Source organism: Microcaecilia unicolor, chromosome 8 (genome assembly GCF_901765095.1).
Source record: "Microcaecilia unicolor chromosome 8, aMicUni1.1, whole genome shotgun sequence".
Taxonomy (NCBI): Eukaryota; Metazoa; Chordata; class Amphibia; order Gymnophiona; family Siphonopidae; genus Microcaecilia; species Microcaecilia unicolor.
In genome coordinates, this window is record NC_044038.1 from 245,620,947 (window position 1) to 245,765,125 (window position 144,179).

Consider the following 144,179-nt stretch of genomic DNA (forward strand, 5'->3'; position numbering starts at 1 on the left):
CCCGTAAAACGGAGGGGAGAGAAATGCAGCAGCTCACTGTAACACAAACTCGTCTCAACTCTTGAAGAATCCAATTGAAAAAAACTTGAAGACGAAGTCCTCCTGAACAGGAACTGAAGACTAAACTTGAACCTGAAATGCAACCAGAATATAAACAGTACAGATATCTGGGAGGGGCTATGGATTGATCAGCTATGATTAATGGAAAGAAAATTATCAGGTATGATACATAATTTTACCTTCCATATCATCATGCTGATCAATCCATAGACTGGTGGGATGTACCGAAGCAGTACTCACCCAGGGCGGGACATTGAAATCCCTGACCGCAACACTGAAGCTCCAAACCGGGCCTCCGCCCGAGCAGCCACAGTCAAGCGGTAATGCCTGGAAAAGGTATGGGCCGATGCCCAAGTTGCCGCCTTGCAAATCTCTTCCAAGGAGACGGACCCGGCCTCTGCCATCGAGGCCGCCTGAGCTCTAGTGGAGTGAGCCTTCAGCTGGATAGGCGGCACCTTCCCCGCGGCCACATAAGCCGCTGCAATGGCTTCCTTGACCCATCTTGCCACTGTAGGCTTAGCAGCCTGCAGACCCTTACGAGGACCTGCAAACAGGACAAACAGATGATCCGATTTCCGGAAATCATTGGTCACTTCCAAGTATCTGATGATGACTCTTCTCACATCCAGATATTTGAGAGCAGAGTATTCCTCTGGGTAGTCCTCCCTACGAAAGGAAGGGAGACAGAGCTGCTGATTCACATGGAAGCGAGAAACAATCTTGGGCAGGAAGGAAGGCACTGTGCGAATAGTCACTCCTGCCTCAGTGAACTGCAGAAAAGGCTCTCGACATGAGAGTGCCTGGAGCTCGGAAACTCTTCTGGCTGAAGTGATAGCCACCAAAAAGACTGCTTTCAACATCAGGTCTTTCAGAGATGCCCTCGACAAGGGTTCAAAAGGCGGCTTCTGCAAGGCTCTTAGCACCAGGTTGAGATTCCACGCAGGCACCACTGAGCGCAGAGGAGGGCGCAGGTGATTAACTCCCTTGAGAAAACGTACCACATCTGGCTGCGAAGCCAGGGAAGCACCCTTCAGGCGGCCCCTGAAGCAAGCCAGAGCCGCTACCCGGACTTTAAGGGAACTGAGCGACAGGCCTTTCTCCAGACCTTCTTGCAGGAACGCCAGCACTGAAGAAATTGGAGCAGTGAAGGGAGAAAGTGAGCCTGCTTCACACCACGCTGCAAAGGTACGCCAAACCCAGGCGTAAGCAGTAGAAGTAGAGCGCTTCCTCGCTCTCAGCATAGTGGCGATGACTGTCTGAGAAGCCCTTCTTCCTCAGACGCTGCCGCTCAATAGCCAGGCCGTAAGACCAAAGGGGGAGGGATCCTCCATCACCACGGGACCCTGATGCAACAGGCCCTGCTCCACTGGCAGCCGCAGAGGGTCGTCCACTGAGAGCCTGATCAAGTCCGCATACCAGGGACGTCTGGGCCAGTCCGGACCCACCAGGATTATCCAGCCCGGATGCTTTGCCATCCGGTCTAGTACCCTGCCCAACATGGGCCAGGGCGGGAACACATAGAGAAGCTCTTGTGTCGGCCACTGTTGGAGAAGAGCATCTACTCCCAGAGATCGAGGGTCCCGTCCTCTGCTGAAAAAGCGCGGCACTTGGCAATTGGCCGATGACGCCATCAGATCTAGGCTCGGCTGGCCCCAGCTCTTCGTGATGTCCAAGAACGCCTAAGCCGATAACTGCCACTCTCCGGGATCCAAGGTATGGCGACTGAGAAAGTCCGCCTTGACATTCATGACTCCGGCAATGTGGGCCGCTGACAGCTGTTCCAGGTTCGCTTCCGCCCACTGGCATAGATTCATGGCTTCCTTGGCTAGAGGGGCGCTCTTGGTACCTCCCTGACGGTTGACATAGGCCACAGCCGTGGCATTGTCCGACAGGACCCGTACTGGCTTCAACGCCAGTACCGGGAGGAACTCCAAAAGCGCCAACCGAATGGCTCTGAGTTCTAGGAGGTTGATAGACCACTTTGCCTCTGCAGGAGACCAGAGCCCCTGCGCTGTCCTTCCCATGCAGTGGGCTCCCCAGCCCGTCAAAGAGGCATCCGTCGTGACGACAATCCACTCCGGGGCCACAAGAGGCATCCCTGCAGACAACTTGTCTGTCTTCAGCCACCAGCTCAGCGCCTTGCGCACTGCTGGGTCCAAGGGAAGGCGCACAGCATAATCCTCCGACACCGGAGTCCAGCGCTGCAGCAGAGAGTGTTGTAGTGGTCTCATATGAGCCCTGGCCCAGGGCACTACTTCCATCGTGGCAGTCATAGAGCCCAACAGCTGCACATAGTCCCAAGCCCGAAGCGGAGAGGCTACTAGGAACTGGTCCACCTGAGCCTGAAGTTTGACAATCCGATTGTCCAGCAGGAACACTCTGCCCACTTGGGTGTCGAATCGAACTCCCAGATACTCCAGGGACTGAGTCGGGCGCAGCTGGCTTTTCTCCCAGTTGATGATCCACCCCAGGGAGCTCAAAAGAACAATCACCCGGTCCACAGCTTTGCCGCACTCTGCATAAGAGGGGGGCTCGGATCAACCAGTCGTCCAGATAAGGATGGACTTGTACTCCTTCCTTTCGCAGGAAGGCCGCGATGACCACCATTACTTTGGAGAAGGTCCGCGGAGCAGTAGCCAACCCGAACGGGAGGGCTCTGAACTGGAAGTGTCGGCCCAGGACTGCAAAACGCAGAAAGCGTTGATGAGGAGGCCAGATGGGAATATGCAAGTACGCTTCCTTGATGTCCAAGGATGCCAGGAACTCCCCTGCCTTCACTGCCGCTATAACAGAGCGGAGAGTCTTCATGCGAAAGTGCCGAACTTTCAAGGCCCGATTGAACCCTTTGAGGTTGAGGATAGGCCGTACAGAACCTCCTTTCTTTGGTACCACAAAGTAAATGGAGTAACGTCCCTTGCCAAGCTGATTTTCTGGCACCGGAACGACCGCACCCAGGCGGATCAGATTGTCCAAGGTCTGCTGCACTGCCACAGCTTTGACCGGAGACTTGCAGGGAGAGAGTACAAACACGTCTCTTAAGGGTCGGCAGAACTCTAGCTTGTAGCCGTCTCTGATGACTTCCAGCACCCAAGCGTCTGAAGTTACCCTGGTCCACTCGCCCAGAAACGAGGACAGGCATCCTCCAATCTGCACTGGGCCATGGACCAGGACCCCGTCATTGGGTACAAGACCCTGGGGGAGGACCGGAGGGCGCACCTCCGGGACGGCGGTCTCTGCGAAAGGAATGCTGCTTGGGGGAGAAGTTCCTCTTGAAGGAAGAGGGGGCAGAGGAGCCCGACTTGCCCGGGCGGTACCGACGGGCTTCCTGAAACCGTCCTCTGGAGTTACCGGGGCGAGCACTGGCCCAAGCCCTGACCTCTGGTAACCTCTTGCCCTTAGACGTGCCGAGATCGGTCACAATTTTGTCCAGCTCGACCCCAAAGAGCAGCTTGCCTTTAAAAGGCAACTTAGCCAGGCGGGACTTAGAGGCGTGGTCAGCAGACCAATGTTTCAGCCAAAGCCAGCGCCGCGCAGAGATTGTCTGAGCCATACCTTTAGCCGAGGCTCTCAAGACATCATACAGTAAGTCTGCCAAATAAGCCAAGCCCAGCCAATCAGCCCTCAAGGAAGGATCCGAGGGGGAAGCCCGCTGCACAATCGTCAGGCACGCCCTGGCCACATAGGAGCTGCAAACTGAGGCCTGCAAACTTAAGGCAGCCGCCTCGAAGGACGACCTTAAGGCCGCCTCCAATCTTCTGTCTTGGGCGTCCTTTAGGGCCGTGCCACCTTCCACCGGCAGCGCCGTTTTCTTAGTCACCGCAGTGATTAAAGAATCCACGGTAGGCCAAAGAAAGGCCTCACGTTCACTTTCAGGCAAAGGATAGAGGCGGGACATAGCCCTAGCCACTTTAAGGCTCGCTTCCGGGACATCCCATTGAGCCGAAATTAAGGTGTGCATGGCATCATGCACGTGGAAGGTTCTAGGCGGGCGCTTCGTCCCCAGCATAATGGCGGAGCCAACAGGGGCTGAGGGAGAGACGTCCTCTGGACAGGAAATCTTCAAAATGCTCATGGCCTGCACTAACAGGTTGGGCAAATCCTCTGAGCGAAAGATCCGCGCTGCAGAGGGGTCATCTGCTCCATCCGAGCGGGAATCCGTCTCCTCCAAGGAATCCCCAAAGGACCGTTGGGAGAACTCAGATACGCTGCCCTCATCTACATTAGAGGAGACAGAGTCCTCTAAGCCCTGGGAATCCACCCGAGGGCGTTTACTTCCGGGGGCCTCAACCCCTTTGTCGGACAAGGGAGAAGGGGCAGCGTTTTGCATAAGGAAGGCCTGATGCAGCAGCAAAATAAACTCGGGGGAGAAACCCCCCAGACTGTGTATTTCAGCAGCCTGGGCCACAGCCCTAGACGCACCCTCAACCGGTGCTCGCAAGAGCGGGGGAGAAACATGCTGTGCATCCAAGATGGCGTCCGGCGCGACACTCCGCGAAGGAGCCGCGCGGGAAGAACGGCGCTTAACTTTAGCCGCTTTTTGCCGTCGCCCAAATCAAGGGCGGCCATGGCATGAACGTCTCCCAGCTCAAGGGCGGCCCAAGAAGAAGCCGTGCGAGCAGAGTGGCCGGCCAAGATGGCGGAGGCGAGCAGCGGGGGATGGGCGTTTATGGCGGGGAAAACCGCCGCACCGGAAGAAGACCCGGGACACTGACCGGCCTCCAAACTGACACCCAACAAGGGCGAATCAGACTTTAAGACCCCCGCATCCCCGCTAGAAGCGCACACGCGGTCCGGGGAGCGATTCTTCGCACCCTCGCCCTCCGACGCCATAGGCCACGTGGAGATCGATCGGGGAACCCCCTGCCCGCTATAAAAAGGTAAAAATTACCTGCTTCTCGCTGCGAGCTGTAACGACCTGGTGTCCCAGTGAGTAGCTGCAATAAACGTTTAAATAAACGTCGAAATAAACGCCCTTAAGGACGTCCAAAAATTTTTTTTTTTTTAACGGAGCCAGCGGGAGGGGGGAGAAAAGGAGGGACCTGGCGCCACCAGGTTTGCACTTGCTCAAGAAGAGCCCTCAACCCCAGGTACTCAACAAAACCTAAAAATTAGGCTTGGAGACCTAGCCAGAGCTGCTGCTGTGTGTGACCACCACCTGCTGAGATAGAGAACATACTGAGGAGTTTCCGGCAGCACATGACCACATATAGGGAGGCAAAAGCTTTGCTCTCTATCTCCACCTGCTGGTAGATGGACACAACCCACCAGTCTATGGATTGATCAGCATGATGATATGGAAGCTGTAGTTACACCACTCCTCAAAAAAACCAAAACCTTAATTGGGCCCTACCTGGCCTTCCAATTATCACCCTATCTCCCTCCTACCTCTCTCATCCAAGCTACCTGAAAATGCTGTTCACTGCCATTGTCTTGACTATTCTGTCAAGCTATTCTTGATCCACTTCAATCTGGCTTCCGCCCTCTACATTCAACTGAAATAGCCATTGCTAAGTTTCCAATTACCTGTTCCTGGCCAGATCCAAAAGGTCTACTCTATCCTCACCCTTCTCGTCTATCTGCTGATCACCACCTACTCCTTGTTATGCTGTCCTCGCTTGGATTTCAAAGGTCTGTTCTTTCCTGGTTTTCTTTTTCTCTCTCCCACTGCACTTTTAGTGTATGCACTGGTGGATCATCCTCCACTTCTATCCTACTACCAGTTGGTATACGTCAGGGCTCTGGCTTGGGACCTCTTCTTTTCTCCATCTATACTTCTTCCCCTTGGTGCTATGATCTCCTTCCATGGCTTTCAGTATTAGCCTTTAGTCTTATGACTCCCAGATCTATCTCTCTACACCAGAAATTTCAGCAGGAATCGAGGCCCAAGTCTCAGCCTGCATGTCTAACATTGCTGCTTGGGTGTCTCACCATCATCTGAAGCTAAACATAGCCAAGATTGAGCTTATCTTTCCCCTTAAACCCAAATCTCCTCTTCCCCCATTATCTCTGTGGATAGCACTCTCATCAGCTCATAACCTTGGGGTCATCTTTGACTCCTCTCTCTTTCTCTGCACATATCCAACTGACTGCTAAAACCTGTCATTTCTTTCTCCATATCACCAAGATTAGCTGTTCCTTCCTTTCTGAGCACACTACCAAAACGTATCCACACTCATCATCTCACAGACTACTGCAACTTACTTCTCACTGGTCTCCCACTATGCTCTCTCTCTCCCCTTCAATCCGTTAAAAATTCTGCTGCACAACTTATATGCTGCCGGTGTCACTATGCTCATATTAACCTTCTCCTCAAGTCACTTCATTGGCTCCCTATTCGTTTCCACATACAGTTCAGACGTCTCTTATTGACATACAAGTGCCACCACTCTTATCTTTCCCTACATTCCTCCCTAGGAACTCTGTTCATCAGGTATATCTCTCTTACCTGTACCCTTTTACTCCACTGCCAACTCCAGACTCCATTCATTTTATCTTGCTGCCTGGAATAGACTTCCTAAGCCAGTACGTCAACCTCCATTTCTGGCCACCTTCAAATCCAGATAAAAGCCCACCCCTTGTTAGGCTGCTTTTAAGTCCTATTCACTTGTTCAATACCCAATTCTGTTTTATAATTCCCACCTTTAATTCCCTTATCCTTATGTGACCTGTTTGTCTGTCTTGATTAGATTGTAAACTCTGTAGAGCAGAGACTGTCTCTTACGTGTTTAGTGTACAGTGCTGAGTACATCTAGCAGCACTATAGAAATGAGAAGTATTAGTAGTAGAGAGACAGCCTAGTTGTTGCAAATAAAAGGCAGCTCCTAAAGTCTGCATGTGTGAGGTAAGGGATTCTGTTAGCATGACTCTGTAGCAGTCTGACATAGATCCTGGAAAAGTTCACACACCTGCAGTGTCGCCTTTTCAAAAAGGTACAGCTCTTGCTATTCATGTTCTGGGGGAAGTGCTGTTATGCTACTTAAGTTCTGTTTGCTACACAAGTTATTTACAGGGTTGTTATGAGATGGCAGTATATTAAATTTTATAAATATGAAATACATTTTGTGTTACTTTGCAAAGTATCTGGATGTAGGTTGACATTTGATGGGACACCTGAATTTTGGTATCATTAATAAAATCTTTGGATGTTATATTGATCTGCCTTAACCCATTAGTGCCCAATGTTCCCATAATAAACCATATGGGAACATTGGGCACTAATGGGTTAATACTGTCAAATGTTTCTAGAAGACAGTTCAATTTAAAAGCACTAGCTGCCACTCCAGGACAGCTATAAGAGACAGTACAGTCAAAGGTGCAGTACAAACAGCCTCCAGGCTCACTGATACATAATATCAATCTAGAATTTTCCCTGCCCATCTTCAAATCCTTGCTCAAAGCCCACCTCTTCAATGTCGCCTTTAGCACCTAACCACCATACCTCTATTCAGGAAATCTAGACTGCCCCAACTTGACATTTCGTCCTTCAGATTGTAAGCTCCTTTGAGCAGGGACTGTCCTTCTTTGTTAAACTGTACAGCGCTGCGTAACCCTAGTAGCGCTCTAGAAATGTTAAGTAGTAGTAGTAGTAGTAGTAATATAATCAAACCACCAAAAACATTAACACACACACAAATGCAAGTGATCACAAGAAAAGCACATCTCGGAATCTTTACACAGTTTTAGTTGTGTCTAAATAAAAGAAACAAGATACACGTGATACTGTTTATTGAATTTAACACATTTGTAACTCACTTTTGACAGTTAAAGACCCTTCACTCACTGAAAATCTTACATCGTACCCACCTGTGCCATATTACTCTAAAAATAGTTCAAAACTATTTTGTCTCATCTAACCACTTCATGCCAGACAGCAGTGATGAATTCACTAGAACCACAGCAACGGCAGCTTGGTGAGTCAGGGTTACAAAACCATGCACTGCTAGGGCAGACTGACTCATGGGACTGGGAAAAATTAATAGAGAACCCCTCGCCTTTAGGGCTGGATGCATCAAGCTGTAGACTTTTGGTTCACACCAAGCAGTAGTGAAAGAGTGAACAAAGTTATCACAACCCAACAGTCATTTCACAATTTGTGAAAAGAATAAGGTGGTAGAGAAACCGCTACAGAATTCGAGAAAGCATGGAACAAGCATAAAGAATTCCTGGTCATGAAGAAATAAAAAAAAGATCAAAAGGGGTCTATAACACTGCAAAAAAAAAAAAAAACCACACAGCTACGCATACTAGATAAAACTTATGGTAATTATCTATGTTCTAACAGGTCTATACTAAATTCAGTAGTAGTGTTTCTTTTAAACACTGGTCATGGTCATTTAACCATAGCAAGTTATTCTGCACCAGCTGCTATCAGCCAATCACCACTGTTATCTGCAACACCAGTATCTAGATAACTTTTTATCCTGATACCAGCACTTTTATTACTTTTCAGATACGTTCCCAGCTCCTTCACCAAACTGCTCCAGTAATCTTCAGGGAAGTCTATGTTGAAAATTGGCAACTAGCCCCAGTCACCAGCATTTACCCAGATAAATGCTTCTAAGCAGTGGCGTAGCCAGACAGCCAATTCTGGGAGGGCCTGAGCCCAAATTGGATGGGCAGAACATTTTTTCTGCCCCTGTCTTACTCCATTTCACCCCTTCCCCAGCACCTCCCAACTCAAAATATAAAATACTTTAGCGCATGAGGCTCCCGAAGCTCTCTCAACGGAAGACTTCCTCTGAAGGTGGCCAAAATTCAATTTTACCAAGTTGGGTGGGCAGCAACATCCCTCAGCCACTGATGTCGGCACCATACGCATGCGTAGTTGTCACTGGCTCAAGGACGGTGCTACAGTCTGCAGAGCTTTGTAGAAGGGAGTTCTAGTTGCCTTTAGAGAAGTCCTCAGTTGGCCATGCTTGGAGATCTCACTAGCTATAGCAAGGGTCAAAGCTGGTGTTAGACATGCTGGGGCCCAGGTCAAAAAAATAAAGGCGGGGGCCCTCCCGATCCATGCCTCCCCTCCAATCTCCCCACTTGCCATTACTATCATACCAACAGACCCTCACCAAATACAAAACAAGGGATCACAAAAATAGAACTGGGAACCCCAATAAGTTAAACTTTGAATGTACTGCAACACTAGAGAAACAAAAACAGATATGCACTATGCACATTCCCCAGAGCTAACATATTCCATTTAATAGATTCAAAATAAAATGCTTTTTTTGTACCTTTGTTGTCTGGACATTTTACTTTTCCATCATGCTGGTTCCAGTTTCTCTTTTCCTGTCTTCTGCTAATTCTCCTTTAAGTGGCTGCTGTCCATTTGTCTCTTCTCCTCTCTCCTGTAATTCCATTCCTTCACTATACCTACTTTTGACACATTGACATTTCTTTTTTAGCTCTTTCCTCTCTCGTTTCTTTACTGCCTCTCTTCACTCAAATTTCACCCTCGTTCTCATCCTTCTCCTTGTACTTTTCAGTTACCTATCAAATTCCATTTCCTTCTCTCACCCACTAGCTGTCCTAGTCCTCATCTCAGTCCATCCCCCAACACCTATAATCAACTATCCATTACCATATTCCTGCCCCCCCCCCCCCCCCCCAATAACCACTATCCTCCTCGTCATTTGTTTCCTTCCCAACTCCCCTTTGGCCTCTCCCAAATAGTTCCACCATTTGGAGCATCTTCCTCCCTCCAACCTTCTAGCCCAGCGCCTGCGCCCTCTTTTATAGTTAAAAAGCAGCGGTCCCAACACAGACCCCTGTGGAACTCCACTATCTACACTTCTCCGTTGAGAAACAGAGCATTTAACCCTACTCTCTGTTTCTATCCTTTAATCAGTTTTTAATCTACATAGAACGCTACCTCCTATCCCATGACTTTCCAATTTCCTCTGGAGTCTTTCATGAGGTACTTTGTCAAATGCCTTTTGAAAATCCAGATACATAATATTGTCACCTTTATCCACATGTTTGTTCACTCCTTCAAAAAAAGTAGTAGATTCGTGAGGCAACATGTCCCTTCACTAAATCCATGTTGGCTTTGTCTCATTAATTCATGGTTTTGAATATGCTCTAAACCAGCACCAAAAAAAAAAAAAAAAGCACAAAAGGGCCTCCAGAAATGGAACAATGGTATAATCTTTAATAAAAACAGACCTGACACGGGCTGTATTTCAGTGCTCAACAGCGCCTGCTTCAGGGGTCAAATGTGAATATTTTTCTAGATCTGTTCAGCAGATTGTACCAAGCACTCTCAACTGCCGTATAGGTTCTGAAAAAAACGTCTTGGAGACACCAAGAATGAGTGTCCTTGCCAGAGATAGTCCAATTGCACTGGGGGTACAGCGCTTGAAACCACTGGGAACTTGAGTGGACATGGATGAAAAACCTCCACAACCAAATCAAACAAAGCGATGCCAGAAAAAGGGGCAAGGCACCAAAAAAAGAAGGGAAAAGCCAGCCCAAGACAAAGCCTAAACACAGCCTGATGCAGAAAACAAAGGGAACTTAAAACTTGGAAAAAAGAAACTAGTTCCATGTGACTCATCTCAGATAGGGCCATGCACAGCTGTCGACTGTTCGGTACACCATCTAGCTAAGTCACGGTGCTCATATGGATACGCTCGGGCCACAGTAGAGCGCAAACTCCTCCACAGACAGAAGAGGAAAAAACAGGAGGCCAAGCCCCCACTGGCAGACAGACATAGCTCTTGTGCCATGCACCAGTGCGCCACGGAACTCCTCTACAGACAAGCAGATATTGCACTGTGATAGGAGGCCGCACACTGCCATATGCAAGTGAATAATACAATCAGGCACTATGTCCAGACAGGCTGATGCTGCTCAAATCAGGAGACACTCTCTCCAGCACTCCCTGAAGGCAGGGCCTGTGACCAACCAACATGCCACCACATGACAAAGAGCTGAGGAGCCCACCAAACAAAGCACCAAAACGAAGACCCTCCAGGAGGGAAACACCTCTAAAAAAGAAAACACACAATGGGGGAGTTCTGGACTGGTCTGGCAGGACTAAAGGAAAGAAAATTATCATCAACAGGTAAGACATTAATTTTTCCTTCATTGCATAATGCAAGACCAGTCCAGACAAATGGAATGTGATAAAGCAGGACCCCAAACAGGGTGGGACCACCGTGTGGACTGAAGATCAAAACAACAACAGTGGCAGCCAACTCCCGGCCTAGAAGAAAACGGAATGAGACAGGCATGCTGGAAAGACATCAGGCCCGCAACTGAAGTGAAACGCTCCATGCCACTCCGCACAGGTCTGCCCTATGGCCCAGGATCAGGAAGAAAATCCCAGATTGATTTTTAAAAAATGCAGCCACTGCCAACCCATAGCTGACCCGGAATAGTACAAAAAAAACCCTGTCCTTGGTACAAATTATATACTGGATACAACAACCAAAGATCTACGCAATATGAAATAGGCTAACAGCACACCAAAGTAAGGCACTTAAAAAATGCTTATACTCCAATGCTCACGATATATATTGGCAAAACTTTTAATATTTTTTGTTAGGAGAGTACCCTCAGAAAAAAAAAAACACCAATTTTAAGGCAACAAGATTGATTTCGCCCGGTGGTATAGCACATCTTTCATAGGGCTAAAGTGCTATTGCCTCAATTCAACAGTGCTAACAAATAATATAGTGCTCAAAATGAGAAAATTAAAAAACGTGAACTTATCTTTCAGATGTTTTTTTTCAAGAATTTTTTACAAAATACTGCACTTGCTCATGCTTGTCCAACTTGCTTCCCAGTCACAATATATAACTGTCCCAGCAGCTTCCCCTGATAAAACGCATTTTTTAAGTGCCTTACTTTGGTGTGCTGCCAACTCATAGCTGACCAGCATACTGAGAATCAGCAATAAGAAGTGGAAGAACAGCTCCCCAACTGGAAGGGTGGCCAACCCTAGTCTGGGAAGAAGAAAAAACTAGCCTTCTGCTTGCCCAGGAGACCCAGAGACAACCAAGGAGGACACTAAGAAGAAGAAGCCGGCACCCTGCTGCTACCATAGAAACCGATACTACCACACCCTCACCTGCTTGGAACCTACCAGACTGCCCAACTGAGATTCCAATAGAGCAGGACAACGGGAATGGCGCTGGGTGAGAAATTCCAAATTAAAGAAGGATGAAGTGGCCCATCCATAGAACCATACGAGTAGATACATGCCATTAGAAGCAGGTACATGAGTACCACATCTCTCTGAGACTACTACACCCCCCCCCCCCCCCCCCGTCAACAGCAGAGAACATGCACCAGACACTCGCAACCTGCCTTACCACCAAGTGTGAGGTGTACCAAAGAGGCAACCAAAGGAGTTAATCAACCCCAAGAACGCCACTGATTCAACTGGTAGGCTACATAGGTCCCTCCCCAGGGAAGCCAAGAGCCTAACTGCCGGTAAGAAAGGAAAAAAAAAAGGAGGGGTCTGTTTTTTTTATCCGCAATTAAGAATGAAAAGCAGAGCTCTGCAATAGGGAGCACAGAAATCCAAACCCAACCAAGTTGTTCTGCATCGGAAGACAGCCAATAACACTAAAGGAAGGGACTTGGGCATAACAGAGCCCAAGAGGGCCAATTTGGAACTCTCAAAAGAAGACCACCTCGACTGTTAACAGCCAAAACAGCTGACCCATGGGAAGAAAAAACACCCAGCACATGGACGCAGCCAAGACTGAGATGCAACCCCACAGGTCTAGAACTGGCAGAAAAAAGAAGCGCAGGCGTGCGAAGCCCAGGCTAAGGCCGAAGTGAGCATCACGCAAACAAGCGGACTGAGCCGTAAGACCTAATTTGAACAGAGAGGTGTGAAAGCCAGCCCCCCCCCCCCCCCCCCAGAGAGAAGGCTGAACCTCAGAGACCAGAAGTAGGTCAGCCCTGCTAGCCCGAGGAAAAAAGACCAAGGCATACAAAACAGGCTCTCGCAGGCGCCAACAGTCTGCACGGGACCGTTGCAGACCAGAGCAGTACTACTGAGAACCAAAGAGAGCCCGGTGGCGGACCACCACCCCTGCACCCGTAAAAAAAACAGTAAAAACCTGCAACCCTGAAGGGAGGAGACTGGTGTATCTGTGAAACTCTGGGAATTCAACACGCACAAACCGAGACCAGATCTCCCATCAGTACCACTGTACTTCCACTGCCCTCAAAGGCCAAATGAAGGAACGAAAGCAGGGCAGGGACCTGGCATCACCAGGTGTCCCCCAGCTCCGATAATCCACCGCACCTTCAAATGGAGCCTCTTTCTTGGCAAGAGTTACCGCTCAACTGACTCTTAGAGGACACCCCCCAGGTCAAGAGCTGCCTGAAAGCCATATCAGATAGGAGCTGCACACACCATCCACTGGAGACAGAATATACTGAGTGGTCGACAGCTGCGCAGGGGCAAGTCACATGGAACTACTTTCTATTTCTGACTTCAGCTGGTGGATGAGCACAACTACCCATTCATCTAAACTGGTCTAGCAAGGACACAAAGAAAAACTGTACGGGGAGCGAAAAGGGGACCCAAACACGGGCACACCAAAAAGCTCTTGCCAGACCAGACTGAGAAGAGACGCCACCAAAAGCGGCTAAACATCTTCGTGGTACAAAAATAACTGTGGTAACTGTGCTCTCATGGCAGGCAGGAAGGTATTCACTCATGCGTGGTGGAGCATGTCTTGCGCTCCACAAGCTGTTGTTAAAGTTTGTCATAAGCTTCGGACCGGGCAACCCGGGACCGCATTACCCAATTGTGAGAATTATAGCCTGCTTGTCCTCGGAGAAACAATATGTATCTTAAGATCTGCAACCATAAATCATAGCCAGGAGACTCATGAATGCACAGAAGTATCTCATTTAGGGGACTTTACTCAGATTTCAGCAAGGCAATACTGAGAAGCGCATTATGCATCTCGGTTGCTAGGAGATTTCAAAGTCAAAAAAGCTGAAAATAACCCTAAGTAAGGACTTCAGTAAATCCACCCACAGACTAATTTTAGGCATTCTAAGTACTGAGGAGATGGGGAAAATCTGTAAAGGGGTGGACAGTATTAGAGAGTTTACCCATTCTTTTCTGTGGACTCATGTAAGCTATCTTTTCCAACAGTGGACAATCCAGGTTACAAGTACCTAGCAAGATCCTAAAACAGTACAATACATTTTATGCTGCTTATATCCTAGAAATAAGCAGTGAATTTTCCCCAAGTCCATTTTAATAATGGCTTCTGGACTTTTCTTTTAGGAAGCTAATCCAAACCTTTTTTAAACCCTGCTACGCTAACTGCTTTTACTTCATTCTCTGGCAACGATCGCCAGAGTTTAATTACACGTTGAGTGAAGAAATATTTTCTCCGATTCGTTTTAAATTTACTACTTTGTAGCTTCATTGCATGCCCTCTAGTCCTAGCAATTTTGTAAAGAGTAATCAATTCATGACTACTCATCCCATTTCACTCATTATTTTATAGACCTCTATCATATCTCCCCTCCTTCTCCAAGCTAAAGCGCCCTAGCCGCTTTAGCCTTTCCTCTTACGGAAGTTGTCCCATCCCCTTAATCATTTTTGTCGACCTTCTCTGCACCTTTTCTAATTCCACCATATCTTTTTTGAGATGCATACAATATTCAAGGTGCAGTCGTACCATGGACTGATACAAAGGCATTATAACTTTCTCATTTTTGTTTTCCATTCCTTTCCTAATACCTAACAATCTGTTTGCTTTTTTAGCCACCGCCACCACAACCACACACTGAACAGAGGTTTTCAAAGTATTATCAACAATGACACCTAGATCCCTTTCTTGGTCAATTACTCCTAATGTGGATATGTGGGAAATAAGGGTCAACAACCAAGTTGTAGGTGATATATTTTTATTGGACTAACAATGTATATAGTTATCCTTTCTTCATCTTCTTTAACCTTATAAAGAGAGGATAACTCTCAAAACTGAACAGTGTTGTGTTTGTTTGTTTTTTTATTTATTTGTTGGTTTGTGTTTGATATACTGCAAAAGACTTCAAAAGGTATCAATCCAGTTTACAAAGACTTCAAAATCATAGAGGGGAAAAGTAAACGGCAGAGAATGATAGAGAAGCAGGCATGGCAGTGTCAGGCACCCTTTTACCCACATTTTACAATAAAGGTTATCATTCATCTTTCACCATGTCTACTTCTGCATCCTCCATTCTACTGGGATTAGCAGACTGCTTGCCCACCTGTATTCTAGAGAAGGATAGAGGCAAGATTAAGAAGAGGGATAATTAAAGGCTTCAGAGAAGAGATGAGTGCTTTTTTGAACCAATGATGGACTGTTGGCTGATTTTTAATGGAGATGGGGTAATAGATAACTAAAAGCAGTTTCACATGAGACTAAAGTGAAATGCAGAGGGTGAGGGGTTGTTTTGGGCAGAACAAAGGGAATGACCTTACGCTATAAAACACTAGCAGTTACACATGTGTGTGCTAGTTTGGCACTAACCAGTATTCTGTAACTTAAGCACACAACTCACTAAGCATGTAAATGCAAGGAGGCACTCACAGGGGAAGGTGCATGGGCATGTCCAACTGTGTCAGGGTTTACATCCCATCATTTAGGAAAACCCAGTGCCCAGGGAAAAGTGTGAAGGCAAGGACTAGAAACCAGAAATCAGCTTCAGCCTCCACAGGGAGAATCAATCCTCAAGGATAAAGGCAGAGAAGGGAAATCACCTGAAGCCTAAAGGCCCCCTAACTTCTCCAATCAGAGTAGTGCAGTTATTCCTCTCCAATCCAGTTCCTGGATGGCTCTTAGGGGAGGAGTCTACTGCCCTATAAGAAGTGAAAGTTGAACCAGAGCTTTTACTTCATGTTGGAAGGCAGATGGAAGCTGGGCCACAGGCTGAAGACTGTACTATATGGAAGCAGATACCCAGTTATTTTTTTCTTGTGGTCTGTACCTGGTGCATTGCTTTCCAGGTATAGTTGAAGTAAGACTCAATTCATTCCCTGCCAGAGGTGGATGCAGCTAAAAGGAATAAGCTACGAGGGTGGTAGCTGGAGGGCAGGATCTTGTGATAAGCCTGACCGTGTTTATACATAGGAGGACTACAACACTGTTTTTAAGGAAATTAATTAAAAGAGGACTATTTGAGATGATTTTCAAACAAGTGTTTGACTATGCTAACCTTTTGAGTTGGATTAAAAGAGAGCAACTGCTGATCTCCAGGACCTGGCTCATCCTAGGGAGTCTTGTAAAGACTGAGAAAGAGGGTTAAAGGACTGTCACCAGGTCCAACCAATGACATATGTTTTCATTTGGAGGACCAAGTTTCTGTACCTGCAGGAGCCTGAGGATGTGTAAAATGGTCTTCACAGTCACTCACCCTGTGGGTGGATGGTGTGCCAGTTTATGTAATTTAACAATTACAAACAGCCTATACATCGAGGTGCATGCATTTACACTTGTTGATATGGTAAGTAGGTGTAAGTAAATGTTACATACATACATATAGTAGATGATGGCAGAAAATACCTGCACGGTCCATCCAGTCTGACCAACAAGATAACTCGTATCTGCTACTTTTTGTGTATACCCTACTTTGATTTGTACCTGTGTTCTTCAGGGCACAGACTGTGTATAAGTCTGCCCAGCACTATCCCCGCCTCCCACCACCGGCTCTGCCATCCAATCTCGACTGTTGGTGCATATATAAATGCCAATTTCTGCTACTATAGAATTTGTTACGCTCAGTGTGCTGCATTTTTATAAAGAATTACCCCCGTTCAGAATTGAAAATACCAGGTGACGTAGGGAGTGGTCTCGCATGCTTCTGTAGAGACGCTATGAGACTGGCTGCTTCACCCTCTTTGAAATGAAAACCAGACGTTTTTTTTTAGCTTCTGGACGTTTAAGAGAAAGGGAGAAATGAGCACCTCCGTATTGCATAGTGCACGGTGCTGTTTGGTCTGTTTGAAAGTGAATTACGCTGGAAATTTGATGTGGCTGTTGCGGATGTACACATTATACTGTAGGGAGGAAGGCCAAAAGTACTATCCCAATGTAAACAGAGCACCTGACTTGCTACACTGTCACTTTATACACTAGAAGCTAGATAACCCTCCAGACAGACACATGCGTGCAATGATGAGCAATCAGGTTATAAGTCATTATAAAAGCTAGAAAATGTGGGAGCGATGGGGGCTGAGATCACACTATTAAAACGTCCACCTCTTCAATCACAGCAACACTATTATGGGCATTTTTGCTTTCAAACAGCAGCAGCAGCTTCATAGTCAAAGTAAGAGCTACTAGCTGTGATTTATAGAAGAAGAAGGTTATCCAGTTACGGTGCTGGGGGAGCATTTAGGAAAGGGGAGCAGGATCTTCTTTTCTTTAGTGCAACTTGGCCATGAAGGATGAGCAGAAATTAATGCACTAGGAAACCTGGGTGGCCTCCTAAAGTCATGCAATTTGGGGGGGGAAGCCTTGAAAAGTAATAACCGGTGGCCAGAGCAGAAAAAGCGCATGGGCTAACTCCAGGCAACCCTTGGACAAGTTGGCAGCAGCGACATTCAACAGCTGTTCAGAGTCCACCAGCATCAATGGAGGAGGAGGAGGAGGCTTCAGTCTTTTCACCTGAAGGAAGGAAGGAAAATCCGCCCCCTGTGGCGCTCACCAGCCCCCAGGGCGTCTGACCCCAGCCTCGCCCCCTTCCCCTCCCCCTCTTTTACCGGATGTAGGGGGGGGGGGAAAAGGCGCGGCAGCTCCTCCGCTTACCTTCATGTCGTTGACGATGGTCTGGAAGAGCCCCCCCAGCGCGCTGCACTCCTTCTCCAGACCCGCATCCATCTTGACTTGTGCTGACTGACAGAGGGAGCGGGAAAAAGACGACGACGACGCCGTTCTCCTCACACACTCCCAGGAAGGGCGGGAAGAAGAACTCTCAGCGCGTGACTCACAACAGCAGCCGCCGCCCGCATGGTGTGTCTGCCCGCGCGCCCGGCCACCAGTCACAGAGCAGCACCACCGCGAGACACAGGAAGGAAACGCACGTCCAACAAGCACCTGGCAACAAACTTTCTCTGCTTGCTGCCTGCGGCGGGGGGTCGTCGCACGGGACAAGACCCACCCCCAAGTTCCGCTCCCATTGGAGCAACCTCTGCACAGGGCTATCATTCATTCCTGCTCCGCCCATCTTCCCTCTTGGAATGCTCCCCGGCAAGATGCGGCGGATCAACCAATCAGATTACTTGGGGCTGACGGCTTATGCTTTCGCCAGGCAGGAGCGAGCGCCCTCTGCCGGGCAATTGCACAAGGAGCTTGCAACTTCTGTTCCGCCAACTTTTTTTTTTTTGTTATCTTTGTAATAAAGTATCACAAAACGTTGAACTCAGAATGTCCAATGACAACTTTACAATTGCGTGTATATCTTTATGTCAAAATAAACGCGTATTTATTTCAAAACCATTTATAACCCACACAAGCCTCCTAGGACTCTTGCTGGGTTTACAATAACTATATTCATAGTAATTAAAAAAAGCATAACCATCCCATATATCCTACTGCAAGGAAGCCACACACTTCATTTTGAATGGACGTCTTGCTAGCACAGTTTGCTGAATGAGACCCTAACATTTTGACTTGAGTATTTATTCTACTAAGGGGTATAGAACATTTATATTTGCTGGTTTGTTACATTTGTATCCCACATTTTCCCACCTATTTGTGTAGGCTCAATGTGGCTTACAAAGCACCGGACAGGCATTTTCCCAGAAGGAATCATCCATATTTTAATTTGTGCTATTTTTCCATGTATACATATAAATATGCACTATGGTAGTGTTTGAGATTTTTGTATAAACATTAATATAATTGAGAGATCAATTTCTTTTGGTGTAACTTCCCCAAAAAATTAATGTTTCCCAATTAGTTGCAGATCTTAATATGTTGTGTTCTGTTTATTGGATGAGAGTGTTATCCACAGAATGTTCCAATTGCTGGAGTTGCCGTCAAAGCCCACCCAGTTTATTCGTCTTCTCATTTGTGGGACACAGATCGTAAAAGTCTGTCCTGCACTGTCCTCATGTTCCAGCCACTAAAGTTGCTAACTAAGCCCTTTCCAGCCCATCCTAAACCAGATTGCCGTATATGAGACACAAACCATACAAGTCTCAGCCACAGTTGCCATCACTCGACACATCCACACACATGCAGCCATTTAAGTTTTTTGTTTTTTATAACTTTCATTTTCTAATTAAAGATACTCTGTGTTTATCCCACGCCTTTTTGAATTCCGTCATCATTTGTGTGTCTACCGCCCCCTTAATGGAAGACTTTCCGCATTTGTGCTGTTCAAGCAAGGAGGAAGAGGAGGAGACAGCACTCAAAGAACTTGGTAGATGAGAGACTGGCGCAGGTGCAGCTTCCACTTCCATGGGAATCCCACAAGAATTGTTTCCATTCCCACGGGAATCCCACAGGAACTGCTTCCATCCCCGCGGGAACCCCATTCCCGTGCAGGTCTCTACTTGAGAAAAAGATGATCTGAACATTACCCCCTCAGTAGTGTTCCGTGGTTCACTTCTACCCGGGGTGGATCGCTGCTGCGTGCACCCCCCCCCCCCCCAGTCCCAGTCCCCACCTGTCTTACCAGCTCCGTCCACCTGGCACCTCTGTGCTGCTGTAAAAGAAGAAAATTGCCTCGTCGGCCCTTCCCTTACTCTCTCTGTCCCGCCCTCTGATGTAACGTCCTATTTCCTCGAGGGCGGGACAGACAGAGTAAGGGAAGGGCCAACGAGGCAATTTTCTTCTTTTACAGCAGCACAGATGCGAGGCACTGCACCACATAGCTGCCGGGTGGATGGAGCTGGACTCGCCAGCAGAGCACCCCCCCCCCCACCCATTGACACCTGGGGTGGACTGCCCCCACTGCCCCCCCCTTGGTACGCCACTGTTACCCCTCCCCCTCCCCCATTTACTAAGCCGCATGGCAATGCTGTTAAAGCCCATTCAAAGTGAATGAATGGTCTGTGTGGGCATTAGTGCATTATACTTCTAAATATGGCATTCCCAGACCACCTACTGACTTTGGGGACAGTTCCTGTCTCATATCTGACTCTGGCTTTTTTTTTTTTTTTACTTTGTCACATAAAAGTTGAAAAAGTTATTTTACTTCTTTAAAGGAGGATCTTTGGAGAGAGAGAGAGAGAGAGATTAGTGAAGAGATAAAACATACATTTCAAGGTGTTTATCCTTCTTAGCCATGATAGTGTGGTATATTCTAAGGTCCAATTTGACTCGAGTTAATAATTTATCATAATTAAGGAGAAGTAACGTGGACAGATTACAGGAGATTATAAATCCAAGACATGTAAAAGATAGTTTAGTTTGGAACAAGGTGTTTTCCAGGGTCTCTCTAGTTTTTATCACAGTTAAGGCCACAAGGCATTATCACAGATTTTGTAAAATTTACTGTATAACCAGACATTTGTCCATAGTCCCTTAATAATGTTAATAGGCATGGTAAGGATTCTTTACATTTTGTAAAAAAAAAAAAAAACATATATATATAATCTGGGTATAAGACTGTAAAACATTTTTCACCTGCTATTGTTATCCCATGGATGGTATCTGAATTTCTAATGGTTGTTACTAGGGATTCTATACCTATTGCAAATAATAAAGGAGGAAAGTGGACACCCTTGGCAATGCCCTCTGTGTACACTAGAAAGAAGAAAAGAAAGATTTCCATGAACTGAAGCTGTGGGAGCAGGATATAATGCTTTTATCCAAGATATGTAATTATGACCAAACCCATCTTAGATAAAACACAAAACGAGTATTTCCATTCTACCATATCAAATGCTTTTTCAGCATCTACGGAAAGAATGGCCTAGTCCCCTTTTTTTTTATTCGGTATGATGATTAAATATCTAATGTATATCTGTTCTTAATAAAACTAGCTTGGTCTGGATCATAGGAGCTGACTCTGTGGGTGCTTGAGCACCCCCAATATTGAGAAACTTCCTTCTATGTGTCCAGGGAAGGGTTATTTCCACTGGGTTTAGTACCCCCAATAATTTTGAAAAGTTGGCTCCTATGGTCTGGATGTATTATTTGATCCATGAGTTTTGAGGATTTTTTTTTTTTTTATTAAAGTTTCACAGATACATCTTAACAGATATTCAACTACACATTGACATCTTGCTTCTTACATCAATCTATGCCTATCCCCGACTGTAGTTTCCCTCCCTTCCCTCCCTATCCCGGTGGTGAGTGCTGCTGTTCCTTATACTGTTCATAAAGTGTCCAAATTTTGTTAAAGACTAGCATGGATCCTCTTCGCATAGCTGTTAGTTTTGACATCTGATAGAGGTGCTCCACTTTCCTATTGACCGCCTGAATTGACGGTGGCTCCACTTGCCGCCAGGCACGAGCCAGTCCCAGTCTTGCCGCTACAAGAGTTTTGAGGATTTTGGCAAAGATTTTGTAATCTCTCTATTAATGTGGTGGATAGCTCTTCCACATCTGATGAGGAAGATGAGGCCTCAGGAACCCAGGAGCAGCAGCAAGCCCAGAAATGGGTCACAGCAGTTCCACAAGAACGTATTGCCCCCCCCCCCTCCCCATCTCTGAAGTTGGTGTCTAGATGAGACGTGAAGTGGAGGCAGCGGTATGGGTGATGGATGTCATGAGGCCAATGATGATTCTAGAGGACACCAGCTATAGGGGCCAGACAGACATGTTGTACCAAGCTTGGCCCTGCAGCTGATGTGCCTCCCCCCCCCCCCCAGTAGCCAGTTGTTCCTCACCCATAGTGATGACCATGCAGTTCTTGAGCTACAGGGACCATGTGAAGTCCAGCAGTAGTTCGAGTCCTGGCATTCATGCATATCAACCGCCTCATGGTCAGCACCATGGAAAGATGCAGGCTCAGAGATGTATCTGCAATCTGCAGAGGCCGTGAGGTGTTTAAGGGTACTAGAATAGTTGACTGTAAACTCTAAGGTACCCCCCTCCCCAAATAATATATCTAGTATGCAGCCACCACCTTCAGTGGCATAACCAGGACTGAATAGACCCCCTACAAAACCATCTCTCCCAAAGTGATAGGGACGCCCTGTCAGAGCTCCAATAAACAAATCTGTCACAGTAATATAAATTAAAATGCAATTTCCCACAGCTGACATATTAACAGTTTAGAAACACAAATGTTCTACTTTTGTTGTCTGAGCATTGCTTTGCTCCGAGTGTCTCCTGCTTCTCTATTTATTTTGTCTTAACTCTTTTCACAGACTCCTGCCCTTTTGACATTTCTCCTCTGTCCATTAGACATCTTTCTGTCAATCTGTCCTATCCAGCGTCTTCCCTCTGCGTCCATCCTATCCTCCCCCCACGTTCACTATCCACCTTATAATTGAAAGAGAAAAACGCCTAGATTTTGACCCAAATCGGGAGATAGACGTTTATTTCACAAAAACGAATAAATCGGTATAATGGAAAGCCGATTTTGGACGTTTTCAACTGCACTCCATCGCGGAAGCGTACAAAGTTGACGGGGGCGTGTTGGAGGCATGGCGAAGGTGGAACTGGGGCGTGGTTATCGGCCGAGGAGAGATGGGCGCCTTTCGCCGATAATGGAAAAAACGTATGCGTTTGTAGCTAGAATTTAGGGCACTTTTCCTGGACCCTGTTTTTTCACGAATAAGGCCCCAAAAAGTGCCCTAAATGACCAGATTACCACCAGAGGGAATCGGGGATGACCTCCCCTGACTCCCCCAGTGGTCACTAACCCCCTCCCACCACAAAAAATGATGTTTCACAACTTTTTATTTTCACCCTCAAATGTCATACCCACCTCCCTGGCAGCAGTATGCAGGTCCCTGGAGCAGTTGTTAGGGGGTGCAGTGGACTTCAGGCAGGTGGACCCAGGCCCATCCCCCCCTACCTGTTACAATTGTGCTGTTTAATGCTTAGTCGTCCAAACCCTCCAAACCCACTGTACCCACATGTAGGTGCCCCCCTTCACCCCTTAGGGCTATAGTAATGGTGTAGACTTGTGGGCAGTGGGTTTTGAGGGGGATTTGGGGGGCTCAACACATAAGGGAAGGGTGCTATGCACCTGGGAGCTCTTTTACCTTTTTTTTTGTTTTTGTAAAAGTGCCCCCTAGGGTGCCCGGTTGGTGTCCTGGCATGTGAGAGGGACCAGTGCACTACAAATCCTGGCCCCTCCCACGAACAAATGCCTTGGATTTATTTGTTTTTGAGCTGGGCGCTTTCATTTTCCATTATTACTGAAAAACAAAAACGCCCAGCTCACAAATTGTCGAATAAAACATGGACGTCTATTTTTTTCGAAAATACGGTTCGGTCCGCCCCTTCACGGACCCGTTCTCGGAGATAAACGCCCATGGAGATAGACGTTTTCGTTCAATTATGCCCCTCTATATCTTCTCTATCACTATCCCTCCTCTTGTATCCAGCAACATTCTTCTGTGTCCCTGCCTCTATGCTTCCTCCCCCCCCTCCCCAACCAGCATCTGCCTCCTCTTCCATCTGCTTGGTCTCTCTCCAGCAGGTCACGGCCAGCCAAGACAGCACTGAAAGCTGCCTCCCTCTGGCTACTGGATCCTTTCCTCAGCTGTGTCTCACTCACAGGAAGTTGCATCAGAGAGGCAAGACCAGGGCTTTTTTTGAGGGGGTACTTTGGGGGTACTGAGTACTGGCACCTTTTCCATTGTCTGTTAAAATTGACCCATGAACCCAAAGTTTTAATGAAAAAGCTCAGGCTCTACACACCAATTCTGCCTTGTCATAGATTCTGTGACTGGTTGCAGGGGGCCTGGCTATTGTGGGGTGTGTCCCTCAGTGATCACCCCACTCCTGAAGAGTGGCCTAGCATTTGAGTACCGGTACCTTTTTTTAAAGAATAAACACACCGGGCGGGACCCACACAGGAAAGGACCTGCCGGCCAGAGGCTGGCAGCTTTCAGCACTGTCTCTGGTGGTTGCAACCCGCTGCAGTCTTTGGTTGCCAGTCAGGCACATGAGGAGCTGGAAACATGCTGGACCAGGGTGGGGAGAGAAAGGCAGCCTCTACAATTGGGTGGCCCTGGGCATTACTTTACAATCTCCCCATGTTATCAATGCACATGTTTAGAGGTCCTTTCTGTACTACAAATCTACTACTACAAATCATTTCTATAGCGCTACCAGTCGTACGCAGCGCTTCACAATTGAGCATGAAGAAAAGACAGTCCCTGCTCAAAAGAGCTTACAATCTAAATCAGGACAGACAGGACAAATAAGGAATAAGGGTAGGACAGACAGATAGGACACATAGGAATGATTCTAAATGGAATGTTGCTACTATTGGAGATTCTAGATGGAATGTTGCTACTATTGAGATTCTGTTGCTACTATTTGAGATTCTACATGGAATGTTAATGTTGCTATTCCGCTAGCAGCATTCCATGTAGAAGCCTGCCCTTGCAGATCAGCAACACGGCCGCGCAGGCTTCTGTTTCTGTGAGTCTGACGTCCTGCACGTACGTGCAGGACGTCAGACTCACAGAAACAGAAGCCTGCGCGGCCGTGTTGCTGATCTGCAAGGGCAGGCTTCTACTACTACTATAAATCATTTCTATAGCGCTACCAGTCGTACGCAGCGCTTCACAATAGAACATGAAGAAAAGACAGTCTCTGCTTAAAAGAGCTTACAATCTAAATCAGGACAGACAGGACAAATACGGGATAAGGGTAGGACAGATAGGACACATAGGGAAGGGACTATTGAAGAGAGGAAGACAAGATAAAGGTTACAAGCAGGTGACAAGTTAGGACTTAAAAGCAGCATCAAACAGGTAGGCCTTTAGCCCGGATTTGAAGGCGGCCAGGGATAGAGCTTGACGTAATGGCTCAGGAAGTCTATTCCAGGCATAAGGTGCGGCGAGATAAAAGGAACGGAGTCTGGAGTTAGCGATGGAAGAGAAGGGTGCAATTAGGAGAGATTTGCCTAGTGAACGGAGTTCTTGGGAAGGAGTGTAGGGAGAGATAAGGGTGGAGAGGTAGGTAGGGGCAGCAGAGTGAATGCACTTATAGGTTAATAAGAGGAGCTTGAACTGTATATGGAAACGGATAGGGAGCCAGTGAACTGACTTCAGAATAGGGCTGATATGGGCATACTGACTATGGTGAAATATTAATCGTGCAGCAGAATTTGATATGTTACAGGCAAGTAGATGAATGTGGACTCCAGTAGGTCAGGTATAACATATCATTTTTATTTTGGAGACAGCTGTGGTCTAAATTTTGTTTTGGAATGGGAATACAAGGTCCATTGTTAGTACCAATATATTGTCATCCCTTCATTCAAGTAAACAGGGCACCTGTGTGCCACACTATGGTAATCCATATGAGCCCATACATCCATTTCTAAAGACATCTGGCAGCAGCATAGGAGCCAACTTTTCAAAATTATTGGGGGTGCTAAGCCCAATGGAAATAATCCCTCCCTGGACACATACAATAAATTTTTCTCAATGTTGGGGGTGCTCAAGCACCCACAGAGTCAGCTCCAATGGGCAGCAGTATTCTCAGTAGACAGCAAAAACTATGTTTAACATGAAAATCATTCCCTCCCACTACCCTTTATATCCCCATATCTGCCTTCATATTCCCCAATTAAACTATTAACATGCTATTAAAAACAAGCTCCTCCCTCACCCTATATACATATCTCCACCTGCATTCCTTAAAGCCACATCTATACACAGAAAACTATTTCAAAGGCAGTACCATTTCGGCAGGATAATACAAAAATAATTATTAATCAACTATACCCATAGATCTACCCTCTTTCCTTTCCTGCCTAGCTATGATAGAGGATACGCTTTTCTAACTGCTTCTGGTCCTGTAACATTCTAATTTAGTGAAAAGGTTCTGCCTATCCTAGTTATATTCTAGTGGAATTTGAAAGTTAAATCAACTGGAAATTCTTTGATCAGACTGTATCAGTTCTGGTCATACCTAGAGAACACTTTTTTGATACAGCACTTGGCTGACTCACTGGGACTTATAATCCCACCCACCCCATGGTTTTCCAGTCATAAATAGACAAGCCAAAACTCATGAACGTTAATCCTCAGTCACGCACAGGCAAGCTTGCAGACTGTTAACCCCATCATAGTACACCTGTCCATACCCATTTCAACCAATCAGGATGACTTTTATTCTCTGTAATAATTGTGGTGCTTTAGTTTCAAGGCCAATCATCTGGAGATTTAAGGCTTGTCCTATCTGTCTTCAGCTCGCTAGTTTAAAACAGGAGCTCAGTAAAGTAAAGCAGGAATTGGATGCACTTAAAGCAGCTTCTAGGACTGCACAGAATCATATCAACTTCTCACCACTGCCTCAAAGGATAAAACCACCTTAGAATAGATGGTTCACGGTAGGCTCAGGCAGACTTAGTTATGTGACACAGAAGCATCCACCCTCACAAGGGTTGCCCCTACAGAATTCTTTTGCTCCATTACTGCACTGTGATGTTCCTGAAAATAGAACCGAGGCGGAAGAAAAAGCAATGAAGGTGGAACAAAAAGATATGAAGGTACACAAAGAGGGGTATAATCGAACGCGAACGCCCATCTCCTGGGCGTCTATCTCCGAGAATGGGTACATAAAGGGGCGGGACAAACCGTATTTTCGAAAAAAAAAAATGGGCATCCATCTTTTTTCCGATAATACGGTTTGTGCCAGCCAAATGCATTGGATTTGTGCGGATTTGAGCTGGGCGGTATCGTTTTTCAGCGATAATAGATACCGAAGGCGCCCAGCTCAAAAACGAATAAATCCAAGGCATTGGGTCATGGGAGGGGCCAGGATTCTTAGTGCACTGGTCCCCCTCACATGCCAGGACACCAACCGGGCACCCTAGGGGGCACTTGTAACAATTAAAAAAAAAGTTAACTACCTCTGAAGTCCATAGCTCCCTTCCCTTGGGTGCTGAGCCCCCCAAATCCCCTCCCCCCCAAAACCCACTCCCCACAACTCTACACCTCTACATCATTACCATAGCACTTATGGCTGAAGGGGGACACCTAGATGTGGGTACAGTGGGTTTTGGGGGCGGTTTGGAGGGCTCCCATTTACCAGCACAAGTGTAACAGGTAGGGGGGGATGGGTCTGGGTCCACCTGGCTGAAGTCCACTGCATCCACTAACAACTGCTCCAGGGACCTGCATACTGCTGTGATGGAGCTGGGTATGACATTTGAGGCTGGCATACAGGCTGGAAAAAACGTTTTTAAAGTTTTTTTTTTTTTGGGTGGGAGGAGGTTAGTGACCACTGGGGGAGTCAGGGGTGGTCATCCCCGATTCCCTCCGGTGGTCATCTGGTCATTTTGGTTGCTCTTTTTTTAACCTTATTTTGTCTGAACATTTATAGGCTGATCGTAAAATGGCAGAATACATGTTTTGGGGGCTTTAAATGTTTTCAGCCCTTTGATATTTTATTTTTGTTACATTTGTACCCCGCGCTTTCCCACTCATGGCAGGCTCAATGCGGCTTACATGGGGGCAATGGAGGGTTAAGTGACTTGCCCAGAGTCACAAGGAGCTGCCTGTGCCTGAAGTGGGAATTGAACTCAGTTCCTCAGTTCCCCAGGACCAAAGTCCACCACCCTAACCACTAGGCCACTCCTCCACTCGAGGAGTGGCAAAGCTTGCCATTTTACAATCGGAGTCTTGTACCATAGGGAGCATAATGTCTAAGTAAAATGTTTTGACCCAAAAGGGTAACTAACTTAGAGAAAGTGGAGATGTTGTTCAGGGAGGTCCTCAAACTGAAGGAATCTCTGGTGCAGAAGGACACCTCAGCACCTATATAAAACAAAAAGCATGGGTTGGGATCTGTCACTGGTTGAACACAGTATTTCACAGCAGTTATGCAGAGGACCTGAAGCATAAGTGAAGAGAACGCCAGAAGATTGTCAAGTAGAATGATACTGCCAGTTCCCAACCCAACAATGAGATACAAAGTGCCAGAGCAGTAAGTCCTCCAGCCACTAGTTGGAGGCAGTGTGGTGGATTGGTGACTTGGACACATCTTGCCAGCCAGAAGTGTTAGCTGCCATGACTTGCTGCACAGGTGTCCAGACCCTTGCCTTCCCTACTATGTCCATCTTACTTGAAGCTGTAGGATGTCATGCAAATGGGACCTGTTCTGTGCATCTTTGTTTGTATGGGAGGAGGCTGATGGTGGGTGAGCTGCCAGTGTCAACAGGGAGGGGTGCCACCATCACCCAAATGTGTTTCAGTCACTGCCCTCACACCAACACCCATTGTGAAAACATCCATCCTGACTGGCAGGCCAGGGGTAATGCAACTTCCTACAGACATCATCTTATCACTAAAGTGCCTACACTAATACCAGCCTATGGCCCTGGTTCCCACTCATTCAGCTGGCACGCCCTGGCCTGCCATACTTGGTGCAGTAGTGTTATTCATGGAGGGCAAGGAGAGGGTTGTACCCAGGTAGTGATGGTGATGTGCATGACACATGTATTGACAGATTAAGGGAAGGGACCTACATGCAGTGTCCCCAGGAACAAAAAAACATGTGCATATGTTGTCCATTGGTGGATAGAGCACATTCAAGCCCACAATTTCTCATGTTGATTTCTGCTCTTTTCTGGAGAAAAGAGCAGCACAGTAACAAAGAGTAGCAGTAGATAAAAAGCAACCTTTGTGACCTACACCATTATACAACGTGCAATGGTTCATATGTTAAATTAAGCCCTACAAGGCCTAACCGAGCTTCTCATTTTTCCCCCCAAACCCACCTCCCCGCTCCCCCCGTTTTCTATTTCTGTTGATGGCTCTCTCATTCTCCCTGTCTCCTCAGCTCGAAACCTTGGGGGTCATCTTTGACTCTTCTCTCTCCTTCTCTGCTCATATCCAGCAGATCGCCAAGACCTGTCGTTTCTTTCTTTACAACATCCATAAAATCCGCCCCTTTCTTTCCAAGCACTCTATCAAAACCCTCATCCAGACCCTTGTCACCTCTTGTTTAGACTACTGCAATCTGCTTCTTGCTGGCCTCCCACTTAGTCACCTCTCTCCTCTCCAATCGGTTAAAAACTCTGCTGCCCGTCTCGTCTTCCGCCAGGGTCGCTTTACTCATACTACCCCTCTCCTCAAGTCGCTTCACTGAGTCCCTATCCGTTTTCGCATCCTGTTCAAACTTCTTCTACTAACCTATAAATGTACTCACTCTGCTGCTCCCCAGTATCTCTCCACACTCGTCCTTCCCTACACCCCTTCCCGTGCACTCCGCTCCATGGATAAATCCTTCTTATCTGTTCCCTTCTCCACTACTGCCAACTCCAGACTTCGCGCCTTCTGTCTCGCTGCACCCTACGCCTGGAATAAACTTCCTGAGCCCCTACGTCTTGCCCCATCCTTGGCCACCTTTAAATCTAGACTGAAAGCCCACCTCTTTAACATTGCTTTTGACTCATAACCACTCGCCTCCACCTACTCTCCTCTTCTCCTTCCTGTACACATTAATTGATTTGCTTACTTTATTTTTTTGTCTATTAGATTGTAAACTCTTTGAGCAGGGACTGTCTTTCTTCTATGTTTGTGCAGCGCTGCGTACGCCTTGTAGCGCTATCGAAATGCTAAATAATAGTAGTAGTACATGTTTCAGCATCTACAAGACCTGCATCAGGAGCAAATTTATTTATTTATTTATTTGTAGCATTTGTATCCCACATTTTCCTACCTATCTGCAGGCTCAATGTGGCTTACATTGTTCCGCAGTGGTGATCACCAATTCCGGAAGAAAGAAATACAAATAATGTGCCTAGGGACAGATCACACCTAAAAACAGGAACAAACAATCATATATAAGCCTTTAGTACCAGAACAAAATGATATCAAAAGGAAAAATAAAATCAAGATGAAACCAAAAAGTAGTATCAAGCAGGGGCGTAGCCAGACACCCAAGTTTGGGTGGGCCTGGACCCAAGGTGGGTGGGCAGAACTCCACCTTGTCCTACAAGTGATTTGGTTTCTCCCTCTCTTGCCTGCATGCCATATAGTCTTTCAAACATCACCTCTCCCCCGTATATCTTTTAAATAGCAGATTTTCACTGGCAGCAAACAGTTGTTGGGAGTTTTTGGCTGGTGGGGCTTGGGGTCCCTGCAAGCCACATTATAGGTGTGCTGCTACTTGGTGGGCCTGAACCTAAAGTGGGTGGGCCTGGGCCCACCCCAGCCCACCCTTGGCTACACCACTGGTATCAAGTGCAGTAAAAAGATGGAAAGTAAAGCTAAACATCAGGAGATTATACAATTTACCTTGATATGAACCATTAATTGTTCCAAGGGCTGCCTGTAGAGGGCTCCCCAAGCCTAATTTGTACTGTAAAAAAAAACTGCATGGGAAAAAGCAACAGGTCACAAATATATACAGTATCAAGTACAATAAAAGCCTAATTAATTAAAAGGCTCATCTAGTACTGACCTCAATGTTTAGAAACGCTGTATATCAATGGAAAACGATTAAACAACTTGTTAGGACCACAGTGTTGGTCTCGCACAGAAGGACCAAAAAAAAAATTTCACTCAGAAATCTATAGCTAAAGTTAGACATTTATAATTAAGGTAATTTGGTACCGAACTCGCCGGAAAACCAGTCACTGTATCTCCAAAAGAATTACTCCAACAGCTTGAAAGGACCAGGTAGTGCTGGTCACACACCGAGCAGAAGCAGAGCTAAGCATTTCACTCGAAGTAAAGGTGCAGTTTTGCCAAAAAGGGCTTTAAATCCAAAGATACTAAAGCATTATATACAAACCTGAAGTTGAATTTCAGTTGTACTAGAGGTTGGTATATTGGTTCATGGCATGGTGCTGCTTGTGTAGTACTTGACCATTTTGCTTTCAATAAATATTACACAAAAACACACACACGTTAATGCTGAAGTGGAGGAGTGGCCTAGTGGTTAGGGTGGTGGACTTTGGTCCTGGGGAACTGAGGAACTGAGTTCGATTCCCACTTCAGGCACAGGCAGCTCCTTGTGACTCTGGGCAAGTCACTTAACCCTCCATTGCCCCATGTAAGCCGCATTGAGCCTGCCATGAGTGGGAAAGCGCAGGGTACAAATGTAACAAAAATAAAATAGATACTATTGGAGATTCTACATGGAATGTTGCTATTCCACTAGCAACATTCCATGTAGAAGGCTGCGCAGGCTTCTGTATCTGTGAGTCTGACGTCCTGCACGTACGTCAGACTCACAGAAGCAGAAGCCTGCGCGGCCACATTGGTGATCTGCAAGGGCCGACTTCTACATGGAATGTTGCTAGTGGAATAGCAACATTCCATGTAGAATCTCAAATAGTAGCAACAGTGGAGGAGTGGCCTAGTGGTTAGGGTGGTGGACTTTGGTCCTGAGGAACTGAATTCGATTCCCACTTCAGGCACAGGCAGCTCCTTGTGACTCTGGGCAAGTCACTTAACCCTCCATTGCCCCATGTAAGCCACATTGAGCCTGCCATGAGTGGGAAAGCGCGGGGTACAAATGTAACAAAAATAAAATAGATACTATTGGAGATTCTACATGGAATGTTGCTACTATTGGAGATTCTACATGGAATGTTGCTATTCCATATAGAAGGCTGCGCAGGCTTCTGTTTCTGTGAGTCAGACTGACAGAAGCAGAAGCCTGCGCGGCCACATTGGTGATCTACAAGGGACAACTTCTACATGGAATGTTACTAGTGGAATAGCAACATTCCATGTAGAATCTCAAATAGTAGCAACAGTGGAGGAGTGGCCTAGTGGTTAGGGTGGTGGACTTTGGTCCTGAGGAACTGAGTTCAATTCCCACTTCAGGCACAGGCAGCTCCTTGTGACTCTGGGCAAATCACTTAACCCTCCATTGCCCCATGTAAGCTGCATTGAGCCTGCCATGAGTGGGAAAGCGCGGGGTACAAATGTAACAAAAAAAAAAGTACAAAATGGCCTTAGTGTTCCCTTTTCTGGGTCTTTCTTACAGGTTAAGGCCATTTCTACTGCAGCCAGAACTGCTACAGGGCCATTAAAAAACGCCACCTATTTTGGAGCTGATAAGGGCTCCTGTGCAAATCCTGCACTAATTGGTGAATGACAATCAGGCTTATTTTCGAAAGAGAAAGACGCCCATATTTTGACCCAAATCGGGAGATGGGCGCCTTTCTCTCATGCGCGCCCAAATCGGTATAAACGAAAGCTGATTTTTGGGCACCTCCAACTGCAGTCTGACGCGAGAAAGGACAAAGTTGACGGGGCCGTGTCGGAGGCGTGGTGAAGGCGGGACTGTGGCGTGTTTATCGGTCGAGGAGAGATGGGCACGCTCGGCCGATAATGGAGAAAAAGGGTGCCAGAAGCGAGAATTTGGGTCACTTTTTCTGGACCCTTTTTTTCCCACGAACAAGTCCCCAAAAAGTGCCCCAACTGCCCAGATGACCACCGGAGGGAATCGGGGATGACCACCCCTGACTCCCCCAGTGATCACTAACCGCCTCCCACCCAAAAAAAGAAATTTACAAACTTTTTTTGACAGCTGGATGCCAGCCTCAAATGTCATACCCAGCTCCATCACAGCAGTATGCAGGTCCCTGGAGCAGTTGTTAGTGGGTGCAGTGGGCTTCAGCCAGGTGGACCCAGGCCCATCCTCCCTCTACCTGTTACACTTGTGGTGGTAAATGGGAGCCCTCCAAACCGCCCCCAAAACCCACTGTACCCACATCTAGGTGCCCCCCTTCAGCCATAAGTGCTATGGTAATGGTGTAGAGATCTGGGGAGTAGGTTTTGGGGGGATTTGGGGGGGGCTCAGCACCCAAGGTAAGGGAGCTATGGACTTGGGAGGTATTTTAAATTTTTTTTAATTGTTATAAGTGCCCCCTAGGGTGCCAGGTTGGTGTCCTGGCATGTGAGGGGGACCAGTGCACTATGAATCCTGGCCCCTCCCACGATCAAATGCCTTGGATTTGTTCGTTTTTGAGCTGGGCGCCTTCGGTTTCCATTATTGCTGAAAACCGATACCGCCCAGCTCAAATCCGCCCAAATCTGATGCATTTGCCCGGCACCAACCGTACTATTGAAACAAAAGATGGACGCCCGTCTTTTTCGAAAATAAGGTCTGGCCCGCCCCTTCGTGGACCTGTCCTCGGAGATAGACGCCCATGGAGATGGGCGTTCACGTTCGATTATGCCCCTCAATGCCAGTGGCCCACAGACACAGCCAAAAATTAATGACAGTGTCCTTCATCCAATCGGAAACAACGGCTGTGAACAAAACTTTAAAAAGTTTTTAAGAGAAAATATGATGGCTTATAAGAGAGACAACAGCTTATTAGAAAACATGACATCCATTTGATATGAGCATTAGCTTTTACGATGAAAAATCAATTTTTGCTCTTGACGAAGAAATTTCTGATGATCACCTCCGCTCTTAAAAAGGTGCAATCCATTGTAGCACGATAACATCAAAACCATGATGATGATATACACTGTGCATCACTAATGGAAATGATTATTCCTGTGTATTAATATTACTCTTAAGTTCCAATAAACACACTTGCTACTGCCTATTGGTCTGCTCGACATATAGCTTTTGACATGGGCAGACTACACAGTAGACTACAAAATCAGTCTTACAAGTTGTCCTATCTTTTTAAAATATATTCAGCCTGGGTGGTAGGATGTATAAACTGTGATAAAGTCACATCCAGGATAGTTGGGTTAATGCAGTTTCAGTCTGAAATACAAGTCCCAGAAGGCATTGCAGGTAAGGAGCCAGAGGGTGAGATGAAGAACCCGGACTGGACTCCTAGCTGCAATCAGGGAAGACATGGGTGTAAGCTGACAGGGTGTAGATTGGCTGCCCCTAGGGGGAAAGAGAGTTAGGAAACCCTGTGTGCAGGAGCTCATCATTGGTCTCATTAGTTTAATGCTCAACTCAGCTGGTATGGGGGTGGGGAAGCTAATGGAAGGAGAATGATTGGTGGTGGTAGCTGAAGCCAGGGATTGATTAGGCAGGTGGGAAGGAGTCCCAGGAGGGAGGCAGTTCAGTTCAGGAGAGAGAAGCAGAAGGAGAGAAGGAGTTGCAGGCTGAAAATCCTTGGGCAAGGAGGTCCCTAAAGTACTGGCAGTTACAGGCTGAGAATCCTTGGGCAGGGTGGTCCCTAAAGTACTGAAGCAGGCTGAGATTCCTTGGGTGAGAGGAAGTCCCAAAAGTATTGAATTCACTGTGGCAGATGCAGGGGAAAACCCTTGGGTAGAAGGGGTCCCTAAAATATTGAACTCTCCTGAAGGTAAAGAGGATAGAAGGTTCCCTTCTCCACTACTGCCAACTCCAGACTTCGCGCCTTCTGTCTCGCTGCACCCTACGCCTGGAATAAACTTCCTGAGCCCCTACGTCTTGCCCCATCCTTGGCCACCTTTAAATCTAGACTGAAAGCCCACCTCTTTAACATTGCTTTTGACTCGTAACCACTTGTAACCACTCGCCTCCACCTACCCTTCTCTCTTCTTTCCCATTCACATTAATTGATTTGATTTGCTTACTTTATTTATTTTTTGTCTATTAGATTTTGAGCAGGGACTGTCTTTCTTCTATGTTTGTGCAGCGCTGCGTACGCCTTGTAGCACTATAGAAATGCTAAATAGTAGTAGTAGTAGTAGTAGTAGAAACTGCTGCTTGGTGACTGAACTGTGATGATGAACTGAAAGAACTGTTTGTCTTGGGAATTGAATTACTGTTGATTGTGCACTGGATAAAGAGCCCAGACTGGAGCCTGTAAGCCTGTATTGAATCCTGGTATGTGCTATGCTGCTGTTGGAACTGTGTACTAGAAACCTGCATGGAATAAAAATCCTTAAGATTGAAGTTACTGGTGGACATCTATTTCTTCATTGTACCGGGAGCCTGTGGCTGGAGGAGATTGTTCTATCCTTGGCTGCACAAGAGAGGTACCTGGTTACAAAATGTATTTGTTTGCAACATAACACTACACATTGGACATTTCAGTTGTGGAGAATGCACTATCAGTTGTAATGTCTGAAAGTCAGAAGATCCAACCCTAATATTGTTGTTTGAAAAACAGAGCAAGTAGTAACAATGCCCCAATGTTTTCTAATTGCTTTAGTGATAAAGCATGTTGCAGACGTATATTTCAATACACAGGTCATCACGTCCTCATCTTCTTGGCCGAGCTAACAGTTGACAGTAACAAATCTCTGTTGTTAAACTTTTCTCTCCTGTAAGAATGCCTGAAGGATAACATCGAGCCAACAATCTTTCCCGTAACTCCTTTGACTTCTAAACTCATCTTCTAAGCAAATCCTATGATATCTCAGAACCTGAGAAAAGGGGACAAACTTCCTAGATTACAGATCGGTGGTACCTTAACTTATTTTTGAGTACAAGTGGACTTAATTTTTGTCCATGTCTTTACTACATCTATATAAATAAATCTCACCTGAAACATTCTGAAGCTCTGAAGCTCACTGTGGCAGGGACACTCACTCTCACTCATGCACCACTCACTCTCACTCATGCACCACCCTCAGCCACGCCCCTCAGCCACACCCCTTCCGCACATAATTCGCAACCCCAACGTTCTAAATGAAGCTGCCACTTCCGTTTTTGAGGTGGCAGAGACCAAAAATTTTCACCATGACTGTCTGTCCCGCCCTCGTGTCTGAACGTGATGACGTTGAGGGCGGGGCTATGACACAACGAATCCCCAGTTCCACCGCCGTCCAACGCTTCACCCCCCACGCCCGACGCACACCGACAAACAGCGACCTACGCAGACCCTCCACCCCCCCCCCGACGCACAGCAGCAAACACCGACCTACACGGGGAGGAGTGCCATCAGACCAGCTGATCCGCTGCGATCCCCACGCTGCTGCCCTCCAAAAATTTACGCGCCAACTGCGCCCTCCTGACCCTGCCGTGAAAACAGCTGACGACCCACGCTGCGGTCCTGCGCCCTCCCGACCCTGCCGTCCAAACAAAACAGCTGACGACACTGCCGCGATTCCCACGCTCACACCCTCCAAAAAACAACCAACAGAAGGCCGGATGAGCAGGAGGTAAAACAGGTCACTGCTAGCAGGCAGGGGGAGAAGTCGTGAATAACGCCGATGAAGTGGCACAGAGGGGTGCAGGACCACTACGAGCTGGGGAGACAGGCAGAGGGGGGGAGGCCCCTTGGCAGCCAGCCAGGCAGGCAGGCAGGCAGGCAGGCACGCAGGACAACATCTCAGTGCTACCAGGCAGGGAGAGGAGTATTGAATAACGCTGATCAAGTGGCAGGGAAGGTTGCAGGAGGAGTACAAGGTGGGGAGAGAGGCAGAGGGATGGAAGCCCCTTGGCAGGCAGGCTGCCAGACACGCAGGCACTGGCACACACTCTCATTCCCACACGCACTCTCATTCCCACACACACACACCCACTCTCTCACAAACACACTGTCTTTCACAAACAAGCTCGCAAACACTCACTCTGTCTGTCACAAGCACACACTTGCATCTGGCAGGCAGGGAAGGGGGCCACCTTGGGGGAGGGGGGCACCCTGGCACACACTCTCATTCCCACACACTCTCTCTCTCACAAACACACACACTTGCTACCACCTGTTTCATCACACACACTCTCTCTCACACACAAACACTAACACACACTTTCTCTCTCTCTCTCTCATTCTCTCTCTCTCGCACAATTTCTCAAACATACACTCCCAGGAAAACCTTGCTAGCGCCCATTTCATTTCTCACAGAAACGGGCCTTTTTTACTAGTTTCAAATATAACAAAACAATAGCAAAAAAATTAATAAAAAAGGAGACTCAGCAAAACTATGGAATGAAGCCTGATAAGGGGACCTGCGCTGACATCAGCATGTGATTTTGATGTGTGCTGAGGCTCCCTTTTACCACAGCGGGTAAAAGGCTGTTTTTATTTTTATTTTTTTTTTAAGAAATGGCTGGGTGGCCATTTGGGGGGAGGGGAGCACTTACTGTCACTCATTGAGGTGGCAGTAAGGGCTCCCACGCTAACCCAGTGGTAACTGGGCAGAACACAACACTGCCCAATTACTGCCGGGTAAACACTGGTGCTACAAAAAAAAAAATATATTTTTTATAGTGCTGGAAATGGTGCATGCTGGGAGTGGGAACAACCACCAGTGGTACTTCTGGTTTAGCGAGCAGTAAGCCTGCGTTGGGCTTATCGACACTTAGTAAAAGACTTCTAAGGGCTCCTTTTACAAAGCTGTGCTACTGATTTGGCATTCAGGGGGTCTTTTACAAAAGGTGGGCTAGCGTTTTTTGTATGCACTAGCCATGTATTAGAGTGTGCTAAAAATGCTAGCCCACCTTTTGTAAAAGACCCCCTGAATGCTTTGTAAAAGGAGCCCTTACTAAGCTGCGGTAAAAGGACCCTGCGCTAGCATCGGGGGCCGTTTTTGCCGCACGCCAAGGCTCTCTTTACAGCAGCGGGTAAAAAGGCTTTTTTTTTCCCGTTGAGGTGGCAGTAAGGGATCTCGTGATAACCTGGCAGTCACCGGGTAGCATGTGGTGCTGCCCGATTACCGCTACCACCGGAAATGCCGCACACTGGGGGTAGAACTACCACTGGCACCAATGATGGGCCGGTGGTCATTCTGGATTGCTGAGCGGTAAGCTCATGTTGGGGTAACGCTGCTTAGTAAAAAGGCCCCTTAGCTATTCTATGGTCTAAACCAAAGAAAGTGATTTTATAGCATAATCCTCAAGATAATAAATTGGCCTCTTTGGCAGATGAAAAAATATAGATTTTAGAACATTTATGTAACAATGGCCAATTTCTACAATTTTCTGAAGCCATGTCAACATTCCATCTCCCTACTTCACAATACTTTTTACGTGGCTCCAAAAGTCAATGATGAAGATTTACCATCTTTAAGTCGTCTAGTAGCCACTCCCCCCAAGCTTCTAAACTGTATCAGCTGTTTTGAAATGTTTGTTGTGTGAGCAACTAATGGTCTCTCTGACACCAACTCAGTGGAGATCTTTCTGGTCAACAAGTGGCCTTATTTTTTTCTGACATTGAAGGTCAGTATAGAGGACTAAACTGTGGAAAAATATGCAAACACTGCAGCTTTATGGAAGGCTCCAGAGCACGTTGGCAATCCTAAGCCAGAGATGCCAAGTTACTCAGTTCCAGGCTGGAAATGACCATCCTCTCCTGATGCATTATTGGCCATGGAGCACTGGTTTCAATAGGTAGCATCAAGCACTATAAAAGCCACACACTGCTTTTGGATGCAAGTTGAAAACCAGCCTGGAACCGGATAAGTTGTGCTCATATGAAGGAGGTTAGCAGGGATGCCAGCTGACAGGGGTCAAACCTAGGCACCTGCCTAATTTGCTTACTCCTTCTTCAGGTTCTGGCTAGAGCAGGGGTCCTCACCCCAGTCCCTTGGGCCGTTGTTCCAACTAGCAAGTCGGGTTTTCGAAATGTCCACAATGACTAGGCATAAGCTAAGGATCTGCATACGATGGAAGGAGTACACTGAGGTGGGGGAAGAGAAGTTGGTGGTTGGGAGGCAAGGATAGTGGAGGGCAGACTTATACGGTCTGTGCCAGAGCCGGTGATGGGAGGCGGGACTGGTGGTTGGGAGGCGGGAAATACTGCTGGGCAGACTTGTACGGTCTGTGCCCTGAAAAAGGCAGGTACAAATCAAGGTAAGGTATACACATATGAGTTTATCTTGTTGGGCAGACTGGATGGACCATGCAGGTCTTTTTCTGCCGTCATCTACTATGTTACTATGTTAGGAGCAACTAGAGGTCAGGCCTAGGAAAGGTGAATTCCTAGTCTGTACCAAAGGACCGGACCGGGCTAGGGGCTCCCTCCCACTCCAGCTGTGGTCCTTCCTTCAGAGGAGAAGCGCTTCTTGCACCCACCACCACCACCAGCCCTTGGATGCTCTTGAGCTGGGGGGGGGGGGGGGCGCGCTCCCGTTTTCAGGGCCATGGCGCGAGCGCGCTGATGACGGGCAGTGCGCGCCGCCGCGCTCGGTGGATGATGATAGATACGCGGGGAGGAAGGATGGCATAGTGCTGTGAATGCCGAGGCGGAACCGGAGCAGCGATGGCGGAGGCCGGGAGCGGCAGAGGGGTCGCCGGGGTGCTGCTGACCCTGTGTCTGCGCAGCTGCTTCCTGCAGGCGCTTCTCGGTGCCGTGTCCCTGTGCGCCGAAGACAAGACCTTCATCGTGGAGGTAGGTCACTCACTAGCACGGTGCAACACAATTGCAATGGAAGAAGCACTGATGTGTGACCCCCCGGTGCAAGGTGCAAAGAGATGCATGGGTGCAAGAAGATGCAGGGTGAGACGGGGACACGGGCGGGACTGAGCTCAAGTAAGCAGGTGCAGAAAGCCGGTGGAATAGACAAGGCTGCAGGGTGGGGTTGGTGGCCCCGGGGTGGGGGGAGGGAAGGAGCAGCGCGGGGCGAGCGGCCTCCCAGGAGCCGGGCTGCTGCGGCCCTTTGTCTCCCCCCCCCCCCCCCCCCCTTCCTTCCTCTATTGTTTGCCTGATAATGGCCCGATTGTTTGCTCCTTATTTACAAGGGAGCCCTTCGGGAAGCACCGACCAATCAAAGAGCAACTTCAACAATGCTCGGTGACGTCACAAAGGGCTCCAGCGACCCTGCGATTTCAGCTGAGACAGCACAAGAGGCGTTAATAAGGATGGAGAGTTCCTAATGCCTTTTGCATGGTCCATGATGCCACCGCACCTCCAATGCTACAATGTGGCAATTCCGGGGATGGCAAAGGCAGAAGGGCTTGGGGAGTTATGATAAGAGGTCTATAAAACAATGAGTGCAATGGAAGGGGTCCACTTGAATCGCTTGTTTACTCTTTCCAAAAATACTAGAACTAAAGGGGGTAGCAATGAAGCTATTAAGTAGTAAATTTAAAACAAATCCAAGACGATATATTTCATCACTGTGTAATTAAACTCTGGAATTCCTTGCCAGAGAGTATGGTAAAAAGCAGTTAGATTCGCAGAGTTTAAAAAAGTTTTGGATAACTTCCTAAAGAAAAGTCCATAAGCCATTATTAAGATGGACTTGGGGAAAATCCACTGCTTATGTCTAGGATAAGCAGCATAAAATCTGTTTTACTGTTTTGGGATCTTGCCAGGTACTTGTGACCTGGATTGGCCACTGTTGGAAACAGGAGCCTGGACTTGATGGCAACGCTTGTGTATAAATAAAATAGGGGTTAGTCTCCATCTTTTTCGGGCATGACAATCTTAAAAGTTCTCCTATCTCCCTTCTTGTCCTAACCCATACCTGCATCCGTTTTCATTCGTTCCTCAACCATCAGCCCACCCTTCTTTCCCATTAGGTCATTGGATTTATTTCCCCGTCTGTCCCTTCTGTTCCACGTTTTGTCTGCTAGTCTCCCCTTCCAAATGTATTTTATTTATTTATTTATTGCATTTGTATCCCACATTTTCCCACCTATTTGCAGGCTCAATGTGGCTTATATTTATTTTCCTATGCTCATATCACCATTATTCCCCTCCAGTTTTGTTCCTCTTTCTTCTAACAGGACTCTGTAAGCTACATTGAGCCTGCAAATAGGTGGGAAAATGTGGGATACAAATGCAATAAATAAAGAACTAAGTTCTAGACCTCCCTGCGCCTCTCACCATTTTTCCTCTTACCCAGTTGTAGATTCACATGCAACACAGATTTTCCTACCAATCCTCTGATTGTAATAATAGGCCATTTGATCCTTCCTCCTGCTGGAAGAGGTTGGAAAGTCCAAGACTCAGTCTGATCTCAGCCGAACAATCAGTGATGTCATGTACAGGGGAACATTTATGTAGCTTATAGTAGAAATGACTCCATCTGTCCTGCACCACTAATCTATGCTGACAACCTCCTTGCGCAGGGTAGCAAGATTATCTGATTGCTTGCCGTCTGGTTATTATTGCAGAGTGGAAGAAAATCCAATGCAAGAAACCAGTCAAAACTCACAGAATGAAAACTCCAAATAGACTTTATTAGGGTCCTAATAAAGTCTATTTGGAGTTTTCATTCTTGGATTGGATTTTCTTCCACTCTGCATTCCTTCTCCTTGGTGATTTTGTGGAAGGTGTGAACCTCCTCTTTTGTCCTATTTGATTATTATTAACATTTCAGTACTTCACAGGCATTCTCTGTGTATTGAGACTGTCGACTCCCTGACGAGGGCTAGGATGCAGTAAGGGTTTTACTGTATTTTGATGATTTTGATTTTATGTTATCTATGTTGTTATATTGTTTATGCTATTAGACCTGTTCGTTGAGTGTTGACTTAAAAATGGTTATATTATGGGCCTGATACTCATTTATCTGGATAAATAGCACAGCGGTCGCTATCTGTGGATGTTCAGAGGCACAACCCAGATACTGCATTTGAATATCCTTACAGACTGACCCAGCACCTAGTGAGGGTAGAGCAGCAATATTCAGACGTGTGTGTGTGTGTGTTTTCTGGGTTGCTTGTTGGGTGTGTGTGTGTGTATATCTTTTGTTTGGGGGGACCATGTCTTCAAATTGCCTAATTTTGCACATACCATGATGGGAACGAACTTCACTCCTAAACCAAGATATGTAGAGTATAATCTGTCTTCCGAATGTACTGCTGATGCCATAGAACTTCCCTCTGGAGTTCATAAGATGTAACCTATAGTGTGTATCTGAAAAGCAGAGTGTAAACCCTCATTTACAATTTCTGTCCAACGTTCCGTTGGGTTGGAAAGAAAAATTTAAACCAAGTGTGGTCGTTTTTCTAGCCATTAGGGACCAAATTCAATAAATGGGGCCCAAATTTGGGTGCTGGAAAAAGTCAGCACCCAGCGCTATTCTATAAACGTGTTGCAGGTTGAGTACCCTTTATAGAATATTGCATAGCATTGGGCTCCAGAACTTACTCTTGCTGAAACCAGGTGTAATTCCACGGTATTCTCTAGCACTGCGCGCAGATTTTCAGAACACCCCTGACCCGCCTGTCCCCTCATGGCCATGCCCCCTTTTGAGATACGAGCCATGGGATTTGGGCATGCAGTTTTATGGACTAGTGTTCAGCAAGATGTACATCAATAATTGACAGCGCCCAACTATCAGTTGCCCAATCTAACTGCATGTGCATCTCAGGATCAAATTTGAGTATCCTTTATTGACTCCCCACATAGATGTCACTGTCAACAGATTCTGTAATGCTGGAGTTTTTTTCAGGGACTCTGTTTCTTCCAAATCCCTGGCATGATGAGTTCCATTTTCAACCTTGATTTGTCTTTTCTCCTTTGCCAAACTTGGGTCTATTCCTAGCAATTTTCATAGAGTTATTTTGCCCCTAGACGGACAGATTTTTGAGCCCTACTTACCTTTGTATAACTTCATTCCAACATCCGTTGGGTTAGTGGGTTAAAAAGCATCAAAATATTCCAAATGTTATGAGTGTTAAGTGTGAGCCAAGGTCAGTTGGTGCCTTAGTGAATAACAGTGGATGAACAAAAGTGGTTGGAGAAGAAAGGACACACAAGGATGAATGGAAGAGAGGACAGACAGAGAAACCGACATAATAAACAGAATGGAGAAGTAGCCTTGCTGCTAGAAAGCAAGCGGAGAAGCAGGGAAACCAGTGTTCAAATCGTGCTTCTCTCATTGATACCTTGGGCTAATCATTCCATCCTCCATTGCCTCAGGTACAGTTTAAAGTGTATCTCTCTTGGGCAGGGAAATAACTTGTGTATCTGATTTGGGAAAGGCAAGCAATTAAATCCAATTTCATGATGTCTAAGGCCAGTGTCTCTCAAAACACACCCAGCTTGTTGGGTGTTCAGGAGATCCGAAATGAGTACGCATGAGATAAGTTTGCATGCGCTGCTTCCATTTTATACATATTAATTGTGGATATCCAAAAACCCTGACTGGGTGGGAGGATACCAAGTACTGGATTGAGATCCTTGATCAGGGTTAAAATTGGTAATTTTGATCCATAACTAAACATTTTGGGGTTTTTTTGTCTAGAAAACAAATTTTGTAATTTGTTCATCTACAAAACAAGTAAATCTGAGATCCAAGTATCCCCACACTGAGATTAACCAGGGTGAGGAGGAGAAAAGAGGGGTTCTAGAAATGTGACCACTATTTTTGTGGAATAGGAGCCTAGTGGTTAGGGTGGTGGACTTTGGTCCTGGGGAACGGAGGAACTGAGTTCGATTCCCGGCACAGGCAGCTCCTTGTGACTCTGGGCAAGTCACTTAACCCTCCATTGCCCCATGTAAGCCGCATTGAGCCTGCCATGAGTGGGAAAGCACAGGGTACAAATGTAACAAAAATAAAATAGCTACTATTGGAGATTCTACATGGAATGTTGCTACTATTGGAGATTCTACATGGAATGTTGCTATTCCACTAGCAACATTCCATGTAGAAGGCTGCACAGGCTTCTGTTTCTGTGAGTCTGACGTCCTGCCATGAGTGGGAAAGCGCGGGGTACAAATGTAACAAAAACAATAAATAAATAAATGACAGTGACATGAATTGGTCTGTAGCGATCCACTGATTGCTGTGAAAGCACCTATGTGCCCTTAATGAGGCTGGATTTCAGAAATAGTTAATGTGAAAGAAATAGGGAGAGACCACATCTGTATGGAAGGTGACTTCTGTGTAATTTCCTGGTTCTTTTTTTTTTTTCTCCTCTTCTCCTTCCTCTCTGTCATTTCCTGCTTACTTCTGATCTGCTTGTGTTCTTCTTCCAACCTGAGCCCATTTCTTCCCCATGCTTTCTTTTTTTCTTCTCCTTTACTCTGCCTTTCCTTTCTTTGCTGTATCTTCCCATGCAATCTCTTTGCCCCTGTTCTCTTCCCTTCTTCCTCTCTTGCTTTATATGCTTCTCCTTGCTCTCTCTCGCGCTCTCTCTCTCTCTCTCACATGCCCTTTTCAGCTATTGTTCTCCACCTCCCACCTTTCCGCTTGCGTTGCAGTTCCATACAGAGCTAGATCCAGAGCCCAAGTATTAATGATCCACAGGAGGGTGAGGCAGGAAGCTTCTGATGCCTCTCATGGCATATTGGTTGTAAGCCCTCTGCTGATGCAGGGGGCTGAAATAACAACACCGCAGCCAAGTGCTTCCTGCTTAGCCCTGTGTACAGTGCCCACCACTGTGACAATGTCACTCCTCTTTTCATCTCTAAACAATGGTTACCTGTTTCAGCTCTCAGCTTACGTACAGAATCATTCTGCTGGTTTATTTCTGGCAAACCTCCCTACGCCTTATATTCCATGTCATGCCCTGCTGCCTCTACCACCCCCCCCCCCCCTCAAAACTTTGCCTCATTTTCCTTTCTGGGCTGTCACCTCTGGAACTCTCAGACAGGAACCTGCACTCTGCAGACTTAAGAATATCAATAGAAATCAAACAAAATAAAACATGGAAAAGAAAATAAGATGATACCTTTTTTATTGGACATAATACATTTCTTGATTAGCTTTCAAAGGTTGCCCTTTTTCGTTCTTATTTTCTTTTCCATGTTTTATTTTGTTTGATTTCTATTGATATTCTTAAGAGTGGACTAACACGGCTACCACACTCCAGACTTAAGAAGAAGCTGAAGGCTTGACGTTTACGATTGATGCGGGACCCCTCTGTCTGCCCTTTCCACTTGTTCTCTTACTGTACCTTTCTATAGCTTCTCCTTTTTCTGTCTTCCTTGCCTTTTCTCTTCCTTGATGTGTCTTTTCTAGCAGCACCATAATCGGCAGAAAAAGACCTGCACGGTCCATCCAGTCTGAGAGATCAGTAATAAATACATGTCCTGCTGGTCCAAACTTCTTGTTCTGGTTAGAGATATAAAATGGGCAAAAGCCTAATTTTTTTTTTAATCTGAGAAAACATGAAATATGGGGGGGGCGAATAAATGGATTGGGAAAATGGGAATTTTGATACATACTCAAAATGCTCAGTGTATAATTTTTCCAGTTTCTTTAAATCGCTAATATAGAAATACTAGTAAAAAAGGCCCATTTCTGACACAAATGAAACGGGAGCTAGCAAGGTTTTCCTCGGAGTGTGTATGTGTGAGAGAGTGTGTGTGAGAGTGACTGTGTGAGAGAGAGAGAGTGAATGTGCAAGTGTGTGTGTGACAGAGAGACAGTGAGAGTGGGTGCGAGTGTGTCTGTGAGAGAGATAGTGTGTGTGTGTGTGAGAATGAGTGTGTGTGTCAGGGGCCCCCCTCCTCCCTCCCTCCCTCCCAGTTTCAGGGTTTTTCTCCCCCCCTCCCTCCCAGGGTCCTCCCCCTCCCTCCCTGCCAGGGTCGTCGTCCACCTCCCTCCCTCCCTCCCTCGTACTCCTTTCAACTTGTAGCAAGCACGAACTATTTTATCATCTTGTAGTTTGTATCCATCCTGCCGCTAGTCGATTCCCCCTCCTTCCATCGCTTCCCAAAGAATCGCGCGGAAGGATGCGGGTGAGTGCGTGGTGAGGTGGAGCTTGGGCGGAGAAGTGTGTGTGGAAGAAGGAGAGAGGAGAAGGTGGAGAAGAGGGGGAAGTAATGCTGCTGCAGCTGCGATTGACGTTCGGAGGCCGTTACTTTTTGGTGTTTAGGACAGACGGTGCCGTGCTCTCCGGCAGTAGCAGCTTCAGCGGCGGCTGCTGAAAAAGGCAGGCAGAGGGGAGGGGGCAGGGCACAGTCAAGCGGAAAGCAGCAGGAAAAGAAATCATATTTTGTCTTTGTTTTAGTTCTGTTTCGGAGAAATGGATTTCACAGCATATAGCACTCGAGGGTGGGGCGATTACGAACCCTCGTGTGGTTGGTCACTGCTGCTGGTGACGAACCCGGAAGTACGTGACGTCATTCAGGAGATGGATACAGAGAGCAGGAATGCTTCAAGGTTTCAGTGCCACAGAATCAGCTTCAGAACGTTGGAGGTGCTTTTTATTATATAGGATACGAGCAACAATGCTCCATTACTTCTACCATTTATGCCACTGGGGATCCCAGCTCCATCTTTCTCACTGGTCATCCCCATCTTTTTGTTATCAGCTGCTCCTTTCATTGTTATTTTTTCCACACTCCTTTATAGCTTTCATTATATCTTTCAGTTTTCTCATCTACCCCCCACCCCAACTCCATCTTCTTCTCTCTCATCTTCTAGTCATTTTCTTTGTCTCATTGTTCTGTCTCTTGTTATTCCTTCATCTGTATTTCATCTCTTATCCTTCTGCTTTTCCCTTTCCTAACTTTTGCCTCCATTTCTCTTTCCCAGCATCAGCCTTCTACTCAGTGGCGTAGCCACAGGTGGGCCTGGGTGGGCCGGGGCCCACCCACTTAGGGCTCAGGCCCACCCAACAGCAGCACACATTTAGTGGTAGCTGGTGGGGATGCCAAGCTCCGTCAGCTGAAGACCTCCTCCCGATGGTGCTGAAAACATTGCTCTCCACTTCAGAAGTCTGAGCTTCCTAAGCTGCCGATACTGGCAACTGCGAATGCTCAGTTTTCAGCACATGCCTGCTGCAGGCTGCCAAGGTAGAGAGCAGTGTTTTCCTGCCAGCTGAGATATTTTTTTAAGTTGGTGGGGGAGGGGGGAGAACACATGCCCACCCACTTCTTGTCTAGGCCCACCCAAAATCTGCTGTCTGGCTATGCCCCTGCTTCTACTTCTCTCTCAGGAACATCTGGCCTGTGAGTTATGAAAATGTTTGCAGTCTCTGCAGCCCCAGGACAGACTCCCACCAGTCCACCTGCTAAGCCTTGAATGGTGATGACTCTGCAGTCTCAGTGGCTGGGTTTGCAGTGTGTGTAGTCATTGGAGGGTTGAAGCATGGCTATGTACAGCTTAGAGAACAGCAACTACAAACCTAGTACAGGAAATAGGGCTAGATTATGGCGTATGCAAACTAGGCACATGCCTAAGATCCAAATGTGTAGGGTTGCCCAGCCAGATGTGTTCAGGAGTCTGTATTTTTTGTCAGGAATGAACAGATTTAGCGTTAATTCCTGGAAGCCAGACACGTGTGTAAATGTCCCCAGTTTAGACCCCTATCTGCTGCATTCCTGTCTTTTCAGCAGTAGCTCAAAGTGGTGAACATTCAGAACAAGGAATCTCTCAGTCCTTCCTTGGAGGGTTCACAATCTAGGTTTGTATCTAAGCCAATGGAGGGTTGAATGACTTGCTCAAGAAGCTAGAGTGGGATTTGAACCCGGCTTCTGTGGAGCAGAAAAGTGCACCTACCCCTGCCTATGATCCGAGTCCCTCACTTTGTTGATAACAAGGAACAACGTTGTGCTTTCTTAGAAAACTGCAAAGAGATAAGAGTTATTGTATCATGACAAAATAGCAATCAGCAGAATTAGAAATATTTCCTGGAAAAGCACAGCTGTGCCTCACTTTCCAGAGAAACTACTTCACTAGCTATTCCCAAACAGGAACAAACAGACATTTTTTATCCCTTCTTTGTTTGTTGCACCCAGGGATAATCAGGGGCTTTCTTCCAGGAACTTTCATAATGGCTTTCATTGCACATGTACATTTATTCTGTATTTAAGAGAAGCAGTACAGTTAGACCTTGAAACTTTCTCTATCAACATTTTTACCAACTGTTTGGATCTGAGCTTTGGAGAAGAGCTAAAGGGTCATTCCATGCCAAGTGGTCTAAACCTTCCCACCATCATGTCTCCAATTTTGTTCAAATTTGATCTGTTGCGTGTGTCAGGTGTTAAACGAAGTTTCCCAAAATTTTAGGTCTCTTACTGCAATAGTTGCAGATCTAGACCCCCTTTTCTGAAAGGTTGTCAGTCCATGAGCGCGCGACATTTACCAAAATGCCATTTTGGGGGTCTAATAAAATCCAAACACATTTATAAGAATGGCTAAAAAATTCAAATCCTGTACAGTTTTTGATGCTAATTCCGATGAAATACATTTTAACATTATAGATGCAAAATCCAGTCAAACAAGTTGACTCAAAGTGTGCATCAAAATTGGTCGCGACTCATCGGAACATATTTGGACCAATATTCAGACCGCAACAACTTCCATGCAAACAAAGATACGGACTTGAAATTTTGAACAAGCATTATGCTTGTGCTGGACATAATACTGCCAGATTTGCAACTAACCAGCATCTATAACCGCCCTGCAGGATCTCTTCAAAGTTGGCACTGTCAGCGCAAATGGTAAAATGTACCAAAGTTCAAAGCCAAGAGTCTGCCTGAATCAGCTTGTGAACAGTATCATCTGAAAGAGAAAATTGTGCTCTACAACACTGATATGTTTTTGTTTTGCAATGCCACCATTAAGTAGCCATTTACTCAGGTCAAAGTATGTTATATTTAGTACACTTGATGTGCTAATTTTTCTTCATTTCTAGGAAATTGAGTCTTAATAGTCACTTAAAAGTATTGATATAATTATTTATTCATTCGTATTTTATTCGTTGATTGTCCAATCGTTTATTGTGCGCTGTTATCAGTTTGGTCGTGCCATCTCAGGTGAATATTCCAGCTTAATAAATTAGTGATGCTGAACAAATAGAGAAAGTCACAAATCTTCAGCCTGGGCAGTATGTTGCTTGCATTTATGGTGGATTGGAAACGTTTGTGAAACGTCAGTTGAACAGAAAGATGCTTTCATAAGCTTTATGCATCCTCATGGTCCCGCTACTTCATTTTATTGGCCGGTAAGACACGATACTTGCTGGATCCCAGAACAACTTATCATTGCTGTTATTCCAGCTCCATCAGTGACATCATCTGGTAGGCAATATAGTTTCCCTGAAACTGTTCTCTTGCAGATCAATGATGCTTTCAGAATGATGAAGCAACTGAAGAAGATAGGCTTGGGAACCTGCAGTGAAGTAACTGAAGAAGGCAGGCTTGGGAACCTGCAGTAAAGAAACACACAATCAGGCTTGGGATCCTGCAGTAAAGATACCCACCCGTGGCTGTTACTGCATGGCTATCGGGCGTGGCCCCTATGGTGATGGGGATGCTGGTTTCAATGTGATAACCAGTAATGGCTCAGCCATCATGGAACAACGCAATACATCGCCTTCGTTGTATCCTTTGCGGAGACGGCTGCTTCTGTGTTCCTGTCCAATATAAATTTATTACCATGTTCTCAATGATGCAGACACGCAATCTTTGTGCTCAGGCTTAGAATGGGTTGGTACCGCTCTTGACCTCACAAGTAAATGAAAATTGCTAAATACTTAGGGCAGCAGTTCCCAAACCTGTCTTAGGGGAACCCAGCCAGTCAGGCTTTCAGGATATCCACAATGAATATTCATGAGCGAGATCTCTGCATACCATGGAAGCAGTGCATGCAAATCTAACTCATGAATATTCATTGTGGATATCCTGAAAAACTGGCTGGGATTCCCCCAGGACAGGTTTGAGAATCACTGACTGAGTCGAGGATCAAAGCTTTATCTTTGGTCTACCTTTAGCATCAAACTACAGGGTTACATTGCTGTTATAGGTCTGGCTTAACCGAGTTAAACAATTAAGATAATAACCTGAAGGTCATCCCAGTTCTTGCAGGAGTGAGCTTGTGTCCAGGTTCACAGGGTGAGCATATCAATTGGATATGGGTGGAGAAAAAGAACTAAACCAACAATCCATGGAAAATGTATTTGCAGAACTAGTCTCAGGATTAGTTCTAGATTCTAAGATAAAAGTTAGGATATTCAATTATTGTCTGCCAGCCATAACTCAGCATCCGTTTGCACTGTCATGACATCAGAAATGAGCAAATGCACTTTGAAGGGCTGTAGACTGCATTGAGAGCTTACTTTGCCGATGTTGTCAATACGGTGCACTCTCAGAAGAGAAATCAATCACCTGATAGATCCGTACAGAAGCTGTGCATCAAAGCGCTGGAAAGAAGGCTGGAAGAGAAATGGATGCATATACTGACACCGTGAGAGCAGAGGGAACTGTTTTAATGGGATTAAGCAGTTATGTATGCATTAAAATTCCCCAGTGATTTGTAATTATATTTCTGTATTATTATTATTCTGTCACAGGTAGTCTCAGTGCCTGGAAATAGAACTTTTAGACCATTGTTCGTGAAAGCAAAAAGAATTCAGTTTAGATATCCTTTTGTTACAGTTTAACTGTTAAATCTGGATTCCTGTCTTTTTAAGGGAGTCATTTTCTAACAATGTGCAGTAATGCCATTAACATGGTTTTTTTTTTTTTACTGCAGGGCCTTTTACATAAGTACATAAGTAATGCCATACTGGGAAAAGACCAAGGGTCCATCGAGCCCAGCATCTTGTCCATGACAGCGGCCAATCCAGGCCAAGGGCACCTGGCAAGCTTCCCAAACGTACAAACATTCTATACATGTTATTCCTGGAATTTTGGATTTTTCCAAGTCCGTTTAGTAACGGTTTATGGACTTGTCCTTTAGGAAACCGTCTAACCCCCTTTTAAACTCTGCCAAGCTAACCGCCTTCACCACGTTCTCCGGCAACGAATTCCAGAGTTTAATTACGCTTTGGGTGAAGAAACTTTTTCTCCCATTTGTTTTAAATTTACTACACTGTAGTTTCATCGCATGCCCCCTAGTCCTAGTATTTTTGGAAAGCGTGAACAGAAGCTTCACATCCACCTGTTCCACTCCACTCATTATTTTATATACCTCTATCATGTCTCCCCTCAGCCGTCTCTTCTCCAAGCCGAATAGCCCTAGCCTCCTTAGTCTTTCTTCATAGGGAAGTCGTCCCATCCCCGCTATCATTTTAGTCGCCCTTCGCTGCACCTTTTCCAATTCTACTATATCTTTTACATGTTTTCAATGATTTTCAAAAGATTTTAGGTAAGTCAACCCATCAGAGATTAAATCAGTCGTCTCACTCCATCCTTCCTTCCCAAGAAAAATCATAGTAAAAAGCTGCAGGGATTATTTTGGTTCCCAGGTCTCCCTTCAGTCAGACATATTCACTGGTGGGAAGGAGAACTCACACACCGACTTAGTAAGAATCATCCATAGCCTCTTGAAAATATTGGAAACAACTCAAATAGTAACTATTAAAAGTAGATGTTTGGTAAATATGAAAAAAAATGCTCTTTGCATCTGGAAAAGGTATTTTTAGAAATTTGTTGGTTGCTTTATTTTCTAAAACACTTGAAAATGTGAGATGAAGGCAGGGGTGTGCTGGTAAATTTTTAACAACAGGCTCTTTCTCCAGACGTAGCCAGCTCTGCAGTTGGAAGGGCCAAGTGTGGCCAGAGGGGGGGGGGGGGGAGCAACACTTGCCTCTCTCTCCTCCCTCCCTTCGTGTGGGCACGCTAGGCATACCTTTGCTGGCAGCCAATAAATGGACTGCCACCACTCCCAACGTCTTGCTCTGAGCAGCATGCTGAAACTTCTCACACATGCTGGAGAAGTCCCAGCCTGCCGTTCAGAGCTGGAAACAAGGAGTGGGGAGCAGCAGCAGTCTATTTACTTGGCTGGCAGGGCTCAGCATCCCACCAGCAAAGTAAAAGATAATTCAGCAGGGGGCCCAAGCCCACATTTTGGGAGTCAGTTGTTAAAGTAGCCATGGAGGGCCCTACTTTAACAACCGGCTCCCAAAATTCTTAAAAACTTAACAACCGGCTCTTGCGAGCCTGTGAGAGCCTGCTCCAGCACACCACTGGATGAAGGTATTAGTTTTTCCATCTGCTGAAATTTTGTTCTTTCATATTTTGTTTTCTTTTATTACTCTGTAAATTTTTATCCTGTTGTTTGAATAAGGATTGTACATGTAATATATGTGATCTAATTCTTAGGTTGACTATAAATGAATAAACCATAAATATTAAACCTCATATTCAGAGTGCTCAAGCAAAGGAGTTAAGTTATGATAGGCACATTGTTTTTTTCCCTCCTCTGTGATTCAGTTGAATCCATGCAGAATTTTTATTTGTTTCTGCAGCTCTAAAGCCCAAATATACGCACTCCTGCTTTAAACAGGTTCCAGACTTGTCATGGAACTGAGACCATGGTGATGGCCATCTTGAATCTGGATAAAGGAGGGGGGCAGTCCTTCTGCTTTAAGATTTGACCACAGCTTTTGATACCAGGTTTTGGCACGACTGTGTAGATTAGGACCTAGTTTATCACACTTTTAGGAGACATCAGAAAGTAGTGAGAAGTAATTGTGTGTCATGTGAGGAGTGTCGCAGGGATCAGTCTTGTTACCTTATATCTTTAATATTTATGTGTTGGGCTTTCATCGTTAATAATACGTGGACATTATGCATATAGATGTTTAGAATACTAATATATGTGTGAATTTACATACTTATATACTAGCATGCCGCCTAAGTGCTATTCTGCAAATACCTGCTTAATTTATATAGTTGGGATTTCCACAAATGCATGTAACATTATGCACATACCTGTCATACTTCAGTGCTACAGCCAGACATAGTATTTTGGGTGGGCACACAATCCCTCCCCACTTCCATGCTTTCCACCCCTGCACCAGCAGCCCCAAAGAATAAACTAAATCCCTGAGCTGGCAGGGGATCCCTGAGCTCCAGCAGCCAGAACAAGTGATTTTCCCTACTTCCGGTGGTGCTTTCCATCTGTTGCTGCCACACTGGCCTCTCCCCTCCTACATACACTTGGTTTTTGCACATGCATGTAGGGTGGGTGGGTTAGTGTGGTGGCAACCAGTGGAAAGTGATGCCAACTGTAGCGAGAAGGGCAGTCACATGTTCTGGCTGCCAGAGGACATCTTCAGCTGGTTAGGCTTGAGAATCCCCGCCAGCCAGAAGAATTTGGCTATGCCACTGTTGCTTACCCCTGCTCTGACTGGTGTAAATGCCTAAATGTTAGATTCATATTTATTGAGTTTTGCCGCTATTCTGTAGACTCCAGCCACCTAATTGGAGGTGCCCAGTTCTAAAGTTGCCTCCTAAGGTGATGGTACGAATAGTTTCCTCATTTGATGGACTTGGGGAAACCTAAAAACCTAATGAAATAACATACATAATCACAAAAGTATCAAACATATAAATGGCGAGTGTCATACTCACTCGCAAAAGGCAGTAGAGACCCTCTCTGCCCCACCCCCGCGTCAATACGTTATGATGGGGGCGGAACAGAGAGGGTCTCTACTTCGCATTTGCGAGGGACGAAACCGCCGTCGCTAACGCTCCCCCCACCCTCCACCCGGCCGGGCCCTCTCTCTCCGCTATTGAAACAGCGAGGGAACGCAGCACACAGCTCTGCTGAGCTGCCGTCCTTCCTCCTCCTTCTCTGCCTGTGTCCCGCCCTCGACGACGTTACATCACACGAGGGCGGGACACAGGCAGAGAAGAAGAAGGAAGGCCGACTCAGTAGAGCTGTGTGCTGCGTTCCCTCGCTGTTTCAATAGCGGAGCGAGGGCCCGGGCCGGATGGAGGGGTGGCGGCGAGCTCGGCGGTGGGGGTGCCTTGCAGCGGCGGCGGGAAGGGGCTTTCAACCCCCCCCCTTTCCTATACTAAAGTAGAGATGGTGCTGACCATAAATGCTGAGGTAAAGCATTCCACATAATTAGGCACAGAGAGATACTCAATACTTACCAAGTCTTAACCTGCCGAAAAGAAGGAACCTTTATCAGCAGAATGTAAGGCTCTAGCAGAACAATATAATTTTAAAGAACTAGCAGCAGTACAAGGTGGACTGTCATCATGCAGTGGCTTGCAATCAAAACTAAAAATTTAAAATGCATAAAACAGGTAGCCAGTGCAACTTCTTCAAAATCAGAGTAATACGTTCAAATTGAGAGGTTTTAGTAATCAAACACAGTTATATTTTGAGCAACGAAATAGTGCATGTAACTATTGTTTTCAGAGTCCAATAAATAAAACATTACAATGATGAAACAAAGAGCTTACATAAGACTGGTGAATAGTGCAAACATTCTACTACTACTACTACTATTTAGCATTTCTATAGCGCTGCACAAACATAGAAGAAAGACAGTCCCTGCTCAAAGAGCTTACAATCTAATAGACAAAAAATAAAGTAATCAAATCAATTAATGTGTACAGGAAGGAGGAGAGGAGGGTAGGTGGAGGCGAGTGGTTACGAGTTAAAAGCAATGTTAAAGAGGTGGGCTTTCAGTCTAGATTTAAAGGTGGCCAAGGATGGGGCAAGACGTAGGGGCTCAGGAAATTTATTCCAGGCGTAGGGTGCAGCGAGACAGAAGGCGCAAAGTCTGGAGTTGGCAGTAGTGGAGAAGGGAACAGATAAGAAGGATTTATCTCTCATCTCTCCCTACACTCCTCCCCGTGAACTCCGTTCGCTGGGTAAATGTCTCCTGTCGTCCCCCTTCTCCCCCACTGCTAACTCCTGGCTTCGTTCCTTCTATCTCGTTGCTCCCTATGCCTGGAATAGACTCCCTGAGCCAGTATGTCAGGCTCAGTCTCTGGCTGTCTTCAAGTCTAGGCTTAAAGCCCACCTCTTTGCGACTGCTTTTGATTCCTAACCATGACTCTCTTACTCAACACCCTCACTTATCACCCCTACCACTGCAATTTCCCCACCCCTAGCTGTCTGTTCGTCTGTCCAATTTAGATTGTAAGCTCTGTTGAGCAGGGACTGTCTTTTCATGTTCATTTGTACAGCGCTGCGTAAGTCTAGTAGCGCTATAGAAATGTTTATTAGTAGTAGTAGTAGTATCCATGGAGCGGAGTGCACGGGAAGGGGTGTAGGGAAGGACGAGTGTGGAGAGATACTGGGGAGCAGCAGAGTGAGTACATTTATAGGTTAGTAGAAGAAGTTTGAACAGGATGCGAAAACGGATAGGGAGCCAGTGAAGGGTCTTGTGGAGAGGGGTAGTATGAGTAAAGCGACCCTGGCGGAAGACGAGACGGGCAGCAGAGTTTTGAACTGATTGGACGACTTAAAACATTCTGAAGATGACAAAGAGTTTTTGTTCTGTTTGAAAAAAACTCTTTGAATAATATTCTGAAGAGGTGGTATAAAGGATAATGAGGCATGCAAAATAACTGCTAGAGAATGCTTTTCCCTAGTGATCGAACATAAGAATATCCATACTGGGTCAGACCAATTGTGCACCTAGCCCAGTATCCTGTTTCCAGATCAAAAGTACCTGACAGAAACCCAAATCGTGGCAACATTTCATGCTACCAATCCCAGGGCAAGCAGTGGCTTCCCCATGGCTGTCTCAATAGCAGACTATGGACTTTTCCTCCAGGAACTTGTCCAAACTTTTTTTTTAACCCAGATAGGCAAACTGCTCTTACTACAGCCTCCAGCAAAGAGTTCCATAGCTTAACTATTCATTGAGTGAAAAATATTGCCTCCTATTTGTTGTAAAAGTATTTCCCTGTAACTTTCTTGAGTGTCTCCTAGTCTTTGAAAAACTTTTTTTTTTTTGAAAGAGTAAAAAATCAATTGACTTCTACTCATTCTATACCACTCAGGATTTTGTAGACCTTGATCAGTTTTCCCCTCATCCATTTCTTTTTTTTGTTTTAACCGTTTTTATTGATGATTCAACATTGTAAACTTTGCCATCGAATCAAACATTTGACATTGTCAATAATATATCATGCTTGTATACATCCATCATTAACTTTTATCATCAATGTTTTAACATTTTTCCCCTCCCCTCCCTTCCCCCCCAATCGTTCTCAGAATAATCAAGATGTTTACAGTTTGCTTGTTAAATAAACATCAAAATAAAGTTTTGAATTTAACTTATGCTTCTTTACCCTCCCCTCATCCGTTTCTTTTTCAAGCTAAAGAGCTCTAACCTGTTTAGATTTTCCTCATCTGAGAGGAATTTCATCCCCTTTATCATTTTGGTCACTCTTCAAAGATAAGCATTGAAGGAAAATCAGGAAAATATGAACCAGAAAAAAACCCCATCTGTGTCTTGGGTATATTCAATCAAAATCTATTTGCAGATAATCAAGTTGATATCACTGTTAAACATAAAACCAAATAAATCAATAACCTCAGAAAGACTACTAGAAACTGACACCCCCCCCCCTTGTAAATCATCAGCAAATAGATGATATTTAACTCCTAAACATGCATGGGGAGACAAATAGATATTATATAGCAAGGAAGAGAGTGCTGAGTCTGGAGGCACCCCCTGAACTGGCAATCCTCCAAGCTGACATCAGCTCCTCATCTAACTTGAAAATGACAATCTGTCAAAAAAGGCAGCAACTACTTTTACACCTTAAATTCCAAATTATTCTAACAGCTCCAGCAAAAGTTGTTGCTTGACAGCGTCAAAAATCCGTACCACATTCAAAGCCACACTGAATAATATCCAGTACTGGATTTAACGGTGTCTGTATTATGTTCGTGCCTAAAACCAAACTGAAATTGATCCAAGACTCCAGTCCTATCAATAAATTGTTCAATTGGACCAAAATCTCCTTCACTAAGAGAGAATCTATAGAAATCAAACAAAATAAAACATGGAAAAGAAAATAAGATGATACCTTTTTTATTGGACATAACTTAATACATTTCTTGATTAGCTTTCGAAGGTTGCCCTTCTTCCTCAGATCGGAAATAAGCAAATGTGCTAGCTGACAGTGTATATAAGTGAAAACATTCAAGCATTACTAAGACAGTAAAATAGATACCATTGGAGATTCTACATGGAATGTTGCTACTATTGGAGATTCTAGATGGAATGTTGCTACCATTGGAGATTCTACATGGAATGTTGCTACTATTGGAGATTCTACATGGAATGTTGCTATTCCACTAGCAACATTCCATGTAGAAGGCTGCGCAGGCTTCTGTTTCTGTGAGTCTCACAGAAGCAGAAGCCTGCGCGGCCACATTGGTGATCTGCAAGGGCCGACTTCTACATGGAATGTTGCTAGTGGAATAGCAACATTCCATGTAGAATCTATAGAAATCAAACCAAATAAAACATGGAAAAGAAAATAAGATGATACCTTTTTTATTGGACATAACTTAATACATTTCTTGATTAGCTTTCGAAGGTTGCCCTTCTTCCTCAGATCGGAAATAAGCAAATGTTGGTAGCTGACAGTGTATATAAGTGAAAACATTCAAGCATTACTAAGACAGTAAAATAGATACCATTGGAGATTCTACATGGAATGTTGCCACTATTGGAGATTCTACATGGAATGTTGCTACTATTGGAGATTCTACATAGAATGTTGCTTCTATTGGAGATTCTACATGGAATGTTGCTATTCCACTAGCAACATTCCATGTAGAAGGCTGCGCAGGCTTCTGTTTCTGTGAGTCTGACGTCCTGCACATACGTGCAGGACGTCAGACTCACAGAAGCAGAAGCCTGCGCGGCCACATTGGTGATCTACAAGGGCCGACTTCTACATGGAATGTTGCTAGTGGAATAGCAACATTCCATGTAGAATCTATAGAAATCAAACAAAATAAAACATGGAAAAGAAAATAAGATGATAACTTTTTTATTGGACATAACTTAATACATTTCTTGATTAGCTTTCGAAGGTTGCCCTTCTTCCTCAGATCGGAAATAAGCAAATGTGCTAGCTGACAGTGTATATAAGTGATAACATTCAAGCATTACTTTGACAGTCTGACAGGGTGGGAGGATGGGGAGGATGATTGAATATTTTAACACCCAACAGAAAGGACTTAACAAGGATCTGGGGTTCCTAGCCAATTATAAACCATAAAGCTGTATGTCTCTGTTGATCACCCCACCCTCACCTATCCACACCCATCCTGTTAGAATATCAATGAAATGCTTTGATGTCCCCATGCATACCTCCTACCCACCCCAATCCTCCCACTCTGTCAGACTGTCAAAGTAATGCTTTGATATTTCTCTTATATATACGATCTGCTACCACATTTGCTTATTTCCGATCTGACGAAGAAGGGCAACCTTTGAAAGCTAATCAAGAAATGTATTATGTCCAATAAAAAAGTTATCATCTTATTTTCTTTTCCATGTTTTATTTTGTTTGATTTCTATTGATAACCTTAAGAGTGGACTAACACGGCTACCACACTCCTCTACTAAGAGAGAAGAAATTGGATGATAATTCTCTCTCTGGTGGAGCAGGATCTAATTAAAACATTTTTTTTCAACAAAGGTTTCACTACTGCTTGTTTCAAACACTTAAGAACAGTCCCTTCCTCAAATGATTTGTTCACAATCAGAGTAATAAAAGGAGAGATGTCTTTAACTAAAAATAAACATGCGCTAAACGCTCGAGACGCCTATATATTCTTATGGGCGTCTCTATTTATTTATTTATTTTTATTTATGTTGATTTATATACCGTGTCTTGTTGCAACTGCAAAACAGAACGGTTTACATATATATAAAAAATTGGTATATACAAATAAACAAACATAGGAATTCCATTCGTGACAGGAAAGCACAGCAATCAAGATAGACTACATAATAAATCAATACAAATTAAAAATCTAGTATACAATTAAGCTATCCCATTTTTCTTTGTCTTTTTGACCTTATCTCATTATGCCAAGTTCTGTTCTACATAGCTTATAAAGAGAAAGGTTTTCAGAAGTTTTCGGTAATGGAGATAAGATTTCTCTAGTCTGATCTCCTTTGGAAGGCTATTCCAAAGAGAGGGTGACAGGTAGAAAAAAGCCGATCTCTGTGTAGATTCCCACCTAGCCTTAGTAAGAGGGGGAATGACTAACCTGTTATCTGTTAGGGATCTGAGAGTTCGCATAGCGGTGTAGGGGATTGTTAAATTCGACAAGTAGCTGGGGTTTAATGTGTGAAAGGCTTTGTGTGTAAGGACAAGAGCCTTAAACTTTATTCTTGCTTCGACCGGGAGCCAGTGCAGATGATGCAATAAAGGTGTTGCTCGATCATCCCTCCGGGCCCTACAGATCATACGTGCTGCTGTATTTTGAATTCTTTGTAATCGCTTTAAATTTGCTTGGGTAATCCCTGCATATATAATGTTACAATAGTCTAAACGTGAAGTAATATATGCAGATGTCAGCGTTTTGAGAGAGCCCTTACTTATTGAATTTCTGATTGACCGAAGCCGTCTCAGTGTTTACCTTGTGCTAATCATTAATTCGCCTTTGTAAAAGACCCTCTAGATGAATTATTTATGGACAAAATTGTATCAATCATTTCATAACCTTTAAGACGGCTACCACACCTCTCTATTTCATTCTTTGAAACCAGTAAAACCAGGTTTGCAGGTGTTACGATATGTAAGATTGTAGATAATGTACTGCAGGGTTCAGTTGGGATCATCCTGGTGTGTTGGCCACCTGGCCTTTGGTCTAGGGTTGAAACCCAGTTATCAGACTACATTGCTAAATACTCATCCTCCTTTTTTAACGTTATTCTAGCTGGACATCTAAACCTACATTTGGAAAATATGTTAGATTTATTACATTATCAGTGCAAGGTTGATGATATTAGTCATGAGAAGGGTTATTCACTTGATTTAATTCTTTTTTTTTTTTGTTTGTTTGTTTTTTTAGAATGGCTCAAGATTTTTTTTTACTATCGCAAATAGGCTGGATTACAGTTGCTTGGCCCAATCATTATTTGGCTAGTTTTACAATGTACTTACAATATAACCAAAAAAGGAAGTCAAATGAAAAAAGGCTAAAAAAGAAAAGGCAAAAAAGTGAAAGTAAAAGTTAAATTATAATCCTAGAAGGAAGATAGATACTGGTTGTTTCTGGTTGTATATAAGGTTATCAATAGAAATCAAACAAAATAAAACATGGAAAAGAAAATAAGATGATACCTTTTTTATTGGACATAACTTAATACATTTCTTGATTAGCTTTCGAAGGTTGCCCTTCTTCCTCAGATCGGAAATAAGCAAATGTGCTAGCTGACAGTGTATATAAGTGAAAACATTCAAGCATTACTATGACAGTAAAATAGATACTATTGGAGATTCTACATGGAATGTTGCTACTATTGGAGATTCTACATGGAATGTTGCCACTTTTGGAGATTCTACATGGAATGTTGCTATTCCACTAGCAACATTCCTGCGCAGGCTTCTGTTTCTGTGAGTCTGACGTCCTGCACGTACGTGCAGGACGTCAGACTCACAGAAGCAGAAGCCTGCGCGGCCACATTGGTGATCTACAAGGGCCGACTTCTACATGGAATGTTGCTAGTGGAATAGCAACATTCCATGTAGAATCTATAGAAATCAAACAAAATAAAACATGGAAAAGAAAATAAGATGATACCTTTTTTATTGGACATAACTTAATACATTTCTTGATTAGCTTTCGAAGGTTGCCCTTCTTCCTCAGATCGGAAATAAGCAAATGTTGGTAGCTGACAGTGTATATAAGTGAAAACCTTCAAGCATTACTATGACAGTAAAATAGATACTATTGGAGATTCTACATGGAATGTTGCTACTATTGGAGATTCTACATGGAATGTTGCTATTCCACTAGCAACATTCCATGTAGAAGGCTGCGCAGGCTTCTGTTTCTGTGAGTCTGACGTCCTGCACGTACGTGCAGGACGTCAGACTCACTGAAGCAGAAGCCTGCGCGGCCACATTGCTGATCTACAAGGGCCGACTTCTACATGGAATGTTGCTAGTGGAATAGCAACATTCCATGTAGAATCTATAGAAATCAAACAAAATAAAACATGGAAAAGAAAATAAGATGATACCTTTTTTTATTGGACATAACTTAATACATTTCTTGATTAGCTTTCGAAGGTTGCCCTTCTTCGTCAGATTGGAAATAAGCAAGTGTGCTAGCTGACAGTATATATAAGTGAAGCATCCAAGCCTTTCATTGACAGTCTAACAAGGTGGGTAGGAGGTATGCATGGGGACATCAAAGCATTCAATTGATAGTCTAACAGGATGGGCGTGGATAGGTGAGAGGAGGGTGATAAACAGAGAAATACAACTTTATGGTTTATAATGGGCTAGAAAACCCAGATCCTTGTTAAGTCCTGTCTGTTGAGTGTCAAAATATTAAATCATTCTGACTTCAAAGGTCTTACGTTCCTGTATTGTTTTAAAGTTACCTTCCAGGTTTTATATTACAAATCATTTAGGGTCCTGTTGACTAAGGTGCGTTAGTGTTTTTAGCGCACGCGCTAACCATGTAGGCGCCTATAGAGATATTGTAGGCATGTACATGGTTAACGAGCATTAAAAACTTTAACGCACCTGTAATTCTGTTTAGTAAACAGGGCCCTTAGGTTTTACTTTTGCAGACTCAACCCAGATGTTAACAGATTGGGATAAAATTGTAGATAGTGCTTTAAACCAATTTCCTATAGAAAATCCAAGAAGTATTCCCCGTGGTAAAAAATGTCCTTGGTTTAATGATAAGTTTAGAGACTTGCTTAGGGCGTGTAGATGCTTAGAGTCTGGCGTAAAACTAAAAGTGCTGATCATAAATTTTTAATGGAAAAAGTTGATCAAATTATATAAGTTAACGGTTATTGAAACCAAGAAGGAATATTATCAGAAATGAATAGGATCTGGGCAATTACACAGTAAGATCTTAATTAACATTTTTAGATCTTTGACTAATTTACAACCAGTTATACACATTTTGGAGGATCTACACAGCGGAGGAATTGGTAATATATTTTAGAACTAAGATTGAAAATATTAGATCAGTATTGTTGCCTGAATACTTGTTGAAACCATACGATGAAGTTGAACAACTGTTGCTTGGTATTAAAGCTGACCTACTTTGGTCTGAATTCAGTCCAGTTTCTACTAAAGAGGTTCATCCTAGACTAAAAAACGTTAGCTGGTAGGTTTTGCATTCTAGATAATTGTCCTTTTCACTTACTCATGTCTGTCCCAATTCAGTTAGTTGACTGTTTGTACGTTTGGGAAGCTCGCCAGGTGCCCTTGGCCTGGGTTGGCCGCTGTCGTGGACAGGATGCTGGGCTCGATGGACCCTTGGTCTTTTCCCAGTGTGGCATTACTTATGTACTTATGACTGGATTACATTATGAGTTAATTCTTTACTAAGAGAAGGCAATTTTCCTCAGAAACTTGCAAAAATTATTTTGACTCCTATACCAAAGTCACAAGGAATGGATTTGACTGAAGTGGCTAGTTTTCGACCTGTTGCCTTGCTAAATTATCTGAATCAGTAGTTGCAGCACAGTTGAGGTCCTACTTAAACCAGCACCATGTCTCCCAATATGGATTTAGAAAAATTCATTGTACTGAATTTTTATTGGTTACGCTGGTCACTAAGATTAAGACGTTAAGTCAAAATATCCATCTGTCTTAATTCAGTTCGATGTTTCAGGGGCCTTTGATACTGTTGATCATGTATTATTGCTAAATAGGCTGAAGGGATTGGATTTGGATGGTACTGTTCTGAAGTGGTTCTTGGTAATAGCCAATACAGTGTCAGAAAAAAAAACGGAAAATGTTCAGAGTTTTGGAGCTCAGTTTATGGCGTCCCTCAAAGTTTGCATTTGTCACCAATTTTATTTAATGGTTTTTTTTTTTTTATAGTCTTTAAACTTTTATTTAGTAAGTCTATTGCGAATCTATAATTAAACAAACAGGTGTTCTAATAGCCAGTTGTTCCTCAGTCTGTGCATTGTGTTGTTTCTACCTGTTGCCATCAGATTACATGCTGTTTGAGTATACATCAACCTTTGGCCTTTTGGTTGTGGCAACAATGAATGTCAACCTTAATGAACTTGGTATACTGCCAGCAGCTTAATGTTCTCATCATCCAGTTAAACCAACACTCAAAGAAACTTTACTAACAAATTAGCAGATGAACACTCCTTGTAATGCTCTTACCCCCCCCCCCCCCGCCATCCCTTTATCCCCCCCCTTACCCCCTCCCTCCTGGGATCTCATCGAATGTGTGTTTCTAAGAATAAGGTCATACATATGTATTCTCGACTGCTTCTCGGTTATAATGTGTTAAGTATAAGACTCCGTCCTTTTTGAGTTAATATGTCTAACATTGGCCCCCAATTATTTAATGTTTTTATGAGTTCTCTAGGTAATTTCTTTACATCCTTTATTTTATGCTTCTTCTTATGCAGATGGTATTTTTATTTTGGTACCATTGCTAAATGGTACTGCCGATATAGATGATTTAATTTCAGAATGTATTTCTAAGACACATCACGGGGCATCAATGAACTTGTTAAATCTTAATACTGCTCAGGTCACTTCACTGGCTTCCGATCAGATACCGCATTCAATTCAAGCTTCTCCTTCTTACCTACAAATGCACTCAGTCTGCTGCCCCTCACTACCTCTCTACCCTCATCTCCCCTTACGTTCCCGCCCGTAACCTCCGTTCACAGGATAAATCCCTCCTCTCAGTACCCTTCTCCACCACCGCCAATTCCAGGCTCCGCTCATTCTGCCTCACCTCACCCTATGCTTGGAACAACCTTCCTGAACCCTTACGCCAAGCCCCCTCCCTGCCCGTCTTCAAGTCTTTGCTTAAAGCCCACCTAACCCTTACCGTTCAGTGAATCCAGACTGCCCCAATTTGACTGCCCCTATCGGACCGACCGTTCACTTGTCTATTAGATTGTAAGCTCTTTGAGCAGGGACTGTCTCTCTTTGTTAAATTGTACAGCGCTGCGTAACCCTAGTAGCGCTCTAGAAATGTTAAGTAGTAGTAGTAGTAGTAGACTAAATTGCTCTACTTTGATACATCTTTAAGCAGAGTTCCACAAAATCTGGTTCTCAACACTAGGGAATCTCTCCCTTTTGATATATCTTCTAGAGTTCTAGACTTTGTTCTAGACACACAATTAACTTTGAAACATCAAGTTGCTAATCTGTCCAAAAAAAGTCTTTGCAAAATTACGACAGCTTAGAGTTTCTTGGCCCAGGCCATAGTAATACCTCAGCTAGATTATTGTAGTTTTCTGTACGCTGGGATTAAACAGCTTCTTGTAAAAAGACTTCAGTTATTGCAGAACTGTGAGGACGATCTTTAGCTGCAAGAAATACGAACATGTGACACCTTTGCTTAGAGATCTTCATTGGCTGCCTGTCTCTGCAAGGGTTGAATTTAAGATGGTTTGTTTTAATTTATAACATCTTCTATAGTTCTAGTCCATTTGACCACATTACTCTGATCCACTATTCTACTGTAGATTGACCTACTCGTAGTCATTATTCTTTAAATCTAGTTCTTCCCTCAGTGAACAAAATTCAATATAAACTTTTTTTGATAGTTCCTTTAGCTATTCTGCAGTCAAATTGTGGAACTCAACTCCCCTATTCAACTCAGGGGGATTTCAGACAACTATTAGTTTAGGAAGTCTTTAAAAATTTTTATTCAACAAATATTTTGGTGTGAATGATACTGTAGTGAAATGATTACATGTTGTAACCGGCTTTGATTCTTTGAGTGAAATTAGCGGGGTAGAAAAACCGCAATAGAACAGAATAGAAAAAGTATCCCAGTGTTCAGCACACTAAGGGGTCCTTTTTATAACACTGCGGCGTTGGCATGCACCAATCAGGCACTACTGCTGGGCTACCGCAGGAGCCCGGTGGTAGCGCCTGCCATTTCCAGCAAGTCTTACCCGGTGGTAATCGGGGAGCCCTTTCCACCTCTTAAATAGGTGGCAGTAAGGGCTCCCCCAGGAAATGGTTAACTTGCTGCACAGCCATTTCCTTTAAAACAAAAACGCCTTGACTCCACCGCAGGACCCCTAAATTCCAAGTCTGTAAATGATAATGGAAAAGATTCAGAAGAAGCAACAATCTTGTTTGATTAAACTTGTCAGCAAACTCCTGACTCGATGGCAACAATGTAGCAATAAGTTGGGGTTTAGTATATAAATGGGAGACAATGGAAAATTAGTCTTTTGATGCAGGAGTAGTGGAAGATATTTTCTGGTCAAATCTTCTTTGCCAAACATTTAGCGTCTGGATAGGCAGACGGAGCAGATTGATGTAACAGTTTAGTTTCAGGCAAAAAATGTATTGCCAGTCACGCTCCAGCTTTTCTCCTCTCTCAACTTGGAAGTAAACAGAGTTTCCACTGACATTGTTACATAGTCAAGCTGAATATTCAGTTTGAATTTACAAAGCAATTGTGTGCTGAAGCTATTATGTTGGTAGAAGCTCAGTTGTTTTTGGCAATTGATATCGTACATATCAATAGAAGATTAAAAATCCTTTCGTGTGTTGTGTTGTAATTCTACACAGGAATTATTCATTTTTGTGGAGATGGAAAAAACAAGCTTTAACTGATTGTGGTTTATTAGCATGTTTTCACTGAGATCTTTTTTTATTTTACATGATCTTGAATTTGATTTTTGAAACATTTTGGAGCTTCTTCCTTCACATATTTAGGGCTGTGATTTTTCAGCTCTTTCTGATATTTTAGGGTTTTGTGATTTTTTTTTTTTTTTTGTTACATTTGTACCCTGCGCTTTCCCACTCATGGCAGGCTCAATGCAGCTTACATGGGGCAATGGAGGGTTAAGTGACTTGCCCAGAGTCACAAGGAGCTGCCTGTGCCTGAAGTGGGAATCAAACTCAGTTCCTCAGTTCCCCAGGACCAAAGTCCACCACCCCAACCACTAGGCCACTCCTCCACTGTTGCTACTATTTGAGATTCTACATGGAATGTTGCTATTCCACTAGCAACATTCCATGTAGAAGTCGGCCCTTGCAGATCACCAATGAGGCCGCCCAGCCTTCTACATGGAACGTTGCTAGTGGAATAGCAACATTCCATGTAGAATCTCCAATAGTAGCAACATTCCATGTAGAATCTCCAATAGTATCTATTTTATTTTTGTTACATTTGTACCCTGCGCTTTCCCACTCATGGCAGGCTCAATGCGGCTTACATGGGGCAATGGAGGGTTAAGTGACTTGCCCAGAGTCACAAGGAGCTGCCTGTGCCTGAAGTGGGAATCGAACTCGGTTCCCCAGGACCAAAGTCCACCACCCTAACCACTAGGCTACTCCTCCACTCCACAATTACCCCAATATTGACTGGATAAAGGTAATATCGGGGCATGCTAGGAAGGTAAAGTTCCAAGATGAAATCAAGGACTTCTTTATGGAGCAGCTGGTTCAGGAACTGACAAGGGGAGGTCCAACGGCAGATCTAGTCATTAGTGGACTGCATGATCTGGTGCAAGAGGTAACGGTGCTGGGGAACCCTTGACAATGACACACACAGGAAATCCAATACGTTAGTATTTAACTTTCAAAATGAAGAAAACAGTAAACAAAATCCTTAAAGGAGCAACTGCAAATGTGAAAAATTTGTGTGGGTGTGGATGCTGTTAAAAAAAAAACTAATCCTGTAAGCTCCAACCAGATATTAAAAAGGGTGGAAGGAAAACCAAACAGCTAGCATGGTTAAAAAGTGAGGTGAAAGAGGTTATTAGAGCTAAAAGAACATCTTTTAGAAATTAGAAGAAGGATCCAACTGAAGATAATAGGAAACATAGGAGCCAACTTTTCAAAATTATTGGGGGTGCTAAGCCCAATGGAAATAATCCCTCCCTGGACACATACAAGGAATTTTTCCAATATTGGGGGTGCTCAAGCACCCACAGAGTCGGCTCCAATGATAGGAAACAGCATAAGGAATGGCAAGTCAAATGCAAAGTTCTGAGCAGGAAGGCAAAGAGAGACTTTGACAAGAAGCTTGCCTTGGAGGCAAAAACCTATAATAAAACCTTTATTAGAAACATTTGAATCATGAATCCAGTAAAAGAATCAGTTGGACCACTAGATAATTGAGGGGTAAAAGGAGCACTCGGAGGATAAAGCTATAGCAGAGGACTAAATGAATTTCAGTCTTCACTAAGTTTCAGTCTTCACTAAGGTAGATGTTGGAGTTTGGAGATGGGGAGGACATCCACGCCAGAAATCATATTTAATGGTGATGAGTCAGAGGAACTGAAACAAAATCTCCTATAAAAGTAGCAGATATAATCAGGCAATTAGGCAAACTAAAGAGTAGCGCATCACCTGGACTGGATGGTATATTTCCCAGAGTTCTGATAGAACTAAAAAATTAAATTGTACATCAATTATTAGTAATTTGTGATTCATCTTGAAAATCAACACTGGGGGTTGACTAAGCCCTTAGAGCAGCTGGCTGTGCTCTAGTGCCGACACAGCCCATTCACTTGGAATGGGCTGTGTTGTCAATGCTGCATGGAAGCCGCTAGGGCAGCTTAGTAAACAGACCCCCGTTTGGTACCGGAAGATTGGAGGGTGGTCAATGTAATTCCAGTTTTTAAAAAGGGTTCCAGAGGTGACCTGGGAAATTATAGACTGGTGAGCCTGACAGTGGTGCTGGGCAAAATGGTAGAGACTATTATAAAGAACAAATTATTGAAAATATACATAAGGATGGACTAATGGGACAAAGCCAACATCAGTTTAGCCAGATCAGTGTTAAGTGGTCAATATTCTCAGTGGAGAAGGGCAAATAGAGGGGTTCCCCAGGGATCTGTGCTGGGACCGCTGCTTTTTAACACATGTTTAAATGATTTGGACACAGGAATAATGAGTGTGGTAATCAAATTTGCTGATTATACAAAGTTATTCAAAGTTGTTAAATCACAAGAGGATTGTGAAAAATTAGAAGAGGACCTTACAAGACTGGGATACCTGGGCATCCAAATGGCAGATGACATTTAATGTGAACGCGTGCAAAGGTGATGCATATGGTGAAGAGGACCCGAACTATAGCTACAAGATGCAAGGTTCCACATTAGGAGACACCAGTAAAGGGATCTAGATGTCATCGTTGACAATAAATTGAAACCCTAAACTCTGTGCAGCGGTAGCTAAGAAAACAAATAGAAAGTTAGGTATTATTAGGAAAGGAATGGGAAAAAATGAGGACATTATAATGCCTTTTTATTGCTCCATGGTTAGGGTTACCATATGGCTCCAGAAAAAGGAGGACACATTGATCCAGTCCGGGTTTTGCTTCCATTGAAAGGAATGGAAGTAAAACCCAGACTGGCTCAACCTGTCCTCCTTTTTCTGGAGCCATATGGTAACCTTATTTGGTGATACCGCACCTCGAATACTGTGTGCAATTCTGGTCACTGCATCTAAAAAAAAAAGATATAGTGGAATTAGAAAAGGTACAGAAAAAGATGACAAAAATGATAAATGGGTTATGAGGACAGGCTAAAGCAACTAGGGCTCTCCAGCTTGGAGAAGAGACAACCAACGGAGATAAGATAGAGGTCTATAAAATCATGAGAAGAGTGGAATAGGTAGACATTAATTCCTTGTTTACTCTTTTCAAAGGACTGGGGGCACACAATGAAACTACTAAGTAACAGATTTAAAAATAAATTGGACAAAATATGTCTTACCAGATATGCAATTAAGCTCTGTAATGCGTTGCCAGAGAATGTGGTAAAAGCTGTTAGCTTAGCAGGGTTTAAAAAAGGTTTGGACAATTCCTAAAAGTCCATAAACCATTATTAAGATGGACTTGGGAAATCTACTGCTTATTCCTGAGATAAGCAGCATGAAATCTATTTTACTGTTTTGGGATCCTGCCAGGTATCTGTGACCTGGATTAACCACTGTTGGAAACAGGATACTGGGTTTGATGGACATTCAGTTTGTCCCAGTATGGTGATGTTTATGTACTTACTAGCCGTTACGGGCTACTTTTGGAATGGGGGGGGGGGGTTTCTGAGCCCCCCCCCCCCCGAGTCGCTGCCGCCGCCCCTCCACCCGGCCCGAGCAGCACTGTAAACTTACATCAGTACGCAGCAGCAGGCACATCAGCAAAGCTGCCGTCGGGGCGGGCTTCCTTCTCTGCCTGTGTCCCGCCCTCGTGTGACGTAACGTCGGCGAGGGCGGGACAAAGGCAGAGAAGGAAGCCCGACGGCAGCTTTGCTGATGTGCCTGCTGCTGCGTGGTGATGTAAGTTCACAGTGCTCGGGCCAGATGGAGGGGTGGCGGCGACTCCGAGGGAGGGGGAGTGGTTCCGACGTCTGCAGCATGCCAGTAGAGACTTCCCTCTCTGTCCCGCCCCCATCATCACGTATTGACGCGGGGGCGGGGCAGAGAGGGAAGTCTCTACTGCGCATTTGCGAGTGAGTACGCCATTTATATGTTTGATGTTATCTGGTTAATTTGGACCACTAAACTTGAAAAACATTTTTTTAAAGTCTTTTGTTGTCTGACCTGTTTATTGTCCTATTCAGTGACTTTGCTAGGATTGAACGGGCCCAGGGCAGCAAAGTTAAGAAGGGCCTCTATAACACCATCTTTTCCAGTTGGGGACTCTTTTTTTTTTGGGGGGGGGGGGGGGGGGGCACAGATCAGTAATAGAAATATGAAAGCAAAAATGAATTGGAAACGTCAAGAAGCTAGACTCTGCATGTACAACAAAGCTAGAGAAATAGAAAATGAAATGCAAGATATCAGAGATGCACATTACCCAAACTGACACATTTGAATTAATAAATTCAGATAAAATACCTTTCTTTTATTTCCTCCCAGTGACTCTCTTCTCGTTTTCTGGTTTTTTTTTTTCCTAACTCTCTTTGCAGGGTCTCCTGTCCATTTGGCATTTCTTCTCTCACCTTGTCCACCATCCATCTTCCCTCTGCATCCCTATCCATCCTGTCCTCTGCTCCCTCCAAGCCTAGCATTTATTCTCTGTGTCCCTGTCCCTCTCCGCATCCAGCTTTACTGGCTCAAAAGTGCTGCAGCTAACTTCCACACTTCACTGCACAGGTCCCTTGCCTCAACATTAATGTAGGTGGGAAGGATCTCCAAACACCGCCAGCCAAAGAAGTGGTTTGGCTGCTGGAGTGGCCTAAGCTCCTGAGGCTTCCACCTTTCTGACTTCCCGCAGTCTCATTCTATAGCACTTTGGTGTCTAGTGTGGCTTTCTAAGAAAAGAAGCAGGAGCCAAGATGGGCCAGCATCTTGCCTCTGCAGTAGAACTGGATTACTCTGGTCTGGACAGCACCCAAGTAAAATACTAAGAAAGCAGGTACACTTTCAATATATACAGTGTCCTGCTGAAAACAAACACGTTATTCAGAGGAAGCAGACAGTAAATGCGATCTGACTTCAGTTGCATTTTATCCCATTTGAAAAGAACCTCTAATTGGTTCTATAAATGGTATCGTTGACAAGTCCAAATAAGATGTACTGTTTATGGTAAAACAGTTGTTGCTGTGTGCTTTCAAAGGAATGTATTAGCATAATTTTGTATTGTGAAGTTTTAAAAATATATTGGAAGATCTTAATGGTTTACAGAAGACACACAGGGCTGTAATAGTGGAGAATCAGACAATCAGTACAAGCCCAAGATCTTCAGTGGTGTCTCGGAGTTCTCTAGGTGCATAATTGTGTATATTTTTTCCTGTTTTTCAGAGCTGGTTGAAAACATACGGCTATCTACTACCATATGACGTGCGTATGTCGGCTCTGTATTCAGGGAAGGCCATGCAGGCCGCAGTCACCGCCATGCAGCAGTTTTATGGAATCCCAGTAACGGGCGTATTGGATCAGACAACTATTGAGTAAGGCTTTCATGATAGTGCTTTTTACAACAGTTTCTGGATGCATTTGTTTCCTTTTAAATATGTTTCTTGTAATACTTAGTTTAGGAGATTATGGGATTAACGGGGCAGTAACCAAACACAGAACATACTCTTGCAATAAAGCATGAAAATTCAACAAAAAAATTCAACAAAAAAAGACAGAATGAACTCGAAGCAGATGAAATGAACTGGTGATATAGGAGAAGATATTTAACGATTTGTAGGTTGAGGTTATAGAAACACCTCAACCTACAAATCGTTAAATATCTTCTCCTATATCACCAGTTCATTTCATCTGCTTCGAGTTCATTCCGTCTTTCTTCATATAGATATATGACTATTTAAAATAGTTCATTCCACATGTACCCAGTCCAAATGTATAATTACAATATTCTGCAGCAAATATGCAGACATCTATGGAAAAACTCCATTGCTTTTGGGGGGGGGGGGGGGGGGGAAATGATCACTGGTCTCTACAGAAATCTACAAAATGAAGGGGTCCTTTACTAAGCTTCAGTAAAAGGTGGCCGTAGCATACCCTTATCTGAGTTTTCTAGCGCACTTAGGCCATTTTTACCGCAGCTAGTTTTCTATTTCTGATGTCAATGGCCATTCGCTAATGTTCCATTATTAAAACAATGACTGCATCAGCTCTCACTACCACCCATTTTGTAGGCAGTAAGGGCTCATGTGGTCATCCTTTGCTAACCAGTTAGCATGTGCTAATGTAGATGTGCTAACTGATTAGTGCAGGAACGCCCAGTCTCTGTCCCCTGACATTCCCCCTCACCATTTCAAGTTGGACTAGTCGCATGTAAGCACATAACACAGCTTAGTACAAGGGCTCCTTAGTGGCCTATACTGTATCTAATCCACACTGTAACTAGTTCATGCCTCTTAACACCTAACGTACTTCATATATGAGTAGTTAATCTTAAAACAGTGGAGGCAATAATTAAGGAAGAAATACTTTCCAGAGGTATTTCCACAGGTAAAAAAAATACTTTACGTGTAGAAATTGTCCATGAGATACCCTAATAAGTGTATGCATAGATGACCTGTATACAGAGCCGCCAAGAGGGGGGGCATGGGGGGGGGGGCAAAATTCTCCAGGCCTGGGCCTCCAAGGGGGCCCAGCACTGGGGTCAGACCGCCAGCACTGCAGTCCCCGGTCTCACCTGCCTGCCTCCTCAGCTCTGAGCCCCCTTCATTCAAAGTGGCAGTCGCAGGTCGCGTCTCTTCTGGCCTTCCGTCCCTGTGTCCCGCCCTCGTCTGATGTAACTTCTGGTTTCTGCGAGGGCGGGACACAGGGAGGGAAGGCCAGAAGAGATGCGATCTGCAACTGCCGCAATGAAAGAAGGGGGCCCGGAGCCGTGGAGGCAGGCAGGTCAGACTGCAGCGGCGGGGGGAGTGACGGGGGGCTGCAGCGGCGGGGGGAGCGACAGGGGGCGGAGGCGGGGCAGCCTTACCCCAGCCCCGGCCTAGTCTCTCGGTGGCCCTGCCTGTATACTTGTAAGTTTGTCCGGTGTTTGTAGAGATATTCTCAAGGGTAGGGAGTGGAGGAGTAGCCTAACGGTTAGTGCAGTGGCTTCAGAAACAGGAGAACTGCAGCAACTGCAGCTCCTTGTGACTCTGTGTTCTAGATTGCACCTTGTGGGTTCTTTTGTGTTTTCAGATGACAAATGTGCATGTGAGACTACAGACTCACACATTCACCCAGGAAATAAGATACGATAGGTATCTTTAATATGAAGCCAGAAGAATAATTAATTCACATGGCTTCTAGGTACAGATGGACAGTATTCACAGTAGTCTTATGGGGAGGGGGCAATGAAGGGTCTGGACTGTAGAGATTCATAGCTATGTTTCCATAGTGCACAGAGATGGAAAATCAGGGGGAAAGCCGCAGAAAGAAAATAGCACCAAAGAAGTTCCCCTAAAAATACCAGTGTCTAATGCAGTTATGTTCCTGCTCTGCCCAGCCCAGGTGAGGCAGGACCTGACCAGGAAGACCAATCAAATATGTACATGTGAGTAGAGCCTGGCCAAGGTAACATGCAGGTCCACAGAAAAAAAGAAATGTTTCTCCCCCTCAGTTACTGACTGATAAGGAGGCAGGTGAAGGTCTCTGGCAGTGGCAGGGGGATTCAGAGACAAAGCAGTGTAAAGGTGGACATATCAGATAAGAAAAACAGATGTGAGGCCTCTAGAAAACCCAATTCACTGCCCATGTGGGCCCAATTTCCACTGACTGCATCATTCTGTCAAGTCACTTAACCCCCCACTTGCCCCAGGTACAAAATAAGTACCTGTATATAATATGTAAACAGCTTTAATTGTAACCACAGAAAGGCAGTATATCAAATCCCATCCTCTTTCCCTTTCTTTTCTCTAGGGTTAGGATGGGATTTGCATTGATGCACATACTTAAGAAAATTCCTGCATCTGTGTGTGTAATTTTATCCACAAAAAAGGTGTGTCTTGAAAGGCAGGTGTAAATGTAAGTACATCATTCCAGTATTTCATGAGTGGCAGTCCAGGCATTCTTTAAATTGAAAGTTTGGCAAAGGCGACACAGAGAAGTACGCAGGTTATACAATTATTCCTGGGAAGAATGAGCAAAAATGAGCCCATTTGAAGGAGTTGCATATTCAGTTCAGTTCTTGTACACCGCTAATATCCCCTTTCCAGGGTTCAGTGTGGTTTACATTCTAGGTGAAAACTTATGCACAGTTTCTCTGATATATAGTGCGTGCTAGCACCAGTAACACATATTATTAGATATCAAGGATACATTTTTATTTATTTATTGCATTTGTATCCCACATTTTCCCACCTATTTGCAGGCTCAATGTGGCTTACATAGTTTTATTAACATTGTCATTCTAGGTTATCAGATACAGTTAGTATTGTGCCGAGATTAAGTAGGGAAGAGAGAAGAGGAAGGGAGTGATTAGGGTAGTTATAGAAGGTGGGTTTACATTGTAGCTTTGCAAACAGTGTAAGGTATGGCGTGGCACTACCTATGATAGATTATGGGCTGATGTTGAGAAATTGTATTCTTTATGGTAATTTTATTTTATAAATCGTCTTGCAGCTTCTTAGCAAAATAAATTGAATAAGATGGGACCCTAATGCTGGTTAATTACATGTTAGTGTGGTAGCTCCTGTTCGTAAATCTGGTTCTCCATTGGTCCACAGTTTACATAGATCCAGGGCTTTTTGTTGAGGGGGTACTTGGGGGTACTGAGTACCAGCACCTTTTCTATTGTCTGTTAAAATTGACCCATGGTCCCCAAGTTTTAATGAAACAGAAGCTCTATACACAAATTCTGCCTTGTCATAGATTCTTTGACTGGTTGCAAGGTGCCTGGCTATTGTGGGGTGGGTCCCTTGGTGATCACCCCACCCCTGAAGGGTGGCCTGGCATTTGAGTACCGGCACCTTTTGGGCTAGAAAAAATGCACTGCCTAGATCCCACTTTTCTCTAGCACCAATATGGTTACTAGTATTTTGCACTGCAAATGTGAGATAATTAGATGGAACTGGGGACTTGGTTAAATTTTTCTGAATCTTAAAAATCCAAATTGTGATGATGCAGAAAAAGGTAATTACACCTTCCAAACTGAAATCAAAATTAAGGAAATCTCATTATGTCCGTTTATCACTGAGTTGTGGAGTCTGGCAAGCATACAGTTTGTCTCACAAAGTGTGGATGAATTCACATATAGGCTATTTGATGAATTGCAAACTGAATTCCTGGGTATACACGTCATCAGTTTCCAGTTTGGAGAAGCAATGCTTAATTATGCTGAGCAAAGACTTTTAGACTTTGAGAGCCTAATGGAGTGGAGAGAATTTTGACTTCAAACCAGCTACATACAAAGATATTATCATTGCTTTGTAACAATATAATGGTGGAGAAGCAATGTCCATATGATTGAAAAGTGGAATAAGGACTTCGACCTTCATTTGACAGTAGATGATCCATCACAGATTTGGATCTTCGTGTTTTGCAAGAGAGTGGATATGTTAACTATTTTGAATATTTATTTGTAATTCCGCATAGGACTTGTGATTTGCAAGCTATAAAGTTTCTTCATTTTGTCCAATTGTGAGCCTGCTGTGATGGAGAGGGTGTAAAAATGGGATTATGGGCATCAGCCACTCAGAGGAGACTGGAGGCAAGTTAGTAAAACAGGATCTTTTACTGTTAATATTGGTACTTACAATACCTACCCCTTTTGCATGCAAACCTAAAAGCTGGAGTTTGCATATTCGTGGGTGATGTGGCCCAGGCAGTCCTGTTCAGTGGAGGGTGTTGGCTAAGATCATTACAGGAGCTTCTGGAATTATTTATTTATTTATTTTATTGCATCTGTATCCCACATTTTCCCACCTATTTGCAGGCACAATGTGGCTTACAGAGTTTGGTTATGACATAATCATTCCATGATATCAGTTACAATTAGTAATGTTCAAAGATTAGGTAAGGGAAGAGAGAAGGAAGATGTTAGGCAGGGTAGAAGTGGACTGTAGTAACTGTGTGGATTGGTGAGGTAGTTTTGTAAGGCTATGGGTTCTGTTTGTAGGCCTTGTGGAAGAGATGTGTCTTCAGGGATTTGCGGAAGTTAGTTATTTCGTCAATAGCTTTCAGGGCTGTAGGTAATGCATTCCACAACTGCGTGCTCATGTAAGAGAAGGTGATGGCGTGTATCAGCTTGTATTTTAGTCCTTTACAGCTGGGGAAGTGCAGATTGAGAAATTGGTGGGATGATCTTATGGCGTTTCTGGGAGGCAAATCCACAAGGTTTAGCATGTAGATTGGGGCATCTGCGTGAATGATTTTGTGTACTATCATGCAGATCTTGAACGCCACGCATTCCTTGAGAGGGAGGCAATGAAGTTTCTCTCTTAGGGGTTTTGCAATTTCATATTTATTTTTTCCAAATATGAGTCTGGCAGCAGTATTCTGGACTGTTTGGATTTTTTGATAGTGTGTTCTTTGTAGCCAGCGTACAGTGCATTACAGTAGTCCAGATGACTTATTACCATTGACTGTACCAGGGTACGGAAGATATATCTCGGGAAGAAAGGTTTTACTCTTTTGAGTTTCCACATGGAGTGGAACATCTTTTTCGTTGTGTTCTTCACGTGAGTATCGAGTGTGAGGTTTCGGTCGATGGTAACTCCAAGAATTTTTAGATTTTGTGCGATGGGGAGAGAACAGTATGGTGTGGTTATTGTGGAGTAGTTGTTTTTGTTGTGTTGTGAGGTGAGGACAAGACATTGAGTTTTCTCTGTGTTGAGTTTCAGCTGGAATGCATCCGCCCAGGAGTGCATGATTTGGAGGCTTTGATTTAAAGTTGCTTCTGAATCAGTTTTGAGTAAAGTGATGTGGTAGCCATGCTGGTCCACTTTTAAAGGACATAATTAGAAATAAAACAAAACAGAGAAAAGAAAATACTACTACTGCTTACTACTACTTATCATTTCTATAGCGCTACTCGACGTATACAGTGCTGTACATTGAACATGTAGGACAGTCCCTGCTCGATAGAGCTTACAATCTAATTAGGAAAGACAAACAGGACAAACAAGGGATAAGGACAAAGAGTAGCAAGATTCCGGAATCCCAAAGTGTGACAAGATTCCGGAATCCCAAAGAGTAGCAAGATTCCAGAATCCCAAAGAGTAGCAAGATTCCGTGCAGAATCCCAAAGAGTAGCAAGATTCCGGAATCCCACTGTAGCAACATTCTGTGCAGAATCCCAAAGAGCAGCAAGATTCCGGAATCCCAAAGACTACTACTACTTATCATTTCTATAGCGCTACTCAACGTTTACAGTGCTGTACATTGAACATGTAGGACAGTCCCTGCTCGATAGAGCTTACAATCTAATTAGGAAAGACAAACAGGACAAACAAGGGATAAGGACAAAGAGTAGCAAGATTCCGGAATCCCAAAGTGTGACAAGATTCCGGAATCCCAAAGAGTAGCAAGATTCCAGAATCCCAAAGAGTAGCAAGATTCCGTGCAGAATCCCAAAGAGTAGCAAGATTCCGGAATCCCACTGTAGCAACATTCTGTGCAGAATCCCAAAGAGCAGCAAGATTCCGGAATCCCAAAGACTACTACTACTTATCATTTCTATAGCGCTACTCAACGTTTACAGTGCTGTACATTGAACATGTAGGACAGTCCCTGCTCGATAGAGCTTACAATCTAATTAGGAAAGACAAACAGGACAAACAAGGGATAAGGACAAAGAGTAGCAAGATTCTGGAATCCCAAAGAGTAGAAAGATTCCGTGCAGAATCCCAAAGAGTAGCAAGATTCCGGAATCCCACTGTAGCAACATTCTGTGCAGAATCCCAAAGAGCAGCAAGATTCCGGAATCCCAAAGACTACTACTACTTATCATTTCTATAGCTCTACTAGACGTATACAGTGCTGTACATTGAACATGTAGGACAGTCCCTGCTCAACAGAGCTTACAATCTAATTAGGACAGACAAACAGGACAAACAAGGGATAAGGACAAAGAGTAGCAAGATTCCGGAATCCCAAAGTGTGACAAGATTCCATGCAGAATCCCAAAGAGTAGCAAGATTCCGGAATACCACTGTAGCAACATTCTGTGCAGAATCCCAAAGAGCAGCAAGATTCCGGAATCCCAAAGACTACTACTACTTATCATTTCTATAGCGCTACTAGACGTATGCAGTGCTGTACATTGAACATGTAGGACAGTCCCTGCTCGACAGAGCTTACAATCTAATTAGGACAGACAAACAGGACAAATAAAGGATAAGGACAAAGAGTAGCAAGATTCCGGAATCCCAAAGTGTGACAAGATTCCATGCAGAATCCCAAAGAGTAGCAAGATTCCGGAATCCCACTGTAGCAACATTCTGTGCAGAATCCCAAAGAGCAGCAAGATTCCGGAATCCCAAAGACTACTACTACTTATCATTTCTATAGCGCTACTAGACGTATGCAGTGCTGTACATTGAACATGTAGGACAGTCCCTGCTCGACAGAGCTTACAATCTAATCAGGACAGACAAACAGGACAAATAAGGGATAAGGGAATTTTATTTATTTATTTGTTACATTTGTATCCCACATTTTCCCACCTATTTGCAGGCTCAATGTGGCTTACATAGTACCGTAGGCATTTGCCAAGAAACTGTAGGGGAACAAATACAATGTGATATTGTGGTCATATAAAGGGTCCATTTCTTTGAGGCATAAGGGGGGATTAGAGAGAGGAAAGGTTAAATAGTGTCCGATACGATCGTTGGATATGTTGCGTTGCAGGGTGTTGGGTTCTCTATAACAGACATGGGTACTGAACAAGTAAATAAGGAGTTAGGAGTTAAACGCTGCCTCAAAAAGGTGGGCTTTTAGCCTAGATTTGAAGACGGCCAGAGATGGAGCTTGATGTACTGGCTCAGGAAGTCTATTCCAGGCATACGGTGCAGCAAGATAAAAGGAACGGAGTCTGGAGTTGGCAGTGGAGAAGGGTACAAGTAAGAGAGATTTAATTTAACCAATGAGCAGAGTTCCCAGGGAGGAGTGTAGGGAGAGATACTGAGGAGCTGCAGAGTGAATGCACTTGTAAGTCAATAAGAGGAGTTTGAATTGTATGCAGAAATGGATAGGGAGCCAATGAAGTGACTTGAGGAGAGGGCTAATATGAGCATAGCAACATGGCAAAATATAAGTCGTGCAGCAGAATTTTGAACAGACTGAAGGGGAGAGAGATGGCTTAGTGGGAGACCTGTGGGAGACCTGTGAGAAGTAAGTTGCAGTAGTCTAAGCGAGAGGTGATAAGTGTGTGGATAAGGGTTTTGGTAGTGTGCTCAGAAAGGAAGGGACAAATTTAGGTGATTTTCTTAGCTGGCTGTTCTAACCATTAGGCTACTCGTTAATATGGACGTCTGTGTGTCCATTTTATAATACTAGCCGTTAAGCCCGTAAAAACGGGCAAGTATTGCAGTCCTCCTCTCTCCCCTGGCCTCACCCCATCCACCGATCCTCCCCCCCATATCCAGCGACCCTCCTCTTTCCCTTGGCCTCCCTCCCCCCCATGCCCAGCAGCCCTCCCCCCATGTCCAGCTACCCTCATCGCGGCCGCTCCCTCCCCCCTCCGTGCCGGGCCCCCTGCACTGATCTGACAGCGCCTCTCACCTCCGTGTGAAAGTGCTACAGGCAGCAGCAGATCGCTCTGCTGCTGCCTTCAGCGCTTCCACACGGAGGTGAGAGGCACTGTCAGGTCAGTGCAGGGGGCCTGATATGGAGGGGGGCGGGGATGGGGGGGTGGAGGTTGTTTCGCGCAATGTTCCTTTCCAGGCGGCAGCGGCAGCATCCGACAGTTCGACTCCGTTTCCCTCTCTGTTCCGCCCTCTGATGTCATGACGCGAGGGCGGGACAGAGAGGGAAGTCTGTACTGCGCATTTGCAAGTGAGTACGGTCACTTGCCGTTTATATGTTTGATGGACGTTTCTGTGCCATCCATGTCCCTTTTGCCCTGTTCACAGTTTGGATTTTTCTGTTTGTAAAATGGATGTTCATGCTGGGTACAGCCAGCACTTGGGCATCTCTTTCTCATGGGTGTTAGAACAGGCTGTATGTCGATAGATCCTCTTCTAGAATACACGAACGTGGATGTCCATATTCTGGAGCTGGATGTCCTGTCTAAAACCTGCTCCTCAGTACTTTAGATACTAACTCAGTAACATGAATAGAAGATGCTGCTGAGCTTTATTATACACGACTGCCAATCTCTTTCATGTCTTTACATAAGTACATAAGCACCGCCATACTGGGAAAGACCAAGGGTCCATGAAGCCCAGCATCCTGTCTCCGACAGCGGCCAATGCAAGCTTCAAAAACCCGGCAACCCCCCCCTCCCCAAAAAAAAAAAAAAAAATTAATAATGTTCAATGGACTTTTCCTTCAGGAATCTGTCCAAACCCCCTTTAAATTCCGTAAGGCCAGCTGCTGTCACTACATTCTCCGGCAACGAGTTCCAGAGTCCAACTACACGCTGAGTAAAGAAAAACTTTCTCCTATTTTTTTTAAATCTACCATATTCTAGCTTCATCTTGTGTCCCCTGGTTTTGTTGTTGTTTGAAACTGTAAACAAACGCTTCACATCTGTCCGCTCTACTCCGCTCATTATCTTGTAGACTTCTATCATATCACCCCTCAGCCGCCTTTTTTCCAAGCTGAAGAGCCCTAACCTTCTCAGCCTTTCCTCATAGGGAAGTCGTTCCATTCCCTTTATCATTTTCGTCACCCTTCTCTGCACCTTTTCTAATTCCTTTATATCTTTTTTGAGATGTGGCGACCAGAATTGGACACAATACTGAAGGTGCGGTCGCACCATGGAGCGATACAACGGCATTATAACATCCTCGTGTTTGTTTTCCATCCCTTTCCTAATAATACTCAACATTCTGAGCGCTTTCTTAGCCACCGCAGCACACCGGGCAGATGTCTTTAATGTCTTATCAACGATTACTCCCAGATCCCTTTCTAGGTCCGTAACTCCTAACACGGAACCTTGCATGACATAGCTGTAATTTGGGTTCCTCTTACCGACATGCATCACTTTGCACTTGTCAACATTGAACTTCATCTGCCATTTGCACGCCCAATCCCCCAGTCTCGCGAGGTCCTCCTGTAATCTTTCACACTCCTCCTGCGACTTGACGACCCTGAATAATTTTGTGTCATCTGCGAATTTAATTACCTCCCTAGTTACTCCCATCTCTAGGTCATTTATAAATATGTTAAAAAGCAGCGGTCCCAACACAGACCCCTGCGGGACCCCACTAACTACCCTTCTCCACTGAGAATACTGACCATTCAAGCCTACTCTTTGCTTCCTATCTTTCAACCAGCTCTTAATCCATAGTAATACCCTACCTCCGATCCCATGACTCTCCAGTTTCCTCAGGAATCTTTCATGAGACATTTTGTCAAACGCCTTTTGAAAAGCCAGATACAAATATCCACCAGCTCCCCATTGTCCACATGTTTGTTCACCCCCCTCAAAAAAATGCAGTAGATTGGTGAGGCAAGACTTCCCTTCACTAAATCCGTGCTGACTTTGTCTCATCAGCCCATGTTTTTGTACGTGCTCTGTAATTTTATTCTTGATAATAGCCTCTACCATTTTGCCCGGTACAGACGTCAGACTCGCCGGTCTATAGTTTCCTGGATCTCCTCTGGAACCTTTTTTAAAAATCGGCGTAACATTGGCTACCCTCCAGTCTTCCGGTACTACACTGAATTTTAGGGATAGATTGCATATTACTAACAGTAGCTCTACAAGTTCATTTTTCAGTTCTATTAATACTCTGGGAATGAATACCATCAGGTCCTGGTGATTTACTACTCTTCAGTTTGCAGAACTGACCCATTACATCCAAGTTTACAGAGAATTCGTTTAGTTTCTCCGTCTCGCCTGCTTCAAATATGCTTACCGGCACCGGTGTCCCTCCCAAATCCTCCTCGTTGAAGACCGAAGCAAAGAATTCATTTAATTTCTCTGCTACGGCTCGGTCATCTGTGATCGCCCCTTAAACACCATTTTCGTCCAGCGGCCTAACTGATTCTTTAGCTGGCTTCCTGCTTTTAATGTATCTAAAAAAATTTTTACTTTGTATTTTCGCTTCTAATGCTAACTTTTTTTCAAAGTCCTTTTTTGCCCTCCTTATCTCTGCTTTCCATAAGCTCAGCATTAAATTAGTAGTGTTTTTCTTTGCAGGTGGATGAAACGGCCTCGGTGTGGAGTCCCTGACCATCCTCATCTAAGCCATAGACGAAGGAATAAACGCTACGCACTAACAGGACAAAAATGGCGGCAGAAACACATAACTTACAGGTATAGACTGCTTTCTTCTGGTATCATTTTGGTCCATGTGGTTTCTGTGCATGATTTATTAAAAATCCTATGCCTTCTATTTTTTATCATTTATTGTTTAATAACATTTGGAAGTGCCTGGCTTTACCAGATGAAGGTGGTTTACAATATATAATAAAAATTGGTGGTTATAAGAACTCCAATAAAAATGTCTTTCATTAATATAGACGTTTGTGCGGCCATTTTATAATATCAGTGTTCCTCTGCTGCCAAAGAGATGTCCATGTCCCTTGTTTTGCCCTGTTTGGATGTTTGGATGTTTCTGATTGTAAAATGGATGTTCATGCTGCATAGAGCCAGCACTTGGATGTCTATTGCTCATGGATTGTAGAAGTTTCAAGTTTACTGAAGTCTTACTATATCGCCCGATGGAAGGCCTTCTAAGTGGCTTACAGTCTAAAATTAGTAGAGAAGACAGACATACATAAAAGAGGGAGAGATACATGATAAACAGAGGATAGAGGGGTAGAACTACAATTTTAGATAGTATAGTAGGGGGGTAGGAGTGCTGCAAGTATTTCTTGGGTTCTTCTCGGAGCTTGTTGGAGGGATACGTCAAGAGATATTAATAAAGGCATTTCTGAAGACATGAGTTTTGAGATCTACCTTAAATTTGTCTTGAGAGGACTGCAAGTGGAAGGGAACAAGGAGGGCATTCCAGTGCTGGGGTCCTTGGACACAAAAATGGTCTGACGAATATGCTTGTGAACTATTTCTTGATGACTGGGCACTATGAGTTGGTTGTGTACGTGCAGGAGTGTATGGGAACAGGCTGTATGTCGGCAGATGCTGTTCTACCCTGCTATCTGCTGCTGAACATTCAGTGATTGTTGATCCTGCGCGCTCCATCCCTTCCCTTGAGGTGACATCAGGGAGTGTGTGTTTTAAATTTGTATTACTGTTGTACTATAACAAAAATCAATGTATGGACAGCAAAACTATTAGAACATAAGAGTAGCCATACTGGATCAGACCAATGGTCCATTTAGCCCAATATCCTGTTTTCGCAAACAGTGGCCGAGCCAGGTCACAAGTACCTGGCAGAAACCCAATTAGCAGCAACATTCCATGCTACCAATCCCGGGGGCAAGCAGTTGCTTCCCCATGTCTGTCTCAATAACAGACGATGGACTTTTCCTCCAGGAATTTGTCCAAACCTTTTTTTAAACCCAGATACTACGGAACTTCAAAAAATAGTTTACTCACTATGGAAAATACATGGGAGTAAACCTTATAATTTTATTATTTTAAATAAAGGAAGCCTGAACTGCCTGGGAAGAGTCTTAGACTTTTCACAAAACCCCTTATTGAGCTTTTGTCGTAGGCCTCGGTAGGAACCGGGGAAAAAAAACCCACAGGGAGGGGAAAAAAACACTACATCTAAAACTGGTTACACCCCCCCAACATTTTCTAAACACAGTTCACTTCCCATGTAGTTTCCAAACTGGTACAAAAAATATAATATAAAACAAAAGACTAACATTCCAAATAAACATACACTAAAAATAAAGAGTCCAAAAAACTTAAACTTCAATATCCAACTGAAGGACGATCCTCTGTAACTGTCAATAGCAATCCTTAGTGACAAGGGCTAGGGACCTCCCCCCCCTCCCCGCTTTTGTTTTGAAATGGCCGCGTCAGGAAGAGGAATAAGTACATAAGTACATAAGTATTGCCATACTGGGAAAGACCAAAGGTCCATCAAGCCCAGCATCCTGTTTCCAACAGTGGCCAATCCAGGTCACAAATACCCGGCAAGATCCCAAAAATGTACAAAACATTTTATACTGCTTATCCCAGAAATAGTGGATTTTCCCCAAGTCCATTTAATAACGGTCTATGGACTTTTCCTTAGTACAGCGGACTTTGTTCCTGGGGAACTGGGTTCAATTCCCACTGCAGCTCCTTCTGACTCTGGGCAAGTCACTTAATCCTCTATTGACCCAGGTACAAATAAGGACCTGTATATACTATGTAAACCATTTTGAATGTAGTTGCAAAAAACACAGAAAGGTGGTCTATCAAGTCCCATTCCCTTTTAAGCTGCGGTAAGCACGTGCTAGTGCTTCCCACACAGCGCTATGTACATCTAATAGCGCAATACAAATGATTAGCAGTACATAAGAACATAAGTGTTACCATACTGGGAAAGACCAAAGGTCCATCAAGCCCAGCATCCTGTTTCCAACAGTGGCCAATCCAGGTCACAAATACCTGGCAAGATCCCAAAAAAGTACAAAACATTTTATACTGCTTACTCCAGAAATAGTGAATTTTCCCCAAGTCCATTTAATAATGGTCTATGGACTTTTCCTTTAGGAAGCTGTCCAAACCTTTTTAAAACTCCGCTAAGCTAACCGCCTTTACCACATTCTCTGGCAACGAATTCCAGAGTTTAATTACACGTTGAGTGAAGAACAATTCTCTCCGATTCATTTTGGATATGATATTGCATGCTATGGATTTGAAAAATGTAGCGCAGAATGACCTTCTTCAGACATGGCGTTAAGATTTTAAAAGGATGCTCCAAGGTTCTACAACCAATCAGCGAAGGCCACGAGTCTGCCTTTTCCCCAGTTTCTCAGATACTAACTCAGTACAGGGATGCATGCATGTGAAGCTTGCACCACTGTTGGCCATGATGTGCCTGTTCTGTGGTAGGACAGGATGTATGTATTAGGGCTGTACCGAATATTCATATTCGATTCGGCCCTGAATAGTGTCCCGAATACATTTATTCATATTCGTCCGAATAGCAATTTAAATTCAAATATGAATAATCCAGGACTCTACTGTTCTAATTCCTACTGAAATAAACACTGATTTCGTGTTCCTTCTTTTATTATTTGTTATGTTAAATCTCAAGGACCATTATTCATATTCGGGTGAATAATATTCCATTATCTGCATTTAGCCAAATAGTGTAATACGTGTGAGGAAAGCTTGCATTGATGTTGTGATTTGCCTGTAGTGTGTTGTGTGTGTGTGTATATATATATATATACATATTTATTTATTTTAGCTTCGAGGACATGCTTCATCAAATACAGTGGCAGTGAATTACAGTAAAATATTTGTGTAAGATAGGCTTGCATTGTTGCTGCCTGTGTTGTACCTGTTCTCTGGTGGGACAAGGGTGTTCAGGGTGCTTGCTTGATAAATCTGTTCAGGCCATGGAGATGACATTTAATAAAAATGATAAAAGATTAATAGCATGAATGATGACAGCGACTGCTTGTTTCTTGCAGAATTCTTTTCCCTCTTTCCCACCTATTACCATCCTTTTATAGCCCCGGTCCGCCTCTCCTCTATCAGTGCCTCACTACTTTTAATAAAATACTTCTCGTTTTTGTTTCTTACAGTATTCACAACTATACCCCAAAGGTTGGGGAGCTTGATACAAGGAAAGCAATCCGTCAGGCATTCGATGTCTGGCAGAAAGTGACCCCTCTGACCTTTGAAGAGGTTCCATATCATGAGGTGAAGAGTGAGAGGAAAGAGGCTGATATCATGATTTTTTTTGCGTCTGGTTTCCATGGAGACAGTTCTCCATTTGATGGTGAAGGTGGGTTCTTAGCTCATGCCTACTTCCCAGGCCCAGGGATTGGAGGGGACACGCACTTTGATTCTGATGAACCGTGGACTTTGGGAAACTCTCATCACGATGGTAAGTGCTTCTTACGATCTCTTGTGAAATCATCTTAGAGGAAACAGGCAAAACCAGACACTTGGAAGAGTGTGTTTCGTAGAATCCTGTGATTGGTGCCAGTTCTAACATTTGGCTCTGCTACCCGTAGATTCTTTACTGAGCTCCCTGTTTCCAACAGTGGCCAGTCTGGGATGCCAGGAAGGGAAGATTCCATGCTGCTTTTCCCCCAGAATAAGTAGTGGCTTTCCTCAAATCTGCCCTTCCCTTCTTGCTTTGAGAATACCTGAAACATTTTTAATTATGAGCTTTTGCCAGTATAGAAAACTTCTCTAATTTTCTCTTTTATCAGTCACACAACAGAAGGAGAGACAGGAATGGAGCTATAGACAATATAAACAAGCTGCAGAAAAATAGCTTGAAAACAGTAAGAACAAATGCACAAAGGGGCCCATGCAGAAAACGTCATGCACAGTTAATGTGGGTGTAATAGACGTTTACTGCGGGATATCAATGCAGGAAGGTTTTCAGCACCCTTACCACAGACTGCATTAAAATTATAGTACTTATGACAATATTTATTTTTGTTACATTTGTACCCCACGCCAGTGGCGTTCCTAGGGGTGCTGACACACAGGACGGATCGCCGATGCGCCCCCCCCCCCCCGTGCAGCACGACCCCCCCTCCGGCGAAAGAACCCCCTCCCCCCTGGGTGCACGCCGCTGGGGGGAGGGTGCTGCGCGCCGGTCAGCGTAGTTCGTTTCCATGCTCCCTCTGCCCCGGAACAGGTTACTTCCTGTTCTGGGGCAGAGGGAGCATGGAAACGAACAACGCTGACCGGCGCGGCACCCCCCCCCAAGCGGCGTACACCCGGGGCGGACCGCCCCCACCACCCCCCCCCCTTGGTACGCCACTGCCCCGCGCTTTTCCACTCGTGGCAGGCTCAATGCGGCTTACATGGGGCAATGGAGGGTTAAGTGACTTGCCCAGAGTCACAAGGAGCTGCCTGTGCCTGAAGTGGGAATCGAACTCAGTTCCTCAGTTCCCCAGGACCAAAGTCCACCACACTAACCACTAGGCCACTCCTCCACATTAAATAAAACAGGAGCAAGAGGTGATCCTTGTGGCACCCCTACATATCAGGCATCTCTGTGGTGTCTTGTAAGGGGCAGGGTTGACCTTCTGGTACTGCTCAACCCCTAGTGTAGTGGTTCTGAAACTTGGTCCTGGAGGCACCCCAGCCAGTTAGGTTTTTAGGATATCCACAATGAATATTCATAAGAGGGATCTGCATGCAGTGGAGACGGTGCATGTATCTCTCTCTCTCGCGGATATTCATTGTGGGTATCCTAAAAAAACCTAACTGGCTGGAACCAGGTTTTGGAATCACTGCTCTTGTAATAATCTCGCAGTTCTTTGCAAATCTCTCTTGTCAGTCATCCCCCTTCTCCTCCACCGCTAACTCCAGACTTCGCTCCTTTTATCTTGCTGCACCTTATGCCTGGAACCGTCTTCCTGAACCCATACGTCTAGCTCCATCTCTACCTGTTTTTAAATCTATGCTGAAGGCTCACCTTTTCACTGCTGCCTTTAGCTCCTAACCACTACTCAGTTGCCCTCCTCCTCCCCTCTTCCTCTTTACCCTGTAATTCCCTTGCCCATAATGTCTTGACTGTCCGTTTTACCTAGATTGTAAGCTCTTTGAGCAGGGACTGTCTCTCTATGTCAAGTGTTCAGCGCTATATAAATGCTATTAGTAATAGTAGTTGTTATACAGTTTAACATATAATGTCATTGATTTTTTTAAGTTATAATAGGCTATGGTTTTTGTAGTCAACTCCATTGAGGATCATAATGAAGATGAAGATAATTTCTGATAGGCATATTTGTAAAATATCTTTTGTCCCTAGGAAATGACCTGTTTCTGGTGGCTGTGCATGAGCTGGGTCATGCCTTGGGCCTGGAGCATTCCAATGACCCCAGTGCCATAATGGCTCCTTTTTACCAGTATATGGAGACGCACAACTTCAAACTGCCACAGGATGATCTGCAAGGAATTCAGAAAATCTATGGTTAGTGACATTGTTTGTAATTTTGTTTCCCGTCAGACTTATCTGGTAATGTTTTGATGACTTAACACTAAGAAACATCTATCGTATGTTCAGTGGCGTTCCTAGGGGAGCTGACACCCAGGGCGGCTCGCCGATGCGCCCCCCCCCCCCCTGGGTGCAGCGACCCCCCTCCCCCCTGCGAAACACAACTATCCCCCCTCCCCTTACTCTGCTATCCCAATCCCTGGTGGTCTAGAGGTACCTCTTCGGGGCAGGAAAGAGCCCCCTCTTTCCTGCCCGGAGCTGCTAGCTGCCCTGCATCCTCCTGTCCTGGTGAGTCCGGCTCTCGGCGTTTCAAAATGGCCGCCGAGAGTTGAAGCAGCCTCGCGAGACTTCAACTCCCGGCGGCCATTTTGAAACGCCGAGAGCCGGACTCACCAGGACAGGAGGATGCAGTGCAACTAGCAGCTCCGGGCAGGAAAGAGGGGGCTCTTTCCTGCCCCGAAGAGGTACCTCTAGACCACCAGGGATTGGGATAGCAGAGTAAGGGGAGGGGAGGGGGAGGAGAGATGACAGGGGGGAGGTGAGGGCGTGGAAGGGGCGGGACAGGTGACAAGAAAGGGGCAGCTCCCCCCAGCGAAACAACCCCCCCACCCAGCGCATCTTTACATGCTGGGGGGGGGGGGGGTGGCGGCGCGCGTCTGTCAGCAACGCTCGTTCCTTGCTCCCTCTGCCCCGTTACAGGAAATAACCCGTTCCGGGGCCAGAGGGAGCAGAGAACGAGAGTCGCCGACAGAGGCGCGGCGCCCCCCCCCCCCTTAGTACGCCACTGCATATGTTGTCTCCTGTACCAGAGGGAAACACACAGCTCTTTAAAGCTCAGGGATGTTCACAAACTGAACCAGTGATTAAGATCTCAATTGTGTTTAGAAAGCCAAACATCAGTTAGGCGTTCACTGAAGTCTTTTATGCCACTTGTAATAGCATGGACTGCTAAACTCTATGGGACCAATAGTCAGTAGCGTTTAACTGGGTGGGAGAGGCTCCAAGCAGTGGCGTAGCTACGTGGGACCTGAGGGGGCCTGGACCCCCCTCCCGGTGAACCCTCCCCCGGCGCCGCCTACCTTCACTTTTGCTGGTGGGGGACCCCACTCCCCGCCAGCCGACGTCCTCTCCGTCCTGCTCCTGCTGTTGCATGCATTGATGACGTCCTGCACGTTGTACTTGCAGGACGTCAGACTCAGAGGTTCTCTGAGTCTGACGTCCTGCACAACCTCTGAGCCTGATGTCCTGCAAGTACAACATACAGGACGTCAGCAATGCATGCAACAAGAGCAGGAGCAGGACGGAGAGGACGTCGGCTGGCGGGGAGTGGGGTCCCCCGCCAGCAAAAGTGAAGGTAGGCGGCGCCGGGGGAGGGTTCGCGGCGGGAGGGGGGTCGGAAAAGACGTGGGGGGGGGGGGCTAAAATGTGCCCCTCCCCTCGGGCTTTGGACCCCCCTCCCACGGAAGTCTGACTACGCCCCTGGCTCCAAGAAAGTATTTCATGCTCATCTCTTTCTGAGATTCTATCTTTTCTTACCCTTTTCTTTTCAGCACTTGTTCTGAAACTGCTCCTTCTTTTCTTAAAGATGTACTGCCTTTACAAGGACTCATTTATTTTACTATACATCAAAAAGACTTCACTGGAAACCACAGAATACAAAATAGCAAAACATAGTAGATGACGGCAAAAAAAGACCTGCATGGTCCATCCAGTCTGCCCAACAAGATAAACTCATATGTGTAAACCTTACCTTGATTTGTACCTGCCTTTTTCAGGGCACAGACCGTACAAGTCTGCCCAGCAGTATTTCCCGCTTCCCAACCACAGGTCCCGCCTCCCATCACCGGCTCTGGCACAGACCGTATAAGTCTGCCCTCCACTATCCTCGCCTCCCAACCACCAACCTCTCTTCCCCCACCTGCTCCGCCACCCAATTTCGGCTAAGCTTCTGAGGATCCATTCCTACTGCACAGGATTCCTTTATGCATATCCCACGCATGTTTGAATTCCGTTACCGTTTTCATCTCCACCACCTCCCGCGGGAGGGCATTCCAAGCATCCACCACCCTCTCCGTGAAAAAATACTTCCTGACATCTTTTTTGAGTCTGCCCCCATTCAATCTCATTTCATGTCCTCTCGTTCTACCACCTTCCCAAAGTAGCATTAGTCTCTCTCTTACCTCTCGCCTCCAGCTAGTCTCAGTCTCTCTCTCTCTCACACACACACACCCCCTGCCCCCAGCAGTCTTTCTCTCATACCCCTGCCCCCAAAAGTCACCTATTCCCTTCTCTTTGTTGACTGCAGAAGAAACAGTACATTTCCTGCTTCCCTGTTGCCGTTCGGTTCTCTGTAAGCTTCAGCCTTACTGTGCCTTCAGACTTGAAGCCACAAGACTTCCCAAAGTCCTTCCAGCAAGTGGCTCAAGATTGTAGCGGGGAGGTAGGAAGTTTGGTGTCCTCAACAGCAGTACAACACCACCACCACTATTTTGGAACAAGAAATCTTGAGTGTCGGGGTGCAATTTCTAAGCACCATGGTGACCTGGTGCATGAGATTTGTGAAGCCTTTTCCTACCACGTGGTCTTGGGGTGCCTAATTGAATGCACCCAGTTGTAGACTTGTCCCACTGATTATTACAAAAGATCCAATAATTTACAATGTTGAATTAAGCAATCAATGTTTGGTCACAGCTCCGATTCTGAGGATCCCTTTCTAATATTTACAGTGAGAGTCCTTTTGGTTTAGTTTGTGCATTTTCTCTTCCCACTTGGGGTTGAAATATATTTGTTGAAATGGTAAGATTCAGGGCACATGTGTATTTTATAATTACATGCATAAGTGCCAATCCTGCCTCTCTTCTGCATCCAGGAGTGCCTATGCCATTTTATACGAGCCTACTGCTATGTATAGAAAACAGTTCTGCACCATGTGATTCTAGTGCACAGAAAAACGGTGTGGATGGTACAAGAGCCTACTGCTACGTATAGAACCTAACCCTAAGGAGCAGGAAAGGCTTCATGACAAAGCCAGGTTTTAACCAGGGATATACTGCAAAGAAAAGTTTAGAATGGATGAAAAGAGGTAATGAGTTCCATAGAGCAGGTTCAGCAAAGTAGAAAGCATGGTGTCTCATAGATGCATTTTTGGATTGGGAAGAACTAACCGATAGTCATTTAATGAGCGGAGGACACGATAAGGTGAATAGGGGATGGTCATAAATGCTAGATAGGGTGGTTTGCCAGATCTATAAGCTTTGAAAGTGAGGATAAGAACTTTGAAGAGAATGTACTGCTCAGATGGAAGCCAGTGATGCGTCTTAAGCAGTGGAGAGATATGATCCGAACGATGGACGTAACAAAGGATTCTCATGGCGGTTTTTTCCAAAGTGAATGGTTACATCCTAGGTATACTATGTTGCATCCTAGGTATACTATGTTGCAATAACAGAGTCTTGTTTTAAATAAAGATAGGATGAGTGCATGGAAAGAATCATGGTCAAAAAACGTCAGATTGAGTGCAATTGTCTAAGTACAAAATAACTGTCTTGCCTAGATGAGAGATTAGAGTGGAAAATAACAGCTGAGTCAAATATCATACCTAGATATTGGAAAGAGTCAACTGGATAACAGAGTTGACTAGATTAAGAGGAATACTAGGAGGCTCATTTTCAAAGCACTTAGCCTCCCAAAGTTCCATAGAAACCTATGGAACTTAGCCTCCCAAAGTGCTTTGAAAATATGCCTCTAGGTGTAGTTAGACTGCATGAGAACTGTTTTCTGAATATTGAGGACAAGCCTGTGGTCAGCAATCTTGAAGGGAAATGATAGAAGGAGAAAAGGGATTAGTAAGCCAAATCAGGAAGATATCATCTGCATACAGGTAGCATGAGATCCCAAAGGATTGGATGAGTGTGGCAAGAGGGCTGAGAAAAAGATTAAATAAAAGTGGAAACGAGAGAGCCCTGTGGTACACCGCATGATAAAGGTTGGGGAGAGGAAGTGGTGATGACTTGGAATGAGCAGCCAGAAAGGAATGATGAAAACCAGTCCAAAACCGAGTCAGATATACATAGTGAGGAGAGTTGGAAAAGGAGAAGATCATGGTTCGAGAGGTCAAAAGCGGCCAAGATGGCAAGAACAGCAAGATGTTTGTCCATGTGGGAATGGTTTCACTAAGGAGAGCTGTGAGGACTGTCTCGGTGCCAAAGTGCGGATGGAAATCGGACTGTTGCGGATGAAGTGCAAGCGACTTTTGAACAATCTTTTCGAAGTTGATATTCTTTTGGCAGAGTTACTATATCCAGTTCACTGATTGTGAGCAAATCAGAGTGCACATATGCAGTCTAGTTAATGGGCTAGCTAGTTGCTGCTTCTGGTAATTCTGTGCTTTTTTACGAAGCCTGTGGTGAGAGCAGGTGGAGGAGATGAGAGATAAGGAGCAGGAGATGGTTCTGTGGTAGTCCATGTGTCCAGTTCAGGCAAAAGAGAAAGAGACAGAAGGAATGTGTGTGTGTGTGTCTATATGCAGCTGAGGAAAGGAATAGGGTGTGTTGGCTTTAGCAACCTAGATAAGGAAAACAAACCAAGGGGCAGCAATATGTACCCAGTGATTCCCAAACCTGTCCTGGGGAAACCTCAGCCAGTCAAGTTTTCAGGATATCCATAATGACTGTTCAAGTGATCAGTTTGCATATACTGCATCCTTGGTATTTTAAATCTATCTTATGCATATTCATTGTGGATATCCTGAACACCTGCCATGGCTGGAGCTCCCTCAGGCCAGGTGTGGGAACCCCTGATGTACACTAATTAAACTTTCTATAGGTCATCTAAGTAGATGTTTAGGTCTGTGCATTTAAAACTATGTTAATATTTTATAAATAGCTTGGTGTCATGCACAACAGGGGAAGCCATTTTTTTTAAATGAACACTTAAAAAAAAATAGCACCATGACAAGAGGGTTTAAATGTGTAAGTAGCATTACATACACGTAGAAGTTGTGATTTTACTATATAAATGGTGGATTTTCTAAATGTGCATGTCCATGGGGAGCTGTCCTCCAAAACCTCAAACCTTTTGCAAAGTGAAGTAACATAGTAAATGACGGCAGAAAAAGACCCGCACGGTCCATCCAGTCTGCCCAACAAGACAAACTCATATGTGCTACTTTTTGTGTATACCCTACTTTGATTTGTACCTGTCCTCTTCAGGGCACAGACCGTATAAGTGTGCCCAGCACTATCCTCGCCTCCCGCCACCGGCTGGCTCTGCCACCCAATCTCGGCTAAGCTCCTTAGGATCCATACCTTCTGAACAGGATTCCTTTGTTTATCCCACGCGTGTTTGAATTCTGTTATCGTTTTCATTTCCACCACCTCCCGCGGGAGGGCATTCCAAGCATCCACTACTCTCTCCGTGAAAAAATACTTCCTGACATTTTTCTTGAGTCTGCCCCCCCTTCAATCTCATTTCATGTCCTCTCGTTCTAACACCAGTGGTTTTGAACCCCAAAGACGTAAGCCCAATTTCCTTCTTAAGTGCTCCTCCTAATTCCAGGTGTCTTTGTGTGGTGTTTCTCCTGGGAGCACACAGGGTTACAACCAGGGGTGTGCTGGTAAATTGTTAACAGGGGGCTCTCTCTCGCCAGCAAAGTAAAAGAGAATTCAGGAGGGGCCCAAGCCCACATTTTGGGATCCATTTGTTAAAGTAGCCATGGAGAACCGGCTCCCAAAATTCTTAAAAACTTAACAAACGGCTCTCGAGAGCCTGTGAGAGCCTGCTCCAGCACACCACTGGTTACGACCCTTAGAGTGCCTCCAATTTTACTATGGCTAATGTACATGAGCACCTTTTGTTTATTTAAATGCTGAACATCAGTTTGGGCCCATTCAGGCATTTTATCCTTTTAACATTGTATGTGTAGCTCTTGAAAATGTAATAACTAAGTCTTTTCCATACACAGGGCCTCCTGCCGAGACACTAGAGCCTACGAGGCCTTTGCCAACTCTACCTGTCCGTAGAATTTATTCAACCTCTGAGAGGAAGCACGAACGACAGCCACGGCCTCCACGGCCTCCCTTAGGGGATAAACCATCATTGCCCGGATCGAAACCCAACATATGCGATGGAAATTTCAATACTGTGGCCCTTTTTCGGGGAGAAATGTTTGTCTTCAAGGTATGAAAACTGGGAATGTGGCAAATGTTTCTATTCATGTTGCACATCCTCTTCTTTTTTGTTTTTAATCTGTCGGCTCTGCCTGTCTTATACCATAGAAGTCCTATTACAACAGATTTAATTTGTCTGCAGTTTCTTTATTGCACTACCAGCCACACGGCTGCTCACTTATTGTATCATGTTATCAAAAACTGCTGATAATTATTTTGTAATGTAGCTGATAGAATGCAACTTGTTTCCCTGTAGTAAAACAAACATGGAGAATAATTTTTGTAACAGGGTGTGTAGGCAGAGAAGGGCAATTCGCACATGTGTTTTCCGTTTTATAAAAGCCAAAAGAAGCCCAAACAATCGCAATTTTAACCTAACAAGTTCAAAAGGACCATCATTCAAGAAGCAAGTTCAGAAAGAAACTGAAGCTCTCTAAAATAGAGTCATTGGTTCATTAAAAAAAAAATTTGTATGCATTTCTTTGTCAAAAATAATTTGGTTTTCATGTCAAGAATACAGAAAAAAAATGTACTTATACAAAGAAATATTGTATAGAATTGCCTTCAGAAGGAAGCAATCAGCACTTTATATTAATCATCAAAAGACTGCTGACACAAACACATTTCAGTAATTTTGGACTCTATAGACTTCCTTATGAATATCAGATTAATGCTCCAGTGAGGAAATGTTTTTTTTCCATTTATATAAACTTCAAGTAATTAGAGCATCCTTGAGCTCATCTGGATTTCAAATAATGGCACAAGCAATTTTAATTCCATTACTTGATTATTGCAATTCATTATATTGTAATATTAGTAAACAGCCAATTTGTGTCGTCATCAGATTTTGCAAAATACTGCAGCTGAATTGATTTTTGGTTTAGGAAAATTTAGTTAAGTTAGTCCTGTTTTGGAAAATTTGCATTGGTTAAGAGTGGAAACGCATATTCAATTTAAAATTGCTTGTCAAATTTATAAATGTGTTTATGGTATGAATTTGGTTATGGTGGGGCAATTATTACCATCTCTACGTTTAAGAGGGCATTTGAGAAGTAAAATATATATATATATAATCTGACACTTGATATTCCTTCTATAAAGAAAATGAAATCTATCTGGGAATGCTCTTCTTTATTCCAGGGTCCAAAAATATGGAATAATATACCAATATCTGTACGACCGATATCTTAACTATATTCTATTTTCTAAAGTTTTATTTATTCACTTTGTAGAATTATTATTATTTTAACCAAAATGAAACTGTTTATCATATCTGATTAGGATATTTTATCTTTGCTGGGAACCGCTTTGAAGACATTGATAAAGGTGGTAGAAAAGCATCGGAATAGAATAGAATTGAATCACTAGCTCTGCATCAGAGCTATAATCTAATCTACTAAGCGCCAAGGCAGTATGTTAGCTAAGGCTGGTGTACATAGGCACGTACAGACCTGATGAATCGAAAAGGTGATAATACGACTCCTATGGGACACTGCACTGCAGAGGCTGCTTCCTGAGTCTCCAGGAGTGACTGGAAACATTTGTGAGGCGTTCTCAATTGCCTTACCTCAGGTAGAGGACAGGCAATGAGGGAACGTACAAATAGTGACAAAATTAAGTAAGGTAGCACTCTGGGATTTAGATCAGGTCACAAACGTCTCTCCAACTACACACCTGAATTCATTACAGCCAGAAAATACACACTGGAAAGAATAGGACACAAGGCTCAGATATTATTTTTAAAAATATATAAAAGCTAATTTATTATATTGGCAGCAGTAGAAACGGTTTAAATCAGAGATTATTATTATTATTAGCATTTGTATAGCGCTACCAGACGCACGCAGCGCTGAACACCTGACATAGAGAGACAGTCCCTGCTCAATAGAGCTTACAATCTAAAAATAATACAGACAGACAAGACAATTAAGGGCGAGGGAAGTACTGGGCGAGAAGGAACAAGGGGGGAGGCAAATGAGTAGTGGCTAGGAGCCAAAAGCAGCAGTGAAAAGGTGGGTTTTCAGCATAGATTTGAAAAGAGGTAGAGATGGAGCTAGACGTACAAGCTCAGGAAGTTTATTCCAGGCATAAGGATAATGCACATATGCTAAATTACCCAAAATGATGGCAAGACAATGAATATTTATACACCTGTCAATTCAAGTTAAAAATAATGCATGCATTAACCTAGTCCTGAACTGATTAGGATCCCTAACCCCCCTCCCCCCCCCAAGCACTATAAGATAATAAACAGTTGCAACCTGACTTGGGGGCTCATTTCCTAAACCGTGATAGGGCTACCGCATGCCAAATCGACCCTGCCGCCAGGGTAGTGCGGGTTCCCAGTGGTATTCCAAAGTTGGTGCATGCAGTTTCCCCGCGGAGGGAATTCCTAGCCAGCGTTGCCATGTGTTGCCCGATTACCACATGAGTAGCACGAGCCCTTACCAAGTAAATAACCACACACTATTTTTACTATTAGTGCACGGCCATTTACTGCCCCATTTAACAAAAAGTCTTTTTACCCACCGCACGCCAATTTCACGCGCCAATTTCACACGCCAATATTAGCGCAGGCCACTTTTTACCACAGCTTAGTAAAAGGGTCCCTTGATGATGAACAGCTCTCAACCCTCACAGACACCGGAGGAAGAGAGCGGGTCAGGGAGCTGTAGAGTCTCTCAGGAGGATACAGGAGTCATAGCAGGGATGGTCAGACTGCAGACAGGAGCAGATAGCAGGCTTTCAGGTGCTTTCACTCTTCTGGAAGGGGCAGGCACACCAGCAGGCAGGAGCAGATGGCAGGGCTGGGTTTTACGAGCTTCAGATGTCTTCATAATATGGTTGGCTCGGATCTGGGCAGTTGACTACTTCACTGACGGCAGTTCCCAAGCGAACTGCTCCAGATAACACCCAGATAACTTCATGTTTTTTTTCCAGAGGCTTCTCACACCCTTCCCTTGGGTAAGGTGAGCCTCTCAGTCTGCAACAACAGATTTGGGGTTTGCCAATGTTGTGGGCTTCAACGGCAACTTCACTAGTTGGAACTGGGCTGACTTCTATTGTCTATGTCCCAGAAATGCCAAAGAAAGACAATGATCAAATATTTTATATCACATTAGTTGTTCGTCTAATCATGAATTGATAATGAGTGTGACTGTTGGGCGGACTGAGTGGACCATTCAGATCTTTACCTGCCGTCATTTACTATGTTACTATCAAGTTTCTCTGCAAAACAATTTGCTAGTTGATCGGCCGATACACAGTGTCAATTACCTTCTGCATGACCCAATAATTACCTAGTTAATTGAAAAGAGTATTCTCTCTGGACAATTGCTTGACCAACTTTGTTGTGAGCAATAATTCCTCTTAACTAGTCTTAATTCCGTCAAGTAACACCTATTACTTCCTTTTGTAGAGTCGTTTTGCCTCTTCTGGTCTAGTAGCTCATCATTTTATTTAATCTCTTCTAGCACAACTTTTCAGAGCTAATCATCTATGGTGCCCAGTGTTATACTATTACAATTACTACTTACTTTTCAGCTTAAAGTAATTAGTTACAGTAATTAAATTACTCATTTACAAACATAATTGATTTCTGATTTCAGTTACCTGCTTAGAGTAATTGCTTTTCCTTTACTGATACCACATCCAAGAATACTTATGGTAAAAGCTTATGGTACATGAAGAGGTAAAATATCCATCTTATACACAACCCCAAATGTGAATATTGCATAACTTCATTGCTTGATGCTTATTTCAAGGAGGTTTGACCAACTCATGCCAACCACATCCTCTGTCATGTCATGCTAGTTACTCTTCAAAATTAATTAATTAATTACAGTTACTGGGATAGTGAATAAGTAAGTTACTTTATTGATTACTGTAAGAAAATAGTTAACTATAGTAACTAATTACTAGTAACTCAATATCGCACACCGGTAGTACCAAGACCATTTTGATTTCTGTTTCTCGTGAAACATGGCAATCCAAGGTTTGAGATAACATTTCGTTCCACTGAGAAACCTGTTTGCTCAAAGATTAAAAACTGGCTGAAGAGGAACAATCCTTAACAAACAACTCAGAATCTGTCCTTGATTGGAATGCAAGATATTTTCCATGCATATCTACTCTTGAAGGGTTTTGGAGGCTGAGGAAAAGTCAGTGTAGTAAAAGCTAATACATGATCTGTCTACAGAAATGATTGTCTTTACAGCAGAAAGAGATGAAGACAAATTTAGTTGTGGTCACTCAGAACTAAATCTGAAAGATGGCATTTGGAATGTGAGGGGTCTTTGACATATTGCTGTAACTTAAGCCCCTCAACAAAATGTTTAAAATTCCAATTCTTAACAGAGGCTTGTGGTAGCCGTGTTAGTCCACTCTTAAGGTTATCAATAGAAATCAAACAAAATAAAACATGGAAAAGAAAATAAGATGATACCTTTTTTATTGGACATAACTTAATACATTTCTTGATTAGCTTTCGAAGGTTGCCCTTCTTCGTCAGATCGGAAATAAGCAAATGTGCTAGCTGACAGTGCATATAAGTGAAAATTTCAAGCATTACTATGACAGTCTGAGTTAACAAGGATCTGGGGTTCCTAGCCCATTATAAACCATAAAGCTGTATCTCTCTGTTGATCATCCTCCCCTCACCTATCCACACCCATCCTGTTAGAATATCAATGATATGCTTTGATGTCCCCATGCATACCTCCTACCCACCCCCATCCTCCCACCCTGTCAGACTGTCATAGTAATGCTTGAATGTTTTCACTTATATACACTGTCAGCTAGCACATTTGCTTATTTCCGATCTGAGGAAGAAGGGCAACCTTCGAAAGCTAATCAAGAAATGTATTAAGTTATGTCCAATAAAAAAGGTATCATCTTATTTTCTTTTCCATGTTTTATTTTGTTTGATTTCTATTGATAACCAATTCTTAACAGAAATTGTGGATTCAAAGTGTACATTAAAATCACCTAAAATACACAAGTATTGTGCAGTAAGATCTAAAGTAAGCAGGAGCAACAAGTCTCGGGAGGTAGAAGAAATAGGTGGGGGAAAATAAACTGGCAAAAAATAAAATGGGACTGGAAAAGCCAGCTGCCACTGGATCAGCTCAGCTCATGTTGAGGTTTGCCAAGATTCAAACCCATGACCCTGTGTACCAGAGAATAGAAACTTGTGGCCGAGCAGCAGAAGTTAAGTTTTGCACGTACCACAATGGTAATGAACCTCAAAGTTATGGGGCGTATGATCTTGGTCTCTCAAATTTACTGCAGATGCCTGCTGTAGTAGTTTTATCATGCCAAAGAGGGCTTCCTTCTGTAGTTCATAAAATGTAATGTGTATAGGAAAAGTATCAGGTATGCTTGAAAACTCCTTTTAATCAAGCCTGTGCCACAAAGTATTTCTGTATCGTTTCCTGGTCTCCAACTGCATTTCTTGGTACTTAAGGATCTCCTCTCACCCCACAATCATTTCGGACTGACACCTATATAATCACTGTAATCCTGTTATTTTTCTGCTTTACCATTATGTCCAGTTTCCCTGCATCCAACTTTTTATTGGTCAGAATGGGAATGTCCCAGGAGATCATAACCTCTTCATTCTCAATAATATTTTTTATTTTATATATATTGAAATTTTAAAATAAATTACAAGTATCCACTTGTTACAGAAAATTTTGATAAAGGGGTAGCCAAAAATAAGCATTACAGGAAAAAACATTTACTACTACTTACTACTACTACTTAACATTTCTAAAGCGCTACTAGGGTTACGCAGCGCTGTACAGTTTAACAGAGAAGGACAGTCCCTGCTCAAGGAGCGTACAATCTAAAGGACAAATGTACAGTTAGTCAAATTGGGGCGGTCTAGGTTTCCTGAATAGAGGCATAAGGGTTAGGTGCCGAAGGCGACATTGAAGAGGTGGGCTTTGAGCAAAGATTTGAAGATGGGCAGGGAGGGGGCTTGGCGAATGGGCTCAGGAAGTTTATTCCAAGCATAGGGTGAGGCGAGGCAGAAAGGGCGGAGCCTGGAGTTGGGGGTAGTGGAGAAGGGTACTGAGAGGAGGGATTTGTCCTGTGAGCGGAGGTTTCGGGTGGGAACGTAAGGGGAGATGAGGGTAGAGAGGTAATGAGGGGCTGTGGACATAGAAGTAACAAATAGTCCCCCCACCGCATTGGACCACAACAAATAGGGGTAGAGACTTGAACAGTGGAGTTATTCAAAGGGGAAAAGTAGAACTAAGTACTAGCATAATGCAGATTGCATCCCTATTACTACATTGCAGAATCCTAAATCGGTAGCGGTGTAGCAGATAAGACACTTTAAAAATCAATATCAATTTATTAGGGGTCTCTTTCTAAGCCATGGTAGTGTTTATAGCTCGCGGTAGAAATCAGCTGGCAATAAATGCAGAGATGCACATTATATTCCTATGGGCGTCTTGGTGTTTACCACCAGCTGATTTCTATCGCAAGCTAAAATCGCTACCGTGGCTTAGAAAAAGACCCTCTTAGTACTTATATTCAACATTATACAACCATGTCGTTTCAATGTGACTTACATAGTTTTGAGAAAGACATACAAAGGAGAGATATATAAAAGATGGACAAAAGTTTAGAGAAGCTATACAGAAGATTATTCAAACCTATGTAGGTACATACAGTGGGGGAAATAAGTATTTGATCCCTTGCTGATTTTGTAAGTTTGCCCACTGACAAAGACATGAGCAGCCCATAATTGAAGGGTAGGTTATTGGTAACAGTGAGAGATAGCACATCACAAATTAAATCCGGAAAATCACATTGTGGAAAGTATATGAATTTATTTGCATTCTGCAGAGGGAAATAAGTATTTAATCCCTCTGGCAAACAAGACCTAATACTTGGTGGCAAAACCCTTGTTGGCAAGCACAGCGGTCAGACGTCTTCTGTAGTTGATGATGAGGTTTGCACACATGTCAGGAGGAATTTTGGTCCACTCCTCTTTGCAGATCATCTCTAAATCATTAAGAGTTCTGGGCTGTCGCTTGGCAACTCGCAGCTTCAGCTCCCTCCATAAGTTTTCAATGGGATTAAGGTCTGGTGACTGGCTAGGCCACTCCATGACCCTAATGTGCTTCTTCCTGAGCCACTCCTTTGTTGCCTTGGCTGTATGTTTTGGGTCATTGTCGTGCTGGAAGACCCAGCCACGACCCATTTTTAAGGCCCTGGCGGAGGGAAGGAGGTTGTCACTCAGAATTGTACGGTACATGGCCCCATCCATTCTCCCATTGATGCGGTGAAGTAGTCCTGTGCCCTTAGCAGAGAAACACCCCCAAAACATAACATTTCCACCTCCATGCTTGACAGTGGGGACGGTGTTCTTTGGGTCATAGGCAGCATTTCTCTTCCTCCAAACACGGCGAGTTGAGTTCATGCCAAAGAGCTCAATTTTTGTCTCATCTGACCACAGCACCTTCTCCCAATCACTCTCGGCATCATCCAGGTGTTCACTGGCAAACTTCAGACGGGCCGTCACATGTGCCTTCCGGAGCAGGGGGACCTTGCGGGCACTGCAGGATTGCAATCCGTTATGTCGTAATGTGTTACCAATGGTTTTCGTGGTGACAGTGGTCCCAGCTGCCTTGAGATCATTGACAAGTTCCCCCCTTGTAGTTGTAGGCTGATTTCTAACCTTCCTCATGATCAAGGATACCCCACGAGGTGAGATTTTGCGTGGAGCCCCAGATCTTTGTCGATTGACAGTCATTTTGTACTTCTTCCATTTTCTTACTATGGCACCAACAGTTGTCTCCTTCTCGCCCAGCGTCTTACTGATGGTTTTGTAGCCCATTCCAGCCTTGTGCAGGTGTATGATCTTGTCCCTGACATCCTTAGACAGCTCCTTGCTCTTGGCCATTTTGTAGAGGTTAGAGTCTGACTGATTCACTGAGTCTGTGGACAGGTGTCTTTCATACAGGTGACCATTGCCGACAGCTGTCTGTCATGCAGGTAACGAGTTGATTTGGAGCATCTACCTGGTCTGTAGGGGCCAGATCTCTTACTGGTTGGTGGGGGATCAAATACTTATTTCCCTCTGCAGAATGCAAATAAATTCATATACTTTCCACAATGTGATTTTCCGGATTTAATTTGTGATGTGCTATCTCTCACTGTTACCAATAACCTACCCTTCAATTATGGGCTGCTCATGTCTTTGTCAGTGGGCAAACTTACAAAATCAGCAAGGGATCAAATACTTATTTCCCCCACTGTAGGTAGGAACAATGTAGAGGATTAGAGAGTGAAAATTATTGGGTGATTCAATTCGATGTGGTTGCCTGAGTTTCAGAGGGGAATTGCCGAGGAAAAGGGCTAGTCTAGGGACTGATGAAAGGGGCTGTAGTCGTGGAGTGGGGGGGGGGTGCATGATGGGCAGAAGATGAAATGAGGATTAGAATATGATGGGTTATCCGTTATCTATTAGAAATTTCGTAAAGAGTTGAGTCTTTAGCCTTTTAAGCAGAGGACCATCTTATGTTGGTTGGTAGAGCATTTCAGAATTTTGTTTCCAGAAAGGGGAATCTTATGCTGGAGATAACCGTAATTGGTCAGGGACAAAGAAAAGATACTTACCCGTAGGTAATGAGATTAAACATTTACATGGGATCCTAAGAAAAAACTTGGTCCCCAAGACCAATGTCTCTTGTCTTACTGAAAGAAATAATTTTGCCATTCCTGCATCATCTGGGGAAACAGGGTAAATCCATATTCTCTGTCCCATAGAAAAAGTATTGGATTTTCTAAAGTAAAGGCGAATAAGCAAATTAAAGTCTTGGTCAAACACACAATAGACCAATAATGTTGATCTCTCTTGAACCTCTTTATTTGATGATTCTAAAATTGCTGACAAGTCCAAAGCCTCATAACTTTGAAGCTCTGGATTACTTCTTTTCAGGAGAAAATATACCTTGTTAAAAGGTGGCACTTTAGATACAGGTATATTTAAAATCTCTGAAAGGTATTTCTTCCATGTTTCCAAGGGAGTTTGACCTAAAACTTTAGGAAAGTTTAACACTCATGTTCAAATGCCTGGAATAGTTTTCCATCTTTTCCAGCTTTCTATGTAAAATAATCTTATCTTGAACAAGAGCATTTATAGATGACTTCACTTCTTTAGTGTCTCTCTCTCTAAAGTCTCAATTCTTCAAATGATCTCTCTCAATAGTTCCTTTCTTATTTGCCAATTACCCTCATAACCAGTAATTTGATAGTGTGTCAGTGGCCTCTTACAGGTGCTTCAGGGCAGGTGTAACTGTGCTTGCGGTATCGGCCCAATTTCTGCCACTTAAGACTATTTTATAAAGACAAGTAGGTGCAACTTGTCATTTTAAAACAGACTTAATATAGGTGCCTAAAAAAGTGCTTACACTAGGCGTCCTCTTATAAAATATATCCTGTGTGCAATCTTGCCCCTCAGGGTATACATTTTTGCATATGCCTAGTGCAATAAGTGTGTGAAAGAGTGGGTGTGACGTACATAAGTAATGCCACACTGGGAAAAGACCAAGGGTCCATCAAGCCCAGCATCCTGCACACGACAGCGGCCAATCCAGGCCAAGGGCACCTGGCAAGCTTCCCAAACGTACAAACATTCTGTACATGTTATTCCTGGAATTGTGGATTTTTCCCAAGTCCATTTAGTAGTGGCTTATGGACTTGTCCTTTAGGAAACCGTCTAACCCCTTTTTAAACTCTGCCAAGCTAACCGCCTTTACCATGTTCTCCGGCAACGAATTCCAGAGTTTAATTATACGTTGGGTGAAGAAAAATTTTCTCCGATTTTGTTTTAAATTTACTACACTGTAGTTTCATCGCATGCCCCCTAGTCCTAGTATTTTTGGAAAGCGTGAACAGATGCTTCACATCCACCTGTTCCACTCCACTCATTATTTTATATACCTCTATCATGTCTCCCCTCAGCCGTCTCTTCTCCAAACTGAAAAGCCCTACCCTCCTTAGTCTTTTTTCATAGGGAAGTCGTCCCATCCCCATTCTCATTTTAGTTGCCCTTCGCTACACCTTTTCCAATTCTACTATATCAAAGATGCTTAAATATTAAGGAAATCTGTTTAAGATTTAAGATATGTTTTTATTAAATGTCCATCTGAAAACTGAGCAATTCCAAATATCAAGATATCAAAATTGACAAATAACCATAAGTAACAAAGAACTACTTAGTCATACGTAAACACCCTTCCCTCTCCTCCCCAGACACAGAATGCACACAGCGAGGCATAAGTACATAAGTACATAAGTAGTGCCATACTGGGAAAGACCAAAGGTCCATCTAGCCCAGCATCCTGTCACCGACAGTGGCCAGTCCAGGTCAAGGGCACCTGGCACGCTCCCCAAACGTAAAAACATTCCAGACAAGTTATACCTAAAAATGCGGAATTTTTCCAAGTCCATTTAATAGCGGTCTATGGACTTGTCCTTTAGGAATCTATCTAACCCCTTTTTAAACTCCGTCAAGCTAACCGCCCGTACCACGTTCTCCGGCAACGAATTCCAGAGTCTAATTACACGTTGGGTGAAGAAAAATTTTCTCCGATTCGTTTTAAATTTACCACACTGTAGCTTCAACTCATGCCCTCTAGTCCTAGTATTTTTGGATAGCGTGAACAGTCGCTTCACATCCACCCGATCCATTCCACTCATTATTTTATACACTTCTATCATATCTCCCCTCAGCCGTCTCTTCTCCAAGCTGAAAAGCCCTAGCCTTCTCAGCCTCTCTTCGTAGGAAAGTCGTCCCATCCCCACTATCATTTTCGTCGCCCTTCGCTGTACCTTTTCCAATTCTACTATATCTTTTTTGAGATACGGAGACCAGTACTGAACACAATACTCCAGGTGCGGTCGCACCATGGAGCGATACAACGGCATTATAACATCCGCACACCTGGACTCCATACCCTTCCTAATAACACCCAACATTCTATTCGCTTTCCTAGCCGCAGCAGCACACTGAGCAGAATTATTCTTAATAAATGATTGAGCTTCTGCTTGCCGCACAGAAGTCTACACTTTCAGAGAATTCAACAAAGAAGTGCGCAATCCCATGGGGGAGATTCTATATATGGCAATTACGTGCATAAATTTCAGAATGCGCACAAAATACCCATTTTTCCACCTATAACCATGCCCCTTTTTGTCTGCGTGCGTTAGAAAGGCGCACTACATTTCAGAATATGCTTAGCGAGTTGTTTGCATAAGTTCTATTTATTGCCAATTATTGCTTGTTAAATGCTGTTATCAACGCTAATTTGCCTATTAAACCAATTAAGTTATGTGTGTTATAGAATAAGCCTGATTTTCGGGGCGGATTTCTAGGCGTGCTATATAGAATCCAGGGAATAGTGAGTGAATTGAGAAAGGGGATCCATAATGCATTCAAACTGATGAACCAGTGAAAATGTAATCGTTTGTTTATGGTATTCCAGATTATTGTTTTGAAACATTATTGGATTATATGTCTGGATATTTGTTGGAAGAGGGTATTTAGTTAATTTTAGGTTTTATATACATGGAGATGTTAGTTTAAATAAATTGTAAAGGGTTTTGGTGGAGGTTTTGGAAAACTATGAATTATGTTCAGTTAAAAGCATATGTTTACAGCGGAGCATGTATGCCTTAGGACTGTGGAGTAGATGATGTGTTTGATATCTTGTTCCGATTATCATTTTATCCACTGTAAATTAGAAAGAATGATTTGCCCTAAAGTGGGCAGAAAATTGAAATAGACGTTTGAAATTTAGGAGCATAAGGTGCAGATGATGTATGAAATTAATTTGGAATAGTCAGTTAATGAGTAATTGACCCAGTACAGCCGTTCTTACACCACCCTATCATCAGATTCACCAAACCAAATACATAGTAGATGACGGCAGAAAAAGACCTGCACGGTCCATCCAGTCTGCCCAAGAAGATAAATTCATATGTGCTACTTTTTTATTTGTACTGTCCTCTTCAGGGCACAGACCGTATAAGTCTGGCTAGCCCAATCCCCGCCTCCCAACCCCCAACCCCGCCTCCCACCACCAGCTCTGGCACAGACTGTATAAGTCTGCCCAGCACTATCCCCGCCGCCCAACCACCAGCCCCGGCACAGACCGTATAAGTCTGCCCAGCACTAGTCCTGCCTCCCAACCACCAGCCCTGGCACAGACCGTATAAGTCTGCCCAACACTAGCCCCGCCTCCCAACCACCAGCCCCAGCACAGACCGTATAAGTCTGCCCAGCACTATCCCTGCCTCCCACCACCGGCTCTGGCACAGACTGTATAAGTCTGCCCAGCACTATCCCCGCCGCCCAACCACCAGCTCTGCCACCCATTCTAGGCTAAGCTCCTGAGGATCCCTTCCTTCTGCACAGGATTAATGATTTCCATGTCTCACTCCTAGACTTGTCCAACTGATAAAACATACTTTTCTCATTCTTACTGATTTATATCTAGACTGCAAAACTCGCCAGTGCCTGCCCATGGCCCTGCACTGAATATCCAGAGCTAATCTAGCCAGCAACAGTCAGCATGTCCGTCGCCAGGTGAATGTCAGCCGGGGTATTACCACTAGAGGGTCTTTTTGGGCGTCTTGGGACATTTAAATACTGACATTTAGACGTGGGGATACTTCTAAAATAAGCCCCTATGTCTGCAGCCTCACTTTTATCACATGTTCATTCATGCTTTCAACAAAAAAAATAAAAACAATGAGAGAGAGAGAGAATAGTTAATGGAATAGGAAGTTGCAGGTCATTTGGATACTTTTGGATTTGGATCCTGAATTGACAATCATGACATTTTTAAAACCAAAGATTATTTACAGTGTCCTTCAGAATACCTAACCATTTGAAGAAGTTAAATTCCCAGGGGTATTAAAGTACCCGTTTGGTTTTAAAAGGAAAAAATTAAACTCTTTGAAGATTGACTAGTGTCATATGTGCCTTATTGGCTAAAAGTCTTTTGGACTTAGCTTATATTTTTCTTCAGTAGTTCAAGCACAGAGTTATCCCCTGTCCCCAGAGGGCTTATTGACATGGACATAAGGGAAGCCACTGCTTGCCCTGGGAGTGGTAGCATGGGGGTCTTCCTACTATTTGGGTTTCTAAAAACAAAACAGGGCAAAACACTACTCCAGAAATAATAATGTAACGAGAATCGGTCTTTCCAGCGCTGTGTGTTGTGTACTGTGGGCAGACTTCAGCTAAGTAGTCGCTGTTTTATCATTTCAATGTTTTTGAAGTTTGGATCTGATAAATGGTGTGTCTTGTTTTTAAATGAAAGCTTGAATTAGGTTATTGAGGCAAATGATTGATGAAACCTTTAGAGCTTGGATCTAGAATAGCTGTGCACTGTAAGAGATCCTTTAGCTCATTCTATGATAACATCTGATGCCATATGGTCTATATCGGAGACTTATTATCATTGGATAGAGTTATGTATATGAAGATTAAAATAGTAACTTAGTAGATGACGGCAGAAAAAGACCTGAACGGTCCATCCAGTCTGCCCAACAAGATAAACTCATATGTGCTACTTTTTGTGTATACCCTACTTTGATTTGTACCTGTCCTTTTCAGGGCACAGACTGTATAAGTCTGCCCAGCACTATCTCCGCCTCCCAACCACCAGCCCCGCCTCCCACCACCAGCTCTGGACAGACCGTATAAGTCTGCCCAGCACTATCCCCGCCTCCCAACCACCAGCCCCGCCTCCCACCACTGGCTCTGGCACAGACCGTATAAGTCTGCCCAGCACTATCCCTGCCTCCCACCACCGGCTCTGGCACAGACCGTATAAGTCTGCCCAGCACTATCCCCACCTCCCACCACCAGCTCTGGACAGACCGTATAAGTCTGCCCAGCACTATCCCCACCTCCCACCACCAGCTCTGGCACAGACTGTATAAGTCTGCCCAGCACTATCCCCGCCTCCCAACCACCAGCCCCGCCTCCCACCACTGGCTCTGCCACCCAATCTCGGCTAAGCTCCTGAGGATCCATTCCTTCTGAACAGGATTCCTTTATATTTATCCCATGCATGTTTGAATTCCGTTACCGTTTTCATTTCCACCACCTCCCGCGGGAGGGCATTCCAAGCATCCACCACTCTCTCCGTGAAGAAATACTTCCTGACATTTTTCTTGAGCCTGCCCCCCTTGAGTCTCATTTCATGTCCTCTAGTTCTACCGCCTTCCCCTCTCTGGAAAAGGTTAGTTTGCGGATTAATACCTTTCAAATATTTGAACGTCTGTATCATACCACCCCTGTTTCTCCTTTCCTCCAGAGTATACATGTTTAGTTCAGCAAGTCTCTCCTCATACGTCTTGTAACGCAAATCCCATACCATTCTCGTAGCTTTTCTTTGCACCGCTTCAATTCTTTTTACATCCTTAACAAGATACGGCCTCCAAAACTGAACACAATACTCCAGGTGGGGCCTCACCAATGTCTTATACAGGGGTATTAAAACCTCTTTTCTTCTGCTGGTCACACCTCTGTCTATACAGCCTAGCAGTCTTCTAGCTACGGCCACACACTAGATACATTGATTTGTGAGAACTTCAGTGTTTGCCACATTGTTGCTACTCCTTTTTCTTTTGACACTATTTGGGTTTCTGACAGGTACTTGTGACCTGGATGGGTCACCGTTGGAAACAGGATACTAGGCTAGATGGACTATTGGTCTGACCCAATATGGCTATTCTTATGTTATGTTCTTACAATCCAAGGAGCCCTTTTACTAAGCTGTGCTAAGAAATGGACTTAACGCACCCTTACACGGGTCTTTCCTACGTGCTGAGCCCATTTTTAGCGTGGCCTTAAAATAGTCCTTTTTTTCTATTAGTTTTGGGGGGGGTCGTTCGTTAATGTTAACATCAGCATGCGGCCATTTTAAAGATTAACATGGGCGCACTTGCTGCCTCCTGTTTTGGAGGTGGTAAGAGCTCCCACATTGTCTGCGTTATTCAATTAGTGCACGCTAATGTCTGTGTGCTATATAGATAACACATCCATGCCCATTCTCCGCCCCGACATGCCCTCTCCAAATAAAATGACCATTCGGTGTGTGCAGATGGCAAAACTAACCTGGAGGCTTTAGCGCATCCCATGTTAGGTCATTCTTGCTGCATTAGGTGCACGTTATTGCCTAACACAGATTAGTAAAAGAGCCCTTAACTTTGTACCTGAGGTAGTGGAGGGTTAAGTGACTTGTCCAACATCAAAAGGAGCATCGGGAAATTTTGAACCCTTGCTTCCCTGGCTTTCAGCCCACTGATCTAACCATTAGGCTGCTGCTCCAGTCTTTGTTAAAATGAAACAAAGACAGTAGGGCATCCATAACACAATATCAGACAACCAAACTAAAATTTGGGACTGGATTCCTGATGGCGTTTCTGGTGTAGCTAGGTAGATTTGAGAGTAGTCAGCATTAAAATGGAAGAGATCAGAGAACCAAGGGAACAAGTATAGAGAGGAAAGAGAAGAAGACTGAGGAGAAATCCCTGAGGCATATCAGTTGATGGTAGAATATTGGTAGAGGAGGATCCACCAGAGAAATGTAATGAGAGAGGTAAGAAGAGAAACAATAACAGACTCCCAAGCAAATAAAAGACAAAAAGCCAAGGAGTGAGTAGTGAATAATAAGTTTCAAAACCAGCAGACGTGGCCAAAATAAAGGCCTTTGGCTATGACAGTGAACAGGTCACTGGAGATGGGCAAAGGCTGTTGCTTTGGAACGTAGAGAGCAAACGTCAGACAGGAGTGGACTGAGAATAGCTTGAGATGAGAGTCAAGACAGAGAAGGTGAATGACACATTCAAATAGTTAGGATGTAAAAAGGAAGAGGGAGATGCGATGATAGTTACCAGGGAAAATAACATTCCTGGAGGATTACTGCTCAGACCTTCTGCCACACTAATGAAAGGAGGTTATTGACACCACAACACAACCTGGATTATCTCCGAAAAGCACTGACATCTATAGGTAGAAAGAGTTTAGTTCTCAGTTCAGGCAAGATAAAAGTCTGGTTAGTGTCATCCACATCATAGATGGGATAGACTCAGGTTATCTAGTACATTTTGTGCTGGTTGTTTTAAATAAATAGGCAACTGTTTATAGGTGATCCCAAAACATCTGATAATTAGGGTACACATAAATTAACTAACTGTTTTCATAGTTTACATACAATTTTATTTCATTCATTCCTGACAGATAGTGAGCCTTGGGACAATCGCATTGTGATTATCTAATTCATTACCACCCCTATTCTGGTAGGTTTATGTTTACAATCATATCTGAACAAGATTTGAATTTTTTTTTAAACTTTTTGTTAACACATATTTATAATTGAAACTGCATATTTTTGTTTGATATTTTGATTTTATTGATGTTATATTTAATGAATTATATGTTCATTTATAAGCCATCCCATTGATTTTTTTTTTTAATGAAGTTTCATTCATTTCTTTTGTTTACTGGTCTGGCTATTTTGATTTTATTGCTTTTGTATTTATTGTTAGTTATTTCCATTAGTTTTAAATAATTTACATATTCATTTCTATGTAATTATTTATATTTATGTTCCAACAGATATCACCACACCCCTGATGCAGGCAGTCATCGAAATGTGGCCATGTCGGATCACTAGTTGATGCACACAAATACTGGTTCCTGCTTGAGATTGGGTTCCTTGAGACCTGGTCCTGTTATCTTTTCACCTGTTCGTAATGAATATACAAGAGGGAGTGCATGCAAATCTATCTTCATTGCATGCAGATTTCTCTATATTTATTGTGGATAGCCTGAAAACCTGACTGGCTAGAGTTCTCACAGGACACATTTGGGAACAACTTTCTAAACCATAGTGGAAGATTTATAGAGACGGATGAGTCTGTAATACCCAGTTAAAGGAAAGGCAATGAAAGTTAGTAGAAGAATCCTATGGAATTATATATACACAGACATACATGGACAGGTAATAACCTAGCAATACACAACTTTGTTTTTCCCAGGATCGCTGGTTTTGGCGTCTGCGCAACAACAAGGTACAAGAAGGATACCCCATGCAGATCGAACACTTCTGGAAAGGTCTTCCAACCAGGATTGATGCTGCCTATGAGAGGTCAGATGGAAAGTTTGTGTTCTTTAAAGGTAAAATTTTCTTATCACTGATTTCACATGAACAGCCAGAGTCTCTGTGTGCACATATGACCTGGAATTCTTAAAGAACTTTGTCTATGTCTGTACTATGTCTTCTTTTTCATCCTCCTGTTCTGTCTACTCTTCCTCTCAGAGTATGCTACACTTTAGACCTACAGAAACTGAGCAACAGTTCTGCAGCAAGATGTACCTTGATCCTTAGATCAGTTCTTCTTTAGAATGGTTTTTGCAAGATGCTAGCTTTCCTTGGGTTGATATTCAAAAGCATTTATGGATAATTACTTTTTTCTTTAATTTGGTGCTGGCTTCGCTCCTTTTCTCTCGCGGCACCTTATGCCCGGAATAGACTTCCTGGACCTATACGTCTAGCTCCATCTCTACCTGTTTTCAAATCTATGCTGAAAACCCACCTTTTCACTGCTGCTTCTTAGCTCCCATTAATTCCCTCACCCGTAACTGCCTTGTCTATCTGTATTATTTAGATTGTAAGCTCTTTTGAGCAGGGACTATCTCTTTGTATCAGGTGTTCAGCGCTGCGTGCGTCTGGTAGTGCTATACAAATGCTAATAATAATAATTTTGGATCAATAACAATGCCCATTCAAAATGTATCGCTTTAGAATTAAAAGGGGCCAGGGTGAAAGTTTCTGTGAATAGTGGCAATCGGACACCAGCTCTGTGGGTGTCTGAGCACCCCCAATATTTTCCCCTCTAAGTCTGTAGATTGAAGCAGAAAGCTCTATGCTATCTAGATAAAGGAAATACATAGGAAGTGCTTCTTTTTCCTAGTTGATGCTCCTTCCTCCCCCTGTAGCCCGTTGGCTATGTCTGACCAGTAGACAGTGTTGCCAGGTACTCGGCCCCGAAACCCGCCCAAAAAGTTCACACCCCGCCCCCCGCCGTCATCAACCCCGCCCCCCGCCGTCATCAACCCCATCCCCGCTGTCATCGACTCCGCCGTCATCGGCCCCGCCTCCTTTGTCGTCGGCCCCGCCTCCTCCATCATCGGCCCTGCCCAAAACATCACTAGCCCCGCCCAAAACGTCACTAGTCCCCCAATTGGCAACCTTGCCAGTAGACTATAGAGGGAGGAGGGAGTTGCTGTATCCTAGCAGCAGCCAATGGGGACTAGGGTGCAGCAGACAGACACAGGGAAAAGGAAGAGACAGATTCAGTTAAACTTTATTGGTATGACAATTTTACTTATGTTACCAGATTAATACCTTTAGCAGCACACATGCCAAGTAACATGCATTCGGGGCCCCTTCTCCAACTCACACTTTGGCTTCCTCGCTACTCCCCAGCAGTCTCCCGGGGTGTAAACTGCAGAGAGTGCCAGGCAGAACTTTGGCCTCTTTGTTGGGCAGATTGGATGCACCATTCAGGGCTTCAACTGCCATCATTATATGTTACTGTGTTGTTACGTTTAACACATCTGTGCTGTCTATAAGCCAGTATGATTTCCATAGTCATTTAGTAGAGGAGTGTGGTAGCCGTGTTAGTCCACTCTTAAGGTTATCAATAGAAATCAAACAAAATAAAACATGGAAAAGAAAATAAGATGATACCTTTTTTTATTGGACATAACTTAATACATTTCTTGATTAGCTTTCGAAGGTTGCCCTTCTTCCTCAGATCGGAAATAAGCAAATGTGCTAGCTGACAGTGTATATAAGTGAAAACATTCAAGCATTACTATGACAGTCTGACAGGGTGGGAGGATGGGGGTGGGTAGGAGGTATGCATGGGGACATCAAAGCATATCATTGATATTCTAACCGGATGGGTGTGGATAGGTGAGGGGAGGGTGATCAACAGAGACATACAGCTTTATGGTTTATAATGGGCTAAGAACCCCAGATCCTTGTTAAGTCCTTTCTGTTGGGTGTTAAAATATTCAATCATTCTGACTTCAAAGGTCTTACGTTCTTGTATGGTTTTAAAGTTACCTTTCAGGATTCTCACTATATAATCAGTCATTTATAAACATACCAAGTAGTAGCAGACTCGGACCATTTTAATGACACAAATACATTCTAGACAGTTTACAGTTCTCAGCTGGCATTCACGCATGTAAATGCTACTTATTCTGTCAACTGTTCCAGTCCATTCCCAGAATTTTTATCCTGCTTATATCCATTATAGAGTCAAAGCGGGTTACACTAAATTCATATACATTCAAAAACTATATAATCAGAAATATTTACGAAACAAAAAGGTTTTCAACGCCTGTCGGTATTTCAGGTACATATCTATACTCCGTATCTGAACAGGAAAAGAATTCCACAGTTTAATAGCTAAGTAGCTAAAAGAACTATCCCAAAAGCATTTAAAGCGGATCTTATTTGCCAGCGGAAAGCCTAAATTTAGGTGCGGTTTTATAGAATGAGGGGTCTAGTGTATGCTCTGGTGGAGCCTCCTCCATTGTGCGTCTCAGAGCTCTATCTTGGGACCTTTTCTCTTCCCTCACTCTGCTTTGTTCCGATTTACCTTCCATGGTTTTTGGTATCATTTTTACACTGATGAATCACAGATCTGCCTCTTTATACCAGAAGTTTCACTAGGAATCCAGGCTCAAGTCTCGGCCTACTTGTTTGACACTGCTGTCTGGATGCCCCACCACCATCTGAAACTGAATATGGACAAGACTGAGCTTCTTATCCTTCACTCTAAACCCACATCTCTTCCCACTCTCTCTAGCTATGTGGATAACTCTTATCCTCTCCATCTCCTCCACTGTTAACCTTGGGGGTCATTTGACTCCTCTGTCTCTGCACATATTTAACAGACCACTAAAACCTGCTGTTTCTTTCTTTATAGCAATAAAAATTCATTCTTTCCTTTCTGGACAGTACCAAAACCCTTATCCACTCTCATCACCTCATGCTTAGATTACTGCAACTTGCTTCTCACGGGTCTCCCACTAAACCACCTCTTTCCCTTTCAATCTGTTCAAAATTCTGTTGTACTACTTATATTTCGCCAGTATCACCACATTCACATGACCCCCTGTCCTCAAGTCACTTCATTGGCTCCATTTCTGCATACAGTTCAAAGTGGCCTTACAAGTGCATTCACTCTGCAGCTCCTCAGTATCGCTTCACTTTTATCTCTCTCTACTGCCTTCCCTGGGAAACTCCATTCATTGGGTCTTTCTTATCTGTAACTCTCTTCTCCACTGCCAACTCCAGACTGTTCCTGCAAACTTATTGCGCCATATGCCTGGAATAGACTTTGAGTTGGTATGTTGGGCTCTGTTTCTAGCCCTATGGCTGCTTTTACCTGTTAACCCAGTATCCACCTGTTCAGTACCCGTGTTTTAATCTTTCCCATAATAATTCTCATTCGTCATGTTAGTCTGTTTTGACTAGATTGTAAGCTCTTTCCAGCAGGGGGCTGTCTCTTATGTGTACACCTAATAGTGCTATAGAAGTGAAAAGTAGTAGTTCTGATATCTAGATCATATCTAGCATTTAATCCATAATGCTTTTTGGTTTCTGTATTATCATATTCTTTTCTCTTTACTGGAAAAAAGTTGAAGTTGCATAAGAGACTATTGTACTATTTTGTAAACATTTAACACTGATATATTGAGTTTTGCCGAATCTCATGAACGTGCTTTACATCAAGATAACAAACCATAACTTCTGCATAAGAAAAAGGTCAATTTCTTGTGTTCTCTCTTTTCCCCGACATCCAGGAGATAAGTATTGGGTGTTTAAGGAAGTGACGGCTGAGCCAGGCTATCCGCATAGCCTTGTGGAACTTGGAAGCTGCCTGCCCCGTGAAGGTATTGATACGGCTTTGCGTTGGGAGCCAGTTGGCAAGACCTACTTCTTCAAGGGAGACAGATACTGGAGATACAATGAAGAGAAACGAGCTGCAGACCCAGGGTACCCAAAGCCTGTCACAGTATGGAAAGGGATCCCAGAAGCACCCCAAGGAGCTTTTGTGAGCAAAGAAGGCTGTAAGTGAAAATCTTTGACATGTTTGCATCGAGGCATTATTTAAAAATATCTGATGTCCCATTTCTCATTACATCAGATGATTAGACTCCCTCTGCAGTTATGCCAGATCCAGGAGCTTTCTTGGTTTTTCTGCAAGATCTGGAGACTTATACTGCTGTCAGGTCCAAGAATTCCAGTCTGATCTGCAGAGTTTAGGGACTCTTTCTACTGACACCTCTCTGCTGACACGTGTATGAAGAGTCTTTGCTCTTTTACCCTTATCAAACCTCAGATGGTATGTCAATGTATTATGGGATTCCTGGTGATTAACAGGACTATAAACTTCTGGTGTGGAAGAGGGGCTGTGCTAGGCAAGTCAACTTAACTACATCTTGGAATTTCATTTTGAAGTCCAGGCATAATCTTTACTCTGTATACTTTGTGCTTACAAAGAATGGAGTATAGATAACTCACAACACTGGCAACTACATGAGAAGTTCATATAGAATGCAATATTTATTTTTAATTAGTCCATATTTAGTATTTGTTAAAATATTTTATTTGTACTGTTCAGATTTGTAATCAATGTGTTTTTTTTCCATCTAGTTTATACGTATTTCTACAAAGGAAAGGAATACTGGAAGTTTGATAACCAAAAGCTGACTGTGGAGCAAGGTTATCCAAGGTCAATCCTCAAAGACTGGATGGGCTGCAACCAAAAGGACGTGGACGGTCGGAAAGACCGACATCACATCCATGATGATGTGGACATTATGGTTACAATAAATGATGTGCCTAGCACTGTGAATGCCATTGCAGTGGTCATTCCTTGCATCTTGTCGTTGTGCATCCTCGTCTTGGTATACACAATCTTCCAATTCAAAAACAAAGGAATCCAGCAAAATGTTACTTACTACAAACGGCCTGTTCAGGAGTGGGTATGACAGGCTCAGGATTGTGCTTCAGACTACAAGGATCCTGCAGTGGAGCCTGAATGGTGGATATTCTTGTTATGGTGTTGACAGCGCAGATGGACACAGAGATGGCCTTACACAGTGGAGCCTCTTTCATTAGTAAGAACTGCCTCAAACTTAGCTTCTTTTGGTGTGCCATTCTCTGCAGGCCTACTTTGTGTGAGTCAGATACTTCTTGTGGAGTTTCCTTCAGAACAAGAGAGCATCATCCTACATTGTCCATCATCAAAGACACCAGCATTCTGCAGTGTAGCTAGACACCACTTGCATTTGCATTTCTATAGCTGTTGCGTAGAAGGATGAGGATGATGATCAGCCGTGAGGACCATGGCACTGTAACACATTAGCTCTCTTTTAGTTGAGTACAAGAACCAGGAATTCATCTGGCTACATCTTTTCAACACCTGCTGGTCAGAACTTTTGTACAGATTGGGGGCTACTAGTGATCACAGAAAATTGGCATTTGGGCCCAGGTTCATTAGTGGAGATGAACCTGGGACTTCTATTACTTCTAGAAAGTTGTGGAAATAAGAAAATATGCCAAACTCTAGTTGGATAGTCACTTGATTGCAAGATTTTGCAAGAAAAATCAGTTGGGGACCAAAGCACCGTGAATCTGTCCACAGCATTAATCAATTTTGTTTGAGGTCTTGTAATAGATTGAACATTGCTGTTTTCACTCCCACCAGTCTCAAATCTCATGAGCCTGCAATGCTCAAACTTAGTCCCTAACTAAATAACTAAGAACCCCAGTAGCTCTGTAGCCGTGGCAGGCCCGGCGATTACATAGCCATGGTGTCACTCTCCCCTTCAACTGGAACTGTTAGAAAACTGAAGGGAGAGAAGGCATTTCCATGATTAGAGGGGAAAAATGTCTCTTCACATACCGATGTCAGAGAAAGTAGAGAAAAAGCACATTTTCACCATTTAGGAAGTATTTGGCATTAGATTTTAGCTCCCCCCCCCCCCCCCCAGAAATAAGGGGAGCATTTCAACCTTATTTGTTGCGTCAGATGTGTAGTAAAGCCTCTTTGATATTGGTCCGATCTTGAAAATGTTTGCCAGAGCACAGGATACGATGATTTCTACAGTTTTGGTATATGGAGACTACACTTAGTGAACAAGGATACAAGATGTTGTAATCTGTGTACCATATACAGACTCTTTCTCGCAGTATTTCCATCGATAGAGCTGAGTCTCTGGCATTTTCTGTAAATTGTTTTTCTATATTGCTTTGCACATGTTGCTTTTGTTATTGATGGAAAGAGTCTAACTATTAGTTATCAGATGAACGAGTTATTTCATCAGTTGGAAACATTTATTGCACGGCATGCTGTGAGGCCGTCAAGGTATTAATGGATATGGTAATTCAGATATCCGATAGGATCAGACGGAACAATGTAAGCCACATTGAGCCTGCAAATAGGTGGGAAAATGTGGGATACAAATGCAACAAATAAATAAAAATAAATAAATAAATAAAAGTTGATCCTAAGAAATGCATATCTTTTGTGAGTCTGGAACGCTACAGCTTGGCTGTTTTGTAGACTTAATTCATCATATGCCAGTATCAGTGTTGTGCGATTATTGAGTTACTAGTAGTTATTACACTGAGTAGTAATGCTATTTATAAATTTATGCTGTTGAAATGTTAATAAATCACAGTAACTTGAAAGGGGTCATTCAGTAAAGTACAGCATAGGCAGATTCAGTTCATAGAGGAGAATACTGCAGACTTACAGACCCAATGAAGAGAGAGTGTTGGGGGGGGGGGGGGGGGGGGGGAATTAGCCCAGCATGCATAGAAGAACAAGGCAAGCAAATAGGAAGAGTCCCATAAGACACAGAGATCTGGGACATGTGCTCAGGAAGAGCCTATGACAGAAAACTACAAGATTACAGGGATTTGTAGTCAAGGCATAACCTTAAAGGTACAGGCAATGAATTTATTACCATCAATACTTAACATATATTTATAAACAACAATCAGCCTGCCTCCATGCAAATGGGAGCAGATACTCCCCACCTGCTATCGGTAGATACCACTATTTAATTCCTCAAAATATAAACATTATGAGCATGCAAAATCTATTAATAAAGCTAGGTCTCTGAAGGTTGACAACTCTTTGCTTGTCTCAAGTTCTCTGGTGTTCAGGTGACTTATCTTGTGCAGTCTCGCAGGAGCTGAAGTAAGAGACAGATAACACAAACAACAGACAATATACAAGAGAAAAGTCATGTGCATGGAGTGGACAACTGCATTAAGCTCTGGAGTGGACAATGGTCCACGGAGTTTGGCTCATCATGGTGTTTGCAGATCACTGGCTCCGTGATGGCTGTGCTGAAGAAGTCTGCCGTTTTCCATGGGAGTCCAGTGTTGAAGTTCTCAGGTGGTGTGAAGTTGTCATGGATGATCTGCAGTATCTCTGATGGCACTTTGATGATAGGTGTCTGGTCTTTCAACAGCTGGTTGATAAACTGAAGGCACAATGTTGATGACAAGAACTGTTATTTCTGGACAGATCTCTGTGTCAGAGTCAGGGTCTGTAAATTCAAAAGAGTTCTACATAGCTGTGGACATGTGGCCAGGTTTTAAAATGAAATCTGGTCCTGAAAGCCACATGGTTTTCATTAGCAAGGACACTGCCACAGCTCAGGTGGCACAGTCTGCTGGGTTTTTGGTTAGTTGGCAAGTAATACTGCTGTTCTGGTCATGTTTACTTCTGTATATGTTGCTGACGTACACATAAAATCTCCTGGTTGGGTTGTAGATATAACCCAGGACAATTTTACTGTTAGTGTAAAAATTGACTGCGTCCATTTGAACGTCTATTTCACTTAGTATCATCTCTGCTATTTGTACTACCAGCACTGCTCCACACAATTCTAATCATGGAATGGTATGATTTGATTGTGGTGCTAACTTGGCTTTGCTGAAGATGAATCCCGCGTGAGATAGCCCATCTGCCTCTGTAGCTTTCAAGTAGGCCACTGCAGCTATGTCTTTTTCAGAAGCATCTGAAAAGATGCAGATCTCTTTGCGACAGGCAATCCTGAGTGCTGCAGGGATGTAAATACATGAGATGTGCAGTTGTTCAAGGGAACCTTTTCCATTTCTCCCATTCTTGTCACATTTCTGGTGATAGTGGGACATCCCACTCATCAGTACGTTGGGAAAGTTCCCTCAGTAGGAATCTTCCCTGACTGGTGACTGGAGCCACAAACCCTAGTGGATTGTACAGACCAGACCGTTGACTGTGGACAGACACCTTTGTGTGTATATGGTTTCTCATGGATGGAGACTTGAAAAGGTAAAAACGTCCTTTTAGATTCCAATGTTATCCAAGTCTTCTCTAAAGTGGAAGGGTGCCTACTCCTAGATCTGAATCCTCTGCAGGAAATGCTACACTTGGTCTCCTCAATCTGTTGAGGCAGATGTCACCTATTTTCATCCATCTGAAGGTGAGTTGTCAGCATATGTAGTGTCAGGTGGACCTGCATAAGTCTCATGAACTCTGATCAATGTTGGTACATCTCTTCGCAACAAGGGTAAGAACTCAGCATGTAGGTCCAAAGACTGCAGACACTCCGCTATAGGTTGCAGATGAGTGGTGGTGTGCAACCTTTGGTATGGGAACTTCCTCCCTATTATCACATATCTGATTACATTCAATAAGAGTCAGTAGATGGGTCTTGTTGAAACCATCCATCACTTCTACCACGTATTCACTTGCTTTTCTCCTCGTCCTCTAGGTTGTAGGGATAGCGATCTCCCTGGATCTCAAATAAGTCAAAGAATTGTGTCCTTGCCAGGGACCAATTATCCTGCTCTTTTAAGGTGACATACATCTTTATTGCCTTTTCTGGTTGCTCTTTTGGATATAATTTGGTGCATGACCTTCCACTGTACAGTTTGGAGTAGTATTTGGTGATGCTTGCTCTGCCTTCTCCCTGCTGTGGCTTGACTAAGGCTGGGGTTCCTGGAGAAGTATGCTTATTTTATTGGGGTATAAGGTGCAAACATGGTAGTTACTATCAGACTATAGGACTCTATATGAAGCTGAAGAAACCAAAATTGACAATGTATCCCTGCATCAAACCTATCAAATGATGACTTATTGCTGGGAGGAAAAGACCTCAAATGTCCTGTGCGCGGCGACAAGCTTAAAGCCAGCTCATCTTGGGCTGTTGTCATATCATTGGTCAAAAACCTCATCTGCTCCTCCTGCAATCATTCAAGTTTTCTTATTTATATTTTTATTATTTTTCGTTATCAATTTTCAAAATTTTCGTTTTAAATACCAGCACCCAACTGTACTTCAAATCGAACATTAGGTGTACTATTGCTTAAATTATAGCACTTAGCTTTAAAGTCTTGTCCCAACGGGGCTCTCCATTTCACTCTCATGATGAGCTTCTTCAGGGGACTAAGTGCTACGATAAGTGCTACACCTCTCTCCTAAGATGGCGTTCCTTCGGACGTATGATGCTGACCTATCACTATCTCACACCATACACTTGATGGCTGCTTTATAAGCCATATGGTTGGATGAAGAGCAACATTTGTAGAAAAATTCTGTACTTTGTCAATTCTTTACTTGTCATTGGTCCATTCCAAATCTTATATTACTTTTTTATTATTAGTCAATTACTTCCAGGCCTTTTTTGACTTCATAAATGACTTTATCAATATATTAAATCAATATATTAAAGTATTACAATGTACTTCCCCTTTAACTTTAAGATAAGTACATTGTAATACTTTAATATATTGATAAAGTTGTTTATGAATTTGAAAATAGACTGGAAGTAATTACTACTAATAAAAAAAAGTAATAATATAAGACAATTTGAAGTGGTAACTCCCTTTGATAGGATTCACTTAGCAAGAAATTGCAACAACGATGCTCCACTACCAAATAAAGAACGTTTTGTTACTTAATGATGGATGGCATCTAGTTAGCAATGAATTTTGATATATCCATCATATTATATCAATAGTCCATTTATCGCTTATGTCATGCAGCAGCTTTCTTATAATCTCATTTATGCCCCAAGCTGTATCCAAGTAGCACAGGCCTGGAAGATTCAGTTCAGCTTTGATGACTTCCAGTTCCTGGAGGAGATCTCTATTTGTAACCTTTGGATAACTCCTTATTCTCTTTATCAGTGCTTGTTGGGTAGCTTCTGGGCTGCCACAGTGCTGGTCAAGTCTGTCCCACATTTCTTTCAAATCTCTGGAGGGGTCGTGTAAATATGCATCCTTCAATCTCTTTACATGATCAGCTGACTCAGTTCGCAGCCATTTTATTATCAGGTTCATTTCTTGCTTTGGGATGGGTTACTTAATTGCTATGGCATCCTTTAAAAAAAAGTCAGATTTCTATCCTCTATACTTTTTAGGCTAGTCATTGAACTGGGTAAGCCCCATGTTCACCATCTTTTTGTGAGCCATATGTGTTGCTATGTCTTCTCTCTCTGAAGCTTTTAGCACGTTAGCAGTAGGTACCTGTGGATGGCTGTTTGCTGCAATTTGTCTGGAATCACGTGTGGCTGGTCAGGTGCCTCTTGCACAATCACAAGGTATTTAGCTGGTGCCCTCCCTTGGCGCAGCTGCTCAACCTTTTGAGCCCAGTTCCCATCTAGCGCTCGAGTCTGTGGTTGAAATGAAGAGTTTCCTTTAATGCACTTTCCTGGAGCAAGAGCCAGTGGTAGTTCATCCATACACATGTAGGTGTGTGGATCACTGATGGCAGTTTGCCTCTGTGGCATACTTTGCCTTAGGCTTGCTTCTTTCAGGTAAGCTAGACTCTGTTGTGAAGAGATGTACTTTTTCTAAATCTAATGACTCTTCTGAGTCAGACTGTACCTGTGCGCTAGCATGTGCTGGGGTCTGAGCCTTCACATAAGCTGCAGTTCACTGGGCAGAATCTTCTCCAATAATGTGACTAAATTGGCTCTCCCCACCATCCTGTTTCGTGGCTGTTTCAAGTACCTTAACTTGGGTCTCAATGGTATCCGCTTCTTTCTCTTGCTGGAGCTCCTCCAAGGTGATGTCCACCTCAGCTCTTTTTAGCTTCAGGGCTGCTTCTTGTTTACTATAAAGAACTCATGATGTCAGCCTCTGCCTCCATTTGCAATTTGATAGCAAAACAGCCCATAGCAGACCTGCTAGAATGGCCTGTCCTGTGTGATTTTGAAGTTCTAAGATTTTGAGGTTCTAGAGCTGTGCCTAGAGGTGCCAGATATTGGGACTCATTCTCCCCTACAGGATCTATGTGAAGTTCTGTACCTTTAATTGTCTTTGTCACCATGGCCTGACATGTGAGATCTTTAGCTTGCTGCCTCTCTCTTTCTCTCTGGACAAAACTACCATCTGTATTTAATCTGCCTAGAAACTGGCAATATTCTTCCAACTTGTGCTGGTACTGCTTATAGATTGATTGTAATTGCTCTATATATGGAGGCTGTCGGATTTGTCTTTTTTTTTCAAACCTCAAACATATCTTTCTATACTTTAAACTAGAGCTTGTTCAAAAGAAAGAGGGATGTGGTGACTATAGAGGAGACATACAGTATATCAGGAAGTTGGAGTCATATGTAATCTGTAGAGGCCCAAAACAGGCAGCAGTATTGATATTCAGTCTATAGCAGAGGTGCAACAGAAACAGTATAAGATTAGTTAAACTGCACTGGTGATAGAGTGGAGCAGAGGGGTGCAACGGGTGGCAGTGGTGGATGACAGCAGCCAGTAGTGGTAAAGTCTCTTTGCTTCACTGTTTAGGTAAAAATAGATTCTGTATTTTCTGCCTTCCAGCTGAGGATTACACAGTCAGCAGTCTGAGGCAGTCCTGATTCCATCTTGTATCTTACAGACTGGACCAGACTGGGTAGCAACATGTGCATCGCACAGCAAAACCCAAAGAAGGCAGAGAGCCAGGTCTTGAGAAACATCCTATGAATAACTGCATTAAGCATGGCAGAGTTTGTCACATTTGAGCAGTTGACATTTTGTACAATTGGGCCAGTAGTCAACTAGTGCAGGAAGCAGCTTTTAAATGCCAGCTGTAACATTTATCACAAACATATTATACGTATATGTCGCTGACTGTCACCAGCTGTATGGAGAGCACCGATATTCAGCCACCTTGGGGGCAGTTCTAGACCTGGGAGCTGAATCAGACCCATTCTGCAAAAGGAACATAGAATACTAGTGTAAATGCTTAAATGCACACTTAAGTTATGCACAAGCACTGAGGCCAGCCATAGAGCTGGTGCAGAACTGCTGAGAACACATATGACAGACAGTATTCTGTAAGTCACGCAAGTGTGATTCTTGGTTACACTCCCCCCCTTGAAAATACACTAAGCAGATATTTAGAGAACAGCAGTGGCGTACCAAGGGGGTGGGGGGGGGCGGTCCGCCCCGGGTGCACGCCGCTGGGGGGTGCCGCGGCGCGCGCCTGCTCCGAGTTCGCTAAACTTCTTTGCTCGTTCGCTGTTAATTCCTGTTCCGGGGTAGAGGGAGCTACAGCAAACGAGCAAAGAAGTTTAGCGAACTCGGAGCAGGCGCGCGCCGTGGCACCCCCCCCCCCAGCGGCGTGCACCCGGGGGGGTGTCATTTCGCCGGAGGGGGGGAAGGTGTAATTTAGTGGGGGGGGGGGGGGGCGCATCGGCGCTCCGCCCCGGGTGCCATCCAGGCAAGGAACGCCACTGGAGAACAGCACTTAGTGCCTACAGATCTACCCCTATTCATATAGTCAAACCGCTTCAGTTAGGATTGCCTCTTTGTCGTCTACTAGCACACCATGCATGTGCTGGAAGACTGGATGGGCTACAACCAAAAGGATATGCACAGCAGGAAACAGCAATAGCACCTCCATGACAGCCTTTTCAGTCCTAAATTAAACCACGTAGCTACCCTGTTTCCCCGAAAGTAAGACATCCCCCGAAAATAAGACCTAGTAGAGGTTTTCCTGAATTGGTAGATATAAGGCCTCCTCCGAAAATAAGACCTAGCAAATTTTTGTTTGAAAGCAGGGCCGCCGAGAGCCGGACAAGGCCGCCCCCGGGCCACCCCCCCACCCGAGGTCGCCGGGCCCCCCCTCCACCCACCCTCCGTCGCTCCCGGAACTAACCTTGAACGCCTTCTTTCACCTTCTCAGCAAGCAGCAGCAGGGCAGACCTCTCCTTCCTTCCGTGCCCCGCCCTCGTGGACGTTACATCAGGCGAGGGCGGGACACAGAAGGAAGGAGTGGCCTGCCCTGCTTGCTGCGAAGGTGAAAGGATGCATTTAAGGTTAGTTCCGGGAGCGACAGAGGGCGGGCGGGCCAACCCCGATGTTTCCCCGAAAAATAAGACAGCCCCTGAAAATAAGACCTAGCGCATTTTTGGGGGCAAAAATTAATATAAGACGGTGTCTTATTTTCGGGGAAACACGGTATATGTATAGTGGATGAATATTGCTGGCTATCCGTAGAGTTAAGCGGAACTGCCAAGGTACATCCTCATAGCACATCACTATCTGGATCGTGGCAGGCTGCTCTGTAACAATTTCCAGTGGTACTATTTGGATAGTGCTAACAGAAATTCAGCGAATGTCAGTGGTCTTAACATTGCAACAAGATCTGGCGATATTAACATCAGCTTCCATCCCCCTCATCTTCAGCGTTCTTCATGGCTCAGTGCAAGTACCCACCTTAGCTTTTTTTTAAATCCCCTTTTTCCACACTCATTCAACATTTTGGAATAGTGTTCTGTACCAGTAACTTTCAGCTTATTGGTAATATTGACCCAGATGCTTTTGACCTGGGCTGTCTTAATTCTTGCATGATACAGTGGCCCACTGGCTGGAGCAACACAGGTTAAAATTAACAAATCTGAAGCAATTTTATTTATTAGAGACTAAACCTCTCCATCTTTTATTTTCCTCCTGTTACCATGAAGGACTGTGTCTCTGTCCTTGTTCACCTTGATTCACATTTAAAATAAATTTTAACATCCATATCTGTCATTTATTTATTTATTAGGATTTATTTACCGCCTTTTTGAACGAATTCATTCAAGGTGGTGTACAGTAAGAAAATCAAACATGAGCAATAGACAATTATAGCAGTAAAAATATTCAAATAACAATACAAAGTATGGCATAGTATACTACTTACAATGTCAATACAATACGTAATATAACAGTTTTTTGTGGTGCATTCTATGAGGCCCATACTTGCCTACTGCCCTATCTTTGATGGGCAGGGGTTGAGGGAGCAGGTAGTTGATTGAAGGTCTCTTAGGATTTTGTCAAGGCTCTCCTCTGTCATTGGATTAAAAGTGTCCCATCTGTCTCTGTAAGGTGGGGGCGAGTTTGTGCACTCCTAGTTGACTGATTGGAGAGTGGGTGGGATTGCCTGTAAATCCTGGCGGAGACTTTTAATTTTGTTGGCAAAGTATTCAGCAAAATCACTGCAGTCCAGTTTAGACTGGGCAGGCTGGTTCTGTTGTGGAGGTTGCATTAGGCTGTTTACTATACTGAACAGCTGCTTGGTTGAATTGGCAGCCTGTGCAATGCATTGAGAGAAATAATTGTTTTTTGGTTGATGTTAAGGCTTGGCAGTACTTTCTCGTGTGCTTCCTACAGTTTAGCCTGTCTTCATCCAGGTGAGATTTACGCCATCTCCTTTCCCGTTTCCATCCTTCACGTTTAAGGATCTGAAGTTCTGGAGAAAACCAAGGTGAGCGTTTGTTAGTGGGGCATAAGACCTTTTTTAGCGGTGCCATTTTCTATAAGGTCTTGGCTAAGTGTGTATTCCAAATGTCAACCTGTTCCGATACTGTAGTTGTCTTTTCATCCAAATGTGGATAGTTCAAGTCCTCTAGGAAATTCTCAACGGTCAGCTTTTTTTTGTCTCTGACCTCCTTCCAAACTCTGGGAGGTGCCATTTGTTTCAGGTGGTCACTTAGGAAATATTTAATTAGGAAATGGTCTGACCATGATAGAGGTGTTGTTTCAATATACATTTATCCCAGAATTCTGGGATGTCAACCCCTTTGTAGAATACCAGGTCTAGTATGTGACCCTTTTTGTGGGTTGGAGAATTGATTACCTGTGTGAATCCTAGTGCTGACATCATATCCAGAAAGGTAGTGTGGTGGTATTTGGGGTTTTGAAATGTTAATTTAAATCTCCCATAACCACCAACCTAGGGTCACTTGAGTAATAAGGTCTAGGAGGAATTCTTGCACAGATAATGTGTTGTTATCAGGTGCTCGGTATACCAAGAGCAACCAGATTGGTTTCTCCTCTTCAAGCTGGTTTAAAAGAGATTCTGATTCATTTAGGTGGGGGGTGGAGATTCTGCAGTTTGTATACCGAATAAGACTGCTATCCCTCCACCCCGTCTTCCTTGTCTTGGTCGATGTTGGATGTTGAAACCTGTTGGGTATAGTTCAGCCAGTGGTAAACCCCCACTTTCATCTAGCCAGGCTTCACTTATTCCTAGGATGTCAAGATGCTGTTCATATATGACATCATGGATCACTTAGGATTTCTTTGCACCTGATCTAGAATTCAACAGTCCTGTCGTTCTCAAGGACGGTCTGGGGATACTGGGTGTAGCTTTGGTGTGGCAATGAGGTGATCTTTTAAAGTACTGTTAGGTAGGTGTTTGACCTCTTGCACTTTTGCCTTCTCTTTGGTTGGAAGGGGTTATAGTGTGCTCTCCCACATGCCACTGGGATCCCCGAGGTCTTTTGGTCTGTCGCTCCAAGGCATATTCTTTGTGTCAGAATCTAGTTAGGCAAATTTTCACTGGGTGGCACTGCAGTCCATCCTATGGATCAGCAATATTACTAGTTGGCAATGCAGGGTTAAGGCTTTAAATTAAAGTTGTAAATTCAGACCAGGCCTGGGAGAGCAAAGGCTTCCAGCAATAGAGAAACAAATGGCAGTACTTAGCACTTCTATGTGAATTTCTTTGGAGACTTAATGCAGAGGAGGTTGATCGTTGATTTTAGTTTTAAGGAATCTAACAGATTCAGGATTCTAGAAATAGTTATGTAGTTAAAATAAAACTTTAACTCACGGATTGTAGGTATGCACTTTGTAGTTTCTAGTTCTGATATCCTTGGATGATCCAATTGATGATGATTGTTGTAGGCTTTTTCTTTGTTGTCCAGGAGGAGGGTTAGATGTAAATATAGATCCAGCTCTGATCATAGAGCATGATTAGAGTTATTTGTAATATGAAGGGAAGATAAAAGTTTCCTTTCTCCAGGCAAAATTTAAAAAAAAGAAGTTCAAAGTGAAATTGAGGACTGGTGCCTCACCACAGACAGTAAAAGTTTGGGTTGTAAATAAACAAAAAGTGTATTATTTAATCTAAGTTGCAAGCCTGATGTGATCCCAGCCACTTCTATGGGCTGATCCCTGTTATCTCTTGCTTGCTTTTCTTTATATTTCTTGCTTAAGATTTATATTCTCAGGTATTCAATAAAAGCTTTTAGTCTATGCTTTCATTTATGTCATTTAGGTGGGAGGGAGGAGTTAATCAATGCAGGTATCGTTAAGACGGGTCATTTTATCACAAGTTGTGGTATTTCAGCACAGAGTCTCATTGAATAAAATGGGCCCTCTTAATGATAGCTCACATTGATAACTTTCCCCCTTACCCTAGGGTGTTATTCTGTTGGCAAAATCACAGTTAATTGTATATGGTCCTCATAATACATACTGGCTGTATTTTTAGACAGCAGCAGTGGTGTACTGAGGGTGGGGCACTGAGGTTGGTCCGCACCGGGTGCACGCTGCAAGGGGGTGTAGGGAGCAGCTGTCTGCTCTGCCGGTTCCCTGCTCCCTCTGACATTACTTCCTGTTCTGGGGCAGGGAACCGGCAGAGCAGACAGCCATATGAGTGCTCCGAGCATCCCCAAGAGGTAATAGCAATGCGCTGGGGGGTGGGAGGGCTGGAGATGATGTGCCAGGAGGAGGGTGCGCAGCTGCGATACGCCCCGGGTGGCAGCCGACCTAGCAAAGCCACTGGACAGCAGGTTAAACCAGATCAACATCTATATAAAAAGAATCAGTTTTTACATTTTAAGCTGTTTATTACAAATAAGCAAACGAGGAATTTGTCGTAGATAGCTGAAATCACAGTTGCTGCAATGATTCTGGTTTAATACATGTATTATGAGCCCTTCCGTTGATATATTTCAGTTGAATGTAGACTGTAAGAACTGAACACAATTTACAGAGGCAGAGAGGGGAGGAAAACAATGAGGCCACTGCTTTCTTGAGTTTTTCAGTAGTGAAGCCTCTCACTGTTTCTGTATTTTAAAGGTAAATGCTTCCTTTTTAGGAGTTCTCTTTCTAGTGCCCATGAAGGATCTTTTTAAACTTTGCTTTTTCGCTGTGCTCCAGTACAATATTGTCTTGTTACCGCACTGTCCTCGTAAAACATATTGGCCATAGTATTAGACAGCAAATTATACCAGACTAAACATTCATATGAAAAGTCTTGCTATTGTAATATTCAACTATTACAAATAAGCAAACAAGAACCTTACTGTAGATAGTTGAAATCAACCGTGTTGTACTGATTCTGGTTCAATCCAAGTGCAACAACTGCACCTGTTGATATTTCAGTTGAATATAGATGGTAAAAAGACTTTGAGGTGGGGCAGAAAGAGGGGGAAAAAGTAATAAGGCAGCTTGCTTTCTTTTCAGAAAGGAGGGTACAACAGATTACCCATAAGGACATGGAGTTCCTAAAGATGACTAATGGGTTCAAAGCTTAGATTTTGAGCTAAGAAATGGAAGCAGGGAGATCTCAGTGACACTGGATTGACCATTCACATTGTTGGGCTGCCCTTAAGTGATCAAGATTTCTTCATCTTCCCAGCTCCAACAAGAATTCACCTTGAGATTAACTGATACCCAACTAATCTTAGGCTTCAGCCCTCTTCCCTCAAGTTTAAAACTAGTTTTAAAAAAACTTTGGGTTTTTTTTTTCCCAAGCAGTCCCTCTTTTTTCCTGCTATTTATTTGGCCCGAATATTCAAGCTCTTCATCTCTTTAAACTCCCATTGCTAAGCTGGCCCAATCTCAAAACTTCCACTGGGGTTACCTTCAGTTGTTCTGACTCGTTGCTGTGAGGTTTGAACTCCTACCCTGCCTTAGGCCTGATTGTTGTTACTTTAGGCCACTGCACTGTAAACTCTCATTACAGTGGTTTTAATCAAGTCTCTTGGGATTTGGTCTAGCTGACTCTTGTTTACCTTCATTAATTTCTCAGGCTTGTTTTATTCATTTCTTTATTCTTTAAAAGCTACTTTAACTTGTGCATCGCTTTGCTGTCCCATGTTAAAAAGTGCTTAATCAAATCAGTAGACATTAAAATGTTAAGAGATGGGCATATTAGAACTTGTAAATTGCAAATGGCAATGGGCATCTTTTTTTTGTCTTCCTGCAGCAAGAAAGTCGCTTCTGTGTGCCCCGATATTCTAACGAACCATGCAGTCTGACTAGAGCTGTGGCCTTTGCTTTATCTTTCCCTGAGGGCTCCACAAATAACACTTTTCTTTTAATTACCACTAAATTTGCTACATCAGTCTGTTCGTATAGTTTATAATGTAAGCAACACATTTAAAAGCTGGGGCCAATGGTGATTTGAAAAAGCTGTATGGAACAATACAGTATTTATTTTTAAAATGGTCTCTGTGTCCCCAAGTTAAACCTGTCCAAAGCAGTCTAGAACTGAAAAATAGCTGTTTGTACAATATGGGGATAGTTTTATTTATTTATTTGTTACATTTGTATCCCACATTTCCCCAACTATTTGTAGGCTCAATGTAGCTTACATAGTTCCGGAGAGGAGGTTACAGACTCCGGTGTGAACAGTACAGGTTGGTTTGTACAATTAAATTAGATTTGGGGTGATTCAGCCCATGCAGAATGCAAGGGTGGGTATTGTCTGTTTCCTAGTTTGATTATTGTGCTTCATATTCAATGTTTATGAACATTTCTTCTACATTTCAAGCCTGTTTTATACACGGAAAGTGGGGTTTTTTATAACAAAAACTGTAACCGCATACATGTGTAATCAAGTGAACAGAAAGTGGATGCCTACTTTTATATGAGCTGCAAGTAAGGTATTCCTGAGGGCATAATTCAGAAATTATAAGTGTGTGTGGTGGTGGTGGGGGAACCATTGTGTTCATGCATACTGTATAAAATATAAACCAAACAACCTTTCGTAAATCTTCTGGATTTATGATTACCCGGCCCACCCCCTGCCAAGGATAGTCTGGATAATCAGCGTCATACTGTGGTCCATAGAACTAATTAGCAAAGCATTCATGGCTGTATGTAAAGTTGAATGATCTAAAGGCAACTTGTAATGGACATTTTTCAACGCCATCACAGTGCAAACCTGAGAATCCAGTTTTACCCTGAGATTCTTTATATTTATTTATTTATTTATTTATTTTAAAGGAAGTTACCACCCCTTCAATAGAGAGGTCCTTTTGCTAAGGTGTGCTAATCATTAGTTACCTTAGTAAAAGGACCCTAGAAGGCCTACCCTGGATCGTGTACCAATCCAACTTCCCTACGCTTAAGGCCTCAGATTTTGGGGATATAGCTAGAGGAAAGAAGGTTGATTTGAAGTACAACCTTTCTGATTTACTTGATAAAAGCAGCTCAGTATTCCTTCCCCCCCCCCCCCCAACAAAAAAAAAATAAAGGTAAATGGAAAAGATTGTGTTAACTAGCCCAAAGGCTTCAAAAATTATTAAAAATGTTGGAGCAAGAGAGGAGTTTGAGTTTATTTGCAGTCTTCTGTCAGTCAAAATTTTTTTTATAATTTATTCTACAACCATGCCAAGATAACCCTGGTTAAATATATCTGGAAATATGAAAAGGTATGATCAACCAGATCAAATTAAGCTGAAAGACCTAATAAAATTGGGAGAACTGATTTACCTTTAGAAATGTTTAAAAACCTCCATAGCATAAATGCGCTGGAGGCGAGTCTTTCAATTGAAAAACTGTCAAATGAGGGCAGTAGGATAAAAGTGAAATGGAACAGATTCAGGCGTAACCTAAGGAAATACTTCTTCATGGAACAGGTGGTGAATTCCTGGAATGGCCTTCCAGTGGAGATGAAAACTGGATCCAATCTCAAGAAAGTTTGGGACGTCCATGGGATCTCTAAGGGAAAGGAAGGGATAGTAGATGGCATGGTTGAAGACTTGATAGACCACATGGTCTTTATCTTCCTATTCTGCAAAGCCACAAGAACTTCAGTTCCTAGTCCCACATCCATTCCATGAATCTACTGGGCCACCTCGTTTTCAGTTTTAGAAAGAAGAGGCAATAACTGTTGCCTATGTTCACCTAGTGGCACTTGCAGAATTCAATTGAGACAGCATAAAAGGGGGGGGGGGGGGTCTATATGAGTGGCTTCTGCCGGTGTTGAGGAGTTCTAAAGAGGACCCCTTTCTCTATGCTTTTTTACTTGAGCTCTCAGGAAAGGCACCTCCCTCCTTTCACCATCACGAGAGAAAGCATGAGATATGGCCCTCTGTAAAAGAAATCTCCCCCCCTCCCCCCCAAAAAATAAAACCCAAACAAACCTACTTTATAGTTAAGGTAAACAACACAATTCAAGTAAGTCTGGGCTAAGTGCACCCCACCCCTCTGCTTAGCTGCGGAAAAGTGAAAGTGAAGCCCGAGAGCAAGCTGGGTCTGTAGTATTGCAACCAGTAGAGAAGATGGGCCTGATGGTTTCTGTGATCATGATTTATTTACAATATTTATATTCCGCATGATCCAAATGTTCTTGGCAGATATTATTCTCCCCCCCCCCTTCCAAAACATTTAAACAGTGCAGCCAGCATTGGATTGAAATACCGAGGCTGGTATTTATATCTGTAGCAGATATTCAGTGGCAGCTGGTGTACTGATATCAGCATTGAATATCAGGTCTAGAATAGCCTCCAGAGGTTATCCGGGCACTGTCTAAACCCAGCTGAATAGTGACAGGACTCGGATACCTTCCTACTCTGGCTGAGCGCTGTCCCTGGTATTACCTGGATGATGCCATGGCAGGCAGATGATTCATGCAGATATGGCCCCAGCGAGTGGCAGCTGCTTCTACCTGGATAAATGCCACCAAATGTCAGGGCTTTTGTTTCTAAATAAAGCACTGCAGTAGCTGTGTTACTTCTATTTATTACCTTTAAAAGTGGACTAAAAAGAAAAGAGGATACCTTAGTTGGGACCCTTTTACTAAGCTGCACCAACAAATGGCCTTAGTGTGCCTTGTGTGGCCTTTTGCCCCGTGTACTAAGGCCCTTTTTACCACAGCCACAAAACAGATGATTTTCTATTTTTTTGCATTAATATTGCACCATTAGCATGCGGCCATTTAAAAAAGTTAAAAAAGAAAGTTACGACTGGAGCACTTACCGCCACCCATTTTGTAGGTCATTAAGAGCTCACATGATAATCTTGCGCTAATATGGAGGTGCCACTTGTTCTGCACCTCCTGACAAGCCTCTCCCCCCCCCCAATATTTTATAGCGCCTAGATTAGCATGTGCTAATTTAGCAGTTATTGCAATATGCCATTTTAAGCCACATTAGGAGCGTGTTACAGCCTAATGCAGCTTAGTACAAGGGCCCCTTAGTCTGATAGACATAAAAGAAACTAAGATACCTCTTTTAACACTAGGGTTTACTAAGCTGCTAGCATGGCTGGCATTCAGCAATGCCACAAGGCTTAGTAAACAGACCCCCGAATGCATTAGGTTTCTAAATAAAACCAAAGTTCTTTATATAAGGGAAAGAGTACAGACTGGATACTAAACGTAGATTTAGTGCATCTGATGTACAGAGATATCAAGTTGTCGAGTTGCACATGGGATTAAGTAGATGTGTTTATTCAGTTTAAGAGCTGTGCATAGGGATATGGAAGCTACAGTTTATTCATTGTGAAAATTAAGATAATGATGGTCTATTAAGAAAGGAGTCTGTACTTCAGTGAAGGCCATACCTAAGCTACATAAAACACCCCAATTTTATTTTATTTTTTTTAAATTGCTGTAAGCCTGCATTAAAGTATTTTGCTCTATTTTCATTCTTTGTAAAATGTCAGAGAAGCAAAACTTGTATTCAGCTTTAAAACAGGAACCTCATACATGGAAAGGAAACTCCTGCAAAATGCACTGGCATTTTTAATCTTAACTGCTATGTAGAAGTTAATCTGGCATTGCATTGGGTGGGCAACAGCCAAGTTTTGAAGTGTCACACATGCACACAATACTTGAATAAAATGTTTGAACTGGATTCCTTATTTATAATTCTCTCAGAAGTAGCCTCAAAAAAATGGGAGACTGGTTGTTTCTGTTCACTGATTTCCCGTCTCTTCAAAAGCATCATCCTGACTCTGCATTCATTATGTGCATTTTGCATTTAAAGTATTTGTTTTTACTACCATACACTACATAATTTTTATAGCATGTTTTGAAATAAAAAAAAATATTGGTGACCTGCTTTGGCATCATTCACATCTGAAATATGCTTGTGTGTCTCTCATGAATTCTTATGGGGACAGATGAAACAGAGACTTTGTTTTCTGACAAGGGAATTCTCCCTATGCCACCGTTATTCATTCTAATGGTGGGATTGTCTAGTCAATACAGAAAGACTCTCAACACCACCAAAACCACAATAATGAGAACATTGTTCCTGCAATGGCTGTTTCAGATCTGTGGTTCTCCAGGATACTATACTGCCAGTACTGAAATGTGTTATTACAGGACCAAAACTTATTTACTTGTTTGAAAACTGCTTTCTCTGTCAATTTGGTCACAAATGGTAGATTTGCAGTGGGACAAAAATTTGAGAAAAGAAATGTAGCTTAGGTGCACCTTCTAAGTGTGGATGAACGATGAAAACTTTCCATTGTTTTGGAAATACACCTAAGCTAAGACTGGTACTAATAACATCTAGAAAAATAGGGGAGAGAGAGGACCAATATTTTTTCAGAAGCCAAGAACAGGTCCCATCTAAAGGAGATCTAGGGAGCTTGATGGAACAAATCCATTTTTGTAAGGGGGAGGAGGGCAGAGCAAGATGCTGACTACATTACTGTCTACATACTGAGCTCCGCTGTTTACCTTACCTTTTCCCTGTCCGAGAACATGGGGAACAAAAGAGCTTGGCTTGTGGAATTGGGACTATGTCACACTCGATGACTGCTGTTGCCCGATTAATATTTCTGCTTGACATAGGTCTTCCCCAAGTCTTAACCTCAGCACTTGGTAAGTGGGTGGTGGTACAAGAGCTAGGCAGCAGAAAATGAGCAATGTGATCTTGAGGTATGCAAAGATTTGAAACGGGGAAAGAGACTGGGAAAAGTCAGTATCAAGAAAAGAATGTGTACTGCTCACTGAGGAGGTCCTGCAGCCCATTTACATATTTCTCCTGCATCACAGAGGTTACCTTTTTTCCCTGTAGACCTCATCCGGTTGGCTGCAGAAGTGGTATCAGGATGCTACTCTCACATTCTTATAGATTTCAACCTCCTCTTCCATCTGTTTCACTGCTTGTCTTCCTTTGAAGCCCACTCCGTCTAATTCATTTATCAAACTCCTGATAGTCCCTTTCTCACTGAGTGACTCCTAGCTTTCCTTCTTTATCAAACCTTCATCTCTTTCCCTCATTCTTGGGAATTTTAATATTCATGCAATTGACCCCTCTTATGCCTCACATTTTCATTCAATCTTCAGCTCCATTACCCCTACTCACCAGAATGGCCACTGCCTTGATCTCATCTTCTCATTCTCCAATTTCTCCAGCTCAGTCCCTCTTCTCTCTGGCCATCATCTGATAACTTTCACACTTAATCCCCCCATCCTATTCCCTCTCTCCACAAGTCCTGTCCAAGGAAGCTTCAGGCTATTGACCCTTGCATTCAATTATTGAAACTTAAATTTCAAAATTCTAAAATGATGGATTCATGAAGAATTATGGCAACAGCTTTTTGTTGAAGATTTTCAACAAAGCAAACCCTACGATTATCCAAGATATACAAAACATACTTTAAGAGGGATTGAATGATTAGTTATTGTAGTTATCAACTAAAAAAATGTTTTTCAGGAGACACCTGCTTATTTGTACTATTGAGGAAGAAACTATTATCCAGCAGCTATCAGGGAGTGCCAACAAGGTAGTAAGGCATTGGGAAGAAAAGCAATCCTTGTCAAATAGACAATACTTACAGGAGAAGCAGGTAGGGTTGTGGTAGAGGAATGAGGCCAAGGGCAAGACCATTCCAAGCAATAAGATAATGGCCTATCCAAGATAAAGGTAATGTAAGAAAAGAAACTGGAAGCTCTCTAGTTGGCAACCAAATCCAAACAATGACCCACATGATGAGATGGTGCAGATGCCTTATGTGACACTGCGAATGAAATTAAAAAGCCTGGGATAGGAGGCAAGGTCCTGTTCTGGAATTGGGAACTGATTAAAACTGAGAGCAGGGTTAAATGGCCAATTTTCTCAGTGAACAAATCTGAATAGTGAAGTATTACAGGGATCTGTACTGGAACTGGTGCTTTTTAATGATCTAGAAATGGGATCAGTGAATAAAGTGATCAAATTTGCAGATGACACAAGATTATTTAAAGTTGTTAAATTGAAAGCAAATTGTGAGAAATTGCAGGGGGACCTTGGGAGACAGGGCATCCAAATGGCTGAGAAAAATTTGATGTGAACAAGTGCAAAATGATGCACAGAGAAAATAATGTAAATTATAGCTAAACAATGCTAAGTAACACATCAGGTGTCATTAACCCCCGCCCCCCCCCCAAAAAAAAAAAAAAAAAAAATCTAAGTGTCATCATAGACAATACATTGAAATCTTCTCCGTGTACAGCAGCGGCCAAAAAAGCAAATAGAAAGTTAGGAATGTTTAGAAGAACAGAAAATAAAGCAAAGAACATGTCCTTGTATTGCTCCATGATGCAACTGTACCTTGAATACCGAATGCAAATCTGTTGCCATATCTCAAAAACCTAGGTGTTCATTTTCAAAGCTATATAGAGGGGCATAATCGAACGCGAACGCCTATCTCCATGGGTGTTTATGTCCAAGAACGGGTACGTGAAGGGGCGGGACAGACCGTATTTTCGAAAAAAAATGGGTGCCCATCTTTTTTTTTTTCGATAATACGGTTTGTGCCCGGCAAATGCATCGGATTTGTGCGGATTTGAGCTATTTGGTTTCGTTTTTCAGCGATAATGGAAACCGAAGGCGCCCAGTTCAAAAACGAACAAATCCAAGGCACTGGGTCGTGGGAGGGGCCAGGATTCGTAAGTGCACTGGTCCCCCTCACATGCCAGGACACCAACCGGGCACCCTAGAGGGCACTTGTAACAAAAAAAATTTTTTAATACCTCCCAAGTCCATAGCTCCCATCCCTTAGGTGCTCAGCCCTCAAATCCCCCCCAAAACCCACTGCCCACAACTCTATACCATTACCATAGCACTTATGACTGAAGGGGGGCACCTACATGTGGGTACTATGGGTTTTGGGGCGGTTTGGAGGGCTCCCATTTACCACCACAAGTGTAACAGGTGGGGGGGGGGGGGGCCTGGGTCCACCTGGGTGAAGTCCACTGCACCCACTAACAACTGCTCCAGAGACCTGCATACTGCTGTGATGGAGCTGGGTATGGCATTTGAGGGTGGCATACAGGCTGGGAAAAAAAGTTGTTCAAGTTTTTTTTATGGTGGGAGGGGGTTAGTGACCACTGGGGGTCAGGGATGATGGGGATGATCATCCCTGATTCCCTCTGGTGGTCATCTGGTCATTTAGGGCACTTTTTTGGGACTTGTTTGTGGAAAAAAGGGTCCAATAAAAATGACCCAAATTCACGCTAAAAACGCCTTTCTTTTTTCAATTATCGGCCGAAGGTGTCCATCTCTCCTCGGCTGATAAACACGCCCCAGTCCCACCTTCACCACACCTCCGACACGCCCCCGTCAACTTTGTTTCCGTGACAGATTGCAGTTGAAGACGCCCAAAATCGGCTTTCGATTATACCGATTTGGGCGCCTTTGCGAGATGGGCGCCTATCTCCCAATTTGGGTTGAAATCTGGGCGCCCATCACTTTCGAAAATAAGGCTGATAGTAACCTAGCTTTGTAAGCTTATGCTTTAAAATAAAATTAACATTAACACTTGTTTAGCTTTCCCTAACATCCAAGGGTCCTCTAAGCTTGCTGTCTTTGCTGGCAGAGATTAAACTAAACTAGACTGGCCCTGGGGTCCTTCTCTCTAACACAACCTCCTGGTGCAGCATGGGCAGGAACTGGCAAAAAGAAGGCCCTTTAGATAGCTGGAAGCACTGCTCAGTGTTGGCAAAGATTGCAAGTTAGGAGGACTGGAGAGGAAGGAATGGAGAAAGAGTGGGAAAGATGCTGGACTGACTGATGCAGAGAGGAAGGAAGGGGGAAGAAAAATGCTGCAGACAGATGGGAGGGGGAAAGGGGGGGGAGAGAGAAAAGGGAAAGGAAAAGAAATAACAAATAGCCAGGAAGCCCAGAAACAGCATTCAGAGCAGCCGGAGGGAAATGGAACCAAAGGGTGGGAGCAAGATGATCTGAAAAATAAAGTCACCAGCCAACCAAGGTATGAAAAATGATTTTATTTTCAGTTTAGTAATTGAAATATGATTTTGAGAATTTACATCAGCTATCTTTCTATTTTGAACTGTACACAATGAAATATAAGGGGGTGGTTTATGTCATTCATTTTGCAATTAAAAATTTTTAATCTTGATTAATTGAGCAATTAACATTTTTAATCAACATGCAGCCCTACGAAATAATGGAATCAGAAAAGGTATAGAGAAGGGGATGGAATTACTCTCCGCCAAGGAAAGGCTAAGAAGATCAGATCTCTTCAGCTTGCAGAAGTCTATCAAATCTTGAGTGGAGCTGAATTGGTAAACGTGAATCGATCATCTCATCCTGCCAGATCCTTGTTCTTAAAGATGGACGGAAGCCACAGGAAGAGGAAGGCAGGCAGCGAGCCAATTCTGAACCCAAGCAAACAAAACGACCTATATGGAGAGATCTTAGACAGAAAATGTCCTTCCAGCTGAGCTGAGACTTCAGACCAGCATTCATTTTTGAGGTGGTGTGTAAAAAATGACAACGTTGAACAGCAGAATGAAACATTTTGCTTACAAAACTTTACTTTTCAAAACAAATTTACACAGCTAATATAATGCAAAGCTAATCAAAAAGTACACAGCAAAAAGTTTCTTTTTCTTTTATAAATCTGAATGAAACTCTCATGACACTTTATGCTAGACGGCACAGATAATACGGAAAAGTGAATCCACGAGCACACTGGGGATAAAAGTGAAAGGGCATTTGATCATACACAAATCATCAGCTCTCATGTGACACAGATGAACTGATCTATTTGGTACAACCAGACACTAATTTTCACATAATACCACAACAGGGTTTCTCAACCGACTACAGGTAATATCAAACATATAAACGGCAAGTGACCGACTCACCTGCAAATGCGCAGTAGAGACTTCCCTCTCTGTCCTGCCCTTGCGTCAAGATGTGATGACATCAGAGGGCGGAACAGAGAGGGAAATGGAGTCGGAGTCACTGTCGGACACTGCCGCCTGGAAACGAACATCGCACGCACCAACCTCCCCCTCCCCCCCATCCCCGCTGCTGCTCCCACCCTCCTCCTTATCGGGCCCCCTGCACTGACCTGACAGCACCTCTCATCTCCGTGTGGAAGCGCTGCAGGCAGCAGCAGAGCGATCTGCTGCTGCCTGCAGCACTTTCACACGGAGGTGAGAGGTGCTGTCAGGTCAGTGCAGGAGGCCCGGCACGGAGGAGGGAGGGAGCGGTGGCGAGGAGGGTATCTGTAAATCTTGCCCGTTTTAACGGGCTTAACGGCTAGTACAGAAATAAAACAGAGAAAAGAAAGTAAGATGAAACCCTTTTATTGGACTAACTTAATACATGGTTTTTGATTAGCTTTCGAAGGTAACCCTTCTTCAGATCAGAAATCACAGCTACATCACACTGTTCATAAAGAAAACCCAAACAGGTTACTACAACTACTACTACTAAACATTTCTAAAGCGCTACTAGGGTTACGCAGCGCTGTACAATTTAACATAGGACAGTCCCTGCTCAAAGAGCTTACAATCTAAAGGACAAGTGAACAGTCAGTCCGATAGGGGCAGTCTGGATATCCTGAAGGTAAGAGTTAGGTGCTGAAAGCAGCAATGAAGAGGTGGGCTTTAAGCAAAGACTTGAAGATGGGCAGGGAGGGGGGCTTGGCGTAAGGGCTCAGGAAGTTTGTTCCAAGCATAGGGTGAGGCGAGGCAGAATGAGCGGAGCCTGGAGTTCCCTCTAGTACCAATTAGTGCAAGTAATCATGAACCGCATGTCATCCACTTTCCTGTTTCCAATCTGACACTGAGGTAAGTCACATGTTCCCAGTGTTTTTGAGTTTTTCGCCTCAGTCTCTAAACTCTTGGTGTCTTCTTTCATGTTTGGATCTGGAACATTGCTTACGTCTTTCCTCTGCTCCTCACTTTCTTGTTCATCCATGTCCTGTAACTTGGAGAGGTAAATAAGAACCCTGTAACCCCAAGGGGCATCTGAAGACAACCTGGGCATTAACTATGGCTAAACAGTGTTCTCCCCAGTCAGATGGTATGAAGGAGCAGCAGGTGATATGCTCCTTCGAAAGGTACTGGGAAGAATACTGCTAAAAATTATGAATGTGTTTTTGTTTAAACAAAAACATCGTTTTCTACTTTAGTTTTTGTTTAGTTAACAAAACAATCAAACTTTGGAAACACCACAATCACCCAGTCAACTTACCCTGTGAAACAGTATTTAAAAAAACAAAACAAAAAGCCTCGTCCCATTATGCTGCCCACTCCCTCCTTGTCACCCTATAGCAAGGATCTAAATGGAGAAGGAGCAAGTTACTTCTGCACCGCTGGTGTCGTACTTGAAAACTGCACCTGACAGGTCATCTAATCCCATTTTAGAGCCATGGCACCAGCAGCGAAACAGCAATTGGGGATTGCTCCTGCCCTATTTGGCTCCTAACAATGGGATAAATGCAGGTAGGTGGGAGGTCTATTTTTAATGAGTTGTTGAAGGAGCAGGGCAAGGGCCCAGACCTGACACTACTTTATTTAATTTCAAATAAATGAAACAGAATAAGTCACGAATGAAAAACATAAGAAACGCCATGCTAAAATGAGGCCAAGGTCCACCCTGTCTCCAACAGTGGCTTGACCAGGTCACAAGTACCAGGCAGATCCCAAAAAGGACATTTATTTCCTAAAGTTAATTTCCAGGGATTAACAATGGCTCTCCCATGTCTACTTTTTTTTTTGTTACATTTGTACCCTGCGCTTTCCTACTCATGGCAGGCTCAATGCGGCTTACAGGGGGCAATGGAGGGTTAAGTGACTTGCCCAGAGTCACAAGGAGCTTGCCTGTGCCTGAAGTGGGAATTGAACTCAGTTCCTCAGGACCAAAGTCCACCACCCTAACCACTAGGCCACTCCTCCACTGTTGCTACTATTTGAGATTCTACATGGAATGTTGCTATTCCACTAGCAACATTCCATGTAGAAGTCGGCCCTTGCAGATCACCAATGTGGCCGCGCAGGCTTCTGCTTCTGTGAGTCTGACATCCTGCACATACGTGCAGGATGTCAGACTCACAGAAACAGAAGCCTGCGCAGCCTTTTACATGGAATGTTGCTAGTGGAATAGCAACATTCCATGTAGAATCTCCAATAGTAGCAACATTCCATGTAGAATCTCCAATAGTATCTATTTTATTTTTGTTACATTTGTACCCTGCGCTTTCCCACTCATGGCAGGCTCAATGCGGATTACATGGGGCAATGGAGGGTTCCACTAGCAACATTCCATATAGAAGTCGGCCCTTGCAGATCACCAATGTGGCCGTGCAGGCTTCTGCTTCTGTGAGTCAGAAACAGAAGCCTGTGCAGCCTTCTACATGGAATGTTGTTAGTGGAATAGCAACATTCCATGTAGAATCTCCAATAGTATCTATTTTATTTTTGTTACATTTGTACCCTGCGCTTTCCCACTCATGGCAGGCTCAATGCGGCTTACATGGGGCAATGGAGGGTTAAGTGACTTGCCCAGAGTCACAAGGAGCTGCCTGTGCCTGAAGTGGGAATCAAACTCAGTTCCCCAGTTCCCCAGGACCAAAGTCCACCACCCCAACCACTAGGCCACTCCTCCACTCCTAAAAAAACGTCTTTATGGACTTTTCCTTCAGGAACCTGTCCAAACTGCTTTTGAATTCTGATATACTGCCTCCATGATCGCATCCACCAACAACCAATTCTACAGCTGTGCAAACAATTGTTTAATTCTTTTTTTTTAACATGCTGATCATTGGTTTCATCATGGACTTTGCTCTTGTTTTTGTGTTGTGTGAAAGGTTAAATTGATTTCTATTAACAGTTCTACCCCACTTTTTCTATCATATCGCCTCCTAGCTGTCTTTCTTCAAGCTGAAAAGCTGCGTGCACCTCTAACCCAGTGATTCCTGGAGGCACACTAGCTAGTCAGGTTTTTTTTGGGATATCCTCCATGAATAGGAGGCAGTGCATGCAAATCTGTCTCATGAATATTCATGACGGATATCCTAAAAATGTGATTGGCTGGGGTGCCTCCAGGAGCAGGTTTGGGAACCCCTGCTCTAAGCTATGGGTGAGATGGGGATGATATACGAGAAATGGAAACAGTTGTGCAAGTTGAAAGTAGCTATAAAAATAGCACTGGAAGTTTATGTAAGAAAAATTAATAAAAGACAGAGAAAAAGCCGGTGGTGGGAGGCAGGGCGGGTGGTTGGGGGGCGGGGATAGTGCTGGGCAGACTTATACGGTCTGTGCCAGAGCCGGTAGTGGGAGGCGGCACTGGTGGTTGGGAGGCAGGGATAGTGCTGGGCAGACTTATACGGTCTGTGCCAGAGCCGGTGGTGGGAGGCAGGGATAGTGCTGGGCAGACTTATAGGGTCTGTGCCAGAGCCGGTGGTGGGAGGTGGGACTAGTGGTTTGTAGGCGGGGATAGTGCTGGGCAGACTTATACGGTCTGTGCCAGAGCCGGTGGTGGGAGGCAGGGATAGTGCTGGGCAGACTTATAGGGTCTGTGCCAGAGCCGGTGGTGGGAGGCGGGGATAGTGCTGGGCAGACTTATACGGTCTGTGCCAGAGCCGGTGGTGGGAGGCGGGGCTGGTGGTTGGGAGGTGGGGAAAGTGCTGGGCAGACTTATACAGTCTGTGCCAGAGCCGGTGGTGGGAGGCAGGGATAGTGCTGGGCAGACTTATAGGGTCTGTGCCAGAGCCGGTGGTGGGAGGCGGGGATAGTGCTGGGCAGACTTATACGGTCTGTGCCAGAGCCGGTGGTGGGAGGCGGGGCTGGTGGTTGGGAGGCGGGGATGGTGCTGGGCAGACTTATACGGTCTGTGCCAGAGCCAGTGGTGGGAGGCAGGGATAGTGCTGGGCAGACTTATAGGGTCTGTGCCAGAGCCGGTGGTGGGAGGCGGGGATAGTGCTGGGCAGACTTATACGGTCTGTGCCAGAGCCGGTGGTGGGAGGCGGGGCTGGTGGTTGGGAGGCGGGGATAGTGCTGGGCAGACTTATAGGGTCTGTGCCAGAGCCGGTGGTGGGAGGCGGGGATAGTGCTGGGCAGACTTATACGGTCTGTGCCAGAGCCGGTGGTGGGAGGCGGGGCTGGTGGTTGGGAGGCGGGGATGGTGCTGGGCAGACTTATACGGTCTGTGCCAGAGCCGGTGGTGGGAGGCGGGGATAGTGCTGGGCAGACTTATACGGTCTGTGCCAGAGCCGGTGGTGGGAGGCGGGGCTGGTGGTTGGGAGGCGGGGATGGTGCTGGGCAGACTTATACGGTCTGTGCCAGAGCCGGTGGTGGGAGGCAGGGATAGTGCTGGGCAGACTTATAGGATCTGTGCCAGAGCCGGTGGTGGGAGGCGGGGATAGTGCTGGGCAGACTTATACGGTCTGTGCCAGAGCCGGTGGTGGGAGGCGGGGCTGGTGGTTGGGAGGTGAGGATAGTGCTGGGCAGACTTATAGGGTCTGTGCCAGAGCCGGTGGTGGGAGGCGGGGCTGGTGGTTGGGAGGCGGGGATAGTGCTGGGCAGACTTACACGGTCTGTGCCCTGAAAAGGACAGGTACAAATCAAGGTCAGTTATACACAAAAAGTAGCACATATGAGTTTATGTTGTTGGGCAGACTGGATGGACCGTGCAGGTCTTTTTCTGCCGTCATCTACTATGTAAAAGAATTGCCAAAAGAGGTAGGAGATGACATGGAAGGTATTATTGCCAGCAGAGCTCCAGTATTAAAGGCAGTTTTGGTTACCTCCATCTCAGGAAGGCTACAGTTTCTGCAGCTCCAAGAGGTTCAGAGAACAGAACAGGCTGAAGGTCCATCAAGCCCAGCAGACCAGAGACAGCCACAGCTGCCAGGGGAGGAGGAGGAGGAGGAGGAGGAGGGACCAGACCAGCCCTGAGGCAACACCAGCAGAAACAGCACTTCATTTCCATAAAAGGGAAGGAAGGGGAGGAGCGGGCCCCGCCCCCTCCCTTATGTCAACGGTCATTCAATAAAAACATTTCTTATTTACCTGTTGTTGTGACTTTGGGTCCCTCTGGCTGCTCTAGTCTGGCCAGTGTGTGTGAGAGGCGAGCAGGTGGGCGGAGCTAACTGTACAAGCTGATAACTCAAAACAGGTCGGCCTCGCCCCGCCCAGACTGCAGGAGCTTCCAGTTCACTTCTTTTTAACAGCTGAGCAACGGTTAATAGACTGGTGAAGTGACGTAAGAACGCTGAAACCAATTAGGTCTGTCTAGGTTTCCACTGTGCAGCCGTCATCCCCGTTCACTCAAAAAAAAAAAAAAAGCAAGCAACCAATGAGCCGCTGCGCCCACTAGTTGTCCTTCTTTATTGTTGGTAGCTTTTTTTTTTATTTATTTAATCTCACTTCTATTTTCAAACGTGCCAGCTTGTGCAGCATACGGAAGTACACACAGGAAGTATAATAACTGAATAACTTTTCATTGTACAGTAGTAATTTGTAATAAATCTTAAAAGTCAGTGAGGGGCTGGTTACAGGGAAACCCTAGCACTAGATTCTTTTCTCCTGGTAATGGACCACTAAAACAGACGTCATGTTATGAGAAACAGGTGCTTAATTCTGTTTTGAAGAATGCAGTGATACATCATGAAAATGCACTTAATATTATTACTATTATTTACTACTGCTTGATCTACAGCAGAAGTTACCCAAGTCAACTTCATGCTTTGTAATATAATTTTAATAGCATTTTCTCAGTTATTACCCAAATACAAATAAAATTATAATGTTAATTATACGACCGTGT

At 44.0% G+C, this 144,179-nt stretch overlaps 2 protein-coding genes across 2 annotated transcripts in view; one reads left to right on the forward strand and one right to left on the reverse strand.

Annotated features, from left to right (window-relative positions):
• The window catches only part of LOC115475687 (protein MTSS 2-like), a 293,373-nt gene extending 274,993 nt beyond the window's left edge, over positions 1-18,380 (reverse strand). Inside the window, exon 1 of the mRNA XM_030211609.1 lies at positions 17,835-18,380. Coding sequence (XP_030067469.1) covers positions 17,835-18,233 — 399 coding nt within the window. The 5' untranslated portion in view covers positions 18,234-18,380. The remainder of the gene's footprint in view (positions 1-17,834) is intronic.
• Positions 18,381-39,230: 20,850 nt separating this feature from the next.
• MMP24 (matrix metallopeptidase 24) lies at positions 39,231-116,546 on the forward strand. Its single transcript, XM_030212037.1, has 9 exons — positions 39,231-39,375; positions 70,513-70,661; positions 81,467-81,583; positions 84,985-85,289; positions 87,180-87,341; positions 93,328-93,542; positions 110,606-110,744; positions 114,453-114,719; positions 115,306-116,546. The coding sequence occupies exons 1-9, from the start codon at positions 39,247-39,249 to the stop codon at positions 115,641-115,643; spliced, it is 1,821 nt and encodes a 606-aa protein (XP_030067897.1). The 5' UTR covers positions 39,231-39,246; the 3' UTR covers positions 115,644-116,546.
• The last annotated feature ends 27,633 nt before the right edge of the window (positions 116,547-144,179 follow it).

What these genes read in the sequence shown, in the direction of transcription:
- MMP24 (XM_030212037.1), top strand. Translation starts at nt 39,247, where the DNA reads ATGGCGGAGGCCGGGAGCGGCAGAGGGGTCGCCGGGGTGCTGCTGACC. An exon ending in AAAGTTTGTGTTCTTTAAAG is followed by an intron (nt 110,745 to 114,452) that starts GTAAAATTTTCT and finishes CCCGACATCCAG; the next exon opens with GAGATAAGTATTGGGTGTTT. An exon ending in TTTTGTGAGCAAAGAAGGCT is followed by an intron (nt 114,720 to 115,305) that starts GTAAGTGAAAAT and finishes TTTTCCATCTAG; the next exon opens with TTTATACGTATTTCTACAAA.